We start from the raw sequence: 143,442 nt of genomic DNA, 5'->3' as shown, positions 1-143,442 counted from the left end.
GTTAGGTATTTGCCTTTGAAACCAATTTTATTTTTGTCAAGTAAAATAATGTCTTTTAATGTATTAGAGAAATGGATTTCACTGTCTTAATTGTTTCTTAATGACATATACCTTTGCACATTCAGTCTTTTAATTTCACCACTTTTTCTTGTTTTGTTTGATGCCATTGTAAAATAAATTTGTTTTTATTATTATTTATTTTCTGCATTAGCTAAATAAATGTTGTTATCAAACTCCATATGAGTAAACTTGAGCAGAATGGTTGAAAGAACCATATACCTCATACAATGGTTGTTAAGTTTTTGTGTAAAATGTAGCAATAATAATTTTACTAAATGAAGGTATTACTCTATGATATATACTTAATATTCCTCCAGCAACAAAGAATAAGGAAAAATAGCTTCTTTTTAAAAAAAAGTCATTTAATTCAATTCAATTCAACATCAAATAATTTCAGTTCCAAGACTCAGACTTACTTTTAGCTGTAAATAATTCAGTATACATGTAGTGATTAGGTTAAACAAGACTCAAGATCATATATCTGTTCATTAGTGCGGTCAAACCAGGCTTATATGTACATTAGTGCAGTCAAACCAGACTATATCTGTACATTAGTGCAGTCAAACCAGACTATATATGTACATTAGTGCAGTCAAACCAGACTATATCTGTACATTAGTGCAGTCAAACCAGACTATATCTGTACATCAATGCAGTCAAACCAGACTATATCTGTACATTAGTGCGGTCAAACCTGGCTTATGTACATCAATGCAGTCAAACCAGACTATATCTGTACATCAATGCTGTCAAACCAGACTATATCATTATTCTGTACATCAATGCAGTCAAACCAGACTGTATCTGTACATCAATGCAGTCAAACCAGACTATATCTGTACATTAGTGCAGTCAAACCAGACTATAGCTGTACATCAATGCAGTCAAACCAGACTATATCTGTACATTAGTGTGGTCAAACCTGGCTTATGTACATCAATGCAGTCAAACCAGACTATCTATATCTGTACATCAATGCAGTCAAACCAGACTATATCTGTACATTAGTGTGGTCAAACCAGGCTTATGTACATCAATGCAGTCAAACCAGACTATATCTGTACATAAGTGTGGTCAAACCAGGCTTATGTACATCAATGCAGTCAAACCAGACTATATCTGTACATGAGTGCAGTCAAACCACTTTCTACATTTAGTGCACACTTTGATTAATGCTTGAATATCTTTAAAGTTTCACTGTGATTATTTAATACAATGTATTTACATTTCACCAAAACATGACAAGTGTTTTGTACATGTTTTATTAGAGGTGTTTTATGAACCAAGAGTTTTTATATGTTTGTATAAGATGATGTTTTAAAAGGTGGATTTTTAAAGAAACACTTCTGAGTTATATGGAGGTGTTGCCAAACCAAAACCGTACATATTGTTATACTATGTGTGTAAATTTATTTAAATCAATCTATTATTCTTGTTAATGTTGCAAAAGTTATGCTTTTTTGTGTGTTTTCTTGAAAAGTTAAACATCTGAATTATCAAGTTGAGGATCAATGACAGAGATAGAGAGTCTCCTTTCATTTTACCACATGTATAAAAAGTATAAAAAATGCTGTTGTTTTGTTGTTGTTGTTTTATTTATTGTAATTTCTTTCTTTTCCTTTCAAACAAGTATTTGCCAGTTGAAATGATAGATGTCAGACTTTTGCTAGTGGTTTTTATACCTAGATACTATATAATAAAAGGATCAGAATAATTTATACAGTAAAATATACAATAAATATTTGTTCATTACAATCACACTATTTTGTATTATTCTTCACAGTATGAAATATACTGTTGTACACAAGAATTGTAAGAAAAATAACAGTATTTGAGCCGCGTCACGACAAAACCAACATAATGGGTTTGCGACCAGCATGGATCCAGACCAGCCTGCGCATCCGCGCAGTCTGATCAGGATCCATGCTGTTCGCTTACAAACGCTATAACAAGTGGAGAAACTGATAGCGAACAGCATGGATACTGATCAGACTGCGCGGATGCGCAGGCTGGTCTGGATCCATGCTGGTCGCAAACCCATTGTGTTGGTTTTGTCATGACATGGCTCATTTATTTTTTGGAAAAAAGGAGGTGTGATTGTGTTGACCGACATGATTTTTTATATTGTTTTATTTTTTGTAACTGTGTTTATGCTATACTTGGCTAGTGATGGTGAAATGAAATTTTTTTGTCTTAAATTTTTGAAATTAATTTAAAATAGATTTAAAAATTTTGTCCCAGAAATGCCCTTTGTTTAAAAATTGGAAGAAAAAAATTACCTTTTTTTTATTTTTTTTTTTAAATCCCTCCGCCAAAAAATGCCCGGGGGCATATTTACCCCTGTTCCGTCATTCTTATACCTTTCATCACCAGTATCCTTTTCATTATTAGTAAGGGGTTGCACAAAATTCAACTAAATTTGACTTTAAGGGAATATACAGAAAAAAAAAAGGGGCCCAAATTTTTTTTAATTTGGCTTTATTTCCAATAATTTTTAACGGGGAAACCCCCTCTTGATAAATTTTTTCATTTTACTTAAATTTTTTCCCCCAAATTATTACACATTCAAAAAAAAAAAAATTCAAATTTGATATATGGATACGTTAAAATGGAATGCCCTGGCAAGTTTGAATTTGGTAATGGTTCAATGATTTTTTGGCAGATGTTATGCCCTTTAACTTAAAAATAATAAGGAACTCGTTCAGTTTTCCGTTCATTATCTCCCCAACATTTGTACATAATTCAACTAAATTAAAATATGGATATGTAAAAGGAATTGCGCAAGGTCCAAGTTTGAATTTGGGGTCATGGTTTCAATGATTTTTGGGCAGTTGTAAAATGCCCCTTTCATTTTTACTTTTGGTAAAAAAAGGAAATTTTCAGTTTCCGTTATTATCTCCCCAACATTAAGTACGTACATTTCTACTCAAATTTAACATAATGGATATATCATAAAGAAATACCCCCTGGTCCAAGTTTAATTTTGGGTCGGGTTTTTAAATAACTGAAAAAGATTTAAACCCAAAAAAATAAAAATTTTTTAGTTTCTTTTTCATGGTTGTACCTTTCCCAACTCAAAATTTGACATATAGAATACACTCTAGGAAAAAGCATTTTCAAGTTGAATTTTGGGTCGTGGTTTTTAATGATTTTTGGACAAAAGTAATCCTCTCTTGAATTCGGGAAAATTTTTGAAAATTTTCAGTTTCGGGATGCTGTGACTCATACGTTTCTAAGTGGATCCCGGGTTATGAAGTCATGAACCACATTAGGCCCCCAAAATTTTGAAGAAATGCAAAAATTTAAAATTGTGACGGATTCTAAGAGCTGAAGGGGATACATTTGGAACCTATGTGATCCCTAAAAATTGACCGGGCTGAGGCAGAGTTTTTTAAACTTCAACCTCACTTTTTGATCTTATCTAGGGGGTTTGTCCACCTTACAGGCTTGCTGGATAACTAATCACTTTTTATCCCGTAATTACATTTTTCGGCAAGTGACTGACAACTAATCCCACATGATTTCTGAATCCCAGTTCCCACAATGAGAGACTGTTTGTCCAAATGTCTATGGTCATAAAACAAACAGAAATTTTGACCCGAGAAATAAACATGTGACCAAGAGGTGTTTAAACCATTTCAATGACTTCTCCTTTTACATATTTATAGGATTTATGTTTATGATCCACATAATATATTAATCTCTTTCGAAAGATCTTTTTTGGAAAACATAATTTTAATGCTGAATACGACTGCATACATAAATCAACTGCAAGTAATGCTATATTTTTTTTCTATTTATCAACCAACTGCTTTTCAATGCAGGGAGTTAGCTCATTTCTCCACTATCCTTTGGAGTGGGGGCTGCAGATAAAACTGACTTGGGCATTTTATCTTGTGACTACATTTGTTTAAAAAAATTTCAGTCTTGTACAGATATATACTGTTCAGGGTTTAGCCATGCTAATAAATGTCCCCGGAAGAGTTTACAAGGATTGAGCCCTGCTTTAACAGATCTCATATTGCCCTTTCAGCCTTAATATTTTGCCCTCAAACAGTATTGACTTCTGACAGGTTGGCACCCCTACAATATAACACTACCAATAAGCCATGTTTTAACACTATGTTTATATAATGAAAATGACGACATGTCAAAATATGTGCACAGCCATGCATTACTATTTTTACTGATTTGTTAAATCAGCATGGGTATGTGATAAAAGCCAATCTAAGTGGATAAACAGACCCCAGTTTAGGTGTATAAGAATAAGCTAGTTTGCTCTTTGCATGCAGCACATTTACAATGCAAGGAGTAATTGGTAAACTTTAATTTCTTTAGGAAAATGTTGCTGACCTTTGAACCTAATCAGAAAGCAAATACAACAAGAACTGTCGGAGGACAGTGATGCTCGACTATTCAAAAAAGTTGCCACAAGGGTGTTTCATTGAGTATAATAATGCTTACCTATATGAATACATAAAATTGTCCAAATAGGTTCAAAGGCTTGTTACTAAGATGTTTTATCGAGTAAATCACTGCTTGATTATTATGAATGCATATAAGCGTCACAAAAAATGGCACAAACCTTTCAGTAGTTATGGAGATACCAGCATACAAGCAAAAACTAAACCAAGAAATTTAAGTCAAAAAAGGGGCATAAATATGCAAAAAAGCAAATCTGAGTTATGGGACTTGTGCCAATCATGTTAGATGATCACTGAGAACAAGTGTGTGAATTTCAATCTATTCCCTTCAGGAGTTATGGAGATACCAGCTTACACACAAAAACTTAACCAAGAATTTCCAAGTCAAAAAGTGGCATAAATATGCAAAAAGCAAATCCGAGTTGGGGACTTACGCTAATCATGTTAGATAATCACAGAGAACAAATGTGTGAAGTTTCAATCCATTCCCTTCAGATGTTATGGAGATACTAGCTTACACGCAAAAACTTAACCACATGGACACCGACAAATGGGTGACTGCATTAGCTTAATTATTATGCGAGTAGTTCAGCTAAAAAGTACATGTATAACCATCAAAGTGTTGGGTTTTCTAAATAAAAATGATATATTTCCATACAAAGTTACATTCAATTCTCTAGAGTTTATCTGTCTATTATTGCACAATAAAACCTGACCTAATATGATACATACTATTTAACACCCACACGGTAATCTTTTACACCTACAAAAGTTCAAAAATTGGTCATCCAAATGCTCTTTATTCAGTGCACATAGATGTATACAAATTTTAGCCATTAGAAAGTTTTTGTACTAAAGCAGGAAAAAATTAAGGAAATACCTTTCCTATAAAATGAATTTAAAATATTATGACAAAGGTAACTTCAAAAGCACCAAGAACAAAAACCCTCCCATCACATGATCAATACACTGACTGACTCATGGCAGGTATTTACTTAAAAGCACAGTTTTAATACATGAATATTTTACACAAGTATTTAATAACTGGAAAATAGTATTTGAAAAAAACTGGAAATTAATTTGAAACTAAAATTTCTCTTATCCAATAATTCCAAACTTGGCTCAAATAATGTACTGGTAATCAAATGATTATTACTGCAACTACACATTCATTGTTCATAAAAATTGTGATCTTTAAAAAAAAAACCTGTAAGATATTTAAGTAATACATTCTAAACCATACGGCTAAACCTCCTTACAAGCTGCATTGCTTTTTTTTCTCTTCAATTTCTTAATAAGCAATGAACTTATAAGTTAAAATAGAAATGCTAGAAAAACCAACATAGTGCGTTTGCGACCAGCATGGATCCAGACCAGCCTGCGCATCTGCGCAGTCTGATCAGGATCCATGCTGTTCGTTATCAGTTTCTCTACTTGTAATAGTTGGTAAGCGAACAGCATGGATCCTGATAAGACTCCGCAGATGACACGGGTCGGATCTATCGGGTCGCAAACGAAAATGTTTTTTACCCCATCCCGGCTCTAATTGTATTTTGGATATTTACTTGAATGTTTTAAATGACGCAAGGCTGATATTTATTTATGTTTTGTTTTGCATCTTTCAAAAGTAAATTAGGTAGTGTAATATTATGTATGCTGCTTCTAAACAATAAATTGGTCCAAATATCCAATAAGAATAAAAAAATTACGACGACTGTTAATTTTCTTGGACGAAAACAGCAAAGGAAGGACAGCTTGACTGCAGCAATAGCTCAATATTTTTCTTAGAAAATGTAGACTAACTGAAATGTGTCCATAGGCACGGATGCCCCCCACACACCACTGTTCTTCAATCTTATGACTCTAAGGAAATATTATTGACTACAGTCCACATGTGCACAAGTTGAAAACTAAACAAGAGCTGTCACAGAGACAGCGAAGTCTCCGACTAATAAATACTGGACGCAGTAAGGAGGACAAACTATGAAAGTAATATCAATTATGGTATAAATTATGTTTTAACGTTATACGTAAAAAATAATATTTGTTAAAATAAATTCCAAGATCAAAGGGGAAATAATTCTAGAAATAGTCATGCTAGAAGTTATAGACGCTGTCACACAACAATTTGTGTAATGATAAGAAATACTATATTTGAAGTTTGAAGTAGATACCTTAAAAAGTAAAGAAGTTTATTATATTTCTTTTAAGAAAATCTAAGTTCAAAGAGAGATAAATGTGTAAATATTGCTTCAAGAGTTATGAACATTGTCACATAAAATGTAATTGGATGATAAGGAATTACGTATTTGAAGTTTGAGGTAGATACCTTTAAAAATAAAAAAAATTATAATAAAAAATAACATTTTTTCTAGTAAAAAAAATCAAAAGTTTATGGGGAGATAATTCTTGCAATATTGGGTGCTAGAGTTATGAACCTTGTCACATAAGATGTGGATGATGATAACGTAAATATATTTGAAGTATGTAGTTGATCCCTTTAGAAATAAATAAGTACATTGTAACAGTAAAAAATAATATTTTTTATGGAAAATTCTAAGTTCAAAGGGAGATAAATCTGAAAATATTGGTGCTAGAGTTATGAACCTTAGCACATAAGATAGGGATGATGATAACGTATTTGAAGTATGAGGTTGATCCCTTAAGAAATAAAGAAGTGTGAAAGTAAAAAATAGTATTTTTTAAGGAAAAAATTCTAAGTTCAAGGGGAGATAAAATTCTGAAAATATTGGTGCTAAGAGTTATGAACCTTGTCCACATAAGATGTGGTTGTGATAAGGAACATATATTTGAAGTTTTTTTAAGTTTGATACCTTAAGAAAATGACAAAGTTATAGTGAAAAATATTTTACTGCACACAAAACTTTAATCTAAATCTGGAGTGGCGGACGCGGCGAGTAAGGACCAGCTCTCCCATTACTTCGTATAGTCCAAGCTAAAATCAACAATAGGCCATAATTCTTGTTAAAATTTGGGTTGGGCCAGCAAAAATTCCTTCCTTTACTACCATCTACACATTAAGGTTTTTCATCCTGGAAGTTAAAAAGCAAAATTGCTTCGGTTTAAGAGGAGTTGCGTTCAAAATTTCTACATGTATATAGTGGAAACAAGAGCTGGTCACAGGAGACAGGCCAAGCTCAATAATAAATAACTGGACGCAGTAAGGAGGACAAAAACTATGAAAAAAAACCAATTATGTATAATTTGTAATTAAAGTTTAGTAAAAAATACATTTGTTAACCCAATAAATTCAAGATCAAGGGGAAAAATTTTCTAAAAACAAATTTCATGCTAGATTTAAATAAAAACCTTTCACAAAAAATGGGGTGAAAATGATAAGAAATATATATTTAAAGTTTAAAGTAGATCCCAAAAAAGTAAAAGTTTTTAAATTTTTCTTAAAGAAAACCCTAAGTTCAAAAAAAGTTTAAATGTGTAAATTTGGGTTTTCAAAAATTTTACGAACTTGTAAACAAAAAAAGGTAATTAAATGAAAAGGGAAATAAGTATTTGAATTTTTGAGGTAGATCCCTTTTTAAAACAAAAAATTTTGAAAAATAACTTTTTCTTTTCTAATTTTTGGGGGGAAAAATTTCTTGCTTTGTGCTGGTTTTTAAAACCTTGCCACATAAGATGTGGATGATGTGTTAATATTTTGAATATGAAAATTTGACCCTTTAGAAAAAAAATAATAACAGTAAAAAATAGTATTTTTTAAGGAAATTCCCTAAAAGTTCAAGGGGAATAAATCCGGAAAAATTATTGGTGCTAGAGTTATGAACCTTGTATAAAACATAAGATGGGGATGATGATAAGGTACATATATTTGAATATGAGGTTGATCCTTAAGACATAAAGAAGTAACAGTAAAAACATAGTATATTTTTAAGGAAAATCTAAAGTTCAAGGGGACATAAAATCTGAAAATATTTGGTGCTAGAGTTATGAACCTGTCACATAAGATGTGGTTTGATGATAGGAAAATATATTTGAAGTTTGAAAGTTGATACTTTAAGAAATGACAAAGTTAATAGTGAAAAATATTTTTACTGCACCAAAACTTTATCTCACATCTGGACGCGACGCCGAACGCCCGGGAGCGAGTAGGACAGCTCTCCATATACTTCGTATATCAAGCTAAAAATCAACAAAGGGCCATAATCCTGTAAAATTTGGTCGCAGCAAAAATTCCTTCCTTTACTACCATCTACACATTAAGGTTGTTCATCCCTGGAAGTTTAAGCAAAATCTGCCATCCGGTTTAAGAGGAGTGCGTTCACAAGATTTCGGGACGAACGACAGACGGAAGGACAAGTGCAACACTATATGCTCCCACTCTGTGGGAGCATAAAAATTATGAACATCAGGTCTTTGTTGTCATATATGTCCTGCATGTACCTAAATGACATTTTCTCCTTGAGGCCCTTTGTAGATGATCTCCAGGTTATCCTTCATAGGTAGTTTCAGCTATCACATGAAGATTCTTTACTAATTTTAAATGAGATATAATTGATAGATAAGAAGTGATACTCCAGACAAGCAGTATTTGACATTTTTTATTATCATAAAAAGGAGATAACTCAAAATTAAGCAAAGTAGAATTATGGTTCTTTGACGCTTCATTTCCTATCACTGGTATTAATCACTGTGTTTAGTTTTACAAAGCTATATATCTTAAATATCTAAGCTCTACACCTTTTACACAAATGCAGTTCTTGAAATCAAAGTCTACATATAAAGAATTTATTTTACTCCAAGCTCTTTGCACACACTTATTCTTCAGGCAATGACAATCTATGAAGCTTTTGTACAGGACTGAAGATCATCCATGTCTGAATGCTATAACAAATAACGAAGCCTATCCATCTGTTTTTGAAGGAAGTTATGAGCAACATTTTAGCAAACCTCAGCCTGTCACATACATACATTCATGCAAGCTCAATTTTAATTTGTACATTTAAAAGCTTAGAAAATCAAGTGAAGATATACACTAACACTTTTATTTAATTCATATACTGATCACATCATACATTTTGTAATGTAACTTTTCTTTCATTCTTCCTGTTATTACTCATGAAACCTATAAGTATAACACATGAAACAATTCAACATTTGAGCCGTGTCATGGCAAAACCAACATAATGCGTTTGCGACCAGCATGGATCCAGACTAGCCTGCGCATCCGCGCAGTCTGATCAGGATCCATGCTGTTCGCTATCAGTTTCTTTCCTTGTTATAGGGTCTGTAAGTGAACAGCATGGATCCTGATCAGACTGCGCGGATGCTGGTCGCAAACCCATTATGTTGGTTTTGTCATGACACGGCTCATTTATTTTTAAATAATGAAATTATATATCAAAATCATTCTTTTATCTCAGGACTGGTTACATCTTCCAGTAATGTCTGTTTGTTGGTATATTTATCATTTAAGAGAACTGTTGAAAATTATAAAATCATCCATATTCACTGCCATTGCACAGCAAAAATGTTTTTGTTATAAAAAAAATCAAACAAGCATATGGAATTATTATAACACCTTCCAGAAGTTTTTCGTACTTAAAAGAAAAATCAAAATCTTTGCAAACAAAATACAAACACTTTATAATACATTCAATTTCATTAATACCAGATTTTAATCATGTTTATAACCACTAGTTACATTTTTCAACCGTTCATTTTTATGCTGATTATTCAAAGCTTCCCTGGGCTGAACTAAAAGAATTTCACCCCTTCAGTGCCCATCATTTCTGCCTTTCCATCTATTTCCAAAGATTTAAGAGCTCTGACTAAAAGCCAGTCATCTAATTGATGAAATTCTTCACCTTCTGTTTCATCCCCATTTGATATTTCAAACAACGTACAAACTGTATTTATCATGCTCCGGTCAGATATGTACTTGTATATCAATTTACCCCATTCTTCCGGAGTGCGCCACATCACCAAACACTCTTTCTTTGTTTTTGGATCTTTCCATTCAATATGCCCCTTCTTACAAAGCTCATCAAGAACCATGTAAATTCCGTCCAGTGGTAGCTTCCTATTAATATCTTTATTGCTAAAAATGGAATTCTGAGCTTCATTGACATCTAGAGAGTAACTTTTCCGTTGTTTTTGTATATCAAGAACAAGTCGGCACCAAGCCTCCAACTGTTTCTTACGAGTGTCAATATTTGGTTGGATGGTAAAGAAAGGGGGGAAATTATACTGCCAGGGCTGCTCAACAGAACCCATTGTTATACTGAATTTTACAAAGTCACAAACTGATAGATTAATAATATAAAATATTAAGAAACAAAAATATCAAAGTAAATTTCACACACAAAACAAAAAACTGATCAGACTTTAGTAAATGCCAAAGTTTTCCTCCTCTGTAGCCTCTAATTCCTGTTGTTTCACCATTTCTTGAGCTTCACGCTGCATTTTTTCCATCTTTTCCAAGGAGACTGATTTTAGAGGCAAAAGTTTTGGTTTACATAACACTACAGTGGGCATGTCTTCATGGTAAGTGAGTCCTTGTTTAGGTAAACATTCCTTCACTAGTGGTTTAGTTTCTGGCATTTTGAATTGACATCAATCTATGTAATTAGAAAAAAATCACATAATCAGTAACTGTTAGTATATCACAAATGAGTTGATTTTCACTCATAGAAGAAACAGAGTTAAGAGAAATCTAGAGGAAAAGGAGTTATAACAGTAAGAAAGTGCGACTGAATGAATTAATTTACATAATTTATAGAAATAATAATTGAATAATGAAGCTGTACATCAAATAGAGGCTAATCTTTTAGCCTTTGACAGTGTAAGAAATTCGGATTTGAAACCACTAGGCTGGTTGGACTACCAGATTGGAATATTCACTAGCCCAAAAGACATTTCACTAGCACGATTCATTTGTTCAAAACAATTGTTTATATTGCCTCTGAAAATACAGTAGACAGGCTGGACTTGTTACTTTGAAAAGTTGGTAGCCCGAGGAGAAAATTAGTAGTCAGGGGCTATAGGACTACTGCTAATTTCGAACACTGCTTTGATTTATTTATTTTTAGATGAAATTTAGGAACCTGTTCATGCCTAATAAAGACAAAAATATTAAAGGGACTTCACTGAGGTATTTTGACATGATGGGAGTCACAGGACTGGAAATAATTTTTCAAGATAAATGTTCCATTTGATGTAACTTCAGTGCAAATTTTCAAATCATTTACTCTGTTATTCCAGAATAATTATTCTAATTGTGCAAAATGACAAAAAAATTTAAAAGAGTTGCATTACGGTATGCTTTTCACTAAGATTGGGCTAAGAAGGGTGCAAATAATGACTTTTAACTTAGTTCAATTATATTTTTACAAAATATAAACATATTTTTACAAAATATAAACAAATTATATATACACATGTATGTATATATATTTACGGATGATGTTCAGCCATTTATAATGAATTATATTTCCTTGTATAAAAATTAAAATAATCTTTTTTATTATTATATGATATCAAGTAAATCACGATTAAAGTTTGAATTTGGTTATTAAGTGGTTGAAATTATCAAAATAAGTTTTTTATAACTTAACTGGAGGTACCACAGCAAATTGACTGGTGATCACATGAAATTGTTTAAAATAGCTGTTTATGTAAACTTTAAATGATGAACAAACAGCTAGCAACTTTAAATAGTTAACGCAAACAGTTTAGATACTGGCTTCATTAGTGTTTGTGTTTTTTTAGTTGAAATTTCCTTTCTTGTATTTCCTGTATTGTTATGTTCTGTTCATAGAAATATCTTTTTTATAACCATGATTAAGACTTTAATGTCATTTAAAATTGTAAATTAATAATCATTAATATTTAAAAGAAAAAAAAAATCTACCAATTATCCAAGGTTTAAATCTGTATCCCAGATTACATCGGGTTTGCCTAAAATACGAAAGTGAGATTTTTGACGAAAGTGAGCGAAAGTGACTTTTAAAATTTGAATTGTACCGTTTTGATAGAATTTTACAGTAAAATTGCTGTTTGTAGACGTATATTACTAGCAACTTATTATATATATTATAATAAATAACCATAATCATAATAAAATTGCCATTTATTGGCCTAATTTCTATATATAAGTTCAGCGATCTTCCTTGCGCTCACATAGAAAAATACGAAAGTGACTTGTAAAGTATTAAATATAGAGTTTAAATTGAAAATGTACTAAATTTGCAGGTTGTGGACGTGTATTATAAGAAATTAATATTATTTATTTTCTAAATTAATCATTATGATGATTTATAGTTTTATACCCCCCCCCCCCTTTTTTTGCATAATTTCTATATGCAATATCAGTGATCTTCCTTTCGCTTACATTGAAAATATGAAAGTGACTTGTAAAATATTAAATATAGAGTTTTAATTGAAATTTATACTAAAATTGCAGTTTGTAGACGTATATTATCAGAAATATATAATATTTATTTTCGAAAATAATCATTATGATGATTTTTACCTCATTTTTTACATAATGTCTACATACATGTACAAGTTCAGCAAATTCCTTTCGCTCACATAGAAAATACGAAAGTGACTTCTGAAATATCAAATATAGTGTTTAATTGAAATTTAGTGTTGAATATCAAATTATTAATTCTGATAATATAGGTTTACAAACTGCAATTTAAGTACAATTTCAATTCAAACTCTATATTTGATATTTTACAAGTCACTTTCATATTTTCAATGTATTTTTCAAAGTGAGCGAAAGGAAGATCTCAGAACTTGTGTATAGAAATTATGCAAATAAATGGCGATTAAATCATCATAGTGATTATTTTTGAAAAGAAATGTTATAAGTTGCTAATAATATACGTCTAAAAACAGAAAATTCACTGTAAAATTCTATTAAAACGGTACAATTCAAATTTTAAAAGTCACTTTCGCTCACTTTCGTCAAAAATCTCACTTTCGTATTTTAGGCATACCGGATTACATCAACCTCTAAACAGGAAAAATTCCATTTTTTCTTTAAGTCTTCTTCTAGACACACAAGATTTCTTACACATTAATGTTTTTTTATTATTATTAAGCTCTTTACTTTTAAATTACCATACGATTAACCTCTACAGTATAGACTAGCCATACATGACTCACTTACAGATAGGACTTTTGGCTAGAAGTACAGGGCCGTAGCGCTTGCCATTCCTTTTTACTTTGTCTGGAAATGGTTTGAATTGAAAATATATTTTATGATACAGATGGATACCCCATCTGTGTTGAAAGTTTTTTATTTAAAGTTGTAGGGGACTTGTGAAGCTGGGGGTGGTTCTGACCCCCAAGTTTTAGAGGGCCCAGCAGCGGTGCATAGAAAAACCAGAAAGCACCCGATAGCACCAAAAAGCACTCAAATTTCTCATAAAAACATATGAAAACTTTATTTTATCGGTTTGAAAGTGTTACCAATCGATTTATTAGATCAAAATCCGCCCAGAAGCACTGCAAAGCACTTCCTTGTTCATTATTTTTTTGCCAATTTCTCCAACATTTCTAAGGATAAAGGTTAAAATCGTAAAAAAGAAAACAATTTAAAAAAAACAACAAGCAAATAATCTAATAAATATATGTTTAAAGTGGTGGTTGGTTAAGAGTATCTAAAACACCATGTGCAGAGTTCAGAAAAACAAAAACTGGGTAGCAACAGCCATATTTTTAATCTATTAATAGAGGGTGTCAATCATAAAGATAAATAATCAAATTAGGGATACGTGTGATATGTATTTACCTTACATACGTTTCAAAATAATCTATAGAGCTGGATATACATAAAAAGACTAGTTTTACAAGAAATTTTCTAAATTCTGACTGATCATGGAATTTATCAACAGACGCTTGACTCACCCTCCCCTGTAATTTACCTAAAGATTCTTAAATACCAGCAAGACAATACAAGCAAATCAGACTTAATCTTACTGGGATCTTCCATTCATATTACAAATATTTAATGACTTACACATGTCTATTTAGGAAATAACATCGGCCTGAGAGGTGTATATCGGCTATTATCCTGTCACTTGTATCAATTTCGGCTCGATAACAAGGTGCCGTATATTTTTACTGATCTACGGCACTTGATCACGTGGTATGCATGTTTGCCGGACTTCTTTTCAATAAAAAATATAAAATCTGTCGTTAAATCTTCTGTGTGTAGAATAACGAATTTTGGAAACGTTGATAAAACTTTGTTTGTTTATTTTATTTCACTCTATAATTTTTCAAGCGAAATAAAAATTATTAAAAGTGAAATAAATGTAAAACTTAACTCGTTTGCGACATTAAAATAGCGTACTTGATTTGATTGTTTTGCACGTGCTGTTTGGCGCTACATTGTGACGTCACGTAAACAATACTTTAAACGTCTGTACAGCGTTAACGACTGAATAAAAGATATTGGTGTTCGAATTCATTTTCTTAGTTAGACCATTTTCTTTCATTCTAGATAGTTTTAACAACAAAATTCGACAAAATCACCCAATAAATTCCTCCGCCTCGCCAGATAAACTTTCTCCATCCACGGCACCAACCTATTATTCTATTTATCCTGTCACCGTTTTTTAAAGAATTTTATTAGGCAAACTACCTTTAATCACACTATCGGAAATGTTTCTATATAAACAATTTAAAGAAGGCCCGAAGCGTGCATTATTCTACAACAATGCACTCGCCGTTCTTAATATCTCCCTGTGTATTTTGGCTGTGACTAAAAAAAAGGATTGGAGCACCACACTAAATACCGTATTCCGGTATATACCGGACAAGGCGCTTGAATGATAAAATGCTAAAATCTTGTCTTTTTACCCAACGGAATGAACTTTAACAGGTCTAATTCATCTTTTCACACCGAATCAAGTACGATAATCAAGGAAAAATGTAAAATTCGGCGAAAAAAACGATATTTGTCTATTTTGTGATCATGATTTCTGAAAGCGTCTAGAGGTACTGCTCCAATCCTGTATTGAGCTAAATCCGTGTAATTTTCACATTGAGGGCGCCATTTTGTTTGAAAAATGTGATAAATAAAAACAAATTTTTTGTCGAATTTTGTTGTGAAAACTATCTAGAATGAAAGAAAATGGTCTAACTAAGAAAATGAATTCGAACACCAATATCTTTAATTCAGTCGTTAACGCTGTACAGACGTTTAAAGTATTGTTTACGTGACGTCACAATGTAGCGCCAAACAGCACGTGCAAAACAATTATAGAGTGAAAAATTATAGAGTGAAATAAAATAAATAAACGAATTTTGGAAACGTTGATAAAACTTTGTTTGTTTATTTTATTTCACTCTATATTTTTTCAAGCGAAATAAAAATTATTAAAAGTGAAATAAATGTAAAACTTAACTCGTTTGCGACATTAAAATAGCGTACTTGATTTGATTGTTTTGCACGTGCTGTTTGGCGCTACATTGTGACGTCACGTAAACAATAATTTAAACGTCTATACAGCGTCAACGACTGAATAAAAGATATTGGTGTTCGAATTCATTTTCTTAGTTAGATCATTTTCTTTCATTCTAGATAGTTTTCACAACAAAATTCGACAAAAAATTGTTTTTATTTATCACATTTTTCAAACAAAATGGCGCCCTCAAAGGAGATAATAAGAAGGGCGAGTGCATTGTTGTAGAATAATGCACGCTTCGGGCCTTCTTTCTTTATATAGAAACATTTCCGATAGTGTGATTAAAGGTAGTTTGCCTAATAAAATTCTTTTAAAAAACGGTGACAGGATAAATAGAATAATAGATATAAAAACGACATTTTTCGATAATTTCGTGATTCTCGTGCAATATACAATTTATCTCAAATTTCCCGAAGCATTAAGTTACGACTGTACGGAAGAGCATTAGTGCCAGGTGTGTGTTTTTATTAACTCGAAATTTCGACTTATTTACTCGAAATTTCGTCTTGGTACCTCGAAATTTCGACTTACTAACTCGACATTTCGACTTATTAACTCAGTAGCCGAACTACATTTGAATGCGAATGAAAAGAGCATATCTTAATTAAGTGCATATGTCTTCAGAAATACTCTCCGTTGTAATAATAATTAAAAAGAAGCACATGATTATCTGGAATAAAGTAAAATTCGTGAAATTGTTTTGTTGCATTTTAACTTTAAAAGTATTTCTTTGAAACATAAGACGGTTTAATGCTTATATCACAAGCCTTATTATTTTAAATATGTTTTCCTATATTTCTGTGATGATGATGATGATGATGATGATGATGATGATGATGATGTAAGTGAATTTTTGTCAATCGAATGTTTTGAGTTAATGATTTATAAAGGCTCTTTTGAAAATATTTCGATGAACGAAAACATTTATTTGATAGTCACATGGCATTTAATGTACATAAATATAGCTATAGATCTTAACATACATACTGTTAACAATGAAAATATAGATAAAGAATACAACATAAAATATTCTGTTTACTTCCTACATAGAGGATTACATATTATAAGACATAGATGTTCTATTAGCCATAGCATCTCTGATATAGTAAGCCAAGTTTACACAATATTTTCTTATTATTACAATTTAACAATTCAATAATTTTGAACATACTAGCTTGGTCTAACATAGTAGTATCTCTTAATATATTGTTTACGAATTTCAAGAAAACAGGTACATACTAATATAAAATGGTATTCATCTTCAATATCACGAAGATTACAATATATACAATATCGTTCATTTCTAGGAATTCTGTTTACACCATAACGTCCGGTTTGTATGAAGAAATACGTATTCTACTTATATAAGTTCTAAGATTTCCTGGTTTAAGATCTAAATAATGTTCATTAAACCCACTCTTCAAATTATTGTACAAATTCAAAACTGGGCTACCATTAATGTCAGAATGCCAGTTTTGTAAAATGTTATCCAACAATAAATCCAACAAATCCGTGTTTTTTGACAACGCTATTTTTGACTTAATTTGTTTATATTTAGACAAATATTGGCATATAAACTAACGTAATAGATAATTAGATAATTATCTGTATTAAAATATTAATTAAATCATTAACTGAATTATCAATTAATTATTTAATTATTAATTTCTAATTTAATCAATTAAAGTGTTGTTTATTTTTGTTACAGAAAAGTTCCTTTATTTCTTTCCCAGGGTACATGGCAATACAACATATACAGATTCAATATGATAAACAAACTTCCGGTAGCACTTTATCAGCCGATGAATGGTGTTTTGATTCAAAATAGCATGAGGATTCAGTAACATTTAATGATAAAGATGTTTATTTTGGGAGAATCCTTCAACTAAGATTTAATGCGTACATTGATGTTACAATTTTAGTACTCGGGGAAAAGTGTGTGTACGTATTCCTAACTTCACTAGAAAATATGACGGCATTTACCCTATTGTAACAGTCGTAAACAAACATTTGTGTGTGGTCGTCAATACTTTAATTACATGATACGGACGATCATTACATTTGGTGCATATATTGGTAAAACACCAACAGATAGCTACAACGAACTGGGACAAGTTCAGTGTCACGAAGACTTATTTTTTAAATGGCGCAAGAGAGAGAGAGAGAGAGAGTCGGTAGACGATGACAACCGGTCAGGCAAAGTTCGTCTGTAAAGCCGGCGCATGTGACGAGGGTTGTCCAATATATTCTTGCACTGGTGGAATATGTTACATGTATGTTGCATAAAAACAATAAAAACTACACAATACCTTGCATCAATCATTCCTCTATTGACAGTAAAACAAATTATAACATAAAAAGCAAATACCACATTACAAGCAACAAACAATTAATACAATTACAGTAATGAACTAACCCATTTTTTTGTCGTGCGCCGGTATTACGTTACTAAGGTAACTCAATGATCATTCTTTTACACGACACGCCGGTTACTCGGCTTTTTCTTTTGTTTTCTTATTTGAGACATATTTCTCCTTCAAATGATATATAATTCATTTGTTTTCATTAATAACTCTCACGACAATAACTGCAGTGCACGAATTTTTTGGACAACCCTCGTATACTGGTGTATGTTTTTGAATGGTAAAGATGATAAGATTAGTAATATTTTATATAAAATATGATAAACAAGATCAACAAGGAAAGGCGGCGTTCAATGAACGCAACCCCCACACAACCAAGCAACAAGAATCAGTGGCAAGGAGCCCAGACGGAACCCAAACAAAAACAGGACAGGGCACAAAGCAGAGCACGGACAGGCTAATCGCTAAAATTATAAATAATTTGTAACTGACAAAGAATTCAATGAAAACAAATAAATGACTGAACAATAGGACTTGAAATCTCAGCGTAGATATCCCCAAGCACGATAGAAGTGAGAAAAAATGCAAAGTTAGCTATGTTGACTTTGTTCATAAAAGTTTAATGAAAAATCAAAACCACCCATTTACATACTTATAGCCGGCGAAGGCTATGACAGATTGCTACAGTGATGACAGAAACATAAAATTTACTTAGTTATAAATTCGGTAAATAATGACAACTTCATTGCTATAAAACATGCATGTGTTTTTAATAAAATTAAATAAGAAAAAATTCAAATGACTGATATTTTGATGCAAATTAGAAACTCCGTTCAAATAAAATGCCCATACCTTTGCAGCACAAAGTTTTAAGGATTTTTTTTTACAACTTTTTATAATTAGTGATTGAAAATCTAATTCCAATAAATGGTCGTTAGGGTCTGTTATCCTTAATTTCTTAAAAAAAGAATACCAATGGGACGGTTTCATTTATAGATATCAGAGGGAGGAAATGATTGTTTAGTGCATAACACCAACGAAAAAGTCGGTTAGACTAGTATGGAACGCCGTGACTGTCTTATGCTATCAATGTTTTTGCTATCTTCTGAAATGATGATATTATTTTGTCATTTAAGCATATAAACATGTGCAATTTACATCATATCTTGTCTAAAGACAATGCTGACTTGTTCAAACAGCATGTTAACTTGTCAAATAATCATTATGACATGTGCAGACAACATGTTAACTTGTCAAAGTATCATGATGACTTGTGCAAACGACATGTTAACTTGTCAAAATATCATAATGACTTGTGCAAACGACATGTTAACTTGTCAATATTTCATGATGACATGTGCAAACAGCATGTTAACTTGTCGAATTATCGTGATGACATGCTCATAATACCTTAACAAGTTAACATGTGTTTTGCACAAGTCATTACGATTCTTTGACAAATTAACATGTTGTCTGCACAAGTCATCATGATACATTGACAAGTTAACATGGCATTTGCACAAGTCATCATGATACATTGACAAGTTAGAATGTAGTTTGCACAAGTCATCACGATACTTTGACAAGTTAACATGCTGTTTGCACATGTCATCATGAAATTTAGACAAGTTAACATGTTGCTTTTACAAGTCATCATGATACTAGGACAAGTTAACATGCTGTATGCACATGTCATAACGATAATTCGACAAGTTAACATGCTGTTTACACATGTCATCAATGAATTTTGACATGTTAGCATGGTATTTGCACAAGTCAGCATGATACTTTGACAAGTTAACAGTGCTTTTTGACATGTCAGCATGATACAAGATAACATGTCATTTGCACAAGTCATCACGATTCTTTGACAAGTTCACATGTTGTCTTCACAAGTCATCATGGTTATTTGACATGTTAACATGCTGTTTGCACAAGTCATCATTATACTTTGACAAGTTAACATGCTGTTTGCACATGTCATCACGATAGTTCGACAAGTTAACATGTCCTATTCACAAGTCATCATTATACTTGGACAAGTTAACATGTCGTTTGCACAAGTCATCATGATACTTGGACAAGTTAACATGCTGTATGCACATGTCATAACGATAATTCGACAAGTTAACATGCTGTTTACACATGTCATCAATGAATTTTGACATGTTAGCATGGTATTTGCACAAGTCAGCATGATACTTTGACAAGTTAACAGTGCTTTTTGACATGTCAGCATGATACAAGATAACATGTCATTTGCACAAGTCATCACGATTCTTTGACAAGTTCACATGTTGTCTTCACAAGTCATCATGGTTATTTGACATGTTAACATGCTGTTTGCACAAGTCATCATTATACTTTGACAAGTTAACATGCTGTTTGCACATGTCATCACGATAGTTCGACAAGTTAACATGTCCTATTCACAAGTCATCATTATACTTTGACAAGTTAACATGGCGTTTGCACAAGACATCATGACATTTTGACAAGTTAACATGCTGTTTGCACATGTCAGCACAATAATTTGACAAGTTCACATGATGTTTGCACAAGTCATCATTACATTTTGACAAGTTACCATGTCATTTGCACAAGTCATTATTATACTTTGACAAGTTAACATGTTGTTTGCACAAGTCATCACGATACTTTGACAAGATAGCATGTTGTCTGCACATGTCATCATAATAGTTTGACAAGTTAACATGCTGTTTGTACAAGTCAGCATGTTCATTTGACAAGACATGATGTAAATTGCACATGATAACATGCTCAAACGACAAAATAATATCATCGTTTCACAAGATAACAAAAACATTGATTACATAAGACAGTCACGGCGTTCCATAGACTAGGGTGTAAAATTAAGTCTTAGTAAGGACTTGCATACCACTGATACCAGATACCTATGCACATTAGTTCAGTTATCATTTGCATACCATTTCATTCTTGCACGTACAAGCCCCATTTTCTAAAAGAAAAAAATAATAATATATACTCAATTGGTTAGTTTCATTTCCGAGTGAAATAATGTTTGTTTCCGAAAATTTGACTATTAACATGTGAACATTGACCTACAAATAAGACAAATGACAATCCGTTAACGGCAGCAACCGGTATTCAGTAAAAGCTAAAAAAAAAATCGTCTGTATTAAGTGCAAATAGGGTTATGAATTTAATTATTTTAGATTAGCCAAAATGCATGAAAAGTGTCATTTGTTCTCCTGCATAGGAGGAAAATAAGTCTAATTAGAGGTTTATAACATGCAGGGCTTTATAAATCTCACAAGGGTCTTTCAGTTAGAAATATTCAAAAGATGCACCTAATTATGAGTTTATAACTCTTACCAGAGACTTTAATTTTATTTTAATAAAGCTCTGTGCTCTTACGTTATGACTTTAAATTATATATTATCTATAGATATAGTATACTAGATCTAGATCTACGTATAAATAGTAAAAAAAATAAGTAGTCAACTGCAAATTCTATTATTCCCTTTAATATACTACGTAGGAGGTCTAAAAAGCCATAAAAATATTTGTTATTAAAAAAAACTGATTCAGCCGTACATTTCGTGCATTTCATTAAAAAATGCGAAAACTGTCCGCTCGTTTTAACTGTGACACGGAAAGCCGAGAAGATGCGATTGTGCTTTTAGGGTGGTGGGCGAACTGTTCCGATTGATACTGTTCGGTTTGATTGATAAATTTCTGTGAAGTTGTGGTTTATACTAAAAAATACTTAAACCTAAATCCGTTTATTTTTATTACACTGGTTTACATTTATTTTCTCAAAGTAATTTTTTATAAGAATGAAGAATATTTTAACATAAATGCCGAATGAAGACATTTTATTCTAAAAGAGATATTTGTTTCCGCTAAAATCCTTCTCATATGAAAATATTTCAATCAAACCAGCAAAAACATTGACCGATATTTTTTTTTTATGTCAGGTATTGTGGTTTCTAGTGTTTGTTTCGCAATTTTTTGTTGATAAAAAATTTATAGTCTGTTGCTTAAATTAATCAGTTTTATTTAAACCTGTCTTGTTGATCATTTACTTTAAATCTCTGAAAGTTACCTGTTCTGTGGTCGTTTCGGCCCAAACCGAATCGGCCACGATGAACTAAAATCTAAATAAGATTCTAATATGTAGATCACAGGAGATTGACATTCTATCAATAATTGAAAAATATAAGCAAATAATTAAAAAATAACGGCAAATGTACTCATCTATACTCTTTACTAGAGAGGTACATTTGCCGTTAATTTTTAATTATTTGCTTATATTTTTCAATTATTGATAGAATGTCAATCTCCTATGATGAAGATCTAGAGTGGTTGGTTGTACCACGGACTTTAATTGTAATTTAAATCCGTGGTTGTACCAATGCTCGGCGCATACCAATGCTCGGCGTAAAAAAATATTTCTTTAGAATATCTGAAAATGTTTCAAGTTATCTCCGATTTAGGTCACTGGTGCTTTTATTTACATCTTTCACCATTTTATCCTGGTGCGGTTCACTGCTGGTGAAGTCACGTGACAATGCTTATAGCAGACGAAAGACCGTATATGTAATCAGCAACATATAAATTATTAAAATCTTTTAACACTAGAGTTCTGGGGCTGTAAAATTTAAACTAAAACATAACTTGGTTGTTACAATTTATTCAATACGTTTTCTTCATTAGATAAAAAAAAAATTTATTCGAAAAACAAACCTGCATCATGTTGTACTGTACGCCGAGCTATGGTAAAATTTCACGCAAACCGCACTTGTTTATCTGGGCTATCTTTAGCCTCCGCCATGTATGTAATAATGTGATTAGCAATTTTTACACAATGACTATTTAAAACAATATCATCGGTCTTGAAAATGGACATTGAGCCTTGTTGAGCTTTTGATTTTAATTTGTCATAGATCTATCAAATATAGTATTTTTACGCCGAGCGTTGGTTCACCCACTCTAGTACATTTTAGTTTAATTTACTCATAAATTTTGTATTTATCGGAAAGGAAGTGCTAAATCCTAAATTACTACTAAGTCATGGGCGTTGTAGAGTCACACAACTGAGACTAACAAAGTTTTCATGATAAACAAGGGTGTTTCAGAATTAATTCAATTTCACTAAATCTTAAAGTGGCTAGCCATCCGGGCCAGAAATGCTAGCCAAAAGTTCTAGACGTATTTGAGTCACGTTGGCTAGTCTATAGAGGCTAGCAGTACAGCATTTAGAAAAATAACAAAAACTATGATGATTATACAATTGATACTAAATAAATTTCACCATGTTGATTTCTCAAAGGCTACAGCTTTAAATAAGCAATTTCAGTCAGTTTTTAGCCCCAAATCTCCCCTATCCCTTGCGTCCTTGTGTCAAAAGAACCTTAAGCATGATCAATCTGTCCATTCTATGCCAGATATATGGCGCGATAGCTCAATTGGTTAGACCACTTATTATCACTCCTGAGGTCCTGGATTTGATCCTGGTTTACACCCTTGGGATATTTCAGAGACACTTTCAGTGTTTCCCACTTATTTAGAGGTGTAATGGTAAGAAATCCAGGTAATCCTCGCATAAATTTATCAGTGCTATACACTGGGCATGTAAAAGAACCAAGGGGTCAATTTAATAAGAGCTTGGGATTGGTTCCCGGATTCCCTTGTAAACACTTTACCAACCATAATTTCCTTTTCCACCTCCAACATGGTTTCAGGGAAATGTCAAGTTAACCATGTTGCTAAAAGGAAACATCCTATCCCAACACAATACTACCTTCATGGAGTCAAATTAAAATTGATTACCTCAGCCAAGTACGTAGGCGTGGATATATCAGAAACCTTACATGGGATGCCTGCATAAACAGGACATCCAAGAAAACAAACCAAACCTTAGGATTCCTACGCAGAAACATAAGGTAAAATCCCAATGGCATAAAAAATGTGTTTGCCCTAAACAAGAAAATATCTGCATTGATGATCAGTCACCTGGGACATACTATAACAGGACAAGCAACAACATGTAGCAATAAGCAGTCTTATGTAGGTGTCCTTTTGACAGCTGATCAATAAATAAAAATAGTACATGTAATGCTGTTTTATTGTCCCATTTCTTTTCACAGACAAAAAAAAGAGGGATAAAGAAATGGGCTCCCTTTGTCCATCCGCAAGGACTTTGGTGACATTATGCAATGAATGTCTCTTTTATTCTGTACAGAACTACAGATTGTACTTTAGGGGGAAAAAGTTGCATATAGGGTGAAAAAGGTTGCTATTGGGGTTTTAGAGATCAAAAAAGATCAAAAGAATAACCTTGGAAATTAAAGGTCAACATTGTTTGATGGAGGGTATATTTTTTTGTGTCCAGTGCCTAACCGTTTTATCCACCGTCAGGATTTTAAAATAATTTAGCACAAATGTTCACCACAATATTAGTCCTATTATAGATTTATAAATAGATAACAATGAGCGGGAATGCACTGCAAGATAACCATAACTCCATCTTAAAAATAAGTTTCAAATTATCTCTCTTAATGTTTTTTGTTGTTGTTTTTCCATGATAAAAACTGCTCTTGACTTATACACAGGAGCTATTTTATTATATTTTGGTCATGAATTTATTGTTACATGTGCAGATCTAGCATTTATAATTATAAATATTTTGCATTGAAATTGGACAAGAGTTGGCTGTCTGGTGACAGGTCTCATTTAAATTGGGAAGCTGGGGTCAAACATTTCACATCCAATTACATACATGTACTTCAAGGCTTCCGTTAATGGAAGTTTGGGAGTCATTTACTCCTTGATTTTGGCTTGTGACTTCCAAAATCTAATACTTTTCCTTCTTTACCTTTATAATGTGATTTCCAATATCAGAGATTTTGCAGTCTCTGACTTTCAAATTTTTAAACTTAATGGAACTCCTGATACTTATACATTAAACCTGAACTTGCTTGCAGTAAAGAATTATGACCTTTTCTTGCAATGGATCTCTTGGGGCTCGTGTTTACATATAAATTTCTTATTTCAGGAATAAATGCTGTTGCTGATACATGGTAAAAACAGTTACCGTCATTCATGAGAGTTAGCCACTGTAGTTAAGACAGCGAGCAAGGCCGACATGAATAACAATAAAGAACCGTCTGCATTGGAGAAGTCATCAGTACTGGAAACTGATGACCCTGGACATGACATGGTGAAGAATATATTTACTTTTTAACTTCTGATCACTTTTAAAAAGTTTTTTATCAATTTTTATTGAAGTAGTATTTGGTCTATTATCCTAACCAGTTCAAAACAAAAGCAGCTTGCATGCAAGTTTAAAACACTACTAATTTTTGAAGAGCGACCTAAATTTGCTTTTTAATGTTTAAGGTGTTAGTATAAGACTTTAATTATTTTTATCCTCATAATATAAATATAAAATGTTGCTTAAAAAAGATATCTGATTTTGATACTAGTTAATAAGTGATTGTTTGTTCAGTCAGGTGTTGAGAGCAAAGTGATATAAACAAGGTCATTTCTGTTTTTGTGTATTAAGAAATAGATTACTAAAACAGTAACTGATTTTAGATATCTGTTATATTTTTTTTCCTCTTTGAAAAATTGGTTTTTAGCTCACCTAAGTATAGCATGCTCCAGGTGAGCTGCTTTGATCACCATGGGTCTGGCGTTTGTTGCTAACATCTTTCTTTAACAGCATATCCACCTAAACATAGTGATAAAACTGTACAGAAATGATACTGATCTACAAATTATCCTACAGTGATACTTTACAAAAATTCATTAAATCATTACAGTCTGCCGAAGAAGATGATTGCCTGTGTGCCAAATATAGTGATAAGACTAAAATGACATCATCTCCTCATTTGATTTGCTGATTTTGATGAAACTTGATCGGAACTGCCTAATAATGAAATATTGCCCATTAAAACCAAATCCTCATTGAACGATTAAGAGCCATCACGACCCTCTTGTTCTTTTCTAGGATGAACCAGAAGTGGACACTGCATCAATGTTGAAATCGAACGAACAGTCAGACAATGCTATGCGAAGGAAATCTCGTGTTAAAGATGACAGAACATGTCTTGTTTGCGGTGATAAGGCGTTAGGGTATAACTTCAATGCTATGACTTGTGAGTCATGTAAAGCTTTCTTTAGGAGAAACGCTCTGAAATCCAATGTAAGTCTCATAGTAGTTTATTATTTATTTTACATTTTAAATTTTTTGTGTTTTTTTTTTGTGCATTCAGTAGCAGTTTCCAAACATAAAAAAATATAAGCCTATGCCATAGAAAATTAGAACCTCTAAAAATGTTTTATATTTATACTGTTGTAATTTTGCTAATATAACAGTGTATTTTCCATGCTAAAGTTTTGGTGTAAAACAAAAAAAACTATCTCTCATATTGCTTTCCATCTAATTTATATTGATATGCTGTTTTATGTATTCATGTTGTTTAAATGTTGAGTGTATATACATGTAATTTATGCTACATTATATGTTTATGCTTAGACCTAAATGGAAGATCAGTAAACTGACTGTTTTAACCTCATTAAGGAAATCTATAGGCACAATTAAACTGCCCAATAAAATTTCTTTAATTTTGTTAGAATATGTTAACAGAAATATTTTAAGCGAAAAAAGTTGGTGTGACCAATCTCACTTTTCAGTAATCTGCCCTTGAATCAGAATTATTTGAGGTCATGTCAAGGCTAGATAATATTTACAGATGTCTTTAAAATCTTGTTTTTACTTCTGAATTATGTTTTTATGCCCCAACAGAGTGGGAGCATATAGTGTTGCACTTGTCCGTCCGAGTGTCCGTCCGTCTGTCTGTACGTCCGGAAATCTTGTGAACGCAACTCCTCTTAAACCGGATGGCAGATTTTGCTTAAACTTCCAGGGATGAACAACCTTAATGTGTAGATGGTAGTAAAGGGAGGAATTTTTGCTGCGACCAAATTTAACAGAATTATGGCCCTTTGTTGATTTTTTCACTATATACTATGTAGAAATTTTGAGAGCGGAACTTCTCTTAAATCGGATGGCAGATTTTGCTTAAACTTCCAGGGATGAACAACCTTAATGTGTAGATGGTAGTAAAGGGAGGAATTTTTGCTGCGACCAAATTTAACAGAATTATGGCCCTTTGTTGATTTTTTCACTATATACTATGTAGAAATTTTGTGAACGGAACTTCTCTTAAACCGGATGGCAGATTTTGCTTAAACTTCCAGGGATGAACAACCTTAATGTGTAGATGGCAGTAAAGGAAGGAATTTTTGCTGCAACCAAATTTAACAGAATTATGGCCCTTTGTTGATTTTTTCACTATATACTATGTAGAAATTTTGTGAACGCAACTCCTCTTAAACCGGATGGCAGATTTTGCTTAAACTTCCAGGGATGAACAACCTTAATGTGTAGATGGCAGTAAAGGAAGGAATTTTTGCTGCAACCAAATTTACAGAATTCTGGCCCTTTGTTGATTTTTTCACTATATACTATGTAGAAATTTTGTGAACGGAACTTCTCTTAAACCGGATGGCAGATTTTGATTAAACTTCCAGGGATGAACAAGCTTAATGTGTAGATGGTAGTAAAGGGAGGTATTTTTGCTGCGACCAAATTTAACAGAATTATGGCCCTTTGTTGATTTTTAGTTTTCAACTTGTGGCACATGTAGTCCAAAAAATATTTGACCTAGAGTCATAAGATTGACAGAACAGTGGCGTGTGGGGGCATCCGTGTCCTATGGACACATTTCTAGTTCTTTTTGTTGTTGATCACAATACATATTAAATTACATGCAATTCCATATATTATTTGTGTTAAAAAATTTCAGTTTGAATAAAGGGATTTAAAATTCTATATAAAAAAGGTCTTTTTTTTTTCGAAAAAAAGCACAGTTTAGAGAAAATAAGGGAAAGCTAATCTGCTCTTCATTCCTTCTTGAAATTTTTCTCATTGACTTACATGAAAGTAAGCTACATGAAAATAAGGAAAAAAGAAGATATTGTTTATCTTCATTGTAAATGATTAATTCATGGGGAAGATAACTCAGAAACGAAAAATGCTGACCGCAACTTACTTTTTTGCTTATAATGTTTCTGTTATCATATAACATGCCAAGTTTAAAAAAATTTGATTGAACAGTTTTATTTTTCCTATATGTTTACATGAAAACTCCCAAAAAGGTATTAAAATAAATTTGATACTTACTTGTAAGTGGTTGATAATTATATTATCCATGTTCCTGTCAAGCCCCAAAATTTTGCAAGGATTGTCTCCATTAATTTTGGTCTTTCTGAATCATTTAAAGCTTGCAAGTTGCCATATACTGGTAATATTAAAAGTGTTGAATTCAGCCATAACAAAAAACTATAAAAAAAAAATGGTGACGAATTTCCTAAATTGTATTTATAGACTGCAGCATGCTTGTTTCAAGGCAACTGTCAGATTGATGTGCGGACCAGGAGATTCTGCCCACATTGCCGTCTGCTCAAATGTTACTCAGTAGGAATGAAGAAGGACATGATATTAGGTAAAAAAAAACAATTTTCACTGCTGTTAATTAAAAACTTGTTATGGAAGTTTGTTACTTTATGTGAAGTCTGTTCAGCTATTGTCTGATGTACCAATGGTCCTACTTCTGTGCCAACTAGTGTATGAAATATGGCAAAGATGTCAGTACAGTATGTTCAAGTTCCAGCACAGATAAAAATGGAAAATCATCTTGTTAACATTACAGTTCTTGTGTAAATGAAATCAATTTAGCAAAAAGATTTATTTATTTGTACCAAAGATGTTTCATTTTTGGGCGTTTTTTTTTAAAAAACAACAAACTTTAATGCACATTGTAATAATTCAATAGTTTGACAGTTTGCATGTTGTTGAAATTTAAGTTTTTAAGTTGGCTATACAAGAACATGTTTAGTTTTGAACAGTAAAATACTGTATCACAGAAAGGATTTCTCTTAAACTTATTAAGGTTAGATTAATTGTTATTATCAAATTGATATTGTAAGGCCTTTAGTGTTGCAAAGTAATAACTTTTTTAGCCGACATTGAAATCTGTCAGCGTTTTTTTACCTCTTTTTTTGTGGGGCCTTTGTATGTCCCTTTTTCAATGTTTATTGTTTTTGTTAAACTTCAGATATTTCTGAGAGAAAAGCCAGAATGCAGAAAGTTCTAGAAAACCGTAAACGTAAACTACAGGGATCTGATAGCACAGAAGTGAATACAAAACAAGTAATAAAGGAGGAGCCATGTGAAGAGGACATGCTTCCAGACCAATCAGATAGCAGCTTTCAACAGTCTAGTGGTAGCGGGAAGGTGGCAAGCTTATTAATTGATGACCTTACCAGTAACTCTAAGGAAAACCTGAAATTCTTACGCACACCACCAGTTTCTGATACAGATAGCAAGGATCCATCTTTGTTTCGTATCTTAACACCACCAGAATACATCTTATTTGAAGACCTGGGAGAGGCGTATGGCAGCACTTTAGGAGAGATGTTAGCTGACAGACCTGAAGAAAAAAGTTACAACAATTGTAACGATCTTATAAATAATTCAACCGTAGCGGTTAAGCGGCTTATCAAATTCATTAAACGTTTGGAAGATTTCTACGAGTTGAATAAAGACGATCAAATAGCAGCCCTGAAAGCTTGTGTTCTAAGTTCAATCATTCTTAGATCATCTTGTTTTTATAGTGTAGAGCGCGATTCATGGATCACAGGCACAGGTGAAATTTCCACGTCTATTCTACAGAAATCAACCGGTTACAGTGAATTACACGTGATTCATACAAATTATTGCAGGAGTTTAAAGGAAATCATCGGAGATAACAAGATTTTATTTTCCCTCGTACAGGTAATTTGTATTTTCAACCCAGAATGCAGCGATGTGCGAGAAAAATGTAAAATGTCCAACGTCCAGGACAAATATATCATATTATTGAAGCATTACCTTGAATCAGAATTCTCTTATACAAATGCGAAATTCCTGTTCTCTAAAATACTTGCCATAATTGCAGACATGAAACAAATTTCGGATGCTCACAATACCATCATCTTACAGGCCAATCCCGCAGACATTGAACCTCTGATGCTTGAAGTTTTAGACCTGAAAGGTGTAGTTTCAAGTCAGTCATAATATCAAAACGTAAATGTAAGCTTGAACTAGTTTGTATGAGGTAATGAGGAAATACTAATACTCTTAAAAATTTGTTGTGGGACTGTAATTTATAAGAATTTTGATATTAAATGAACATCATGGCAAGGTTGTATGAGTTGACAATTTTTATGTTTACTTGATCTCTTGTATAAATGTTGTACAATCATAACACTGATGTTTAGTTAATGGTTTTGGAAATGTGACTAGAAAATGTGAAAGAAATGTGACAAAACTGAAACATGTTGTACAGGAAAATGTGAAAGAAATGTGACAAAACTGAAACATGTTGTACAGGAAAATGTGAAAGAAATGTGACAAAACTGAAACATGTTGTACAGGAAAATGTGGGGGGAAAAATGTGACAAAACTGAAACATGTTGTACAGGAAAATGTGGGGAAAAAACGTGACAAAACTGAAACATGTTGTATGGGAAAATGTGAAAGAAATTTGACAAAAAAAAGTGAAATAACTGTACCAGTTATATAGTGTGACATGAATGCACCAAATTTGGACAAAGTCATAGAACCTATTTGATGTGTGGGAGGTTGAAATTTGACTGGTTGAAAGCATCTGTTGTTTGACATTTACAGAATATATTTAAAACAAGATTGTGTGACCTGCCTTCTACAGGGTCACAATGATTGTTCCAGAAATTTGACTAGATTTCTAATACATTTAGTTTGATAGAAAAGAAAATCTGTAAAAGTTTGTAAAGGATTTGGTGAAGACATGTTAGAGAGATACAATGAGTATGTGAGAATTGATGGTCCCTGGATGGAATACATGATTTATATTTGAATAATTTTGTTATTTAGGTATAACATTGTTGTAGAATGTTAAATATGTTAACCCTTACATTGCAGGTTATTGATTGGTCTTTTTCACTAGCATAGAGCCAGGCCTGCTTTGACAAGACCTGGGGTTATCGTTAATCGATTACACTGTTATCATCATGTAATTGATTACAGTACCCAAAATTGATTATTATATTTTAAAATTGTAATTAATCAATTACAGCTTAAATTCAGACTTCTGTAATTATGATTACAATTTGATTGACATTGATTACTGTCAGATTTAACAGAAAACTATTTAATTCAAAGGATGCCTTTGTTTTACACGATACAGTTTAACTTTTGTTTTACAGTTTTACAGTTATACATTGAATGTAATCATTTATCAATCAACAACTCTCTTACAGTAATTGTAATTTAATGTATTACAGAGGCAAGTCTTAATCAATCATTATCGATTACAATAAAATCTGAAAGTAATTGTAATTAAATCAATTAATGATCAATTTAATCATCACTTTGACAAGGCAGCTAATATTTAGCTTATTTGTTTTGAAGAAATTGTCAAGGTACATGTATTATGATCATCATCATTGCCATTGTCATGCAAATTTTTCTAACTTTTCAAAAGTATCAACATGAAAGCTAGTACATGTATATTTGCTTATTATGATTAGGCGTACATTGTGTAGCAATATAACAAGGGGCATTATCCAGAAAGAAATACTTTTAGAGTTATGCCCCATTTTTGATTGGATATTCCCAAACCTGAGTCTTTTTGAGAAACTCAGCTGGTTAAGGGTATAATACATGTATGTATTACTCTGTTTTTAATGAATTATCAGTACATTAAAGCTGAATGCCAAAATTTTTCAAGAAAATCAAACTTGAAAAAAATGTACTCTGATTTTAAGAAAAGGAAACAGATTCAAGTAATAATTTACATATTATGTGCGATTAATGACTGATTTTGCAATATTTATCAGCATATTTTTTCACTGCATGACTAACACAGTAAGGGCTATTGTTGCATATTTTTACCTCTTTTGGGTAATTTACATGGATTTTAAATGCTGTTTGCAACTTGTAAATTACTTTCTTTGTTTGCTTCACAAAATTTAATTTTTAGATACATTTCCAAATTTGCATGAATACATTTCCAAATTAGCATGAATCATAAATCTGGAGGCATGCTGCTTTAATCAAAATTGTACACAAAATAAAGCAGTCCCATCATTTTATCAGGGTAAGGATTGTGATAGATAGATAGTTTATTTATATAAGACATGCATAAAATGCACATGGTCACAAAATACATACATTCAAATAAAATTAAACATCAAGTTATCATCAAAGGTTACATTATTTAGTAGCAAAGTGTCATACAACTTTGGACTATATTAACAATGCATGGAGAATGAAAAGAAATAAAATAATATTACTAACAAGATAACATTTATATAATTATGTCTGAAGATTCGGTTGTTTTATTTCCCTGCATTTATGAAAGTTTTCAAATTTAACAATACTTTTTTCTTTTTTGAACTCAATAAATTTGTACATGCTAAGGGTTTTAACATAATATTTTGGTATGAATTTGTTTCTCAGGTCAGAATACTTTTTGCATGTAATCATAAAATGAAATTCATCTTCTATGTCATTACCACAGAAATAACATAATCTTTCAATTCTTGGTTTATGTATAGGTGGAATAGTGACTTATGTTATTGTTAAAGATATTTATTTTTCTTTGTTTTCATATATATTGATGGTACCGGTGATGTATAACATGCATATGGCCTTACATAATATGTTACAATTTATATATAAATATATATATATTATTGAAATTTTATCATATATTTATTATACTTAAAGTTTATAGATACAAATTTATTTATATGATACTAGGTGTGTATGAATCTATAATTTCATTTAAACTTTACAGTGATTAGTTTTCTTTTATCACTTGGCTTTATTTCTTTTTAAAATTAAAATAAAGTGCTCCGATGGTATAAATATGAACATGTAAGGTCATGTGGATATGGAAGATGTGATACGTAAAAATGTTTCTTCAAATTTTATTTGAGGAATATTTCAACTTACAAAAGGCAAAAGCATTTTCAAAAGCATCAATGCCAGTTTATTTTCTATTTACAAAAAAATTCTGGGTATCCAATAAAACACAGATCATTACATGTATTGTAAGCATAATATACTGAGAAAGTAATCTAAATTTAAAGTTCAGATCTGTATAGGTTGAAGCAACTTATCATATGATTCCACTTCTGTTTGTATCAAAGCAACTTTTATACAGGATAGGTGACCTTTTTCAAAATAGACATGACCTTGATAAAAAAGAGGGGTAATGACCTTATCAAAAAGGGCATAACCTTTGCTAAAGACGGTCATGACCTTACCAAAAAAGGACATGACCTTACCAAAAAAGGACATGACTTTACTAAAAAAGGGCATAACCTTACCATAAAAAGGCATGACCTTACCAAAAAAGGACATGACTTTACTAAAAAAGGACATGACCTTACCAAAAAAGGACATGACTTTACTAAAAAAGGGCATAACCTTACCAAAAAAAGGCATGACCTTGATAAAAAATCATTTAAGATGTATGGAGATAAGTGTGACTTTTATGTGAAACAGTTTATTGTTTACTCAGAAAGTGTAATCCCTTTTATAGAAAAGGTGTAACTTTAATGAGGAAGAGTGTGGTCTTTATGTGAAAGGCTGTGATGTGTATCAGACACTGATATGAGGATGGGTATGACTGTTATCAAATAGGTTATTACTAGTATAATTGCTCCAAATAAATGTGCTATCGTATATTGTCATATGTTTTAATGTTGTTAATGTGTGTGATTTGATTTATACCTCTATGTTTATGTACAATGTATTACTTACTGTTTGAATAATTTTCAATTGATGCTATGTTTTTTGTATATGAATTTTTATCATTGAAATGATATTTAAATTGTGGTAAAAGTATCTATAAGTGTGATGTTTCACTCATAATGGTAGATATGGGTTTTTATAAATTTTTAATGTATATAACATATTTGAATACAAAAAAACCTTATTTTTTAACACTTTACTTCATACTTGGGCTACTGTAGTTATTTATCAGTTATTTTATACACTCTGTAAAGAACTAACTCCTATATTCTTTCTCAGAAGCATGTTTTGATGAGGAAATGATAGCAGCGTCAGCAGTTTTTGGCTATTTAATAATGGTTTGGAGTTTCGATGTGTAAGAATTGACAACAAAGACCATAGAGCTGAGTGGTTAAATAATTCACATCAGAATGAGGAACCGTTGTTAGATAGCCGATAAACTCTGCTTGACCAACATTATTTCGATTCTAACATATCAAAATAAGGGAAAGTATTAACTTTTAACAAAATATTTTAAAGCAGAGATTATTTTCACTGCTGTTTTTCATATTGGGCTGTTCTATTTTGCACCCTTCTGTGGTTAAGGTAATAAGAATGATTAAACAAAAAAAAAAAAAAAAAAAAAAAAAAAAAAGATATTTCACCTTATTTTTTAAAGAATTATTTTATCAATTTAACACAATTTAAACTGAAAAACTGAAGCATCAGTCTACACTGTATTGTGTGAACTAATTGTGTCAGATTTTATTTATTGAAATATACTTAATGTTTTGTAAGCAGAAAAGTTTTAGAAGAAGGTATTGAATTGTGAAGGAAAGCAGTTTGTTTTGGAGAGATTTAGGACCCTAGTTATATTTGAGCCGCGTCATGACAAAACCAACTTAGTGCGTTTGCGACCAGCATGGATCCAGACCAGCCTTGCGCATCCACGCAGTCTGATCAGGATCCATGCTGTTCGCTTACAAACCCTATTACAAGTAGAGAAACTGATAGCGAAAAAGCATGGATTCTGATCAGACTGCGCGGATGCAAAGGCTGGTCTGGATCCATGCTGGTTGCAAACCCATTATGTTGGTTTTGTCGTGACACGGCTCATATATAAACATTAGATGTAGCGAGTTTAACTTACTTATACTAATACTGAAGTCATATCAGTCTTATATAAACTACATCTTTCATTTTACATCTCGTATTGTTTTTGATGTTATTAGTAAAATAGAACTTGATTAAATGAAATGTATTTTGTATAGGTTTTGTAAATGAAAACAGAAAAAAATTCTAATTTTGAATGAAAAAATTAGAGGGGGGGAGGGGGGAATCACTTGAAGCTGCATAAATTCTGATTAATTTGAAAAACCACATTTATTTAAATGAAATTTAATCACAAATTGAAAACGCATTTGAGCCGCGTCATAACAAAACCAACATAGTGGGTTTGCGACCATCATGGATCCAGACCAGACTGTGCGGATGCTCAATTTCAGGACCAGTAGGCATTACACTTTTACATTCAATTTTTAAAAGAATAGAATTTTTTCCTATTTATTCATTGGTTTTTCTTTCCTAAATTGAGACCAGCACACTATTAGGTAATACAACCACATTCTCTGGACAAATTAACATTTTTGCTTGTATTTACCCAGTTACCAAGACCACACCTGAGTAGTTGTAGTTGCATGTAACAACACTGATTGTCAACTTGCTGTAAAAGGTTTAGTTCTAATTACTGACACATGTTTTCACGACATTAGGAACTAGTTCTATGTGACATCAGGAACTAGTTCTATGTGACATCAGGAACTAGTTCTATGTGACATCAGGAACTAGTTCTATGTGACATCAGGAACTAGTTCTATGTGACATCAGGAACTAGTTCTATGTTACATCAGGAACTAGTTCTATGTGACATCAGGAACTAGTTCTATGTGACATCAGGAACTAGTTCTATGTGACATCAGGAACTAGTTCTGTGTGACATCAGGAACTAGTTCTATGTGACATCAGGAACTAGTTCTATGTGACATCAGGAACAACTTTTATGTGACATCAGGAACTACTTCTATGTGACATCATGATCTAGTTCTATGTGACATCAGGAACAACTTCTATGTGACATCAGGAACTACTTCTATGTGACATCATGATCTAGTTCTATGTGACATCAGGAACTAGTTCTATGTGACATCATGATCTAGTTCTATGTGACATCAGGAACTAGTTCTATGTGACATCAGGAACAACTTTTATGTGACATCAGGAACTACTTCTATGTGACATCATGATCTAGTTCTATGTGACATCAGGATCTAGTTCTATGTGACATCAGGAACTACTTCTATGTGACATCATGATCTAGTTCTATGTGTCATCAGGATCTAGTTCTATGTGACATCAGGAACTACTTCTATGTGACATCATGATCTAGTTCTATGTGACATCAGGAACTACTTCTATGTGACATCAGGAACTAGTTCTATGTGACATCATGATCTAGTTCTATGTGACATCAGGAACTAGTTCTATGTGACATCAGGAACTACTTCTATGTGACATCAGGAACTACTTCTATGTGACATCATGATCTAGTTCTATGTGACATCAGGAACTACTTCTATGTGACATCAGGAACTACTTCTATGTGACATCATGATCTAGTTCTATGTGACATCAGGATCTAGTTCTATGTGACATCAGGAACTACTTCTATGTGAAATAGATGTTATCTGGAGCTAAGCAAATGTGGGTTTTTACAAAGCTAATCCCCAGCTACAAACAAACTTTTTCTGTTATAGCTTCAGGATGCACTACCAGTCACAATAGATTAGTCAACAAAGCTATAATTGTAAAAGATATTTGTACCCCCCGGATTAGCTGGAAAAAAACTCAAAATATTCTTATTTCCAGATTAACTATATTCATCTGATTGTCTATTTAATGGCATTTCTTTGTTAATTGATAAAAAAAATAGTATTAACAAGAAAATGGGTTGTTGAGTTAAAGTATTTAGTGATTTTTTAGTGACATTGTCCGATTGAAGTTTAAGTTCAGCACCTTGTTTTTCATGATAATTTTTTTTTTTTTAATATATCTTGCCCTTAATTGACTCTTTTACCTACATGTGTTGAAATGCCATACCAATGATATTTCATTATTTTTCTGATTTTAAGCTGTCGGAAACGATAGCAGGGTTCCACTGTACATATCAATAGGCTAACAAGTTTTTTTGAAAATTTCTGTAAATAAGCACTTGAATAGTAAAAAATTTCAAGTTTTGTACTCTAAAAGGATGACTATGTTCATATTAAATTGGTACAATAGTTTTTGTAATTATTTTTGAACATTATTTGAGGGTGATAAAACTCATGTTCTTGCTGTATTTACAGTACCTAGAATAAAGTTCTCATGACAGCACTGAGATTTTTTTTTCATGGAAGTATTTTATTGTCATTGATTGATTTTTTCTAAATCATTTAATTAATTTCAATTGAAAAGTAAGCATTATTTCTTTTCAAATCTGGTATTTAATTGACAAGAAAGCATAATTTATTTTCAAATTTTGTATTCAAGATTATTGAAAAAGCAATGTGTGAAATAATTTTGAAGAAAAAAATAAACTCAGGGGGTACATAAATTGTATAATTGTTTAATGGACAATCATATTGAAAGCATAATGATTTAAGTACTGTGTACAGAATATGATATATATATTTATAACAGAATAGTTTCCAAATTGGTCAGTTTGTAAAGTAGAATAGTTTCCAAATTGTTCAGTTTTTATAGCAGAATGGTTTCCAAATTGTTCTGTTTTTATAGCGGAATAATTTCCAAATTATTCAGTTTTTAAAGCAGGAAAGTTTCCTAATTGTTCAGTTTTCATAACAGAATAGTTTCCAAATTAATCAGTTTGTATGGCAGAATAGTTTCCAAATTGTTCTGTTTTTATAGCAGAATGGTTTCCAAATTGTTCAGTTTGTAAAGCAGAATAGTTTCCAAATTAATCAGTTTGTAAAGCAGAATAGTTTCCAAATTGTTCAGTTTATATGGCAGAATAGTTTCCAAATTGTTCAGTTTATATGGCAGAATAGTTTCCAAATTGTTCAGTTTATATGGCAGAATAGTTTCCAAATTGTTCAGTTTATATGGCAGAATAGTTTCCAAATTGTTCAGTTTATATGGCAGAATAGTTTCCAAATTGTTCAGTTTATATGGCAGAATAGTTTCCAAATTTGTTCAGTTTATATGGCAGAATAGTTTCCAAATTGTTCAGTTTTTATGGCAGAATAGTTTACAAATTGTTTTGTATAGTTGAATAGTCATAGTAATTCATTTAAGCTCAAACCCTGTAAAAATTTGTATAAATAGCAAAGGATATCAGGTGTTTTAAATATTTTTATTTTCATCATGTACCTGTGTCATTGTTATGAATATAGGTTTGTTATATATTATATCATTTGCACTTAGATTGACATAGATGCTTCAGTGGAAATTTAGAGGTTGTTTATCAGTCAGTCTCTGTTTACATTAAAATTTTACATCTCTTATCATTACTCAGGGGAAATCTTCAAGCAAATGGGCACAAATGATTTTGTCATAAAAGCTGTATATACCTTGGTTCCTATAAGTTAGTTTAAGGTAAATATTTTGTTAAATTTCTTGTCATTTTATAATGAAGAAAAAAACATGTACATGTATGATATTTACACAGGATTAAATGTTAATTCTCAGTTATAATTTCAGAAGAAAGTTTTTTCCATCTGTGCTTAAAATGATTGGTATTCACACATTTAATAACATTTTAATACGTTTTCTATGTAATGGTTTCCAAAATATTTGCATTGTATACTATAAATGAAACAGATTTAAGTTAAATCAGTTTTTATAATCCTGTTAGAGGCCTGCAAATTAAGGGTGTTAGGATTTTCAAAGGTTAGGGTTTACAGGCTTGCGGAAGTTAGGACGTTAGGCACCTGCATGGGTTTGGGTAGGGTTTAGGGGCCTGTGAAAGTTAGGATGTTAGGCACCTGCATGGGTTAGGGTAGAGTTTAGGGCTTGCGAAAGTAGGATATTAGGCACCTGCAAAGGTTTGGGTGTTAAAGGTTTGCAATAAAATAAAACAAAGCCAATAGTGTGTGATCACTCAGCATCAGTTAAACTGAAAAGTCGTCATATCACATTTACAATTGTTATTTTACTTAAAACCCAAACTGTAAAGGTTGCAAACATCATATCATTTGTCTATCAGTGTTTTGGTTTGCCAGGGATTCTATCATGAAGGAAGCTTTCCAGCTTGATTACTGAAGGTTGGTGGTTCTACACAGGTGCCTTTTCATGAAAGTATGGCAAGGAATGGTTCCTGAATACTTCCTCCACCTGAAAGCTGAAACGTTTAATGACCATTACACTGTAGGTGTAAAGTTAACTCTTAAATGTAAATGATATGCTTGCTGAAAGGAGTTGTCTCCCTTGAACTTTTGAATATGTCAGTAAATGGAAAATAGAATTTCTTGTTTACAGGGCACATTTTACCTTCTTTAAAAGTTTAAAGAATATATTACTCATATTTGTTTGGTTTTATTTTATGAAAACAAATAGATTGAACTTCAGTTTTATATTTTGTTACCTCAGATTTATATTATTATAAGCAAAAATATGCAGCAATATGATACCTTTGGGAAAAACATACAAATTGCAGCTGGTGAATTACCTTGTGTTAATTTATGTTTGCATTTTAAGACTTATTATAATTATACCCCCACACAACAAAGTTGTAAGTGGGGTATACTGGAATCAGCTTGTCCGTCTGGCTGTCCGGCCGTCGGGCGTCCGTCGGTTTTTCCTTGTACGCCCAATAACTTAAGATTCCTTTGACCCACAGTCTTCATATTTGGCATGGAGGTTAGTCATGACGAGTAGATGACCCCTATTGATTTTGAGGTTGCTAGGTCCAAGGTCACAGGGGCCTTGACTTCATAAAGCTTGTCCGCCCAATAACTTAAGATTCCTTTGACCCATAGTCTTCATATTTGGCATGGAGGTTAGACATGACAAGTAGATAACCCCTATTGATTTTGAGGTCACCAGGTCAAAGGTCAAGGTCACAGGGGCCTTGACTTCAAAAAGCTTGTCCGCCGAATAACTTAATATTCCTTTGACCCACAGTCTTCATATTTGGCATGGAGGTTAGTCATGATGAGTAGATGACTCCTATTGATTCTAAGTTGACTGGGCCAAAGGTCAAGGTCACAGGGGCCTTGACTTCAAAAAGCTTGTCCGCCGAATAACTTAATATTCCTTTGACCCACAGTCTTCATATTTGGCATGGAGGTTAGTCATGATTAGTAGATGACCCCTTTTGATTTTGAGGTCACTGGGTCAAAGGTCAAGGTCACAGGGGCCTTGATTTCAAATAGTTTGTCGGCCCAATAACTTAAGAAACCTTTGACCCACAGTCTTTATATTTGGCATGGAGGTTAGTCATGATAAGTAGATGACCCCTATTTATTTTTATTACACTGGGTCAAAGGTCAAGGTCACAGGGGCCTTGACTAAAAAAGCTTGTCCGCTCAATAACTTAAGATTCCTTTGACCCACAGTCTTCATATTTGGCATGGAGGTTAGTCATGATTAGTAGGTGACCCCTATTTATTTTAAGGTCACTGGGTCAAAGATCAAGGTCACATGGACTTTGACTTCAAAAAGATTGTCCACCCATTAACTTAATATTCCTTTGACCCACAGTCTTCATATTTGGCATGGAGGTTGATCATGACTATAAGGTGACCCCTATTGATTTTGAGGGTCACTGGGTCAAAGGTCGACTAAAAAAAGCTTTTCCCCTCAATTGCTTAAGAATGCCTGTCCGCAGTTTATTGATTTTGACATTTTCACATTTGAAGCATGTAGAATACATAGCACTGGCTTAGTAACCTTTGGCAGGGACGTTGTCCTTGAGCTCTAAATGGCCACTGTTGATTCTGACAAAGTGGTATGCAGGGGTATTCACGCCATGACAGTGGCAGTTCTAGTTATAACTGTTTTTGATTCCAAGTAATTTTTAAAGATGAAACCTACAATTTTTATAATTGTTACAAAATAGTTGCTCAAATGGGAAATCTGTTAATGTATTGTTATGATGGTGTTGTTTTGGTAATAAATGTTAAAAGTAACAAAGGTTTTATCTTGTTAATTGACTAATACATTATGAAGTATGCGACAGAGGCGGTGAAAATGCTACAGAGGTGGAACAAATGTCACAGAGGCAGTGAAAATGCAACAGAGTTGGGGCAAATGCCACTGAGGCAGTGAAAATGCCACAAAGGTGTAGCAAATGCCACAGAGGCAGTGAAAATGCCACAGAGGTGGAGCAAATGCCATAGAGTTGGGGCAAATGCCGCTGAGGCAGTGAAAATGCCACAAAGGTGGAGCAAATGCCACAGAGGTGGGGCAAATGCCACAGAGGTGGGGCAAATGCCACAGAGGCAGTGAAAATGCCACAGAGGTGGAGCATAATTATGCCACATAGGTGGGACACTGTACCTGTGTTTTGATATTATTTGCTTGCAAGTAAGTATTTCAAAATTTTACAGTATAGAAACCTTCATTTCATATTCAGTTAGTTTGTTAAAGGAGTACATGGATTTTTATCACAAATGTTGGATTTTGACCAAAATCAAACATCCTTTTTATGCTTGAATACCATTTGAATACAATAGATGAAGTATTTCAAAGGTTACTGCGCAGACAACTTGCCTCACCACAATCTATTAAACTTACTCCTATCATCTTGTCTCTTACCACAGTCAATCAAAACCTACATTTGTCACTTTGCCTCTGACCTGCCTTTTACCACAATAAATTAAAGCCTACTAATATCATCTTGCATTTTACAACAATCAATCAAAACCACTAATGTCATCCTGCCTTTTACCACAATCAATCAAAATCTGTTAATATCATCCTGCCTTTTACCACAAACAATCAAAATCTGTTAATGTCATCCTGCCTTTAACTACTATTGATCAAAACATTAATGTTATCCTGCCTTTTACCACAATTGATCAAAACCTATTAATGTCATATTGCCTTTTGCCACAATCAATCAAAACCTGCTAATGCCACCCTGTCTTTTACCACAATTAATCAAAATTTGTTGATGTCATCATGCCTTTTACCACAATCAAAACCTACTAATGTCATCCTGTCTTACCACAATCAATCAAACAATGCTCTTGTCATCCTGCCTTTTACCACAATCAATCAAAACCTATTAATGTCATCTTGCATTTTATTACAATCAATCAAAACATGTTAATGTCATCCTGCCTTTAACCACTATTGATCAAAACATTAATGTTATCCTGCCTTTTACCACAATTGATCAAAACCTGCTAATGCCATCCTGCCTTTTACCACAATTAATCAAAATTTGTTGATGTCATCATGCCTTTTACCACAATCAAAACCTACTAATGTCATCCTGTCTTACCACAATCAATCAAACAATGCTCTTGTCATCCTGCCTTTTACCACAATCAATCAAAACCTATTAATGTCATCTTGCATTTTATTACAATCAATCAAAACATGCAATGCCATCCTGCCTTTTACCACAATCAATCAAAATTTGTTAATGTCATCATGCCTTTTACCACAATCAAAACCTACTAATGTCAACCTGTCTTTTACCAAAATAAATCAAAACCATTTAATGTCATATTGCATTTTACCACAATCAATCAAAACCTGCAATGCCATCCTTCCTTTTACCACAATCAATCAAAACCTACTAATGTCACCCTGTCTTTTACCACAATCAATCAAAACCTACCAATATTATCCTGCCTCTTACCACAATTTACAGAACTTACTTATGGTCGCATGGATATATTCTGTTGTTGCTAGCAGCCTTAGAGAGACAAGTTTTATTGAAATAATTTTGTGAGAAAAATTTAGTAGAATGGTTACCCTAGAGCTCTACCTTACATTCATATTTCATTTGATCTACTATTTGTCTTTAACAATTGATGGCTTGTCAGTTTTCAACTGTTGTTAGGTCATAAATGGCCATAATTCACAATCATCAAATGTCAGAAGCAACAAAATTAAAGTACATGTACATTTTGTATTTCTCTTGCAATATATAAATATTATCTTTTTTTCATTGAGCACCCTTCAAAACCCTGCAGAAGTTCTTATTAACTTCTTTTTAAAAAGTTTCACTTAAAAAAAACAAACAAAAAAAAACAAACAAAAAACAAGCTTAATTGCCATGACCTTCATGTTAATGATGCATTATTTAACTTTTTTGTCCATTTAGTCAGAAACTATCATAGCTTTCATTGAGTATTCATTTCAAGCGCGTTCACTATCAAGATGTGACACCATTTCAAAAGAGCAAACCATCCTGGAATTAATTTTTGCATAGTTATGCCCCCTTTTCTTCATTATTCCCCTGGGTAGCCAGTTTTCAAAAACTGTTATGAAAAAATCACTTCAAACTTTAAACACATAATCACTATCATGGTCAGGTTACAAAAAATAAGTGTGCCAAGAACTTTTGCATAACTATGCCCCCTTTTCTGTAACAGTGTTTCAATTGTAATGTGAAATAAAAGCATATATTTGGTTAGTTCATCATTGTCATAAAAGGATTGGTTAAGTAACGCTTCTCAATAACAACTTATCTTTTTAAGTCAAAACTTATTCAAATTTGGGTTATGTTTATCTCATATTGGCTGTATTGCTCCATATAATCAACTGATACGTTGATAACGAATTTATTATAAAAAAATTCAAATTATCAGGTAATTCTTCACTTAAAGGGACTCGACTGAGGTACAAATGCCGAAAAACATAAAATTTCAAAATCCAACCGAAATCAAGTAAAACACTTAAAATGGACAAATCTGCAAAGGATAACAAGGCAGTATATTCAGGATTGAATTGGAAATCGATTGTTGTACAATTCTTAGCCGATTTTTTAGTAAAAAGCATTGCTTAAAAGCATTGCAACGCCTTTCATTTTTTGGGGTCATTTTGTAATATAAAAATAATTATTCTGGAAAAATAAAGAGAGGGAATAAGCTGAAAATGTGCACACAAATAACTGGTCCAGACCTACATCTATAATGGTACAAAAATCTCGGAAAAATATTTCCAATCATGCCATGTCACAATACTTCAGTGGAGTCCCTTTAAGAATATAAATTAAATTTCTATTGAAGTATATGCCACAAAACAAGCAAACAAACAAGCAAACAAACAAACAGCCTACAGACTAGCAAATGATCGACTTTTTATACATACATAGCAATTATCTACTACAGTTAAGTACCTTGGTGTAGTGGGATTATTATGTTACCCTTTACCCTTTTTGTCTACAAAATCTTTTGATAAGTACAAGATACTACCAATGCCTATTATCTTTGCTTACAGATTTTGGTCTGATAAAAGGGTAAACCATTTAAGACGGACATACATTAGTGAGCAATTTAAAGAAGCCCAAACTCTTGTTACTTCAGTGGATGGATTACCCGTAAATGGATTTACATTTAACAAGGTGAACAATGGTTTTCATTTAAATGCTTATTGATTACATTTATAATATATAAAAGTAACTTGGATCATCTTGCAAAATTATGATGGAATCCTTATTCTTGATGCATAACTTTAGTTTGTGACAAATACAGGCAATATTAATGTTTGGAATTTTGACATTTTTTTAATCTGGAAAATTATCATTTGTAGAGAAGTTCATGAAGGTATTTATGCATCCAATTTCTTATTATAATAATAATTATAATTACATGCTTTATCAATCATTCTACATCAGTACATTAAGGAGCCGTTGTCTTCAACAATGTTTATTCTCATTGACATTTATGTTAACTTTAAATATTTAAGTTTAACCCCCACCACAGCTAATATCTAAAATGGACTTGTCCATCTTTCAATCAGGACCTTAGATCATTCATCATTTTCAGGGGAAGAAAATCAAAAGTACTCAAACAGTGCAGACCATCTTCCAGGTGATCTTTGGCCTGCACTGGCTGCATGGGTAGTTTCATTTGTTGCCAGCAGACTTCATTACCGTGTCCTTCTTCATCCACAAAATTTTGTTAATAACAAACCACAACTAAGCCTCTACAAGGCGAAATTTAGTATTAAATTTTGCATGTCTTAAATTTTGCTAGTTTCTCGAGCGATAATTATCGCCTTTTCTAGAGAACACTGGGAAACCTATACTAGCAAATTTATCATCTTAATTTTTTGCATGTTGTGTGTTCTTCACGCAGTAATTATTGCGTTGAATGGCTCTAATGATCGCATGAGAGACTAGCGAAATTTAGACACAAGATAATTATCTCCTATGAAGGTCAAACTTTATGCTAAATTTCATTAGTCTCTCAGGCAATAATTAGCACTTCAAAGGTGATAATTATTGTGTGAGGAACACACAACATACAAAAATTAAGACGATAATTATTGAGGTGAAATTGTTAAATTTCACTACTATAAGTGTCCCTGGTCTATAGAAAAAGGGATGATTATTTTCTATGTCGCATGTATAAAAAAAATTGCATTTTCAATAAAAACTCTGATTGTCTCTTGAAAAAAAAAAATTCTGCATGAATGAGCGTAACAATTACACTTTTATGTCCAGGACGAAATGTAAAGATGAATAAGAGATGCATCATAGCCACAGGGTCTTGACCAAATTTTACAATATATCTCCAATTTCTATATACATTGTATAATTGTTTTCCCAAAACTTCACATACATAATAGTGTTAAAATGTGAATTGAAAATACTTGCAATGCATCCGATTTTCTTTTTTTTTCTCTTTTTTCTCTTTGTTTTCTTTTTTTTCTCTTTTAATCATCAGTCAAACAAGTTCTGACAAGTTATGCAATACCTGATGTCTTTTTTTGTATTTGTTTGTTAAATGTTTTTTTTTTCTATTTTTTTTTTTTCAGTCTTATTAAGATAAATGTGTTTTCAGCATATGCTAAAAAGATGGATAAACATAATGGTTCATTTAAAAGTTGATTTAAGAGATATTTTATGTTAGGGTGATTAATTGTTTCACTTAATCTTGACTTTTTTTCTTTGACAAACATTCTAGTTTGTTGTATAATAAATGTAACTTCAATCTTTTTACAGCCTGATGAGATTTAAAAAGTGTGGGTGTGACTTAAAGTCCAATCAAAATAAGTTATTAAAAATTCTTGCACATGTTTGCATTCAAGAAATTTATTACTTCATAATTATTATGCCCCCTGTCCCCCCCATGGTTTAAAAGCATGGCAGTCTGTATGCACATATTTCATCTCTTCCTTTTCCCTGTTTATATAACTTGGTAGGGACTTTGCCCAGGGCTAGTAGATGACCCCTATTGGTTTAGAGGTCAGTTGATCAAAGGTCAAGGTCTCCATAGTAGTGCTGACTCTGACCAATATCTGCACAGCCGCTATAACTTCCACTTGCTAGCAAGAAAAAACAGGAAAAGTCGCTAATTTTGAACTGAAAATCGATAAATAAGTTCAATAAAGACTAATCATAGAGAAATTGTTACTTTTATAACTAGGAGTTACATTAAAGAGATTATTTCTGGCCTAATCCCTATGGTAAAACCTATATTTTTTTGGAAAAATACGATCTAGGGAATGCTTTTTAGGAAAGGTTGGTCATGACAAGTTTTGAGGTCAAAGTTAAATGTCACTGTGGCCTTGACCATTGAAAGCTTGTCCAACCAATTATTATTAGAACACTTTGGCCTCCATTTCTTAGATTTGGTGTTGAGGTTAATCATGAATAGTAGATGTTGAAATATTAAGTCTTGTGGTGCATCTGTAGGCCAAGTGGTTAAATTCTTTCAATTTCAAACCACTTGCCCCTCACTGCTATGGATTTGATTTCTACCAGGGACTTTGGATTCTTTCATGTGAGGAAGTTATTCAGCCAGCTTACATAATGTCAGTGGTTCTTCTCTGGTGCCAGTTTGTGCCTGAAATACTAGTAATTTTTGGAGGGGCACCTTAGGTCTTCTTATACCAGTAAAGCTGGTTGCCATGTGTCCTATTCTGTGTTGGTGTGACGTAAAACCCAACAACAACAAAAAAGAAATACTCGTCTTATCAAGAATATGTCTCCTCAGTCATACAGTTGTTTAAATATATTAGTTATAATACTATTTTTTCATGTATAAATCTTCTATATATTAATATAACACTTGATTTTTCATCCTCGGTAACCCATGCCTACTTGTTACATATGCACTTCATTCGCAGTGCATGTGGTTCAGCGAAATCAGTACCCATGGGTAACCAATGCTGTTGATTTTTATGTAATATGCATATTAAGTATGTAATTATGCCACTGTGACAGCACATGAAGTGGATGTGTAAGTGTCCAATGAACAAATTTGTAGTAATAGAGATACCACTTTCCAAACTTGAACCTCTGATACACACAGGAAGTATCTGAATTTAGTTTTTATTTGTTTGGGTCATTAATAAACATTGTAACTGTTAGTTGTAATGTATAGTAATCATAAGATGTGGACTTTTAATTAGTATTTAATTAGATATAGATTTTGATCTTCCTTACTATGACATGTATCCTAGGCATAAATATTTTACCTGGCTAGGAATTATGTTTAATATTCATATTATGTTATTGAAATTTGTCTAGTTGCTTACCATTTTTTTTAATTTATAAAACATTTTAGTAAGTTTTGAAAATCAAGAACTTTTTGTTACTATATAACAAAATTGTACAAGATTATGCAGTGAAATCTTTGAAAAAAAATCATTCATTATATTTTAATTAATTATTTTACTGAATATTTATCAGTCCTCAAATTAATAGAATATTGATACATCTATTACATGTACCTGATTTAATCAATTTGATACACTTGTTTAATTTGCTAAATGTTCATTATAATTAGAAACATAGCTGTTTATTTATTTAGAACCTGATTCAGTTTAAAAATAAGGTCTGCAGTTGAACTATTGTTGCAATTGATGTAACTTTTAAAACATTGTTCGATGTCACCATAAAATACATCATCCAATGAAAAAGAATCATAAATTTTATTTCCTTCAAACTTAGAAAAAAACAATACAGGTAAAAACTTGTTTTGTTAAAAATTTGTGATTGAAAGAATTCATAACTAAAACATTAATCAATCTTGGTGCATGTAGCTATGTGATTAAGCATTTATTAACCTGGGATAGAAGAGCCCTGACATCAAGTTAAAATACTGTACTTACCTGTTATAAGATGATCAGTGAGACAGTGTAATCATTGACTTTCTAGTGTAGAGGATACTGTATCAATACAAAAAAAACAGTAAAGTTTACATAGAAAATATTGAAAAACTCTGAAAATTGAAAAAAAATAGAGTTGTGTATCAATAGAAAAACAGAGGAGTTTACAGTCATAAAAATATTAAAAAATTCAGGAAATTGAAAAAAAAAAAAAAATCTGTAAATGAAAATCATAGAAGGCTAACAGGTTAGAAGAGGAACACAGGAGCAACTTCATGTCTTGTATGATTGTGTTAATTTTTCTTGTGTTAAAAATGCAGGGTCAAACTATAAATGATCAGTTAAAAACTCGAAGCAGGACAATTTCATAGTTTATATTTTTAGCAAAATGGACATTTAAATTGTTCAAGTTAAGATTACAATTTAAGTAAATGAGATTCAATTGACAGTATAGCTTATATAGGATAACTGCAGAATAAACTGACATAGCAAACTTTACAGTGTATTAAATGCTATATATTTGCTGTATGTAGATTGCAAAATTATTATTACTCTTGTGATATAAAATGATTATATACCTGGAATGAAAAAAAAGTCAATATATTTTATCAAAAGCGAGTGGGACATATGCATGAACTCATCACCAAACCTTTAAGAATTAGAAGCTGAATATTTTGTTCCAGAACATTTTATTCTTTTATGTATATCAAATTACATAGAACTTCTATGTTTCAAATCTTTTGATAAAAGACAATATGGTTATGAAAGCAACATTATTTTACTTTTTTTTTATATTTCTATAATATATTTTTTATAAACTTTAGCATTTTGGCATCTATTAATCTGTTTGTTCAAAATTTTATTTCTTTCTGTTTTTAGGAGGAACATGAAACAACCACATTTCTGAGATTAATAGTGACAAGACAGTGAGTGCATAGGAAGAACTTATAAAGAAATGATGATATTAATAATATAAAAGTGTTTGAATCATACAATAAGAATGGCCCTCAGAGGGGTAAGTCAAAGTGTTTCTTTTATAGAAAATTTTAATTTGTTAAGTTATTAATTACACCTTTATATATAGATTTATATACAAACATTTTATGTAAATTTACAGATGACACAATGAAATATTCAAAATACATTCTATTTTCAATCTTTTTTAGGTACAATTGCAGCATTATTTATTGCATAATTGACAACAAACATGGTCTGTTATTCTATACAAAGAATCTTCACAATATTCATCTCTAGATGTCTGTTCAAATCACACCTTTAGTCATTATGCATGCATTTCATTAAAATTGTTCTCTGTTTAACATAGGAGACATAAAATCCATTCCCACATAACAATGCATTTTTAATACCTTACACTAAACCTTCATTACTATTCACGTATAAATCTTTTCCGACTGTATTGATTTCATTCACATTCTTTGTTCCAAAATGAATATTATTATTTTTTAATTTGTATATAGCATTTCCTGATAGACAATTACAAATTGATTTTTAAAGAAAATGTATTATGTTATAGTATATTGTTACTGTCATTTAGACAGGACACCAAGTGTCAACCAGTTAATATGATATGATTAATTCAAATGTTAAGCCGTTCCAGGTCAGCTGTTTGTCTCTTGTAACTGACAATCAAATCTCAACTGATACTTTGACAAAAATGCTTAGCTTCACAAAGGCATGAATGAAATCACATAAAAAAGCAATTGACATTAATGATATGATAATTAGTTTGAATAAATTTTAAAACATTGGTATCATATTATTGGATTAAACATAGAAGTCATTGAAGAATAAATAATATCACCAGCATTTACTTTACAGTACTTACAACATAATTTATTTTTACCTTGATTCTTCTGTTATTTAAACCATAGTTGAGCCTGCTTACTTTAAGGGATTATACTCAGGCAAATGAATGACAAAAATATTAAATAGATCTAATTTACTCAAATCATGCTAAAATGACATTTTTGATTTCTGTATAAATAGTCATATTTTGGGCTTGAAGCGTAATTATATCTTTGTATGTTGAACAAAATTAAGATGCTGACAGAGTCACCGACTTTCTAAGTTTTAAAACAAGTCATGCAACTTGAAAAAACTCTGGAAATTACAATAACAGAATTGTGAATATTGCTAGATTGAAATAAGTTTTAGTCATTCATTTGACAGGTACTTTAACGTTTTCATAGTTTTTCTATAACAACTATTGTGAAACCTAAATGCTCTAACCTGACCAACATGGGTCAAGTTTGGAAACCACCAATTTATTCTTTATAAGAAGAAAAGTTTTGTTCCTGTGACTGCTTAGTGTATTCATTTCGAGGACATTTATAGAATATTGACAGAAAAATTCAAATTGGAGAAATGAAAATTTTGCCTGACTGTCTCCCTTTAAACTAGACAATACTGGTGAGGGAACATGTACATACATTTAATGAAACAATTATTAGATACTGATCAAATTTTATATCTTCTATGGAAGATGTGGACTTTTGGAACATAAATGGGGTGTCTCAAGGAGTAAGATGGCCCATTGATTAAGTTGTTAGCCTCTTAAACCAGGAATTATGTGTTCGAACATTTTGTCATCTTTCCATCCAGCAAGTGTTATTATGATATTTTGCTGTGACAGTTTCTTGTAAATGGACTACTGCTGTCTTTATAATTAAAAAGATACATGGATACTCACTTTAAAGGTCTGTAGTGATCAAATAGAACAACAGGACTTTTTTCCAGAAACATCCAAAGAAAAGGGAGAGAATTCTTGATGAACTAATGAATAGAAATACTGAAAACTGTAGGAGTTATGCTTCAAACGAAAATGAAGGGCATATAATGAACTCGAAATGTTGAAAAACCGTTTTTCCATTTTAAATTTGTGTTTAGCCTTAACATTCCTGCTCTGCCATTATACTTGAAGCTTCAGCACAGACCAGTCTTCAGCACAGACCAGTCTTCAGCACAGACCAGTCTTCAGCACAGACCTATTGTTAGCAGCATTTTAAATTTTTTATTGAGATTATTATTATATTGCAAAATCAAATTGGTTTGGGTGTTGTTTGACTAAAGAGCATAATGAAGAAAATACTTGCAAACAAATGTTATTGTGAACTTCTTTCAATTGTCAAGAGCTATGGTCATGTTCTATTTTGTCCCTTTATTTTCTCCCATCATTCAGAGTTACAGTCAAGTAATTTTAAGTTATATCTAGTAACAATGTACAATAAAAAAAAATAGTTCATTACTAAGAATTATTAATTATTAAATGTTTATGATCTTTTTACTAATCTTTCAAAGCAATTTAAGTAAAATTATCATTCTTATTACGCATTGCAATTTGACACATCAACAAGTTTGATTAATTAATATTTCATATATCAATAGATATATCAAAGCTTGAAAAAAAAATCAAACTGACGTTTTTTTTACACCTGTAAAGCAATTTTAAACCATTTTTAATTTAATTTTCTTGTTTACTTATGTACAATCTGTGGACAATACCATTAGAGCATGCTATACACTAACTATTTTAACATAAAAAGGTATAATAAAAAAGGAACAGTATATTTGTCAGACCAAAAAGTAAAAATAAATATGCTTTAGAAATGTTCATTTCGTAGTGTAAAGATTTTATTATTTAGTTTGTAAGATCTTGTAAATGATAACAATTTTCATACATCCAATCAATGGTATATTGTTGTGTTTAAAAATTAGCGACCTGAAAGCGAACGTTTAAACACAATGGGCTCTATCCGCTTAAAATTCTATAAATTTTTCCAATTTTTTTCTTAATGTTACTTAATGCTTATTTTTTACATTCAATGTATTATCTGTTGGATTTGGACAGTAATAATCAGTAAGTTTATTCATTTTTTTTATCTTTTATTCTAAATTTCAAAAAAAGTAAAATATAGTAATGAAAGGTTAGATATTTAATGAATTTACTAACTGGTAAATAGAGGATATTTAAGTTTTTTCTATAAATACAGGATTTATTTTAATTCATTGACTGATGTCTTTCTTATTTGGAAGATACATCATCATCTTGGGTAGTCTTGAGTAAGTGGTCATTTTGTCTAAGGTCAAGGTCACTGGTGCTAAAAATATATTTTTACTTTTTTGTTTATAAAACCTTTATTAATTGACTGATGTGCATTGAAATACATGTACATTGTTAAATATGAAGTTAATCAGGGAGCATATATTGCATTAAGCAGTATTTCTTGTTTCTTTTGGTTTATTTATTTACTGTCACATTTTGCCTGCCCATGAAGAGATACATGTAGTTGTAATTTTTGGGGTAGTACATGTATACAGATGTTGACCCCAAGCAGGAGGTGACATACATGGGACTCTGCCTTAGAAAGACCATTTAATATTTATGTGGTATTGTTAGTGGTGGAGTAGGGGATTAAGCCTGTGACCCCTGAATTTCTAGTCCAGTATTTGAGCACTTGGCCACAAATCTGCTCCATGTAATGGACCTATGTTGTCCTCCTGTGGCAACTATATGCCTAATAAGATATGTGCACATAGGTTTATGACCAGCAAGAAAGCTTGTTATCCTTTACTCCAGTTTTAGGTCCTAAACCTGGCTCTGTTCTGGTGGCAAAGGCAGTTACTTTTGGCTTGAGCAGGTTTAGGGTTTTAGTTTCTCTTTGTCATTTTTTTTTCAAAAAGAATTGAAAAAAATAATTTTTTCAAGGAATGCATTTGCTCTGTTTATATAAAACACAAACACACAGAGTCAAACTAATAAACATCTTAAGTGTTAAATTATTTTATACAGTTTGTAAAGTATTTCAGTAATTTGTAGATTTGTAATTTAATGCACAGATGATTCATATAATAATCTAGCAAATATACTACCATTTCAATACAAGTTATAAAGTTCCTGTTACATAGAAAATAACATATAATGTATAACCTTGGTTGTATACAACAAAATTGTTTTCATACAAGAATATGGATTTGGAATTCTTTTCCAATTAAATGAGCATGGAATATCTTGAATATGTTGGATAATGTGAACATGTTCATGTATGTGCAGTAAAATTTGTAAGTTTTAAAGAAATATCTGTGTTGATTTACATGAAAATTATATTTTAATCCTTCACATTCTGAATTTCTTAAAGGCCCATTATGCCTCATAAAATCCATTTTTGTTTTAATCTTGTTTAGAAATGTCAAACATGTGTTTAATAATGTTTGAATAATGGATTTAAAGACGTTTTCAGGAGTTTTCATACACACATATAGGCAAAATTAAAACTGTTCAATAGAATTTCTTTAAACTTGGCATGTTATAAGAATATGATAACAGAAACAATTGGGGTCACTGTTCTCATTTTTTAGCTGTCTGCCCTTGAATTGGACTTTTTCGATAAATTCAAGGGCAGATATTTTATAATGAAGCAAAACAATACATTTTTTTCTTCTTATTTTCATAAAGCTTACCTTCTTCTTAGTCAACATGCAAAATTTCAAGAACAAATTTAGAGTGGATAGTTTTATTCCCACTTCTTCTCTTAACCTCTGCATATTTTGTTAAAAATTGGCATATTTTTTATCAAATTAATGCAACTTTATTTTCATTGAAAAAAAAATAAACACAAACGATATAAGGAACTGCATGTAATTATGTATTGTATTCAACAATAAAAAGAAAAACAATATCCAGAAGTAAAAACAAGAGTTCATTTATGTATGTATAAGTTACCTGCCCTTTAAATGACCTCAAATATTAGTAGAAAATTCTGATTCAGGGGCAGATAACTCAAAACGACAACAGTGACCCTAATTTTTTTCCGTTTAAAATGTTTCTATTATCATATTCTAACAACATGCAAAGTTTAAACAAATTCTATAGAACAGTTTTAATTTTGCCTATACGTCTATAATGAAAACTCCCGAAAAACATCCTTAAAGAATAAGATGATTTACGACTGAAAAAAGTAGCGCTGAACATGCAGTTATGTGTTGAAAGGTAGCAAATTGTAAACAAAAGTATTAGTTTGACTTCCATACAAAATACTCATTCACTATAATAATACCAATTGCAATCAGAGCTAAAAATGAAAAAGATGGATCAGGTATATAGCAAATGAGTATGTTTTTGGAAACTGTAAAAAAATACCAAAAATAAACAGGATTTCAGAAATAAAAATGACAGCATTTCTTAAAGGCATAATGGGCCTTAAAATGTATTTGTTCAGCTTTCATACATGTATTTGGAACTGTTGATTATCAATTTTGGGGATATCTTAACAATTTTGGGGATATCTTGATGATGATTGAAAGTTAATCTGTCTACTGTGTATAGCCTCAGGTCATACTGAATGGCTGTGTAGGCTGACCTGGCATTATATCTGGTCATACTGCATGGCTGTGTAGGCTGGCCTGGCATTTCATCCAGACATACTGCATGGCTGTGTAGCTTGCCTGGGCTTATATCTGGCCATACTGCATGGCTGTGTAGGCTGGCCTGGCATTATATCTGGTCATACTGCATGGCTGTGTAGGCTGGCCTGGCATTATATCTGGTCATACTACATGGCTGTGTAGGCTGGCCTGGCATTTTATCCGGCCATACTGCATGGCTGTGTAGCTGGCCTGGGATACTATCTGGCCATACTGAATGGCTGTGTAGGCTGGCCTGGCATTATATCTGGTCATACTGCATGGCTGTGTAGGCTGGCCTGGCATTATATCTGGTCATACTGCATGGCTATGTAGGCTGGCCTGGGATTATATCTGGCCATACTGCATGGCAGTGTAGGTACTGCATGGCTGTGTAGGCTGGCCTGGCGTTATATCTGGTCATACTACATGGCTGTGTAGGCTGGCCTGGCATTATATCTGGTCATACTGCATGGCTGTGTAGGCTGACCTGGCATTATATCTAATGCTACTGCATGGCTGTGTAGACTGGCCTGGTATTATATCTGGTAATACTGCATGGGTGTGTAGGCCAGCCTGGCATTATATCTGGTCATACTGCATGGCTGTGTAGGCTGGCCTGGTATTATGTCTGGTCATACTGCATGGCTGTGTAGGCCAGCCTGGCATTATATCTGGTAATACTGCATGGCTGTGTAGGCTGGCCTGGCATTATATCTGGTAATACTGCATGGCTGTGTAGGCCAGCCTGGCATTATATCTGGTCATACCGCATGGCTGTGTAGACTGACCTGGTATTATATCTGGTAATACTGCATGGCTGTGTAGGCCAGCCTGGCATTATATCTGGTCATACTACATGGCTGTGTAGGCTGACCTGGTATTATATCTGGTAATACTGCATGGCTGTGTAGGCCTGCCTGGCATTATATCTGGTCATACTGCATGGCTGTGTAGACTGGCCTGGTATTATATCTGGTAATACTGCATGGCTGTGTAGGCCAGCCTGGCATTATATCTGGTCATACTGCATGGCTGTGTAGGCTGACCTGGCATTATATCTGGTCATACTGCATGGCCGTGTAGGCTGGTCTGGCATTATATCTGGTTGCAAAAGCTTTTAATCACTTATGAAAAGAGCTTACCTATACAATATAATTAATCTATTTAATCATAACTCACACTTGAAAGATTAGAATTACTAGTGGCAAACTTTGTATAAGTAAGGTAAAATATTTGAATTGCTACCTAAAGAGAGAGAAATCATGACACTAAAATTGAGTAAAGGGACATTTTTTTTTATCATCTTTTTTTTTGTTGTTGTAAAGAGGAACAGAGGGCCCTCAGTCCCTTATCGGTTGTTAAGGTATGAAGTGCACTGTTTGCTTTGAGTTAGATAGCCTCACTTCTTAGTTTAAATGGCCCATGTAGTCCCCACCTTGTCCATCCATCTGTCTGTTCATCAGTCACAGTCTTCTGTGGAGAAGAACTTTGATAAAAAATGAAGGAATTTAATTAAAACTAATAACACAATGAGACATGTAGGAGGAAGTGCAGTGTTCAAGAAACACAACTCTTCCTTTCTTAATTGTTTAATAATCTCCCTTATCTCATTGACCAGTGTAAGAATCATTCTACATTACTATAATTTTGAATTATCTCCCTTTATAATTTTTGATAAATAACTAATAATTAAGGTTGTCATCATGGTTACAAATAGATTTATACACTTTTGATAACACAGCCTGTAATTATTGACTGTTGTCTTTCATATTTGCAGGTATTAGTATTTTTGGTGATATTTTTGTTGCAGTGAGTGGTCTCTTCAGTCAAGAACAAGGTTACCTGCAGTGATAAATTATATTTTTTACACATTTGGTCATTTACCCTTATTTATGGACTGATGTCTTTCAAATTTTGCAGAAAGATACCAGTGTTGGACTTCTAGGTCAAGGTCACTGAATGCTAAATATATATTTCTACACTCGTTCTCTTACTGCCCTTTATTAAATATTGACCAATGTGCATTGAAATATATTAACAAATATGCAGGTGCATAAGACTCTTTTACAAAATTTAAAACATTTGCATTTTGTGATTTTTTTTTTTTAATTAGAATTATTCTTTAATATATTTATTTTTGGAGGCTAACTCCAGCTATCTTATCAGTGCATATTTTAGAACCTTTACTATTGATAGCAAATTCAATACACTTACAGGTATTTTAATTGTTACTGTTCTAAATTTGTACAATGGCTGTTTAAAATTGACCAATTATTTGAGGAAATTTTGAGATTTTAATACATGTACAGTGGTTTGGGGTTGGAAATGTGATTTAAATAAATAGCCATAATTATTTAGCAATTTAGATGCAGGACAAGACCAGTGTTCTTAACTGTTACAATCTGCAGGTGTATCATTAAGTCAACAGCAATGCTAAAATCAAACATCCATATTAAATCAACATACATTTTAAAATAATAATGTAGAAAATGCAGGCTACAAGATAGTTTTGGCCTGAAAATGACACTTTAACAAAATTTAAAACATTTGCATTCTATTGAAGTATCTAATTTGAATTAATGGAAGTGAAGTTAACAACCATATAATTTCATTGAAATGATTTATCTCAATTTGAAATGAAAAAAAAATGTGTCTCTTTCAATCAAGTTTTAAAGTATAGAAAAATGCATACTATATAATTTTTTAGCATTATTTTAAAATGAAACTTAATGTATGACTTAAAGGAGCACCTATAAGATCTAATATCCTAAAACATAAAATTTGAAATTTTTACATTGTTTGGCTGGGTCACTTAAAACAAAAAGATTTGCAATACATTATAAGTAAATATACCCAGAAAGATAATGAAATTTTAATTCCCGATTTGGGTGAAAAGCGTTGCAGCATTTTTCAATTTTAGGCCATTTTTCACAATTTAAATCATTATTCCTAAAATTGGAATAAGCAAATGATCTGAAATTTCTTATACAAATTATTGGTCTAGCCCTACATCAAGTGGAACAATAATCTTGAAAAATTATTTCCAGCCCTGTCATGTTCAAAAACCTAAGTGAAGTCCCTTTAATGTTTGAAATTTATTATATCATGCAACACTGCATTCTTTCGATGTTACCAAAAACAATTTTTGTTTTCACACATATCATGATTCAAAATATTATCATATCATATACCCAGTACAAAACATGTTGATTTAAATGTCAACATTGGTGTTGGCATCCCATTGGTTAACCTTTTCTTTAAGGTCCATTTAGTCAGAAACTATCGAAGCTATTGACTTGGTATACATGATAGGGTGACCATTAAAAAGGGAACAAAATCCTAAAATTATTTTACGCAAACTTATGTGCTTTTTTTCAACAAAGACCAGCCTTTGTCTACTGGTAAATCACCTACTGGTATAAAACCAGGTCAGCCATCCTGAAATGATATTAAATGAAGTCAGCCCTCACCTATTGGTATATTCACCTAATGGTATAAAACCAGGCCAGCCTTCATCCACTGGTATAAAACAACCTTCACATCCATGCATTTTTACCAGGCCCTTTAATGTAAGTTGTTGGTTTTTATTTATTTAACTTATTTATTTATTTTTATATACTGACAATATTAAATAGACTGTTTGAATTTCAAAGATGAGGGAATCTGTAACAAAAATTAATGCAGGGGGTTAAAAACAGTATTGCTCTTAAAAGTACAGACAATTCAAGCAATGATTTTATAGTTTAAAAGTTTATATTTTGTATTAAGGCACACAATAATGTTGGAATTTAATTGTGAAAATAGGTAAAATCATTGGGTTAGAAAAATTTAATACATTTTAAAATCCTCTTTTCTTACCATTTATTGTAACGGTGTTTTCTTATATAGTGAGTAATAAAAATATCTTTTATGGTTTAGTCATTAAATGTAGATTAACACATAAAATTTGCAAATATTAACAATATTTTTACAAGGACTTGAGATATTGAAAACATTTTTTAACAAAACGAATTCACTGATCCGGAAGATTATATAAATTTTTTAAATAATATGAAATCCTAAATTACCCTGAATTGAAAATTTGGTTTATTGTTAAAAAAAATATATGAACTATTTTGCTCCTTTATATCCTAATATAAGCTATGTTTTGATAAAATAAAACTTCACATTTCACCAATTACTGTTGGAAATTTTTTTAACTGATTGGAATATTGACAGGAAGGCAAGTTAGAGAAAACATGGTGAATGTATACTTTGTTTACATTTTTTTCCATAAATTACACAATTTATTTTATCTAATCTTAGCCGAATTTTAATGCAATAATTTAATTTTCTCTTTTCCTCATTTCAATGTAAATTAATATTCATGAGCCGTGGGAAAATAACAAAGATCGTGAAATAAAATTTATATAAGTATCAATTAACATTTACGTGTTAAACAAAGATAAATATCGAAAAGCTTTAGAATTGATTTTAGATTAAGAAAATTTTTATTTTATTTTACGCTCAATGTTTGTTTTTAATTGATTTTGTTTGTTCCGTGCATTTGGTCAGAAGTGAATTATTGGGCATGTCTATACATAATGCTCCGGTTTAAAATTAGGATTACAATACTAGTGTAAAGTGGAAACGTGGGGATATGAAATATAATTGGACAAATATATTGAAAGATATTTTGGATATAACAAGATATAGGCAATGTTTATTATTTAGGTAAAATTTTTGTTATTATTTTTAATACATTAGAATTTTCTTTCAAATTGGGATAATTGTAATGAAGTATAAATATCTAGAAAAAGTGTGATCCCTGGGAAGCATTAATCATAACAAAATTACATGAAAAATGCAGACTCTGAGTTTTAAAGATAATTATCACGAAATAATTGTTTGAAATTTTGGAGTTTTCATTTCATAAGTCTGTATTATAAACATTTACAACCTTAAGACTTTCTATAAAGCCACCTTCATAGTAGATTGATCTTTTGTATTATAGGGACGTTAAACTTCTAGCACATTTTCAGTGATAAATTAGTTTTTCTCAAGGGCAGGTTTTTGTTTTTTTATTTCTGATTTAAGTCATTCAGATGGAATTGTTGGCTGTCAATATTCTTGAAAAGAACAGATTATATAGTAATTATAGGCATCACAAGAACCAGTAGGTTTCTATCTTTAAACAATACTAATGTTAGAATAAAACAAACTTCTAATATCTGCAAGTACATTGAAAAAGGAAAACATCTACATTGATAATAATTAAAACCATGGCTCATATCAGGCTGGCATCAGGAAAAAACCATGGCTAACATCAGGAAAAATCATGGCTAACATCAGGAAAAATCATGGCTGACATCAGGAACTACCATGGCTGATATCAGGAAAACCATGCCTCATTGAAGTGCAAGATTTTATTTGGTGTTACATTGTTGAATTTTTTTCTTCATTTCTGATTGAAAAGTAAGAACACTCAAGAGGTTCCTAATCCTAGGATAGTTATTCCCGATGTCTTTTATCTCTTATGTACAGGGCAATTTATGAACTTGAATAGCTGTTAATATGTATGTTTAATGTTTGCTAGAGTATTATATAACACACAAATCGTTGAAAAATGGAAAATGAAAGAATTGTTTATTATGTTTATTGCGGATTTCTACAATTGTTGAGGGGTTATTGATTTCCAATGGTTTATGAAGCATTGTTTTCCTTTTCTTCTACCTTTCCCTGATTTTAAGTACAGATAAGAAAGATTATCTGAATAGAGAGGACATAATAACTAAAATGGATTGATAGGTTTAAAGAAAATTCTCTTAAATAGAATAAATAAAAGAAAAATGTTATAAACAGGTAGGTGTTCAAAAGATGTATTGTTACATTTTGTATTTTTATTTTTATGATGACAATAAATGCAGTTATAAATAAAAAAGAAGAATAAATGGGTAATCTTTTAAGTGTTTTTGAGATTTGAAAAATATTTATTGAATAACAAATCTAGAAAGAATGATACAAAACATGTAAGTATTTAAATATGTTTTATTTTGTAATTCATATTGCTCTTTATTATTTACTTTCATATGAAATATTGAGAAATATTGATGAAGTAAAATTTGTGTTTTAATTTTCAATATTTTCACTAAAAAAAATGTTATTTTCTGTATTTTCACTGGTGTCTTACCGGACTACTTTCTACTAAAGTCCGGACTACTTTCTACTAAGGTCAGCGGATACACAATGTTAAAGTAAAAGTCTTTCAAATTGTAATGTATAAAAAGATAAAAATGTATGGAATAAACAGAAATTTATTAGATTCTTCTATAAATACAGGATTAATTTTCAACTCGTGATATGAAAATTATCATATTTCATTTGTGGCTATCACCACTTATAAAATTTTTATTTTCATACCACTTGATGAAAATATATACATTGTAGATACTATATTTATAGAAAAAAAACTTTGAATATCCTCTATTAAATTGTTATCATTTAAAACAGTGAAATAAAAGTTTAGTAAAAATGAGAGTTTAAAAATAGACCTGTTTTTTGACTGAGGCAAATTAGGAAGGTGCAGGGGCTGATGATGCTCCCTTGGAAATTTTTTTTTTACCTAGAATGTTTCAGGTGCATTTTGGAGCACTCTGGGACTCTGAATCTAATCATCTACATATACCATTTTAGTTAATTTTCCATTGATATTTTGGAAAACTATGCTATTATGTGGTGCCAACTTGCAGCACTTGGGTGTAAGAATACCTAAGGTTATATGTTACTTATATAAGAATACCTTATGTTATATGTTACTCATATAAAAAGACCTTAGGTTATATGTTAGTTATATAAGAATACCTTATGTTATATGTTACTTATATAAGAAGACCTAAGGTTATATGTAACTTATATAAGAATACCTTATGTTATATATTACTTACATAAGAAGACCTTAGGTTATATGTTACTTATATAAGAAAACCTTATGTTATATGTAACTTATATAAGAAGACCTTAGGTTATATGCAACTTATAAAAGAATACCTTATGTTATATGTTACTTATATAAGAATACCTTATGTTATATGTTACTTATATAAGAAGACCTTAGGTTATATGTAACTTATATAAGAATACCTTCTGATATATGTTACTTATATAAAAAGACCTTAGGTTATATGTTACTTATATAAGAAGACCTAAGGTTATATGTTACTTATATAAGAATACCTAATGTTATATGTTACTCATATAAGAAGACCTAAGGTTATATGTTACTAATATAAGAATACCTTATGTTATATGTTACTCATATAAAAAAAAACTTAGGTTATATGTTACTTATATAAGAATACCTTATGTTATATGTTACTTATATAAGAAGACCTAAGGTTATATGTAACTTATATAAGAATACCTTATGTTATATATTACTTATATAAGAAGACCTTAGGTTATATGTTACTTATATAAGAAAACGTTATGTTATATGTAACTTATATAAGAAGACCTTAGGTTATATGCAACTTATAAAAGAATACCTTATGTTATATGTTACTTATATAAGAATACTTATGTTATATGTTACTTATATAAGAAGACCTAAGGTTATATGTTACTTATATAAAAAGACCTTATGTTATATGTTACTTATATAAGAAGACCTTAGGTTATATGTTACTTATATAAGAAGACCTAAGGTTATATGTTACTTATATAAGAATACCTTAGGTTATATGTTACATATACGTCATATATTTATGTGACGTCATGTTGTGATGAAGGGGTACCCTAAAGGGAATCTTATTTCGACGTTTCATATGAAACAACAATGTTTTTTTTAAAAATCGTCTAAACTCGGCAGGGGAAGGGTAATAAAATTATTATTTTGGTTTTGGAGTGATATATGTGGATATATTACCTGCCAAGATAAAATATCACCCTCGCCTAATGGCTCGGGTGATATAAAATCTTAGCAGGTAATATATCCACATATATCACTCCAAAACCAAAATAACATATAAGGTCTTCTTATATAAGTAACATATAGCCTAAGGTCTTCTTATATACCTAACAGATAACCTAAGGTTTTCATATATCAGTAAAATATAACCAAAGGTCTTCTTATATATGTAACATATAACCTTAGGTCTTTTTATATAAGTAACATATAACATAAGGTATTCTTATATAAGTAACATATAACCTAAGGTATTCTTATATAAGTAACATATAACAGAAGGTATTCTTATATATGTAACAAATAACCTAAGGTATTCTTATATAAGTAACATATAATCTTAGGTCTTCTTATATAAGTAACATATAACCTAAGGTATTCTTATATAAGTAACATATAACAGAAGGTATTCTTATATCAAGCTTTCACAAATTCATATTTGTTTTCAATACTGATGAGAATATGTTTCATTACTTTACTTTGGTAAACATTTATCATTTGACAGTTAAAAAGTGCTTGTAAATCGGAATTTACACCGCGTAAAATCGAACTGTACGCGCATCACCTCTGCGCATGTTGTTTACAAAGTGGGGTACCCAACGGGGAAATTTAGTGTGTATATTACCCGTCTGGCTCGGTAATATCAATTTCTTTCGGGTGATCAATAACCAATCAAAAAGGCGGAAAAAATCTGGAAGGGTAATAAAAGGTTATATGTTACTTATATAAGACTACCTTAGATTATATGTTAAGTTATATAAGAATACCTTAGGTTATATGTTACTTATATAAATAGATCTTTGGTTATATTTAACTAATATATGAAGACCTTAGATGCTTCTTCACTAGTAACTTCAAACACAAGAAGGCACCTGACAAGAACTTTCTATTCCCAACCACCTGGATAGCTTCCTCATGTGTCACTGGCCAGATTCAAATCCCCAGCCGTGAGGTGCAAGTGATACAAAGTCAAAGACCTTAGCCTCTTGGCCATTGAGGTACCAAATAACTGGAACAGTTATAATGAGTTGTTGGTTGGGTCCATTCAGCACAGTCTCTCAGTATACCTGACACTGTTGGCTACTGAATTTTAATTCTTGTATTGATACTGAAATCTCTTTAGATAATGATGATTATTTTCTACATTCACTAAATAAGGTCAACTTCACTACACATACAGATTACATGTATACTTTTGCTCCATACACTTAAATTGACTGGAAAATTTCATTAATTTTTGATAATCAATGACAATAGAGAGTTCCAAATTTAAAGCAGAACACTAATTAAGCAGTTTTAATTTTCATCAAACAGAACAAATGAAACAACACACATATAAAATTACACATGTAATGTAATAAATGAAGCAACACATATAGACTCACACATGTAACGTCATAATGAAGCAACACATATAGACTCACACATGTAATGTCATAATGAAGCAACACATATAGAATTACACATGTAATGTCATAATGAAGCAACACATATAAAATTACACATGTAATGTAATAAATGAAGCAACACATATAGACTTACACATGTAATGTCATAAATGAAGCAACACATATTGAATTACACATGTAATGTCATAATGAAGCAACACATATAAAATTACACATGTAATGTCATAAATGAAGCAACACATATAGACTTACACAAGTAATGTCATAAATGAAGCAACACATATAGAATTACACATGTAATGTCATAAATGAAGCAACACATATAGACTTACACATGTAATGTCATAAATGAAGCAACACATATAGAATTACACATGTAATGTCATAATGAAGCAACACTTATAGAATTACACATGTAATGTCATAATGAAGCCACACATATAGACTCACACATGTAATGTCATAATGAAGCAACACATAAAGAATTACACATGTAATGTCATAATGAAGCAACACATATAAAATTACACATGTAATGTAATGAATGAAGCAACACATATAGACTTACACATGTAATGTCATAAATGAAGCAACACATATTGAATTACACATGTAATGTCATAATGAAGCAACACATATAAAATTACACATGTAATGTCATAAATGAAAGCAACACATATAGACTTACACATGTAATGTCATAAATGAAGCAAACACATATAAAATTACACCATGTAATGTCATAAATGAAGCAACACATATAGACTTACACACATGTAATGTCATAAATGAAGCAACACATATAGAATTACACATGTAATGTCATAATGAAGCAACACTTATAGAATTACACATGTAATGTCATAATGAAGCCACACATATAGACTCACACATGTAATGTCATAATGAAGCAACACATATAGAATTACACATGTAATGTCATAATGAAGCAACACATATAAAATTACACATGTAATGTAATAAATGAAGCAACACATATAGACTTACACATGTAATGTCATAAATGAAGCAACACATATAGACTTACACATGTAATGTCATAAATGAAGCAACACATATAGAATTACACATGTAATGTCATAATGAAGCAACACTTATAGAATTACACATGTAATGTCATAATGAAGCCACACATATAGACTCACACATGTAATGTCATAATGAAGCAACACATATAGAATTACACATGTAATGTCATAATGAAAGCAACACATATAGACTCACACATGTAATGTCATAATGAAGCAACACATATAGACTCACACATGTAATGTCATAATGAAGCAACACACATAGACTCACACATGTAATGTCATAATGAAGCAACACATATAGACTCACACATGTAATGTTATAATGAAGAAGCAACACATTATAGAATTACACATGTAATGTCATAATGAAGCAACACTTATAGAATTACACATGTAATGTTATAATGAAGAAGCAACACATATAGAATCACACATGTAATGTCATAATGAAGAAGCAACACATATAGAATTACACATGTAATGTCATAATGAAGCAACACATATAGACTCACACATGTAATGTCATAATGAAGCAACACATATAGACTCACACATGTAATGTCATAATGAAGCAACACATATAGAATTACACATGTAATGTCATAATGAAGCAACACATATAGACTCACACATGTAATGTCATAATGAAGCCACACATATAGACTCACACATGTAATGTCATAATGAAGCAACACATATAGAATTACACATGTAATGTCATAATGAAGCAACACATATAGACTCACACATGTAATGTCATAATGAAGCAACACATATAGACTCACACATGTAATGTCATAATGAAGCAACACACATAGACTCACACATGTAATGTCATAATGAAGCAACACATATAGACTCACACATGTAATGTTATAATGAAGAAGCAACACATATAGAATTACACATGTAATGTCATAATGAAGCAACACTTATAGAATTACACATGTAATGTTATAATGAAGAAGCAACACATATAGAATCACACATGTAATGTCATAATGAAGAAGCAACACATATAGAATTACACATGTAATGTCATAATGAAGCAACACATATAGACTCACACATGTAATGTCATAATGAAGCAACACATATAGACTCACACATGTAATGTCATAATGAAACAACACATATAGAATTACACATGTAATGTCATAATGAAGCAACACATATAGACTCACACATGTAATGTCATAATGAAGTAAACACATATAGAAATTACACATGTAATGTTCATAATGAAGCAACACATATAGAATCACACATGTAATGTCATAATGAGGCAACACATATAGAATTACACATGTAATGTCATAATGAAGCAACACATTTAGAATTACACATGTAATGTAATAATGAAGCCACACATATAGAATTACACATGTAATGTAATAATGAAGCCACACATACAGAATTACACATGTAATGTCATAAATGAAGCAACACATACAGAATTACACATGTAATGTCATAAATGAAGCAACACATTTAGAATTACACATGTAATGTAATAATGAAGCCACTAAAATAGAATTACATATGTAATGTAATAATGAAGTCACACATACAGAATTACACATGTAATGTAATAATGAAGCCACACATACAGAATTACACATGTAATGTCATAAATGAAGCAACACATTTAGAATTACACATGTAAATTTGTCATAAATGAAGCAACGCATATAGAATTACACATGTAATGTAATAATGAAGCCACTAATATAGAATTACATATGTAATGTCATAAATGAAGCAACACATATAGAATTACACATGTAATGTAATAATGAAGCAACACATTTAGAATTACACATGTAATGTAAAAATGAAGCAACACATATAGACTCACACATGTAATGTCATAATGAAGCAACACATATAGACTCACACATGTAATGTCATAATGAAGCAACACATATAGACTCACACATGTAATGTAATAATGAAGCAACACATTTAGAATTACACATGTAATGTAAAAATGAAGCAACTCATAGAACATTAGCCACACATTTGTAATATATGAAGCCACACAGGTAGAATTACACCTGTAATGTAATGTAATAAATGAAGCTACACATATATAATTTGACTTTATATGTACATAAACTACGATGCACGAGTGTAATAAAGCCATGTAATAATCAAAAGGCTGCAAGCTCTGTGGTATTTACTGATCTTTGCAATCTTAATCGTACTGTATATCTGTATGTGTTTTCCTGTATAAGTTTATTTTTATGTACTATAATTCATCTTGCAGGGCACCAGAGTTTAATACATACGGAATTTTGCAGAACTATAGTTGCATCAAAAAATCATTTATGTTCATTTTTTATGATAGCCACACTTTATCCTTGCATATCGTGGCTATTTCCTTAACAAAGACACTAAAAAAAGAATTTATAAAAAATGTTGACTCGACTGGGATTTGAACTCCAGACTTCTCACACACTAAACGAGCGCGTTACCCCTGCACCACGGAGAAGTTTGAAAATCAATAGCTGAATAAAATCAAGTCATTCTAAATTTAGAATTTCCATTGCATTTCGGGTTGCTGAATAAAATCAAGTCATTCTAAATTTAGAATTTCCATTGCATTTCGGGTTAGGGTAATTTCGAGGTATTTTGTTCAGGGTAAACCTGTTGTTTAAAATTGAAGTAGATAATTTAGCAAAAATCTTCTCGCCCAAACAGTCCAACATGTAGAAACTATATATTCAACTACTCGGCTGTCAGATTTATTTGTGTAGTATTCGGTAATCGACATCGCTAAAAATAGCATTTTCATTGATTAAAATCATATTCATCCGCGTAATTTGTGAGTGTGCATTTATTGACAATTCTATAAGCCAACGCTACTTTTAAAGTTTGAATGTGTAGTAATTTGTTGGACACTTGTAACAAAAAATTGTTCTTTCTTTTCAATTGCTGGTTTTTAAGCAGTTTTGAGTGAGAACTAATTTGCGTTGTTAGGTCTGTTAGGAAATTTTGTGTTAGACCGTGGATGTTAGCTATGTATTTACTGATCTGCGATCAGAAAATACAAAAATGATATTACACTAGTGTAATAACACTTTTACATGACGTTTTTTGCATTATATACAAACATAGCATTAGAGAGCACTAATGTTAGCGTTTAATGACTCTTTTTAACTGTATATCGTTGTTATTTATGATGTTTATGTATTAAGATGATATACTAATGTATAAGTCTAATAAAATGTCTGTTCTGTTCTGTTATTTATGATGTTTATGTATTAAGATGATATACTTATGTATAAGTCTAATAAAATGTCTGTTCTGTTCTGTTCTGTATTATGAATATGTGATAAATAGAATATTATATTTGTGTAGATTCAATTCTAAATTTATTAAACTTGTTGAACAAAGAATATTATGCTTGCCAGAGGCTCGCATAATATGATTTTATTCAACTTGTTTAATAAATTTAGTATTAAACCCACACTCATGCAATATCCTCTATATGTAATGTAATATATGAAGCCACACAGATAGAATATCACATGTAATGTAAAATTAATGACACCCAACAATTGTTTACACATTAACAATGTGAATTGTACAAAATCTGAACTTAAAAAAAAATGGAATTAAGAGTGATTGATCTGATGAAATAATTATATATCTTTATTTTCCTTAAGACTTGTTTGATATCATGTAAATTAAGTATATATTTTTTGGGTAAGATTAAGCTTTATGACTCTGATGAGGAAATAATAAGGTTGCTTTTTGTGTTTATTTATCACAAACTTATGATTTATTGAAACATATTGATGCTATCAAAACATAAAATGTTTGATGCATTGTTGTAGCGTACTTGTTTTGGTGCACTTTTTTTCTTTAACTTGTAAGTTTTCTGTCATTTCATATAAAAATGTCTATCTGATTTAAATTAATTTGCATTTTCTGCCTTTGATGAATATTTTATTTTTGCTTTAACAGAAAATATGTAAAATGTAAATGAAAATTTTGAAAATGTATTAAAAAGTAAGATTTGTGAAGTGAACATATTACAATGTAGTACACATTGCAAACAGCACTTACAATCCAAAGTGGTTAATATATGCAAAAAAAAGCCCTGACATCATTAGTAATGCAGTAGAAATATGGTGAAAAATACTGCAAAATCGGTCATAAATTGCACATTACATGGAAATTAATACTTTTATCTTGAACCTTTGTACTTTTCTTAAAATCTCTGTGAGTACTTTTCAAACATTAGTTTGATTTTCTTGAAATATTTTGGCTCATTTGCAGCCTTAAACAGAATGTAAAATAAAAATATTAAATTGTGGAAATAATTGCTTGGCAAATGGCAATGCTTTCTTATAATAAATGTAAGATAAGAAAAGAAAAGAAAGGTTTATAATATGTGGTATTTTGCTCATAATACTGAAGATACGCATTCTTACTATGTAAGTTTCTCAGCAATTAGTAATTGTAAGTATTTGGTTTTCGTGAAAGTGACTATAAAGAACTTATACAAACCTAGTTAAATGATTATTGTCAAATTTAGTGCAAAAAAACTAATGTCAAAATTAAAAATTCTACTGATACTTGATACAGAAATTTGATTAAGATTTAAAACAATTTCTTCTTTCTTTTCCAGAATAGTTTGGGAAGCAAAATGGATAGAATAAAGCCGGAGAGAGTTCCCCGCCAACCAGTTCATAAGATATGGCGAAATGTAAGATGGGCGGAGTCTTTTGTGGATGACTCATTAACAATTGATGCTGCCGATATAACTGATTCTTTTGCTCTTAGAAAGGTGGCGCTTTTGTTTGAAACAAAGAAATACAATGAATGTGCGTCCCTGATTCGAAGGTTAAACTGTGTAACTTTGAGCAACATTTTACATGAAGTACCACTAGATGTACTGCATGACTCTCTGCCTCAAAGTCTTAACATTCTTGAAGCATTGTATGTTAAATTGTACGAAACAACGGAAAACCCTGCCGATTTTCCAAAAGAGGAGCTTCAAATTGATCAATTTTTACAAAAGCTTGTGGCCCTTTTTGCTAAACAGTCTGGTTTGAATAATAAACATGAAAAGAATTCAAACAGTGTATACCCATCCTGCAGGAGTATTTTGCGTGTAATAACATGGGTGGAGCCAAATATAAGACGGTTTGTTCGCATGAGGAAAAGAGAACTTGATAAGTGCCTAAGACATCTAGGTCGTCATGGGTTGGTGGAATCTTCAGAAAGCACTTTGATGAATTTACATGATGCGTTTAAGATTGAAGTAGAGAAAGTTGTTCACAACTATCGTGCAGCACTACAGAAACTTGAAGAGTTAAATTTGTCAGCAAAACATCCCACGGGTAGCTCAGTGATATGGGGTCCCGCGCCGTCATCATCAAGTCATCATCGTCTGATGCAAATTAGAAGGGATGACGTTCAGGAGCGAATTATCAAAAACCGAACTTTGTTCAACCTGGTGGAACCTGCAATATCAAACCAGTATTTAAAGAAATTCATCCATGTGTTAGAAAAGAGGATAGAATATGATAAAATGGTTCTGTTTCATGACACAGAGTTGAGAAAAATTAGCAAAGTTGACAACACTGACCAGCAATTTTTGTCTGTTAGCTTGAAGGAGTTTTCACAAGGTTTGTTCACATCACAGTATTTTACTTTTAAATACATTTTCAAATCTTTTGTGAAAATTAGCATGGATCTGGAGGCATGCTGCTTTAAATCCATGAAGAAATAAATGACAGAAAAAAAACAAGAAAAAAAAAACCCAGTGCATTGTAGACAAGTTCACTGAATAAAAATTTTCAATAATTTTATGTTGCAGAAGAAAACAAGATGTTTTTATCAACTTTAGACAAATCAGTAAATTATTGATGCCTCTTGTAGACAGTTTCTGTTTCTAAACTTTCTAGATATAAAGCTGTCCAAAAAAACTAGTTTAGCTTCAACAATATCAACATTAAGAAATTTAGTGTATTACAACCTTTTATAGTAATTTATAGCAGTTTAATAGAAATTTGACAATTTCTGACAAACAACTTATTTGTTATCAATATTTGTGACATTATAACACATTAACAATACAAGCATATATCAGTTGATTTATACACAAGGCAAAAAAACTAAATATCTTTAAATACGGGGTATATGATATGTATATATTGTATGAAATCTTCTATCAAGTTTAATCCTTAACCTGCTATATTTCTATAATGGATCTGTCCAGCTTTGAATTTCAAACAGTCCATTCAAAGTGCAAGGGATTTCAATATCAAAATACAAAAATTGAGCTGCCAACAGTATAAATCCTGGTCAAACTGCATGGATGCGCAGACTTGCATTCTTGCATAAAACTGCACATGCAGATGTAAATTAACAGGAAAAAAACATGCATTAATGATTAATGGATACAATTATGGAAGTAGATGCCATTGTAAAATCACCTTAACATGGCTTATTGGTACTGATTTATATTCAAAATGAAAAAGGTCTGAAATACTGCTATGAAATTTGGTTTAAAAGTGAGAAAAGGTGTTACATTTCTGGCCCATATTCCGATAAAAATGTAAATCTTGAGCAACTTCAGAAGATGGTTATGTTGGCGTAACTGTTCTAACAAAGTTTTGTACATATCTGTTGACAGGCTCTTATTTTATTTAAAAAAATGTAATTAAATGGGGCCTGAGAAACTGCAAGGAAACCAGTGATATCATATCTGATGTGTACTATGACAAGAGAGAAACTTATTTTTTAGCAAAGTTTGTTTTTACTGGTCCATTTTTAGATTTGTAAAAACCATTCTAAACCAGAGTAAACCTCTCAACTTCATCATCACCAAACTTGGTGTCTTACCAGCACTTAAGCTAGTCTTCTCTCATATCTTTTGCACAAACTACACTGCTTCAACCTTTTAATCTTGGATATAATTTTAAAGGCCTTCATGATTTTTTTTCCTCTTTTATTTTAGTCATATTTTGAGAGAAAACAAGCTAATAAGAATGACTCATACATTGTATTAATTAACATAAAAGAATCAGTTACGTATATTATTACACATTAATATAGGATATGGAGTTGTCCTGCAGCTTCTCAAGGAGGTTATAGATGAAGATACACTGACTGAGGAGGAGGAGGATGATGTGTTTGTGTCGAGTGACGAGGAGACGATCTCTCCCGTCATGTATAAAGAACGGTTACGAAGTGTGTCCGGCATAAATGGCTTCCTCTCAAATAGAACATCATCAGGTAATTGCCATAAGCTTAGTTTATTCTCATGTTCAAACCAATCCAACTGGCATGACATAGAATCATGAACTGTCAGTAACTGTTTTAGGGATTATGTTAATGATGAAATACGAAAAATGTGCTGAAAGTTATGGTGTAGTCTCACAGACAGTACAAGTGTGAATGCCTGCCTGGTCCTTAAATTATTGATGCTGCATAGACATTATAGTTACAAAGAGGGGAAAAAACTTTAAAATGTAAATCATTTTATTAAAGGTCAACACCACCACATAGGTCCAAAACCTAAAAACATAAATTTTTAATTTCTTACAAAGATCAGCTGGGGTATTTAAACAGAAAGATATGACAAAGATAATTCAGAAATATAGTCAGAAATAATTTGAAAATACATTTTGTGTGTGTTATTCTTATCAAAATTGGGGTTAAAAGTGCACAGTAAAGCAATGGTTCTTTTTCACCATTAGAATAATTGTTCTGGAACAACAGAGTGAGTGAATGATCTGAAATTTGGCACACAAGTTATTGGTATACACCTACATCAAATGGAATATTAATCTTGGAATTTTATCTCCAGTCCCGTCATGTCAAAAAACCTCAGTGGAGTCCCTACTTACTAGCTCCTTTGATAATGAAATGTGTATATGTCATTTACATATAAACACATATCTTGAAGCCTTTTTTACACATTTAAAAGTATCTATAAATCCTTAAAATTGGCTGCTTAACAAAAATATAACGTTTGACTGTAATTTTCAGATGTTTTTTCTTTGATTTCTGATAGTTTTGTAATAAAGTTTGTTCACAAAAGATAATTTCCAACACTAAACATAGTGAGTTTGTCTTAATGATTTTGCCTCTCCTTATTACCAGGAAAAAGTTACGGAATCTAATGACAGTACATTTGTATTTTGATAAAATATGTGGCATATTGAAAGAATTTTGATTAAACTCTTTACATTGCAAGTATGAAGTTCATTCATACCCATTAATGGAATTTACATTTTCATGAAACCAGCTTTATATGCTTTAATCTGTAAGAACAACTAAAGGTTTAATACCTTTCAAATATAACACTTAATTCCTAAAAATAACATTTTTTGAACAAGTTGTCAAATATAATGCATTACAAGTTTTAATACCAGACCAGTTCAAGTAAGACATAATTAATCTCTAATTAATCTCTAATTAATCTTTAATTAATCCTATTTATCTGTTGACTTTTATAGACATTACTTCATTAATCTCATTATAAAGGATTAATGATTAATATTAATCATACTTCAATAATGTCCTGTTACTATTAATCAAGCAAACCCTGTGGTTTTACCCGTATTTAGACAGTTAAACTGTCCGCATACTTCTTCTGTTACTGTTTTACATCATAATGGTCTTTCTGCATTAACCTTTTCACATGCTAAACATGCCAAATTCATTAATTGGACTTGTCCACCATCCATTTTTGGAACTGTCCAATATCAGTTTTGGGTTTATCAGGATGAAAATTTACAGCTGGTGTCAGCCTTGGCTGCATGGATGTGCAGGCTGTCATGGCCAAAGGCTTACCACTTCTGTACTAATAACAACATTACAATATACATGTATCTGCTAAGGAAAATTTTTATGAATGACAGAAAATACCAGGTATAATAGATGAATGTTTATTTACAACTTTATGCATATATTATCATTTATATAAAATTTATACTTAATGGAAGGAAATAAACAAACTAAAGACAAAATTATTTAAATTCCAACACCAGAATCAAACAAAATTATATTATAGATAGAATTAACATAAAAAATATGATATTCAGAAGGGAGTAATAGACACACTGGCCATAGCTTTCGCAGAAGCGGTGGGTCTACCGCAGCGACGGTGGAGTATTCGTCGCAGAAGCGGTGGATAAAATATGGCCGTTTGTTGTTTTCGGTAAGTATATGACTGAATTTTGTTTTATGTTTTAATGTTTTACTGGAAACACTCAGTGAGACTGGAGCCCACATATGTACTCTTTCAACCTATTACAAGGACACGGTGCAATTCATTGCCGTTTATGCAAATACTTCTGTACAGTTTGATGAGGGGACGCCACTTTTGCCTAATTTTGGTTAAAACACATACAAATGTGTGCAAAACGACCCCATAATGCATCGGCATCACATCCAATCAATGATACTTTCACAAGTTAACCATAATTTGGAAAATTTGGAAATTATTATTGCCTGTTTATAAAATAAATGACAAAAAATGTTTTCGTCGCAGACGGCGGTGGATTCGATTGCAACGCAGTGCGGTGGGCCCGATACCATTTTTGTATATTTTAAGAATTTAACTTGACGTAAGGCATTTTTCAATTGAGTGCAGCCCTTTTCTTACTTTGACATCTGAGAAACGTGCTTATTTGATGTTTAAAACGATATTAATTATTATATATACGTTCGTACAAGTATATGTCCGAGGTCCGCTTTCATTTTCCTGCCAATGAAAATTACTTCAGCCATAATTATCATTGAATAATCTACGTTCAACCTTGGACTTAAAAAGTCCGTAAGTTCATTTTTGTCATACAGACATATAAAAGATACTCGTAAAGATAAACAGAACATGCTTCTTGAATACGAAAAACAACCTCAGTTTTAATGTCACTGTGTTATATTACCATATAGTGAGAACACTAATATAAATAAATTTTATGTTAACAGCGTAAGAGTTATTTCAGGAAAAGTTTTTTCTCTATTACTTTTTAGTAAAGACCTACGCGTTTTTTCTTCTTTTTCTTAAATTGGGACATATATAAAAAAATGGTTTCAGATATGGTATATGTTTAAAGAATTTTAAAGTATGAAATGCAATAAAAAAAAGGTAATAGAAGTATTTTATGGAATTAAGTCTTTCTTTAAAAATGTACACAAATATAGTAAAGAACTTAATAAGCGGGAGAAAAAAGATTTTTCAGAATTACATTTAAGTTATATGACCTTGAAATAACCACAATTAAGGAAAAAATCAAATTCATGTACAGGAAATGAGATCGGTGACCCCTAAGTTTTTTTCCGCTCTAAATGTTTATGTTATCATATTCTAGCATCATGCTTAATTTAAAGAATATGATTATATTGAACCTCCTTAATTTTGTGTGTATGTGTTTATAATACTGCACATTTGTTACGTCACTTTTCATTGGATAATCGTGACGTTTATATACATACAATGTACTTTTTAAATACATGGCTGCCGTCGATTTATGAAATTATCTCATTTTTCTCTAACAAAAATGCCATGAATATGTGTTAACTTTATGTTTTTATAACTCATATGCCGTAATGCAAAAATATATGCATATATATGTATATACCTGCCATGCCGCTTTTAATAAGTCAGAAATCTGCATTGGTTATACGGTATAACACGTGATCACGTGTAACATGTAAATTTCTGACACATGTGATATTTTGGCTGGATTCGGAATTCCCTGCACATCGCTATATTTCCTTTCGGTGGTGCATCAAAGTCAAATATTATAGTAAGTAAGTAAGTAAGTAAGTAAGTAACGACTTTATTTAATGAGGCAACACAGTTGGGCAAGCCCAGTCTTCCCTGTGAGCCTCAACAATGTACAAAACAATTTATAAAATAAAATACATCAATAAGAGAATAAATAACTACATAAGTTGATTTCATTATTATACATTCAACATTGAAATATGTGAGATCAACCTTAAACAACAAAAGACGTGTGTTCACTCATTAAATGATAATATACTGGTATACAAATGTTATCAAAAGTGAAAATTAACATATAATATTATGCCTCTTAGTTTCCGCCGTTTCCTCTACGGTCCGGGTTGTCAAATGCATGAACCCTAATATGAACTTGGAAATACAAATATGATAAAGGGCATTATATATATTATATGTTCTTACTTTCCTGCGCTTTTCAACTGGAATGGTGCATTCACAATCAAATATACTTGATACTTAGTAATAACCCGCAATAAATTGTTGAACGTGGATTATTCTATGATAATTATGGCTGAAGTAATTTTCAATGGAAGGAAAATGAAAGCGGACCTCGGACATATATTTGTACGAGAATATATATATAATAAAATATCGTTTTAAACATCAAATAAACACGTTTCTCAGATGTCAAAGTAAGAAAATGGCTGCACTCAATTAAAAAGTGCCTTACGTCAAGTTAAATTCTTTAAAATATACAAAAATGGTATCGGGTCCACCGCACTGCGTTGCAATCGAATCCACCGCCGTCTGCGACGAAAACATTTTTTGTCATTTATTTTATAAACAGGCAATAATAATTTCCCAATTTTTCAAATCATGGTTAATTTGTGAAAGTATCATTGATCGAATGTGATGCCGATGCATGATGGGGTCGTTTTGCACACATTTGTATGTGTTTTAACCAAAATTAGGCAAAAGTGGCGTCCCCTCATCAAACTGTACAGAAGTGTTTGCGTAAACGGCAATGAATTGCACCGTGTCCGTGTAATAGGTTGAAAGAGTACATATGTGGGCTCCAGTCTCACTGAGTGTTTCCAGTAAAACATTAATACATAAAACAAAATTCTGTCATATACTTACCGACAACAGCAAACGGCCATATTTTATCCACCGCTTCTGCGACGAATACTCCACCGTCGCTGCAGTAGACCCACCGCTTCTGCGAAAGCTATGGCCAGTGTGATAGAATACCAATTGCTGTATATGATATTCAGAAGGGAGTAATAGTATACCAATTGCTGTATGAGTGAACCTTATTAAAACAACCAACTCCCTTGACAGACTTCCTGAATATACCTCTACTGAGAGACCACACTGCCCCAGGTTTTTATCTCACACCCTAGACTGTAACAATATATGAGCCGCACCATGACAAAACCAACATAATGCTTTTGCGACCAGCATGGATCCAGACCAGCCTGTTCATCCGCGCAGATGGATCAGGATCGATACTGTTCACTTACCAACTCTATTACAAGTAGAGAAACTGATAGCGAACAGCATGGATCCTGATCAGACTGCACGGATGCGCAGACTGGTCTGGATCCATGCTGGTCGCAAACCCATTATGTTGGTTTTGTTGTGACGCGGCTCATATATTAAATCATTTATCATAGTCCAATAATCATTGACAAAAAGAATATGATAGGTATAAGAAGTTAATGGACATACAAATTAACCATACATGCATGGTAGTGTCAGCACTTGCAAGAGATGTCAACAAACATTTTACTTTCACCAACTTTAGTACTTGAAGGTAGCTTGGATGACATTATGTTCTAGTTAAAACTTTTCAGATAAGTAATTTTATAAACAATGTAACAAGACCTCCTTTATAATCTGCAAAATATAATTATAAGCTTAAAGATTTTTTTTTTTTTTTTTTCAAATTTTCTCAGAGCTTAAAAAGGAACCTCATTTTAGAAAATATTCAATGAGCTGGAAAGCATCTAGATGGGAACCAAGTGTTTTAGCTTCATTTCAAGTTCACATCAGTATATGATTGTAAATATTTGCTATATGCACCTTTCAGGTGTTTAATGCTTAATAAATGTTGTTGTTGTTGTTGTTTACAAGTTGTTTTTTTTATGAATACCCAATGGTCTTGGGGCTTAAAACAGCCAAATATTCACAGAGCTAAGCTAAAAAAAAATCTAAAAGCTAATTCAAAATTTTACACATTCCTTTTGCATGTGACATCAAGATTATTAAATGTTCACAAAGTATTACCTAATCTTTGACAATCATAAGAAAAATAGTGAAAAAAAATATTGAAGCTCCACTATTCTTGTGCCCTTTATTGGTACATTTAAATATTGATACAATAAATTTTACTAATAATAGTATATAATTATATCTTAATGGATCATGAATAATGGAATATCCTTGGATAAACAGATCACTTAAAAAATAAGTGCTACTTTGTGACATTATTATTGAAATATTTTAGCACCTGACCGAGCCAGTTCCAGATCAAAGAATTTAACTTTAAAGTGGCATGCCTCCAGATGAGTGAAATAAATCTTCAAAATATCAAACTTTAGAAAAAATATTTATTGCAATTTTGTATATAAATATTCAAAACCCACACCTAATTTATAGTTTTTTAAACTCAACTTTTTGAGAAGTAGAGCTATCCTAGTCACCTGAGCGTCAGCATCGGGGTAACCACTTATGTTAAAGTTTTTGTAACACCTCAAATATTTGACATATGGTTTTGTAACTAGGCACACTTGTTCATCATCATGCCCCAACCTGTTGAAAGGAGAAGGTAACTTTATTTTGACAGAATAAAAGCCACTTTTTTGACTTAGAATTTAGGTTTGCATACCACCTCAAATATTTTCAAAGTCCATTGACATATGGCTTTGAAACTTTGCACACTTGTTCACCATCATGCCCCCCGCCCCCAAACCTGTGGACAGTAGGAGGTAACTCTATCAAGCATTTCAACAGAATTATGCCCCTTTTTCGACTTAAACTTTATGTTAAAGTTTGTGTGTGACTTAAACTTTATGTTAAAGTTTGTGTACCACCTCAAATATTTTCATATTTCATTGACATCTTGCTTTGAAACAAGTTGAAATTTTTCTTGCATAGAAAACTGGCGTTTCCGTGAGTTTTACCCATGCCGGAAATTTCTCGGACTTTGGGGGTCCCAATAAAATTTGGGGTGCAAAAAAACCAATCATTTTGGGCCAAACTTTATGAAAAAAACCGCTTTCAAATGACGTCTTTTAAAGGGGGAAAATAGGGTTTAGGGAATACGTCATTTCGCCTTGTTTTTTTTTTAAGTTTTTGAAACATTTTTTGTAAAAAAATTATTATGGGGGGAAATGATTTTAAATTTTCCCATTAACTAATCTTTGGGCTTAAACCCCAAAAGGGTTTTAAACTCTTTTTTTCCACAAAATAACATTTTAAACATTTTTAAATGTTTTTTGGGGTTAGGGCATATCCTCAAAAGTATTTTAAATTTGGATTCTGAAAATAAAAGAAAAATCAATAATTTGTCAAATTTATTTTTAAAATTGCTTTTTAAATTTCAGGGGGGTTTGGTATTTAAAGTTAAAATTTTTTTGCGAAAAAATTGATATTGAAAAGGGAAGAAATTAGCATTTCTTTTTGTTTTTTTAAAATAAAAATTTAAAAAAGGGGTTTTTAAAAACCCAGTAGAAAAAAAATTTTTTTTTTAAATAATCTAAAAAAAACCTTTAAAATTTTGGGAAAAAAAAAATCCAACAAAATTTGGTTTTTTATATTTTTTTTCATGAAATTTTAAATTTTTTTAAAACTTATATTTTTAATATAAAAAATTAATTCAAAAAAAAATAAAAAAAATCCACTGCCCACAATCAGCAATTGTTTGATTTAGTAAATGAATTAACTTTCAAATGTCCATATTCCCCCCCCCCCCCCCCCACACCTAAATTAAACAGACAAACAGTTTTATAAAAATAAACAAGGTGGACAGATTAAGCCGGCCTTTATGGGTCGAAAAATTAGCGCCACACTTATTTTTTACAGAGCAGACAAACGTTTCCATATTTTGAAAAATAATGCACTGAAGATTTAATTCAGAATATCTTCTTCAGTTTATGCTCATAGTAACAAAAATTTAAAATTGTTGCGCAGGCATTTAAAGGTCTGTTCATTGAAGGTATGTCAAGGGCCACCTAGCTCAGGACCCATAATGCTTCAGAAATGCTTTTTTTTTAATTTCTCTCAAAAGCTTCTAAATTTTAGTGTTCTTATCAAGAAAGTTACTCATGGAAAATTACCTGAAAAATTTCTTTTTCATTTTTAAAATTTTTTTGAAAAGTCTTACAGTAACGATATTTTTTTGGGGAATCTACTCCAGTCTTTTTGTTTAAATTTTTTCCCTACTTTTTGACAAATTTTTAATTTACATTTTTCACCATTTTTTCTTTACAACTCTTACTTTTCCCCAAAAATTTTATTATTTTTTATGTGAAAAGGCTAAAAAACTACCATATTATCTAAAGTTTTTTTAAAAGATAAAAAGGGGAAAGGGGAATAAAATGGGCCCAAAATTTAAGGGGGGGAAAGGGGGGGGTTTAACCCCAAACTTTTAAGACTAAAGCCCAAATTTTTAAAAAAACAAAGGGAAAAAACTGAAGGGGAATGGAAAAAAAAGGCAAAAAACCCAAAGACCTTTGGTTAAAAACCCCAAAAAACCTTTGAAGCAAATACATAAAAAAAGAAAAATAGAAGACACTCCCCTTAAAACAGGGAAAAATAAAGCAAAAACAAAATTTTAAAAATTTAAAATTTGAAATTTTTTTAAAAGCTTAATTTTTCCCACAAAAAAGAAATTATAAAAAGGAAGTGTTTTAAATTATATAAAAAATTCTGGGTAAAATTTAAAAAAGGCCCAATGAAATTTTATAAAAATAATTAAAAATTTTTTTAATTAATTTTTTAAATAACAAACTATGAAATCTGAAACCCTTGACATTTTGGAACAAAAAATGAAAAATTTTTTAAAAAAGAAAAAAATGGCCCATCACCCTGGACCATTCAGGGTTTTTTTAAAACTTTAAACAGCTCAATTTAAATTCCCTTTATATTGAAAATTGAATTAAATTGGGATTTTTCCAAAATAAAAGCAGGGCAACCTTTACAAACTTCAGCATTTTTTTTTATAAAAAATTTGGGTTCACTAACGGGACAGACGGGGGAAATTTTTTTTTCCAACGGGTGAAAAAAGACCAATGCCTTCTTTTGGGTCCCGCAGGAAATTCGGGAAATTTTTTAAATTTCTACTTTAAAATCTTAATAAAGTTTAAAAATACTGAAATTTTTTGTAAGCCCTTTTAATTGGATATCGGACGTTTATATATTTAATTGGTGTTTTAATTATAAAAACTCTTACTTTTTTTTTTAAAAATTAAAAGCTTCTTATTAAAAAATTCTTAAAAAATTTTCGGGTTAATTTTGGTTAAAAAAGGGTTTTTTGCAATTTAACCCGCCACAAATTTAGCTTTTTATATGGGGCCTTTAAAAACCTGAAAACAATTTTTAAAACCCTAAAAAATATATAACCATTTTTTTAAATTTGGTTTTTAATTAAAAAATTCCCTCTTGGGCGAAAAATTTTAAATACTTTTGTTTTTTAAAATTTTTATGGGCATTTTAAAGTCGTAGGTTCAAATCCTGGTTCAGCCACTTTATTTCTTTTAATTCTAAAATTGCCCTTCTCTCCTTCTGTAAATTAACTTGTGTGCAAATCATTTTTTTTTTGTGTGTATACTATCTGTGTACTTTTATATTAACTACATCTGTAGCGTGTATGCGCTAAACCATATACGTTTGCATAATGTCACCAAGAAACATTGAAAAATATGGGTTCTAGAGAAAAACTTACGATTGTCCAACGTCCGTATGTCAGAGTACTTAAGAAAACAAGTCATCTTTGATAAAACAAAAGGAAACACAACACTACTTAAAAGTTCTCCTAAAAGTAGATACATTAAAAACAATTTCAAATTAATTCAATTCTTGCTATAATAAAAAACCCCCCCCAAAAAACAAAAAGAGTGACTTCATAACGCAGCGTTGGTTAGGAATCAAACCAGAGACCTTCAGATCAGTAGCCCGGAATCTATACAAATATACATCACCTAACTGTTACATGTGAAGATAACAAATAATTATCAATATGTTCGTTTGATACAAGTGTTTTTTTTTCAATGACCTTGATGAAAGTTAATGAAGATCAAGAACAATATTGTTGGACAATTTACCAACCAAAATATGCCCAGAAGTAAAAGAAAATTTTTTTTTGGGATATAGAATGTACAACTTCTGCAAATTTAATGAGAACTTACTCCCGGCAAAGCCCATGGACCCAAACCGGTAAGAAACCAGGATGATCAGGGACAATCCAGGGTGAAATTATTGTTGCAGTCACACTGACCCCGGCACAGCACTATGGTATTCCCAACTAACCAACCCAGGATGCGGTCCTGACCATTCAGGCAGAGCCCAGGTTGAAGCTACGGTTAATACAGGTGCTTCCCCGTCGATCCAGGCAGACCCCTTGTAGATTGAAAAATTAAACGCACGAAAAGAATAACATTGATACAAATTTTTTTTTATAAAATTTTTAATTTTCTAAAAAAAAGTCAAATTCATGAGTTTTTCAAAAAAAACCCTTATCCCATAGGGATTAAGGGGAAATTTTTAAAAGGGTTTTTTAAAACCCTTCCCGGGTGCAAAAAATCGCAAATTTTGTGATTTTTTTAAAAATTTAACTGGGGTTTTTGGGGGACTCTACCGGGAAAATCAACCGTAGCTCCATCCACGCCCGGGGGTTTCTCCGACTTTTTCCCCGGTACTTTCCCAGAATTCCCCGGGGTCTCCTTTGCTCTATGATTATTTTAAACCCCCAAAATTCTTCCCCTTTTCGTCCGGGAAACCGGTGCTTCCCCTGGGGAAACCCTTTTTTCCCGACGAGCAAAGGGGATGAAAAACCCCCAGAGCTTTACTTCCCAATCACCCAAGCCCCCCTTAATATAAATTTTTTAAATTTTCCTGGGGTGGGAAGCCAGTTTCCCCAGAAAAATTTCCAAAATGTTGTGCAGAAGGTAAGGGAATTCCCCCGGGATTTCCCTAACCCCCAATCCCCCAGATTTCCCGGGGGTTTCTCGGGGTTTTCATGAGACTGTATTTTTTAATTAAAGACACATTTTTGAGGCCCTTTAAAATTTCACATTTATTTTTTGGTGTCCCCGTCAAAAATTTCCAAAAAAATTTTTAAAATTTACGGAAATTTTCCTTAACCTGCAAAGGGGTTTTACACTTTTCTATCTGAAACCCATTGAAATCAAAGCCAGTTTAAATTCCTTTTTAAAACTTTTTTGAAATAAAAAAGGGATTTAATTTTTTCGCAAAAATTGAAATCCTTTTTAAAATTTTCAATTGGGATAAAGGGAAAATGCCCACAGCTGAAAGGGTGGCTAACCTTACTTTTTATTTTGAAAAACATGTACATGTGCCTAAAAAAGCATTTATACCATCCTATAGAATAGCATATAAATTTATAATTACCATAAAAATAATTTTAGCTTATCCCTTAATATATTTTTAAATAAAGTGGTATAGGCTATATTATTCTCTATTGAGAACATTCATTTCTCTTCAAACTTTTACTGATTATTCTTACTTTCATTATTTTTTATTCATTCTAAAACATGACTTGCACATATTATAATCTTATTTTATAATGGCTACATGTATTTTATGTGATTTAGAAGTAATGTTTTATTTTTTCCAATTATTACATCCTATAAAAAAAGATGCGAGTTTGAGATACTTCCGTTTTGCACAAAGAAAATAATTAAATTTGCTCAAAATTTGTGGCGGAAAACAGTTGTAACTTGAGATACTACCCTTTTGCACAAAAAAATATGTAACAAATTATCAAAATTTTATTTGCAAAACGGTTGTATCTTGAACTTATTCAAATAACTTTTTTCAAAAATAATTTGCTTCTTTTTTCTTACTTTGTTTCTAATTCCATAACTAAAATGTATATATTTTCCTAAAATAAAACATTTTTATTCATTAACAAAAGTTTTAAAAAGTTTTTTCATGCTCCTGAAAAATTTGCTTAAATTGAGTTACAACCGTTTTGCGCTAAGCCCGCGATATATCATATTGAGGTAAACCATTTTAAATATGAACTAATACGGCAGAATATGCAAGAAAAAATATCTGACATATGTTTGCGGTTCGGATCGGAATATCCGTCCCGAGGGAACCGCCCATGGGCGGTTCCCTCGGGACGGATATTCCGGTCCCTGAACTGCAAAGTAATTATGTCAAATATGTTTATCGTGTAAAGGGGGGGAAATCCCCTTCAAACTTTATGTTTAAAAAAACATTTTAAAAGGGTGTAAATAGAAAAAAATTTTGTGTTGTAAAATATAATATAAATTTCCCGTGATTTGCATTTTTATCCCCACAAACAAGGGTTTGGGGGGGCGTATTTTTGGGATCGTTTTTCGGTGGGGTCAAAACTGGGGCCCGGCCCAAACATAATTTCCGGGAAACAATAATAGATTTGGGAAAATGAGGATTTAATAAAAACTTGGTATTTTCCCAACCCTTATTTTGGGAAAAAACCCCGGGTTGGTTTTCTTTTCCCCCCTTTGGGTCAACCCAAGGGTCCCCTTTACTAAAAATAAAAAAAGGGTTTCCGGACAATAACTAATTTGGGAATTTAAATATTGTTATAAAATTTTATTTTTACAAGTTATATAAAGACCGGGTTGGGTATTGTTTTTGGGGCCCCCGGGGTCAATAAAAGGGTTAATGGTTACTAAAAATAAAAAAAAGGGTTTCCGGACAAAAACTTAAATTGGAATGAGATATTTAATAAACTTAAAATATGAAAGGGCTTATATGGGGAAACAGGTTTTGTTTTTTTTGGCCCCCCCGGGGGTAAAGGGTAAAATCCCCAATACTAAAAATGGGAAAAAGGGGTTTCCCAGACAAAAACTAGGGTTTAGGAATAGATATTTTATAAAACTTTGGTGTTTTAAGAAAGTTAATTTTTTGGAAACCGGGGTTGGGGATTTCATTTGACCCTCTGGGGTCAAACCCAAGGGTCCCCTTTTATTTAAAAATAAAAAAATTGGTTTTCCCGGACAAAAACCCTTAAATTAAAGGAATAATAGAAATCAAATTGGGTGTTTAAGAAAATTATATGAAACCGGGGTTTGGGTATTGTTTTTACCCCCGGGGTCAAGGTCCCCAGTTTTTTAAAAAATGAAAATGGTATTGACAAAAAACTGGATTTAAATGAATATTTTATAAAAATTTGGGTTTGGTTAAAAAACTTTATAACCCTGGGGTTTGATTCATTTTGGGGGAACCCCCCTGGGGTAAATTTCAAGGTCCCCTTTTCCTTAAAAAATAGAAAAAGGGTTTCCCCGGTTTTTAACAATTTGGAATAAAAATTTTGAAATTTCAAATTTTGGGAAAAGCAAGCTTTTTGGGGCCCCCATTGGGAATTACTTTTTAAATTAAATTTTTCTTTGTCAAGTAAATAGTTTGTGTTAAGTTTTTTTTCCCAAAACACTTTTTTTTAAAAAATTGCGGTGGGAAATTAAATACCCCAAATAATGGGTTTAGTTTCTTTTTTTAATTTTGGGGGTACATAAAAAAATTAAAGACCTTCCCCAACAAAAAACAAAAAAAAATAAAAAACTTTTGGTAAAATTTAAAAATTTAATTAACGGGTTTTAAAAATTTCACAAAAATTGAAATTTCCCTTATACATTTTTAATTTCACAATAAAAAGTTTTTGATAATTTTGGGATTATTACCTTATTTAGTAAAAAAAACTTTTCATTTTTTTAAACTTTTTAAAAGGGGAAAGTTTTGTAAATTTAAGATCCAGCCTTTCTTTTAAAAAATTTTAACAATTTTAAAAAATTTATAAATATTAAAAAGAGCATTTAAAATTTATCAAAAATTTTTTAAATTAAAAAAAGGGAATAATCCCTTTGGGGTTTTTCCTTTTTCAAAAGCTACTTTTAAAAAATTTAAATTTTTTAAACACAATTAATTCACAAAAATGTAAAGGAAAATCCAAAAAACCCTTTTAAAAATTTTAAAAATACATTAATAAAATTTATCAAAAAGGGCCAAACCAATTAATTATTTAAAAAGTATTTTATTTTAAATTTTTGAAACTAACCATAAAAAAACTTTGTAAAAAAAAAAGCACAACAATATTTTTAAGGGGGTGAAAAATTTTAATTTTTTAGAACCAAGAATTAAAAAATTTAAATTCAACAAATTTTTTAAAAAAATTTTTATCTCAAAAAAGGGAAATATCCAATCCATTTTAAAACGGTTTCTAAAAAAAATTTTGGGGTTAAGCACCAAAAGCTCTTACTAAAACTGCTTTTTTAAAGGGTTCCCAATTTAAAAATTAAATCGGGAAAATTTTTTCAGCCCCTTTTTTCCCCCTTGAAACACAACAAAAGGGAATTTTTAAAATGGGAAAAGTGGATAAATTTTAACAAATTTTTTAAAAGGGTTTATCAGGCAAGAGAAGCTAGCCCTTATACAATATCAGATTATTTGACCTTTTTCAATGTCAGATTATTTGACCTTCTACAATGTCAGATTATTTGACCTTTTGCAATATCAGATTATTTGACCTTTTACAATATCAGATTATTTGACCTTTTACAATGTCAGATTATTTGACCTTTACAAAGTCAGGATTTATGACCTTCTACAATGTCAGATTATTTGACCTTTTACAATGTCAGATTATCTGACCTTTTACAATGTCAGAATATTTGACCTTTTGCAAAGCAGGATTATTCAACAATTATTTAATGGTTAACCCTTACAAAGTCAGTTTTTATGACCTTTTACAATGTTTCATTATCTGCAATGTCAGATTATTCGACCTTTTAAAATGTCAGATTATTTGACCTTTTACAATGTCAGATTATTTGATCTTTTACAATGTCAGATTATTTGACCTTTTGCAATGAGGTTATTTTACCTTTTTAAAAAGTTTTAATTATTTCCTTTAAAAATTTAAAATTTTTTGACCTTCCCCCCAAATTTTTAGACTTTTTTAAACCAAACTCCCAGTGTCAATTTTTTTTACCTTTAAACAATGTCAGTTAAATTTGCCCTTTTCACAATGTTTATTTTTTATTGGACCTTTTTAAAAAGTAGATTTTTTTTACCTTTTAAAAAGTCAGATTTTTTTGCCCTTCTAGCTACAATGCCCTTTTAAATTTTACCTTTTAAAATTTGCCCAGATTTTTTGCCCAAATTCCCAATGTCAGAAAATTTGCCCTTTTTTTTTTTTTAAAACAGCGTCAGATTTATTTGCCCTTTTTTAAAATGTCAGTTTATTGTTTCTTTTCAAAAAAATTGTAGACATTTCTGTTTTTTTAAACCCTTTTCCCAGTATTTATAAAGTTTTTGTTTTTGGTGATAAAAATAAAAAATTTAATGTTTCCAAATCCTGCATAAGACATTCAAAGTTTTACCTAGATTTATGTGAATATTCTTACATTTCAAATATTTGTTTGTACATACAGAAGCACGCCACTTTAAAGGAACTCCATTTAGGTCAAAAACCTGAAAATATTAAACTTGAATTTTTTTTTACAAATATCAACTCTGGCACTAAAAACAGAAAGATATGCAAATAATAAAATAAAAAATAGACTCAGAAATAAATTATTCTGAAAAAAAAACAGAGTGAGCAAATAATTTGTTATTGGTCTGGACATACATCAAATGGAAGTTTAATCTAGAAAAAAAAAATTCAAGTCCTGGCATGTGAAGTCTTTAAGCATGATCGTAAGAGGCGAGGCGACTTAAAGTGTTCAAATAACTGGAGTCTTATGCATCTCTTAGCTTCAGAGGGTAAGGTGGTTTTGACCCTTGGTGTTGTTATATTTTTTTACCACAGGTTAGCCAAAATCCTTTGATAAGAAAAGTCACAAAATTTAAATCACATTTAGTCCAAAGAATGTGCCGCACTAAAAGACCGGAGAAATAAAACATGCCAATATTTGGAAAAACCGCAGAATTTGGAGCCTGCAGAAAAAAACACTTATATGGTATACAAAAGAGAAAGAACATCTTTCTACGCACAATTCTAAGAACATGTGTATAGCATGCCACATTTTATGATATTTTGTGGCATTTAAATGAATAGTGTCAATGTTATAATTCTACCAGCAATTTAAATATTCCTAACATAATGTAGGTTTGTTCAGTCAAGAGACTTCTTTTTATTCCATATATTACAGTTACCTAAGCTTACCTAAGCTCATCTACTGTGGTACATGAATAAAATTTGATTTTTCATTCTCAGCTTATTTCTAATCTAACTGGAATAAGAATATTTTACCTAATTTCATGACACCTGGACAAATTTAAAGTGTTTATTCTAAGTGGTCAGAAATTAAAATCATAGTAAACTGGAGTTGAATACCACCAGCAGAGAATTTCCTCTAAAAGAAATAAATAAGTATACCCCCCTGCAATTATTGTGGTATCTTTTATTAATTTAGCTTAAATAATTGGATAAGGAAAATATTTATTCAACACTTTAACCAGTCAATATGACAATTTACGCATTAATTGGATTATACACTTAAAAAATTGCATTTTCAATTAAAAATGAGAATTTTATTGTACAGTATTGTTATAATGTAAAGAAAATTAGAAAATAAGTTGCTTTGTCATTTTCAAACTTTGAGCATGGTTGAACTTTTAAAGTTGAGGTTTTCTCACTTTCAATTAAATATTAGGCATTCCAAGATGGTGATAGTGTGTAGGAGTAATTTAGGTGCATTGTTTTAAAACTGAAAATCTAAAGTCTGTTAGAGGAACATACTTTGTACTCTAAAGAATAGGAGACCAAATATAATATAAAGACCAACTTCAACTTAAAACCACTTGTGGGACACCTTTTGTAAAAGGCCACCATTCTTCTTCATTTAAACAAATATGATTGTACCACGTAAAATACAGTAATTTTTAAACAGAAACCTTTCCTTGAAGAAGATTTTTTCCAGATCTGAAGACAGGGCTTCATTTTGTGACTTAATTATTATTAACCAGGTTTTACCAGGTTTTCCGAAGGAAAAAACTGGTTATTAGATTGAGGTATGTCGGCGGGCGGGCGGATGGGCGGGCGGGCGGACGGGCGGGCGGGCGTAAACAATTTCTTCTGTGCGCAACTCCTTCTAAATTTCTCAACGGATTTTGACCAAACTTTCACAGAAGCTTTGTCATCAAGTGCCCTGGCGCATATTGTCGGGGTTTTGCGATTGGATAATATTTGACCTAATTATGGCCCTTTGTTTTTTTTCCTTATATAGAATATATAGTGAACAATTTCTTCTGTGCGCAACTCCTCCTACATTTCTCAACGGATTTTGACCAAACTTTCACAGAAGCTTTGTCATCAAGTGCCCTGGGGCATATTGTCAGGGTTTTTGAATTGGATAATATTTGACCTAATTACGGCCTTTTGTTTTTTTTCCTTATACAGAATTTATAGTGAACAATTTCTTCTGTGCGCATCTCCTCCTACATTTCTTCACGGATTTTGACCAAACTTTCACAGAACCTTTGTCACCAAGTGCACTGGCGCATATTGTCGGGGTTTTGCGATTGGATAATATTTGACCTAATTATTGCCCTTTGTTTTTTTTCCTTATACAGAATATATAGTGAACAATTTCTTCTGTGCTGAACTCCCTCTACAATTCTCAACAGATTTTGTTCAAACTTTCACAGAAGCTTTGTCATCAAGTGCCCTGGCGCATATTGTCAGGGTTTTGTGATTGGATAATATTTGACCTAATTATGGCCCTTTGTTTTTTTTCCTTTTACAGAATATATAGTGAACAATTTCTATCGTGCGCAACTTCTCCTACATTTCTCAACGGATTTTGACCAAACTTTCACAGAAGCTTTGTTATCAAGTGCCCTGGCGCATATTGTTGGGGTTTTGTGATTGGATAATATTTGACCTAATTATGGCCCTTTGATTTTCTCCTAATACAGAATTATCAATATATAGTGAACAAATTCTTCTGTGCTGAACTCGTCCTACATTTCTCAACGGAATTTTGTTCAAACTTTCACAGAAGCTTTGTCATCAAGTGCCCTGGCACATATTGTCGGGGTTTTGTGATACCTAATTATGGCCCTTTGTTTTTTTCTTTATACAGAATATATAGTTAACACTTCTTCTTCAGTGGCAATTCCTCCTACATTATTCATGTTTTACATTGCACATAGTTACATTGTTTGTTGCTTGTATTTGTATTTCAAATACAACATATTTATCTACAATAGTGATAATTGAAAACCTGGTTTCATGGCATTGCCATGTTTCTTGTTAGTTATTATATTGAAATTACTCCAAGTCCATACCAGAAAAATAACACCGGACCACAGTGTCACATCTAACATTGGTCTTTAGACAGGACTGTTCAACTGTACATTATTTATTTTTCAAACTGGTGTTTTCCAACATTCTTATAAGCTTGTGGTTCATGATATTGTTTAACGGAAATCATTGCTAGAATAACTGACAATGTAAATATATATGAGCCACGCCACGACAAAACCAACATAATGGATTTGCGACCAGCATGGATCCAGACCAGCCTGCGCATCCGCACTGTCTGATCAGGATCCATGCTGTTCGCTATCAGTTTCTCTACTTGTTATAGGGTTTGTAAGCAAACTACGTGGATCCTGATCACACTGGATGGATGCACAGGTCCATCCATGGTCTGGATCCATGCTGGTAGCAAACCCATTTTGTTGGTTATGTCATGGCGCAGCTCAATTATATAAAAAGATATTATATAATGCTATATTTTATCACTAGGAGGCAGCACTAGTCGCAGACATCGACAGTTTAAAGGGAGATCATTCTCAGAAGGTCTGTTACTGCAATGCCATCAAAGCAATGTTATAAGGTTGCAGGGGCACGGATATAGAGCTTGATATTTTTATTATGAATGCTATAGTACATTTTTACTAACATATTTTTGGTATTATCATCATATAGTTTGGTTTTTATGTAGTACTCATGGTTTTATGTAGATTACATGAAAGCTTATTATCAGTATGTTGCAAAATTAATATACAGCATGTTAACTTGTAGTTAACAATCCTATTAAGCCCATTGAAGTTGTACAATAGACTTGTCTTGCTTCTGAACTGGGAACAGTCCACAGTAGTTCCAGTTATTTTAACCCTTACAATGTTTAATTTCTTAAATGGACTTGTCCATCTTTAAATGTGGACAAAAACATTCATCATTTTTTTAGAAAAAAATTCAAAATATAAATGACTAAAAAGCAAACAGAGCAGATCATGATCGGGCAGCAGGTATGGGCAGGTTGATCCTGGTACTAGACATCACACTAAAGGCCAATACTGAAATTGGGCAAGAAATTGGTGATTATTTGGATGTGCAAGTTGGGGTGGCATAGATCTTTTTAACTTAATTCTTCCATACAGTGGAATTTAAAAACATGCTTCCTTTGTAGAACTAAAAAATTTAGGAAAAAGTTTAAAAAAGATACATGTATGTTAAAATGTGTACTAAACATATTAATTATTATCTTAGATGAGTTTTAAATTTGTTCTGTGTTAGCTTAGTGATAGCTACATATTTATGCTAACAAAAACCTAGTTGATTTTGAGGATTTGAATTGACTTCTTTATGTTAAGTTTATAAACCCCAAATGGGGAAAGTTTATTTATAAAGAAAGTTTCAAATTTACAAATATTTCAGTTTGTAGCTTATAGTTTTTATGTCAGCCCAGAAATTTACTGAAAATACCTGCCCATTCATAATCCTTACCCTGTATGTGAAGATTTGATATTTGAATTCTTATTACCCATGTGTGATCATAGAAATATTACCTAATATAATACTTATCCTTACCCCCCAGTTTATGACGAAAAATATTTGAATTCATATTCAATACCTGATTGTCACCATAAAATCCCTGCCAAATAATAATCTTTGACCCTGATATGTATACATGTACATTTATTTACTTTTTTATCCCAAATCCATATCTTGTGTTGAATATGTTTTTTCCCAAATTTTGATTTTTCAGACCAAGGTGATTGTTTTATTAGCATTTAAATTATATAAAGTATAATAATTACCTATATGTTGCCTAAAAACTTTTCATAAGACATTTAATTTTATAATTACATAGATAGTACACATGTATAATATATGAGCCGCATCATGACAAAACCAACATAATGGGTTTGCGACCAGCATGGATCCAGACCAGCCTGCGCATCCGCACAGTCTGATCAGGATCCATGCTGTTCGCTTTCCAACTCTATTACAAGTAGAGAAACTGATAGTGAACAGCATGGATCCTGATCAGACTGCACGGATGCGCAGGCTGGTCTGGATCCATGCTGGTGGCAAACCCATTATGTTGGTTTTGTCGTGACGCGCCTCATATATATTTTAATGGTATTATAAATCTATATTTACTACCCTGATGTTAGAATGCAAAGTTTTGGGTGATGGAATATTTTGTGTGGATTTCTTAAATGATTACATATTTTCTTCATTTGTCAAACCATTAATTAATCAAAGGCACAATATGCCTAAGAATTGACATAAATTTTCCTTTTATAAAAATGGCAAACATGAATTTAATAATTTTTTACATGTTAGATAACTTTGTCAGTTGAAAAAAGTAGCGCTGAATATGAATTTCTTTGTAATAAAATTAGCAAAATGTAAACAAAGAAGTATTTTGACTTCCATATAAAATATATACTAAATCAATATAACTGTACTCAATTGCCGGAAGGGAACAAATAGTTAAAGATGGTTCAGATCATTGGCCAACAAATAACTTTTGTGAAACTTTAACAGGACATCAAAATTAAAAGCTTCTGAGAGGCCATCCAGTTAGCTCAATTAAGGTAGAGTGTTGAACTGTGAAACAGGCAACCTGGGTTTGATTCTCAGGTTGTAGGCCACTTTCGTTGTGACTGACCATGAAATCTTTTCTATGGTCATTCGCACTGTACATTTACTCTGGCATGTACAGAAGTTATCAGTTCTTTGCAAAAATGAAGATATCTTAGTATGGTAAACTGCTTGGCAGCCTGCCCGGGAACGTTCAGGTGGCTGAACTGAGCTCTGATAAATTCTATGTGGCTTACTGCTATGATCCAGAGAGAAAACCAACAAAACCACCACCATGCTTCTCAAAAATGAAAACAAAAGCATTTCTTGGGCATAATGGGCCTTTAAGATTATTATCGCAAAGAGATTTTTAATGTATCTCCAAGATACCATGCTTGCTTGTATCTATAGCTGGAATTGCTTACATAATATCCTATTTCTCTTTCCAAATCATATTTCAAATTTTACACAAATGATCAATTTTTAACAACAGTGTAAAATTTAGTAGAAGATTATTTTCAGTTATAAAAAAGGAGTAAAAAAAACGATGAAAACATTATAAACAGTGATTAAGACAATATTATAACTAATTTTGGAAACAAATTCAGTTTATTCTGGTAAGTTCATAAAATGTATAAAGTAACAAAGGTAGTTTCCTTAGTAAAACTCGTTATATTATCAAAACTTAACTTTGTGTATGTCGTGCTGTAAATGGATACAAACTTGAAGCAAATTCAAACTTGATAAAAGAGAATCCTTCCTATTTTTCTTAATCAGGTACTCGGCCATCTATAATACACATAGGGCAAACATTTCGACAATCAGGTAGCAATATCCATGGAAGTCTTCCATCACGTATTGGTAAGAATTATTAACAATTTAAAGGGTATAAAGCTATAATTATGTTATGACATATTTTTTTATAAAATTTATAAATAGTAAAATTATGTTGTTTCCATTTATTAATAATTTTGTAAACTATTGGCTACAGATATATGTAGTTTTATGCACTTTACCATTTTAACAAAACACTTACTATACATACTGTATACATGTAACTAAAATATTGTTAATAGAAAGTCAGGTCAACTGTGAGTTTCACATTGTTTTGTTTTGTTTTTTTCAAAGGAAACAAAGAATAGGTCAGTATTTTGTCTATTTCCTTATTTTGGCAGTAATCCAGTTATTTTGTTTACTTCTGATTTTTTAAATGCTTCTTTTTACTGGTTCAAGGTAAAATGATTAACCTTGGTGATGAACAGAAGGCAATGGAGCATGAACTTAATAATCTTCGTCAACAACTAGACAAAAGTCAGGAAATGATCAGACATTTACAAGATCGAGAAAAACAATGTTTAACTAAGTAAGTGACAAATTTTATTATTGAAATAAACAATTTCATGGTGAAAAAAAAACCCCAAATGATTTGTACTTTTTAATATTTTTCATCAAAAGACCCTTTTTCAGTTTTTAAATGTTTCTGGTCATTGACAGAAAAGATACAAATTTCTTTTGTCATTGTAATCTTCATGTGATTGTCAAGTTGGTAGTAATTAGTATCAATACATTGGTTAATATTCTGGCTTTATAAAAATAAAAATCTAATATAATATCTAATCAGTATCACCCAGACCTTTGAGCGTTGTCACACACAAACAAGTGGGTGACAAGACCCAAACATGTTGATGATACAGACTATGTAACATTCCCTTTATGTCCCACACTCATTTTATATCTTACCACAGTAAATATCTGAAATAGACCTGTCAATCTTTCAATCTGGACAAAATCATTCAGCATTTTTATGGAAATTTTTTAAAATCAGTACTGACTGAATATGAATCAGTGCAGACCATGATCAGACTGCATAGATAATGTCTTTACTTGTTGTATGGGTATAGCAGCCTTAAAGTTTAGAGAGTTGGCTGCTTTTGAAATATATTATTGGACAGTGATTTGATAATGATACCAATCTTGATCCACTGTTGATAACTCACTGTCAACATCACATTCTTGGCACAGAAAATAAAAAATAAAAATGGTACAATAATTTTACATTGATTTATCACAAATTCTAACATTTTAGAATATCCGAGCTCCAGTTACAGATACAGATTCCGTCTAGCGATGAAGATGCCACAAACAGGGTACAAGAGCTCATCGTAACGTTCCGGAACCTCTATCATCTAGATAGAGCAGAAGCTTTAGAAGCTCTCAACAATCTTCCAGAATTGAAAGAAGTACACTCATTGAAAGGAAAAATACTTTTCTCCGTTGTTGTTGTAAGTAAACATCACCATGTGTTTAAATCAGATATTAAATATTTCCAATTGTTTACAGAAGCTCAACCGAGGTCCAAAAGCTAAAAATCATAAAATTTAAAATGATTAAATAGATCAACTAGTGAACTGATAATAAAAAAAATAGAAATAGAATAAAAATGGATAGAGTGATTTGATTCTTTATTAACAAACATTATTGGTCCCAAAATCAGATGGTTAAAAAATCTAGGAAATAAAAAAAATCATGTCAAAAAACCTCAGTGGAATCTCTTGTCCAGTTTAAAATGATGAATTTCCACATCAATGGACCATTGTAAATGCTGATAAACAAAACATTTTAACAAATTTCATTTTGAATTTACTTAAAAAAACAAACATTTTTACAAGTGTACAACTTAATAATAGTTACAAACTAATGTTAGTTTTGCTTGATATTAATCAGTACACAACTCAAATGCAATGTTAAGTGTTTCATATTTCATGAAGATTCCTGCCCTATTTCAGTGTGCATAATTTCATGAAGTAATTCCTGCCATATTTCAGTGTGCATAATTGCATGAAGATTCCTGCCATATTTCAGTGTGCATGATTTCATGAAGATTCCTGCCATATTTCAGTGTGCATAATTGCATGAAGATTCCTGCCATATTTCAGTTTGCATAATTGCATGAAGTAATTCCTGCCCTATTTCAGTTTGCATAATTGCATGAAGTAATTCCTGCCATATTTCAGTTTGCATAATTTCATGAAGTAATTCCTGCCCTATTTCAGTTTGCATAATTTCATGAAGTAATTCCTGCCATATTTCAGTGTGCATAATTTTAATTCCTGCCATATTTCAGTGTGCATAATTTCATGAAGTAATACCTGCCATATTTCAGTGTGCATAATTGCATGAAGATTCCTGCCATATTTCAGTGTGCATAATTGCATGAAGTAATTCCTGCCATATTTCAGTTTGCATAATTGCATGAAGATTCCTGCCCTATTTCAGTGTGCATAATTGCATGAAGATTCCTGCCCTTTTTCAGTGTGCATAATTGCATGAAGATTCCTGCCCTATTTCAGTGTGCATAATTGCATGAAGATTCCTGCCATATTTCAGTGTGCATGATTTCATGAAGATTCCTGCCATTTTTCAGTGTGCATGATTTCATGAAGATTCCTGCCATATTTCAGTGTGCATAATTGCATGAAGATTCCTGCCCTATTTCAGTGTGCATAATTGCATGAAGATTCCTGCCATATTTCAGTGTGCATAATTGCATGAAGATTCCTGCCATATTTCAGTGTGCATGATTTCATGAAGATTCCTGCCATATTTCAGTGTGCATGATTTCATGAAGATTCCTGCCATATTTCAGTGTGCATAATTTCATGAAGTAATTCCTGCCATATTTCAGTGTGCATGATTTCATGAAGATTCCTGCCATATTTCAGTGTGCATGATTTCATGAAGATTCCTGCCATATTTCAGTGTGCATAATTTCATGAAGTAATTCCTGCCATATTTCAGTGTGCATAATTTCATGAAGATTCCTGCCCTATTTCAGTGTGCATGATTTCATGAAGATTCCTGCGATATTTCAGTGTGCATGATTTCATGAAGATTCCTGCCATATTTCAGTGTGCATAATTGCATGAAGTAATTCCTACCATATTTCAGTGTGCATAATTGCATGAAGATTCCTGTCATATTTCAGTGTGCATAATTTCATGAAGTAATTCCTGCCATATTTCAGTGTGCATAATTTCATGAAGATTCCTGCCGTGCATGATTTCATGAAGTAATTCCTACCATATTTCAGTTTGCATAATTTCATAAAGTAATTCATGCCATATTTCAGTGTGCATAATTGCATGAAGATTCCTGCCCTTTTTCAGTGTGCATAATTTCATGAAGTAATTCTTGCCATATTTCAGTGTGCATAATTGCATGAAGTAATTCCTGCCATATTTCAGTGTGCATGATTTCATGAAGATTCCTGCCATATTTCAGTGTGCATAATTTCATGAAGTAATTCCTGCCATATTTCAGTGTGCATGATTGCATGAAGATTCCTGCCATATTTCAGTGTGCATAATTGCATGAAGATTCCTGCCCTTTTTCAGTGTGCATAATTTCATGAAGTAATTCCTGCCATATTTCAGTGTGCATGATTGCATGAAGATTCCTGCCATATTTCAGTGTGCATGATTTCATGAAGTAATTCCTGCCATAAAATTATTTCAGTGTGCATAATTTCATGAAGATTCCTGCCATATTTCAGTGTGCGTAATTGCATGAAGATTCCTGCCATATTTCAGTGTGCATAATTGCATGAAGATTCCTGCCATATTTCAGTGTGCATAATTTCATGAAGATTCCTACCATATTTCAGTGTGCATAATTGCATGAAGATTCCTGCCCTATTTTAGTGTGCATGATTTCATGAAGTTATTCCTACCATATTTTAGTTTGCATAATTTCATAAAGTAATTCCTGCCATATTTCTTGAAGAAATTCCTGCCATATTTCAGTTTGCATAATTTCGTGAAGAGATTCCTTCCTTGAAGTACTTGAATTGCCATATTTCCGTGTGCATAAATTCATTTAGTAATTCCTGCCATATTTCAGCTTGCATTTCGTTCAGTGCAGCAGATGATACAAGAATTAAGAGGGAAATTGAGACATACTCTTAAACTTCCTGTACCCAATGCCCCTATGGTAACATCTAGTGATCCAGTTGCCATGGAAATGGAGCTACATATTGAGAAATATTTGTGTAAAGCTTCCCAGAGATTTGAAATTTCACAATGTGTTCAGGTAAGATTTACCACGGACATGACTAAAGTGTCAGTGTATAAATGACAAAATGTAAACTTCCTTTTGCTGATTAAAACATTTTGATGTTATTTTGTATATGAAAGAGTATGTAACAGTGACAGCAAAGACTTACATTATTTCAGATCATCCCTTGTATATACATATGTTTAACAAAGATCATTTGCCAAAAAGGAAATGCACATTAATTCATGTAGAATTGCAAATCCTTGGCAAGCCAGTAGGATATCTACCTTTATATATATTAAAAATTTTACAAGTCCCAGATTGTATTTGAACCAACAGTAATGGGGTGGGGGCTAATTTGTCAAGCATTATTAGCATTATGTATGTTACACTATAAGTTTTTAAGGAACATTCATATTCAAAATTGTAAGTTTAGCTCTATTTTATGTAAATAAAGTTCATTTTTGTTTATCTGTTACAGAATTTAAACAATTGTGTTCCAGATTGGTTATTATTATACTGTATATTGCAGGAAGTAAGCTCCCAGATATTTGCCACATTATATGACTATCCTTGCTTGAAAACTTGTGATGGATTGAAACAGTATATGAACAACTGTATACAGGCAGCATGGGGACTCAGTGTCCAGCGACCACCTTTTGTGATTGTTTATGATTCACGTGTCTTTAATAACGAGATTCACGTTCGTGGTGAAAGTTCAGACATTCAATCTGTGATGATCAGAAATTTTCTATGGCCAGCATTGATCCAAGCAAATAATGGACCATGTGTGCATAAAGGAATTGTTGAAACTTAGGAATGTATGATATTCAAAATTAATGATTTGAGCCGTGTCATGACAAAACCAACATAATGGGTTTGCGACCAGCATGGATCTAGACCAGCCTGCGCATCCGCGCAGTCTGATCAGGATCCATGCTGTTCGCTATCAGTTTCTCTACTTGTAATAGGGTTGGCAAGCGAACAGCATGGATCCTGATCAGACTGCACGGATGCGCAGGCTGGTCTGGATCCATGCTGGTCGCAAACCCATTGTGTTGGTTTTGTCGTGACACGGCTCATTTTTTTTTTTGTCCTGAAACATAAATACACCAGTTGTTCAAAGATTCATATTGTCATAAATTTATAAGTACCAATGCTTGCTAGATTAATTAAACTTGGTCAAAATCTAAAAAAATAAATCTAACAGTCACAACTATTTTCTACATTATTCCAACTGCTTACATTATTTCATAATCATTCAATAAAAGTTTCAGTTAAGAATTTCAACATACTGTATTGATAGAAGAAAGCATTCACATTTCATGCAGATTTTATTGAGGACAATGCATGTGTAAACTTAATTAATTTATTCAATTTAATGAAGTTAAATTAAAATTTACATGTATTTCAATTATGCAAGATGCATTTAAGTATGTAATAATTATATATAGCATTTTAACTTCAGGTTGTTTATTTGTTGTTTATTTAAAACAAAAGACATCTCAAAGTACACAATGAAAGTGGTACAAATTTTTATTGCTTTAACATTTTATAATTAACAATTCACTCTGAATATAATTTTTGAATATTGCTTTTAAAAAGGGATTCCACTGAGGTTTTTTTTGACATGAAGGGACCAACAATATATATTTTTAAGATTTTTTTTATATAACTGCATGTTACTCTGGGTGTAAAATTTCAGATCATTTGCTCACTTTGCTTCCCAAAGATAATTTTATTTTATTGCACAAATTGACCCCAAAATGAAAATCTTTGCAATGCTTTTCACTCCATTAGCCCAAAAAAGGCATAAGAAATTGATTATTGATTAAGTACCAAGTACATTTACATTATTATCATCTATTGCATAGTTTTCCATTTTAAGTGTACTATTGATTTTTGAAAGAATGTCATATTTTATGTTTTTAGGCTATTGGACCTCAGTGGAGTTCCATTAACATAATGGTACTTGCGTACAAAATTTTACAGTTAAGATTTGTTGAACCTTACATGTAATTTTACTGTTATATTTTCTATGCATTTAGAAATATGAAGCAATGTTGTTTATTTATTTAACTTTTTGAGTTGAAAATTTTGCTTTTAAATAAAAATGCATTTTATACATATTTTGTTATCTCTTTTTGTATTTAAAATAACCCAGTAGCTAACAACAAGACCTTTTGATTTCTATTATAAACCAACATTTGAAATTTGTGTTTCACAAGACTGAATGGGTTTCCAATATTCTGTTTAGAAATGCTGAGTTAAGTGCTAGTTAACTGAACTGATTTAATGAGCTTACCCTCCTTTAAATACAGACCAGTCCATTCAAAAGTTCAGGGATTTCAATATCAATATACAAACAAGAGCTGGTTGAACTGGGTGATGCTCCCCAAATAGGTTTTGGCCACAGGAAAGTATACCTCTTATAGTGTCAGAGTTATGTCACGGACACAGTTCAAAGTGTAAAAATGAACAAAGGGCAATAACTCCAAAATTAGGCAAAGCAGTTATGGTTCTTTTGCAATGCACATCTACCCAATGAGATCTATCTACCTACAAAGTGTCTTGTTCATATCTATTATACTTTAAGAACTATGTCCAAGACAAAGTTCAAAGTGTAAAAATGAACAAAGGGCAATAACTCCAAAATTAGATAAGACAGAGTTATGGTTCTTTTGCACTGCACTTCTACTTGAAAAGATCTATCTACCTACAAAGTTTCATATTGGTATCTCTTGTTGTTTCAAAGTTATGTCCCGGACAAGAATAGCAGAGGGATGGACGTTCTAATGGGACAGTAATAATGCTACTCTATTGTCCTTTTTAGTCACACAAAAGAAAATAGCCACATAAAAGCATAACGGAATGAATGACATCGAAGAGAGAGAACAGTTTCCTATTGTCTCTCTAGCCACATTATTACTGTCCCGTTAGAGCGGACAGACGACGTGGTCAGACTGAGTGAATATGCATGCTAGAGGAAGAAAAGGCTAATTACACTAACTTCAATTCCAGCATGTTAAAGCTGTATACCTCCAGATTCATGATAATTTAAATGAAAATTTTGAAAGTAAGTAAACATTGTCAAAATGAACAAAGAATGTAATTTATACATTACAGACAGCACTTTAAATCAATGTAAATTACCAAATAATGGTCAAAATATGCAGAAATACTCGTAACTACTCATGTCACACAAAAGAAATATGGTGATAAATACCGTCATTCATTGCATATACTATGTAATTCAGTAACTGAATTCTGAACATTTTTACTTTTCTGAAAATCTAAGTACAATTTTTGCAAAGTTTTGCAAAGCAGTGACATAACCAATGTTACTTAATGTGGTACCAGTACAGACCTGTTTTATCACAAATAACGCACCTGATCTCCATAATAAGTAACAAATGGCATTAGACACAATTTTATCTACTGTACAACATCAGCCATTCCAGTTCAAATAGCAAATCTATGGCTCATAGACCTGGTGCTCATTCTTATTGAAAATCTTATCCCCTAAATCTACCCAAGAAAGCATTAAAGTGGCCTTCATCTTTTATTTTCATTTGGAAAAAAACAATTCTGTGTTGTTTTAAACTAAGTATTTTAGTAATTTTATAAAAGTTTTCACTATAAGTAAATAAAGAAAATCAATGACCAGGGCAGGGCAAATAGACTATTTTGACTCCCAGGGCTATAATTTGAACAATCTTGGTAACAATCTGAGGTCCGATAGACAATGCCTTAGCTCTAGACCTTGTGGGTCTTTAGAATATTTTTTTCTTATTTCTTTTTGGTTCCTATGGCAAACAGACTTCTGCATGGAATCAAATTATTTGAACAACTTTGGAAGCCCTTCACCCAAGGAACAATCCTGCCAAGTTTGGTTGAATTTGGACTTACCATTTTTTAAAAGAAGATTTGTTAAGTTCACTATATAATATATAGAACACACACAGGTGAATCGCTATATGCCACCGTATCACAGATGCTGCAGTGGCATATATATCTTACTATATCTAACGACAAATACAACATATAATTAAGTAAAACATTCTTTATTTTTGATGTATCGCTTAACAACAGGGGTCATTAAGAATAACAATTAAAGTTCATGTGTACTGTTTTTCTTACAAAATGAATTATTCTTAACTTACAATTAATAATCAAATATTGTTACTTGTAAATATATAATTATTAACAACAGGTTCTAAAACAAAACATTATTTTCAACCTATTTATTTATTTATTTATCTATCACAGTTCATGAATGGATTATTAAGACATTATGTTTAACAAAAGGACTTTTCACGTCAACTTATTTACATATAAAAAAGTAAACTTTTTTCATTACTGTTCATAATTCACTAATAAAACACTAGTTTCATTTCTACATCTTGTATAAATAACAATCTTATTATAATACAAAGTATTTTGAGTTCAATATAATACAACAATCATGTATTTTTTTACACATTTATTGTAAAATGTTGATTTTACTGCTTATCAGCCATTTTTGGCTTTATAAAAATTATGTAATATGAAAAAACCTTTATGTCCTAGACTCATTTTACCCTTACTACCCTAAATGTTTTAAATGGACATGTTCCATCTTTCAATTTGTACCTAACCATTCAAAATATATACTGACAGATACGGGATCACTGCAGATCATGATCTGGTCCAATCTTTTTCGCAGTAATCTCCCCTTATCAGTTTAATCTGCCAAGGGGGGTAATCACTGTGAGGAGTTTGTCACATGAACTGGGTGGATGACTAAAATTTGTCACTGCCAGCAGGCTAGGGGTAAATATAAGTCTATCTAAAACAATAACTCCAGTAAGATCCCATAACTCTGTCAATCACAAAATTCTTTAACATTAATCACAGTTATCTATCTTAATAATAAAATCCTAATATTCGTCCATACATCATGTAACATCATGTTCTTTCTTCATATAGTATGTGTTAACTGTCTTCTTAACTTTATCATAGACACCAAGGAATATTGCTCCTCCGATAGATATCCACATCATACGAGGTAATATCCCACTATATAACCTGTAATAGATATCATATATATTATTTAAACATTGCTTATCTAAGCTCAACTGGAAACAAAACTTTAAAGCTTTCTATGGCTACTTTGAGAACACTTCCTGGAACTAATTAGAACTTGGGTCCAAGGTTATAGAGAAATTTACTGAGCTCAAACTCAGATCTACAGTATATTTGTCAGAAAACTGCTCAGTATGAATACTGACCAATGAAATCCTAAGATTTGAGACTGTACCCATATTCAATCAAGTAATGACAAAATTATAAGCCCGACAGTATTTAGCCTCCAAGTATGACCTTGACCTTGAAAATAACAAGGGTCTTGCACAAGATGCATCATCTACTTATGGTAATCATGTGTACAATTTGCTTTTTAAATTCCATCATGTATGCAAAAGTTATGTAAGCTGGACACAAACTCTGGTGGCACTCAAGTCTATATTTGAGCCGCGTCATAACAAAACCAACATAATGGGTTTGCGACCAGCATGGATCCAGACCAGCCTGCGCATCCGCACAGTCTGATCAGGATCCATGCTGTTCGCTTATAAACCCTACAGAAAGTAGAGAAAACAATAGCAATCAGCATGGATCCTGATCAGACTGCTGATGCTGCGCAGACTGGTCTGGATCCATGTTGGACGCAAACGCACTATGTTAGTTTTGTCATGACGCGGCTCATTTGGTAATCCTAATGTTGAGTTCAATCCATTGCTGTAGGATATAATGTCTCACCTTTGTCTTACAAGAGCTGTTAGTGAGCAAAAACTAAAACTTACTTAAACAGTTAACCAATCTCGATCTTTCCCAGTCTGTCATGATAATAGCTCAGCCTTTTCTTCGCAAAGTAAAGCTCAAAAGGTGAAAAGAAAACTAAAAATTTTCACATACCCTTTGAATCCTTTTTCACTGTACACAACTTTTAATGCATGCACTATACTTCCTTTGGACAAAACACTTCCTTTCTGGAAAAAAAGAAGAGCAGCCAAATCAACAAAAATTTTCGTAACTGTAATTCAAGAGGGGCATGCGTTATTGCCTGCTAAATTTAGCATGTTTACATTTAAATACGACATAATCTAGGTGGAATTATTTTTTTTTGTCCTAAATCTTAATCAACATTTAACTTGGCTCTTATATGCAAACATATTATTTTTAATGTTTAAAATCTTAAGTTGAACTAAAGCTTAGAGATTGAAACATTAAAATTTGTCTTCAAAAGATAAAAAGATGTACAGATTATAATTTATCTGTGCAAAAATATTTATCTTGTGAGCACTATCTCATCCAGATCTATAAATATTTAAAGAGACTCCACTGACGTTATTTAACATAATCTTTCTAATCAATTGGACCAAAATATTAACATTCTGCAACTTTTTACTCAAATCGATGCAAGAATATAAAAAAACTTGATATTTATTAGTTCGTTTTTCTTCATTACGCCTTTTCCAACAGAATTAATCATATAGCGGTTTCAACATGTTCCTGAAGTTACCCAAATATAACAACGTTCTCGCTAAAGTTACTCAACATCTCCCGGAGATCGAACCACGCAAGAGTAATGGATTAGAAGTATGACGTAACCTCGCAGAGCGTATTTAGTTCTGGGTATATATTACAGCTTCCAATATAATCATACTAAAAATAAATTTTGTATAAACTGAAGGGTGATAATTCAGTCAAAATTTTTGCTTTAGTAATGGACCTTGAAAAGTGACCTCCTACTGTGATCTCAAAGATATATGAGAAGTTAAAAGCAAATATCTTTAGTGATTCATGAGACATGTTTTGCACAAGAAATTGCATGTAGAACTTTTACCCAAGTGTTATACCTCTGCTGACCTGGTCAAGCTGAGTATGTGCAATTAGAGAGTATTTCCCGATGATTTAATTCATTCATGCATGTTTTGCTCCTTCATAAATATACACCTTCATGTGCAGATTTTCTGCGAGAATAAACGTTAAATCCTATCATAAGGTAGGTTTAATATTTTCTTCTCTTGATGCAATTGACATACCTCTGCTAGCATGATTCGAGTTTTAGCTACATCTAGTGGTGTTGTTATGCCAGAAGCTGTACATCCTGTAAGTATATAACATTATATTCCATTCTTCATGAGGTATCTATATAATCATCATACCAACACTGAATGCTGTATGATGATTTTATTTATTTTTTATTTATTTATTTTTGTAATGTGTAAAGAGAAGAGAAACCCTCAAGTGCCCCTAGAGACATTATTTCAGGTACAAACAATTGCTAGGGTAGAACTCCAAACCTATAGTAAGCTAGCTGGACAGCTTTCTAACCTGAAAAAGGCAAGTGGAATTATTCTTACTAGAAGTAATCACTTTTTTTTTGATAATGATTACAGCTTCTATACAACTGAAATTTTTTTGTTCATCTAAATAAATGTTCACTATTGTATATATTGGATAATTATTTTTGTCAGATGTAAGTATTCAATGTTTATCCTGCCGCATTTTTAAACTATTGCAACGTTTTAATTTGTAAATACTGACTTAAATTACAAACACATCCGTTAACTGGTTGAAAGTAGATCAGTTGGCTGTGGGTAGAACAATTGTGCGTTTGGTAAGTTTTTTTTATCTTGCTTTCTTGCTATTGCTGCATAAGATGTTATCAAAAATTATGTCAACTAAAAGGGACAAACCCCACCCCCACCCCCCAAAAAAACATACTTGGTAATCCGGTTAAAACTGACATTTATATAGTTAGTTCTACCTGCACCAAGCTGTCCTACTCGCTACATGTTAACGGGTGTGATAATAGGGGTGTTTATATCTGTGGCAAGTGTAACATAACAAATGTCATGTAACAGTGGGAGGTGGTATCTTCAGTAGGCTAACAGTGACAGTTGGTACCTTCAGTAGGCCAACAGTGACAGGTGGTACCTTCAGTAGGCCAACAGTGACAGGTGGTACCTTCATTGGGCTAACAGTAACTGGTGGTACCTTCATTGGGCTAACAGTAACTGTTGGTACCTTCAGTAGGCCAACAGTGACAGGTGGTACCTTCAGTAGGCCAACAGTGACAGGTGGTACCTTCATTGGGCTAACAGTAACTGGTGGTACCTTCATTGGGCTAACAGTAACTGGTGGTACCTTCATTGAACTAACAGTAACTGGTGGTACCTTCAGTAGATTAACAGTGGCAGGTTAGAACCTTCAGTAGGCTAACAGTGACAGGTGGTACCTTCAGTAGGTCAACAGTGACAGGTGTAACCTTCAGTAGGATAACAGTAACTGGTGGTACCTTCAGTAGATTAACAGTGGCAGGTTAAAACCTTCAGTAGGCTAACAGTGACAGGTGGTACCTTCAGTAGGTCAACAGTGACAGGTGTAACCTTCAGTAGGATAACAGTAACTGGTGGTACCTTCAGTAGATTAACAGTGGCAGGTTAGAACCTTCAGTAGGCTAACAGTGACAGGTGGTACCTTCAGTAGGTCAACAGTGACAGGTGTAACCTTCAGTAGGATAACAGAAACTGGTGGTACCTTCAGTAGATTAACAGTGACAGGTGTAACTTTCAGTAGGTCAACAGTGACAGGTGGTACCTTCAGTAGGTCAACAGTGACAGGTGTAACCTTCAGTAGGATAACAGTAACTGGTGGTACCTTCAGTAGATTAACAGTGGCAGGTTAGTACCTTCAGTAGGTCAACAGTAACAGGTGGTACCTTCAGTAGGCTAGGTTAAACCTTCAGTACCCATATTAACATCTTCTTCCAATTTTATGAAAATTTTCCTTTGAAGTCTGATTGTATAGATATGAGTCTCACACTCATAAAACAAAACTTAATGTTGAGTTCAGGAAGTACAATTCATTGGAAAGAGGACAAAATACCTGCCACGGCTCCACATACAGAAGACTGCCAGGGTTCTACAGGAGTATTTTGATGTTTCGACCAGCATTTCTGAAAAATAAAATCATGTTCCATAAAGACAAAATCATGTTCCATAAAGATAAAATCATGTTCCATAAAGAGATTGGATAAGTTCAAAACTAAAATTAACTGCTCATATTATGTACTGCAATTCAGATATTTATAATGCATCAATTCTTTGTGTTGTATTTAGTTTTTTAATGACTTTTTGTAAATAAACAAGTGGAAATGGACATAAAAGTAATCAATCTAAAAACTTGCTGCTTAATCCAGATAAAACTTTATGGAGATATGTTTAAAGTTATATGCAGAATCACCGGAAAGAACTGGCAAAGTATGTAGAAAATCTTGTAAGGAGTAAACCAGCAAGTATACAGGACAGTCATCATCACCTTAGTGCAGTAATAGGTTAACTACAATTGAAATCTTATAGGAGTTAACCTGTTACTGCACTAAGATGACAAATTGTATATGACATAAATTACTATGACATTCTAATTCAAACAAACTCTTACTTTTAAATATTCCCATGTAGGAAACTGTATGAATGAAAAAGGTATTTCTCTAACAACAGTGCTAAAATACCCTCTATATAAACCTCTAAAACCCTGAAAAAAAAAGAGAACAGCTTATAGTTACAGCTTCATACTTATTTTCATTTTTTATTTTGACATGTTAAACATACATAGGACAAGTTACAGGCAATTGTCACCAAAACATGGGTTTTCACCATAATTAGATATCCACAGAGGACCATTATTCTCGACTTTCCGCATTTACAAAGTGCTAGTTTGATATGCTTTATTTTCAGATAATCCAAGCATTCTATGTTGAAGAAATTTGACAGATACATTAAATTTACTTCATCTTTTAAAAATATCCCATTGTGGTCTTTCTAAACAAACATCTGATGAAACAGAAATAGTGAAGAATCTAGGACAGGGTGCCAGATGATGTGTGAAATAAAACAAAGGACCATAATTCTTCAAATCACAAAATCGTGACAATATGCACCAAGGCACTTGATGATAATCTTACTGTGAAAATTAAATTTTAATCTCTGGAAAGAAATGTAGGAAGAATTTTTCATGTTGGAATTTGCTAACACCCTGCTGCCTAACTGTTGGTTGACATTTTTAAATTTAACCAGTTTCTGTTGCATCTTTTTGACCATAACTTTTGACCAAATTACCTCAATATCTATGGGGTCATCAACTAGCCATGCCTAAATTCCACACCAAATCGTAGGACTGAGGCTTTTCTAGTTAATGGTTGGATAAGGTATGGTATACCAACGAATAGGTATGGACCTTTTCAGGTTTTTGTAGCGGGACATTTAGCCATACCTTTTGCATTCCTTGCTAGGTCAACTGCTTACAAACAGTATCACAAATATAAGCATGTGTTCTTTTGTGCAAACCAGGTCAACCAGTGACTATGTATTATCTCAGTGTAGCGATTGGATAACAAGTTAGCCAATTTACATAAAACTGTAAACACCGGAAAGGTCCATTGTGCAAAGCAATATTCTCCCACTTCTTTGAAGGGTGGACATAAAAATACTTACTTAGTACTAGGTATTTTGCAAAAATCAACCATACTAAACACTTTTAAAGGACTATCAATAACGTTAACAAGTAGAGCTACAAAGTATACATTGATAACAAGTAGAAAAGTATTGTTTATATACCTCGGTAGAAAGTGTAGCTTTAAAAACTTGTAAAGATGATTTGTGTCTGTTAGCCTGTGCTCTCTGTTTGACCACTTCGACTGGCACACGTATCAAACATGCTCCCTAATCAGTGGCAAAACATGAAATGAAATGGTTACAGAATTATTTATATCAATACATTTGTATATAGAAGCTAGTCAGCTAGCTTACAGAAGATTTAAGGTTCTACTCTATGTCTTATTCCATTAATGCTTGATGCCTAATGGTCATAACTTTTATGTCATAATGAAAGAAGAAATTACATCCACTTCACACCAAGATCGTGATTTACGCCTGGAAAAATACTAAGAAGAGCACCAGAGACCTTTTCCAACAGGTAAACCTCACTTGTTCTGATACCAGAACTTACAAATCCTTCTGTCATTATCATAACTATATCATTTAAAGTAAGGCAGTAGCTGATTCATTCTAGTGAAAAACAAACTCGAGAAACCTGATATCATTCAATCACAGAATTATTCACCAACTGTCACCACAGACACATGTTAGGTACTGATATTAAAAATGCCATTAAGTTAATATGTTCACTTTCCATTGATTGATATGGAGGAGGATGACTTCAGATATTACTCAACACATGGTTTCAACTTTCAGGTTTTCACCATGTATGTACAAAAACTTACCGACCACAAACCAGCACTTGAGAAAATCATTCACTTTCTATGAGATAAAAATATATATCTTTCACAATGATTACAAGCAATATTCATTCAGTATAGTTATCAACTTTAGCATATTAACATTGGAGACTCCTTCCATGAATGATAAATTTTCTCTCAAATGTTCATGTATCAATCCAAATCTTCTATGCTTTAACCCTTATCCTGCTGAATTTCAAACTTGTCCAGTTTCCATTTTTGGAACTGTCCATTATCAATTTTGGGGATGTGAAGATGAAAATTGGAAGAAAGTCAGCTAACAGTATAGAGCTAGGTTCCAGCAGGCTATGGGTTAAGTGCGTAAAGCGACCTCCAGCTTACCTTAAGGTAAAATATGTTATTTTTAGATATATCATTTCATATAATTGACAAATCAAAGGAATTATGGTGGAAAATGAAAATGGCCTGCGATTAAATACATGAACAATAAGGACACCCCTCAATACCTCTTATCTAATGCTCCACTCTTTATATTTAAATGACAATATGTTTCCAAATCTTCTATTTTCAGAAACAAACACATGCTTTATAAATAGCTCCCTAGATGCTGTTTTAAAGAAGGTTTGACAGTGATATGATATCCTTTATTCAAGATAAAATAACTGAGCCACTTAGTTTGAGATAACACAGAATTATTTATCCCACAGAAAATAAAAGCTGAATGCACCTTTAACATGTGTAGTTTAATTTATAGTTCTATAGTTTTAATTATCCTATACTACCTAGTATAGGTTAACTTAAACTTGTTTAACAATCAAAACTTACAACTTCACCTGCAGATGCTGCACACATGTGAACAACTGGTGACAATTGTGATTCTGTTCCAGCTATATTCTTTACACTTTCATAAGTCAGGAAAAACAGGGCAGCTAAATAAAACAAAAACAAATGACAACATTATATTATAGTAAAGTTTTCTGTCAAGTCTTATAAACATATTTTGGGTCATTATAAGAAATGTAAATCACTATAGACCGACGAAAAGCCTTATAATTATAAACCTACCGACATTGTGTAAACAAATTACGTGTATTTGGAACAGTCCATTTACAGTTTTAGGGACATCAATATCAAACAACAATATGTGAGCTACCAACAGTATAAAGCCTGGTCAGACTGCACAAATGTGCAAACTGGCCTGGCTCTATATTAATGGCAAAGACTTAAATCACTTACATTGTACTTCCTGTCCCAACAGGGCAGGGATTAAGTTGTTTTTCAGTAATGGAGATAGTGGAGGTTCAAAATCACTATCATAGGGAAACACAGCAATCCAATCAATCATTTTTGATAATAACCTGTACATTAAATGACTATAGATAAAACAGCAACATTATTCTGTTTCTTTCTGAAATATCAAGAATTACACAAAATACTGAAGAATCAGTTTCATTTCTTTCCATTTTAATGGAAAATTGTGCCAAAGGAATGGGAAAAGGTACTTATTAAGATGGTAATGGACCCACTATAGTTTGTTCCAAAGGAAGTTGTGTCCAAGTATGAACACAATCATAAATAACAAATATTTAATTAATTATAGCATAAATCAAACAAATCTCAATAATTTGACCTTTAAACTAAAGGTCAAGGTCATCTATCAGTTAAGGTCAAGTTCATTATGGTTTACTTGAAAGTCTTGTTCAAATGTTTTTGTGGATATTATTAAAGTATGTTGACCGTCCATTAGAAAGTAATAAAAAAATATGACGGATGTTAAATTTTGTGGGTGGAAACATCATTTGGTATGACAACATGATTGCAACAATAGCTCAGTATTTTTCTCTGTTAAAAGCTTTAGCTAATGTAAAATATACAATTTTAATAGATAAAAAATATGTTTGTTCTTAAAGCAGCATGCCTCCAGATTCATGCTTATTTTCATGAAAATTTTTAAAATGTATTTGAAAGAAGTGAACAAAGAAAGTAATTTACACATTGCAAATGGCAGTTACAATCCACATAAATTACCAAAGAGGTCAAAATATACATAAACACTGCAAAATCAGTCATTAATAGCACATAAAATGTAAATAATTAATTAAATATTGAATCTTTTTATTTTTCTTAAGATCTTAAAACATTTTTCTAGAAATTGAATTTCTTGAAATATTTTGGCTCATATGGAGGCATGCAGCTTAAATCAAGACATTATCTTCCAGCATTTTAAAGCAAGAACACTTGATGCATGTAATAAAATGACCTAAAAAGTTTTAACTACTTTTATCAAAACACCCTGATTACTAGCTACATGTATATGGTGAATGTGAAAGTTTTACCTGTAGGGGCCGAGCCAAGTGCTGCTGATCCTATCCCTGAATATATTCCATGAAATCCACCTGCTTTCAAAAATCCTTGAGCGCTCTGTAACCGTGTTTTTACTGTATCAAGAGGAAATAATGCTATGTCTACTGAAGTACCAGCCAAACCACCTGCCTTATAAAGTAAGAAATTATTACATCAAAACTGTAATAATGTACATAGCGCAAAATATGCTTCCAGGATCATAACTGTTTCAAGAATACATGTACCAGACTGTCTTAATAAATGAACCAGATTTACTACAGATGCAAAATCTGTCTGTCTTAAGGAACCAGAACTGATGCACTACAGTAACTATTGTAGAGGACAACTAGGCAAAGCTTTATGCTATTTTTTTTAATATCTAAGCTCTAGATGTGATGAATCTTTACCAGCCCAGTGTACTTAAATTTACTATAGTGCTAATTACTATCTGATTAACAAGAAGATAAACCCATATCTGTTTTGTTTTGTTGGATAATAAATCACACTGACAATGTTCAGATCATATGGCGACTTTCCAGTTTAGAGTAGAAGCAATAATCCTCTGTAAGCTGGCTGGATTGCTGCCTCATATGAAATAGTATAAAATACAGTAACTCAATTCCAAGGGCAAGTGATTGGAAGTTTGGGGGCCTTAGTCACTCTGTCACAAAGCTCCCCCACTCCCCCCACAATTGTAACAGTAATATATGATAACAGCATTTGTGTGAGATAGCAAAGATAAAATTTTACATACCAACAGAGCCGACGTGACATAACCATGTTTATTTTCCATTTTTTCCTAGGTTAAATCTACTGCTCGTCACAGTTCACTGATCCACATAATCTAAAACAAAAAAATAACTACAACATAACTGAGTGACATTACAAAAATGAACCACCAAAGATAGACAAAATTTATATTGTACACAGAAAAGATGACTTATCTATTTTACAGATATACTAAATCATAATGACAAAGTCAGACAAACATAATTATATACATGTACAAAACTTTAAAACCGCATGTAAACCAATTGGTTTACATTTTAACATATATTCATATATACACACATAATATTATGCACAATAATACACAGCCATTAACCCATTACCCGATATACATGCTTTTAAAGCCTTTTTCACACCCCCCCCCGTTACTTTTTTGGCGCGGCCCCCAAACCAAAAAATACATCAGGGGGTTGCCAGAAGGGGGAAGTGCCCCCTGCTGTTTAGCAGGTTTGAAGGGGGACATCCCCCTCATCGCCAAGAAAATTTTGAACTTGTGAGAGGCTAAAAATGAACTCAGATTGATCATAAGGTAACGTGTAGCCAACGCTGAAAAGCATTTGACTCTAGCTCAATCCATTGAGAAGTTGCAGCACTTTTAAATCAATTTTGATGGAAAAAATCAATGCAAAATAGTGATTTTTGGCAATTTTTAGATGTCCCCTCGTTGCCATGGTAACAGGAAATTTAAGCCATTTGTGCCAAGTTCTATTAGTCTTGAAGCAGTTTTTATAGTGTTATAGCAATTTGAACTTGTAACGGGAGACTTTTCAATGTAAACAGCCATTTTTCACCATATGCTCATGAAGTAATGGGTTAAGGCTTAAGCAACTGTCAAGAATTTTTATGGTGGAAAGTGTTTTGTTGGAATATTCTATTCTATGATGTCATCAATTTTGACTGCATTCTCATGGTTGATTTCTCCTTAATTTTTATTATTTTGACGAGTTAATTTATATATAGAAATGTTTTTTGTACATTGTCTTAATTAAGATGCTGCCTGTTTAGCGAATTGATATATAGATGTTTACATTTGTTGGTTTTCCTATAGTAACAAATTAACTAATATATATAATCATTATTCCAGTATACAGCTTAATTGTAATGAATGGAATATATATAAATACACTTAAGGTAATTCATTTCCTTAAAGAAGAAAAATACGCAACTATCAACATTATCCGAGCCACCTCAAAACCTACAACACCACCAAAAGTTAAAACAATCTGCAATAAAATAAGATTCAGGATAGTACAAAACAACTCAGGACAACTTCGACTACGAAAAAAATCTAAGAAACACACAAATACAGATGATAACGAAACAATCAACATTGATGATATTACTATGAACATTCCAGCGCCTATCTCACCCCTACCATCGACACCAGTAAATACACGTTCACCAGATGCAGTAGCCAGTACATCATCAACTTCTACAGTATGCCTGGATGAAACATTGATGTTTAGTGACACTAATGAACAAATTATTTGCGTATCATCCATCTATTGAACATTCCAAAAATAAGAGAACACGTAACTCAGAAAAAACTATGGTATCTTTAATAATTTGATTATTATATACTGTATATACACAATTAACAACATTCTGGCACTTAGCCAACTTTCTATTTTTAGAAATTTTTGATACTATTTTTGGTAAGTCATGTGACTTACCATCCTATACATTTTCAACACTTCAGACCCAAAATTCTGTTAATTTTTTATCCTGATGAAGACCTCACGGTAGGTCGAAACCGGATATAAACATCCCTGGTGTTGACGTGTAATTTTCTTTCTATTTACCTTATTTTAAGGTAATTCTGTCAAGTTTATTAATATCAGCGAAAAAGGAAAATATGTTTTACATATGAGAATTTTATTCAATCCATTCCCACTGTCTTACACTACCTATTTTATACTTATAATTGCATGGCTAAATGTAAATACTAATCTGTTCAATAATAAAATGCTTAATTATATGACATGTTCAGCATGACATTGATATCAAAAGATAACAAAATAAATTTACATAGATTTCTCAGAGTCTTAACGTATTTAAATGTTTTTTTAAAAAAATTGGAACGATATTGGAAATTTGTCATTGAGCAGGTCAAATTATATTCCATGTAAGTCGACATTCCAAACAAGCGCAACACTTATTTTAAAATGTTTACAATTAATTTACATGTATATCAAAGTAAGCCTTATCGGTAAAAGTGACCTTTAAACAATGTAAAATATAAATTACTTGCAAATTTTTTTAATTTTACTGTCATCAGATTGACATAACTAGAATTTATTACCAAATTCCTGTCAGATAGGACTCCCTGCTCAGAAAAATCATGTGTCCAAAAGATGTACATTATTTGAAACTTTGCGTCCACAGTAAATTCATTGCGTTCTGGCTGCAGGACGCAGAGGTAAAAAAATCACTGCTTAAGCAAGAAAATGTTTTGCGGGGATTTTAGGGTCATGCACATGAAATATTAGTGAACACATTCATACAACCTTTCAACTCACAGTGACCTCTCTTACGAAACAGACTATACAATAACATTACTATAGTTAGGCAAACAAACGACGACACAACAGTTAGGCAAATACCAACCAAATACAACATAACACGGAGGATACAATATACCAGTGATAAAAAGAAAACGATACACAGGTTACATCAAAATACCATGATGCGTGACAGAATTAATGGCCAGATAAGAATTCTCTACCTGCTGACCTCTAAGTGTGACCTTGACCCTGAGCCAGGGATTTAAGTCTTGCACATGACACACTGTCTCATCATGGACATGCTACACATTTATGCCAAGTTATTTCAAAATCCCATGATGCATGATTATTTTAAAGGGTTGAAATTGAAAATTATACAACATTGTGCTAAGTTATTTCAAAATCCCTTGATGTATGACAGAGTAATGGACCGGTAAAAGTCTTTGACTGCTGACCTTTGACCCTAACCTTGAAGCTTGAGGTAAAGCTCTTGCGCATGACACACAGTCTCATCATGCTTAACATTTATGCCAAGTTGTTTCGAAAACCTTGAATTGATGCATGACACAATTATGGGTCCGACAAGATTTTCTAACTGCTAACCTTTGACCTGTAAGTGTGACCTTGATCTTTGAGTAAAGGTCTTATTAGCAAGACAGAGTGATGATAGAGTTATGGGCCAGACAGGGTTCTGAAGTCATGCACCATGGCACAGGAGGACGTATTAGGGTAACACTATATAACCTGTTGCTATTACCTTGGTTGGTCATAATGACCACAAATTAAATAGAGTTTTCTTACAGGCCAATGTCAGTCAGGGTTTCATAAACTTATTTATAAAGCTAATGTTTTTTTTTTCCAAATTGTTTTACTTAAAGGGACTCCACTGAGGTTTAAAAGCCTAAAAACATAACATTTGAATTTCTTATATAAATGAGCTTGGGCACTTTAAACAGAAATATACATGTATGCAAAGATAGTTAAGAAATATACTTTGAAATAAATTGAAAATCTATTTTTATGCTTTTCTTAGACCGATTTGAGTGAAAAGCGTTTAAACTTTTTACAATTTGAATAATTATTCTGGAAAAACGAAGTGCACGAATGATCTGAAATTTTGCACAAAGATTAGTGGTCTAATCTTTACATCAAATGGTACATTTATCTGGAAAAAATATTTTCAGTCACATCATGTCAAAAAACCTCAGTGCAGTGTAACGTTTCGACATTTTTATTTAGCTTTGTTTTGATTAAAGTTAATCAAATTACTCAAATGATATAAGTGTTACTTAACTATCATGTTATTTGTTTATTTTGCGACAATATATTTTAGTTTACGGAACTTTACAATATACGTTTGGTATACGTATGTTCAATGAACGTTTGAAATCATATAATATAATAATCGTCTCAATGATTATGATCATTCTAATCAGCCAATGAAAATTAAGTCATGCTTGAGCGATTATCTCAGCAGGTATAAATACGGCGATTAGAGAGAATTATTCAGTCTGCAGAGGTATTCACCGGGACCAGGTTACTTTATGTAATTGAAGCCTCGCTTCATACATAGAGGATATTTTCGTCTACCTAACTGAAGCCTAGCTTCATAGGTAGAAAAGAAGAATTGGCCAAAACTAAATACTCTTGTTTATCCAATTGAAGCCTAGCTTCATGGATGTAGATGTAATATATTAAAGTTTGTGAATTGCATTTGACTCTGGGTACTTATAGATCTCCACATTTTCTGAAAGCCTCGCTATCAGGGAATTGGTAACATATAGGTATTAAAAATCCAGAGGTAGATTTAAAACGAATTAGATTTGTATAGTTGGAACTTTGTTATAAATCCCTACCAGCAGCTTATCTTCCTATCTAATAGAAGCCTCGCTTCATAGATAGGGAGGTAGTTGCTGGACTATAGGAAATTATCGAGTTGCAGCGTGATATCTATAGATTTTGAATTATTTCATAGTGTTATTTTGTAAATGTGACTTTTGAGAATTTAATAGTGTATTACGGAATGTTAATTCAAGCTGATTGTTTATAATATTTGATCATTTAAAAATCATTTGTATCTAATCAAACGGCAGGTAGCCCAAAGAAAAATTAATAATATATTTGTGTACATCCGCTCGGTACACGTTACAAAAATTGGTGGCAGCGGTGGGATCATATAGATAAAAACACCATTATCTGGCCCCACATATTAAAATAGATATTTGTTAAAAATGGCTGAGAGTAAAGATTTTAGTAATAGCAATGAGCTTATTTTGTTACACGAAAAACTCAGAGATTTGCAGCACCAAAATGAAGCTTTGAAACTGCAAAATGAAATATCAATACTTGAAAGACAGATTGACAGTATGCAGTTATCTTTTCAAAATCAATATGACTCAAACTATGAAGACAAACAAACGTCAACACCGAAATTTTTAACAAGACAATATGCAGCACCTCTATCAGAAAGAAGGCGACGGTTATTACCACCGACTCCAGATAAAAAGCCCTTTAAAATAGAACGTGACCCTATAAACTCAAATTCAAAACGAAGTGTTATGATGAAGCCAGCTACGTATGATGGAACTTGCTCGTGGATAGACTATAAAAAGCATTTTGAGGCATGTTCAGAAATTAATCAATGGACAAACAAAGAAAAAGGTCTTTATTTATCTGTTTCATTAAGAGGTCAAGCTCAAGGTGTATTTGGCAATCTGACAAGCAAATCACCAAATTATGATGAACTTGTATTAGCTTTAGAAGAAAGGTTTTCACCACCCAATCAAACTGAATTATATAGAGCTCAACTAAGAGAAAGAAGACAAAAAGCTACAGAATCTTTATCTGAAATGGGACAGGACATAAGACGTTTGACTAATTTAGCATACCCTTCAGCACCATCAGATGTGAAAGAAACTTTAGCGAAAGAACAATTTATAGATTCTTTGGTCAACGCAGATATGAGGCTTAGAATTAAACAAGCTCGTCCTACTAGCTTGAATGAAGCAGTAAGACATGCTGTTGAGCTTGAGGCTTTCAACAGAGCAGAACGAAAATCCCATGAAACTCGTGGTTATATGAGAAAACTAAATTCTGATCAGTATGAGTTTCTGAAAAGTGAAGATGACAAATTAGATAGCCTGATAAAATTAGTAGAGGAAATGAAGAATATGTTATCAATGTTTCGACGCCAAAATAACTATCAAACTTTTGATAAAAGAAATCAAAACAACCTGCGATATCAAAATAATAGCATGTCTTCAAGAATATTTCCTAATAGGTCAAATACAAATAGTTTGCATTGTAATGAGTGTGGTCAGAAAGGTCATAATAGATACAATTGTCGAAAATTCAGTGGCAGATCGAAACGAAAAATTAATGTGTTGGAGAAAGATTGTAAAAACTCGTCTAATTCGTGTGGTTCAGGGTTATTTGTTGAAGCTACAATAAATGGCATCAAAGCTAATTGTTTAATTGATACTGGTGCAACACTTTCAATGATTTCTTCAAGTTTTATAGATAGATGTCAGTTTCCAGTAAATTTAGAACCGTTTGTTACAAACATTGTAAATGCCTCTGGAAAACCTTTAGAAATAAAAGGTAGGACACATTTAGATATAAAATTGAATGATGAAATTTCAACAAATCCTTTCATAGTTTCTGACATAGAGGGAGATGCAATATTAGGATTAGATTTTATGACAGCAAGAAATATTGTAATAGATGTTCCGAATAATCAGTTGACAGCCAATGGTAAAAAGATACAAATGAAATGTAAAGGTCCGATAGGTTGTGATCGTGTGATTTGTCATTATTGTGGAATGAAATTTAAAAAGAAAGCTTATATAAGACAGCACTGCAGAAGAATACATAAGTTTTCTAAAGATGCAGGAAATTCGTAGACTTAATTGTAAGTGGCATAAAATATTTTGTATGTTCATGCGGGGCGCATGTAAAACGGAGGCGTGGGTAGTGTAACGTTTCGACATTTTTATTTAGCTTTGTTTTGATTAAAGTTAATCAAATTACTCAAATGATATAAGTGTTACTTAAGTATTATGTTATTTGTTTATATTGCGACAATGTATTTTAGTTTACGATACTTTAAAATATACGTTTGATATACGTATTTTCAATGAACGTTTGATATCATATAATGTAATAAACGTCTCAGTGATCAAGATTACTTTAATCAGCCAATGAAAATAAGTCATGCTTGAGCGATCATCTCAGCAGGTATAAATACGGCGATTAGAGCAAAATTAATCAGTCTGCAGAGGTATTCACCGGGACCAGGTTACTTTATGTAATTGAAGCCTCGCTTCATACATAGAGGATATTTTCGTCTACCTAACTGAAGCCTAGCTTCATAGGTAGAAAAGAAGAATTGGCCAAAACTAAATACTCTTGTTTATCCAATTGAAGCCTAGCTTCATGGATGTAGATGTAATATATTAAAGTTTGTGAATTGCATTTGACTCTGGGTACTTATAGATCTCCACATTTTCTGAAAGCCTCGCTATCAGGGAATTGGTAACATATAGGTATTAAAAATCCAGAGGTAGATTTAAAACGAATTAGATTTGTATAGTTGGAACTTTGTTATAAATCCCTACCAGCAGCTTATCTTCCTATCTAATAGAAGCCTCGCTTCATAGATAGGGAGGTAGTTGCTGGACTATAGGAAATTATCGAGTTGCAGCGTGATATCTATAGATTTTGAATTATTTCATAGTGTTATTTTGTAAATGTGACTTTTGAGAATTTAATAGTGTATTACGGAATGTTAATTCAAGCTGATTGTTTATAATATTTGATCATTTAAAATTCATTTGTATCTAATCAAACGGCAGGTAGCCCAAAGAAAAATTAATAATATATTTGTGTACATCCGCTCGGTACACGTTACAGCAGTCAATCCAGAAATTTATGCTGTTTTCAGATATGAAAAATGACTTAAAATCAATCAACATGAAATCATGGTTTAACAACTTTTTCAATAAGTTAAATATGTTTGGCGACTTGTTACAAAAAATTGCTCACCAAATGTGACAGATTTTCAAATTGCTTTGACTCAAAAATGTACACCTTCTTTTCAATGTAACGGAAGTTAAACTTCTGAACAGGGTCAAATATGAAGTATTTTACTGTTCTAGATCCCAGTTTATCAATGATAAAATCATATTGGCAAGCAGAAGAGATCTTATATATAAAATATATACGGAATATTTGACACAAAAGACCATTTTAATAAAAATAATAAAACAGAGAATAACTTAAGTGAGCAGGTTTAAAACATGACTATTTTCTTATAAGAAAACAATCGCAAAACTAATAAAAAAAAGAAAGAGTGTTACACTTTTGTCATATTCAGCTATATATAATTATATTCAATAGAAACAATTGGCATTGACTGTTATCAAATGTTATCAAATTATGTTTTCTTGTACTTGTTAGTTTTACATACAGAGTCAGAAACGGAAGTTAAAGCTACATTAAATGAATTTCTTAAAAACAGAAATAGCGACATTTCATTAGTAAATTTAGTTTCATATCGACTCCAGGTCTTATTATGGTGTCAAGGCAACCAAAATGAGTTTTATAAGCATAAACATCTGCGACCTCATTGTGGCGAAATCGGTATTTGCATGAGAAACTCCGCCTTCGGGTCATTCGTACATCAATATTAAATCAACAAACATGGTTATAAGTAGCAGTCCTAATATAACGGTATATTTACGCTTTGTAACGGTTGTTTTCATACAAATTTAATATTTTTCTCAGATGATTACTCTTTCCTGAACGCCATGCCAAGTGCACCGTGAAGCTAAAACGGTTAAAGTGTGTATGCACATGAAAATCACGTATTTGCTGTGTTCTGTATAGCAACTATAACACTGTGACATAGCACATACATGAACTGATTATAGTCTTCATTTGCATGTTAAAATTCGTATACGAACTTTAGTGTTACCGTGGGGTTTTCCGTTTAAAATCGTTATTTATGAACAATATTTGATGAGATTTACAACAATACTGTTAAAAAGATTAATAAAACAGTAGAATGCTTGGTTATTAGGCCGACGGCAAAATATTTTTACATATTTATTTAATGTAACTTTAAACTATCAGATATTTGCTGTCAAACATTTTATATTTTACCTCAAATAACTTGCCTCTAATGTATATCGGGCAAGTTAAGTAAATTGTATGCAGCATGAGTGTGCACAATACAAAATAACATCAAAGTCCTACAGCATACGCATACAAGCTGGAAAGGTGCCTTCCAAGAAACAGGGTTATGTTTGTAACAGTGGTATATTATTTTTCAATGTAAAGGTTTATGAAATTTAAAAAAAATCAAATAAAGAATGTTTCGTAAACAAAAGATTTGCTTCAAGTGTTAAATATTTGGAACTCACTGTTTAGCAAATACTGACATTTGCTTGAGAAATTGTATCAATAATATGTATTTTACTTAGGTAACGGATGTTAACAATTTTTCATGTATGTTTGTATGGTTTAATAAATTTGATTTCAAATGCATCAACTGACGTCCGACCAACATAGCATACTTTTTAACAATCTAAGTATATCTGTACAGTTTCCCTGATTGTATCAACCGAAATAATTAATAAATTAAAGCATTTTGCTTTGAAAGATGGAAAATTAAGGGAAACATTTTGACAATATTCATGAATTAATATATTTGCCAGTAATATATCTATGTCATATCTAAATTCAGTATATTAACAAGAGGGCTATTTGGGCGATATATGGCTTACTTGAATAAATATTGCAAATACCATCATCTTTGGTTCAGGTATGTGAGATCATAATGAACTCTATAAGGAAAATTCGAAAACCAATGTTACTTTGTGACCTTGACCACTTCAAAATCCACAGGAAGAGACGGATTCTTTTCATTTTAAATGTTTTACTTTCTTCCCAAGAATCTTGCATTAGTCAAAAAATGATGGCTTTATGTAGAAAACTAGAATGCTTCATTAATTATTCAGTATGACCATGACCTTTGTAAAATTTCACAGTTTATATATATAAGATGTATTTTTATCAGATATCAAAGTTATTATTCACTTAAAATGTCATAAAAGATATTTTTAGCATGTAGAGACGAGCTGCACTTGTCAAATCGTGTCACCAAATGTCAAGAATTATCAGTTTTGGTAAAGCGAACACACCAATTAAACAACAAATATATTAATACTAGGTCTTTCTGTTACATACTAATTTACTAAAGCCATGTTCAGTTTTCCATAAAGGTCCTAGAGCTCATGAAGCGGGTCCAATTTTGGACAGCATGCTCGACTATTCTAAGTGCTTGATAGTAAAAGAGCCTTGATAATGTTAAATTTTTTAAGTTCACAAAAGGGCTAATTTTTTTTTATAAATTCATGTTATAGGCCTTAGAGAGAGTCTAATTATTCAGTATTGGCTTGACTATTCGGAAGGTAATGTCACAAGGTTGTTTTATTGAGTATAATAATACTAATTACCTATGAATACATAAATTTGACAGAAAAGATACAAATGCTTGTTATTAAGATGTTTTATCAAGTAAATCACTACTTTTTTACTATGAATGCATAAAATTGTCCCAAAAAAGGCACAAACCCTTCAGTAGTTATTGAGATAACAGCTTACAAGCAAAACTTTACCATGAATTTCTAAGTTGAAAAAGGGGAGAAAAATCAGCCTAAATGCAAGATAGAATTATGGATCTTTGTCAGTGACCTACAATTATGACCCTAAATGCATATGTGAAGTTTTAAATAAATACCTTTAATAGTTATTGAGATATGTAAAACTTGCATGTAAACGTTAACCAAGAGACTAAGTAGAAAAGGGGATATGAATCAGCCTTAATGCAAGATAGAGTTATGGAACTTGGTCAGTGACATACAATTATGACCCTCCAATTATGACCCTAAGTGCATGTGTAAAGTTTCAAGTATATATCTTTGAAGACCTTTAACCTTTAACCAAAATTTCTAAGTTTCAAAGGGGCAAATAATTCTGCAAATATTGCAGGCAGAGTTATGCAATTTTGCAAACTGATGAACATTGTTACTATAAAAAAGTATTTTAAATTTCAATTGAATATCTCAAGCAATAATTGAGATATTTGACTTTACAAAAAAAATTTAACCAAAATTTCTAAGTTCCAAAGGGGCATAATTCTGTCAATATTGTAGGCAGAGTTATCCAACTTGTCAATCTGATGTACCTTGTTACTATAAATAAGTATTGTAAGTTTCAATTGAATAGCTCAAGCAATAATTGAGATATTTGACTTTACAAAAAACTTTAACCAAAATTTCTAAGTTAAAAAGGGGCATAATTCTGTCAATATTGTAGGCAGAGTTATCCAACTTGTCAATCTGATGTACGTTGTTACTGTAAATAAGTATTGTAAGTTTCAATTGAATATCTCAAGCAATAATTGAGATATTTGACTTTACAAAAAACTTTAACCAAAATTTATAAGTTAAAAAGGGGCATAATTCTGTCAATATTGAAGGCAGAGTTATCCAACTTGTCAATCTGATGTACCTTGTTACTATAAATAAGTATTGTAAGTTTCAATTGAATATCTCAAGTAATAATTGAGATATTTGACTTTACAAAAAACTTTAACCAACGCAGACGCCGACGCGGACGCTGACTCCGACGCCGGGGCGTCTACAATAGCTCTCATATTCTTCGAATAGTCGAGCTAAAAATCAATATATTTATAATGCATAATGTTTTGTATAACTTTGGCTTAATTCAAGTAAAATATATAACATTTGTCATACAACACCACAAAAAACTCTAGTTTTGCCAATCCAATGATTATTATTCTGTATCAATGATTGGATCAAACTGGTTTATTGAAACAGACCAGAATCCTGTTAACTTCCATTACCACACACTTTACATATGCAGAACTCTCAAGATGAACGTTGTAAGGTAAATGTCACATGAAGTTGGTTTTTTTATATTGTTCTGTCAAATAATTTTGTCTTAATGCAGGTTATTTGCAAAGGAAGACAAAACCGCCAAATAATTTTTAACTTCCGTTACCCTTGCTTGAATTTTTAAGAACAACATTGTTTTGGCCACGATATTGTAAATAAAAATTACGATTGGTAATAACTGCATATGCTTATGTATAAAAATATATTGTTAAAATCACTTTTCTATCTTTTTGCAATCAAAGAATTTAATCAATTTGGAATTTAACTTCCGTTACTGTGCAGATACATTTTCCTACGACATTAGCATCATCACGCATGTACATGGAAGTACAAAAGATTTCAAATTGCTACATTTCTCCATTCACAGAAATACAGTTCTCACATAGATAACTTTCTTTTTCGAATTAAACTTTTGTTAGAGTGAAATTGTACAGAATATTAATGAACACTCACCAGTTAACGATAGAAGCTAATTTTGAATTAATATTATTGCAACTTTTTTGCATTTTTCAAAGTATGCTGGCTTTGATCTAAACAATACTTTTAGAGTGTTTCAAATATCTTTTAACATCATCATAGCATAGGTAGGATAACAATTACCAAAAATGTCACGGAAGTTAACAGTAACGGAAGTTAAAAAAATGTTCTTTGAAAACCGATTTTCAATATTTATATCAATTTTAAAATAATAACAACCATTACACCATCTTCTTGTAAGCCTAAAAAATCATTATGAACCATTATAGGGAAGTTATACCTTGCAATGTTCCTAAACTTTTGGTCACGGAAGTTAAACACGTTTTTGTTTTTTCTCAGTGGAAACTGTATGATGGGCTATGATGCTCGAATATGTAACTTTGATAACATATAACAATTTTTAACAAAATCCACTGATATTATATCCCATATACACGACATTATTGAATGTACATACCATTATAAAACAAAGTTTGATAACTGTAACGGAAGTTAATACTATTTTGGAGACATAGAAGTATCAAACCGGGCTGTGAGGTTTTGAACTGGACTAGATATTTTCCTTCTTTATAAGTACAAGATAGGTCTATTTTAGTTACTGAGAAAAGTTTTTTTCTTAGAAATTTCATTAACTGTTGTTAATACTCATTTGAAATATACTACCGTTACTAGCGACAGGGCAAAAAGACCGATTTTGAATATTTTTGAGAATGGTGTAAGGTATTAAAATCACATTTTGTGGTGTTTTTGCATATTTTCTAGTGTTTTAAGCATTGGCACATAATTTCTGCCAAAAGTACCGATTAACTAAAGTTATGAATACATAATAACGTATCCGGGACATCAAAAAATTGCAAAACAGCATAAATTTTTGGAACCACTGAGACTTGGAGTCCCTTTAAAATAATGGAAGTGGCTAGCCGTACGGGCCCGTACGGCTAGCCAAAAGTTCTAGCCGTACGTGAGTCACGTACGACTAGCCTGGACACACTGTATTGGCTAGCCGTACGGCACTTTCAAAATTATATGGAAGTCGAAAATGCATATGTTATTTTGTGTCTTTAAACAACGATTTTAATCAAATCTCCGCATTTGTTCTAGTGTGTTCACTTTAATAAAGATGCTCCGCAATTTTGCACAAAAAATGAATACGAGTAAGCGTTGTATAATTTATCTTAATAAAATTAAGTGTCAAAGTTGCAAGTTATAACGTCCCTTATTTTCATGCTTATGATTTGTATGAAAGATGAATTGTTAAATCTGTTAATTAAGCACATGGATCGAATAAATAATGATCGGAGGGGAATAAATAAATAAATAAAAAGAATATTAAAAAATGTTAAAAGGAAAAATTTTATAATGCAAACTTTTCTTAATGATGGACGATGGACAAACTTCTATACCGTCGTTAATTGGCGCAATTATCAGAGCCCAACAACAATTATTTTCGGTGTTTTTTTTTCAATTTAAAAATTAAACTTAATGAAACAAAAAAGGATTATTATCAAAATTTTGTAAACTATTTCAATTGATGTTATTCAACTGCAACCAAACGCTATTTTCTCGAAGTCTTGAGATGACAAAGTAAATTCTTAACTGTAGCCAACACGTCGATTAATCTCTAAAAAGTAAACATTCTTGACTAAAATACTCGCTTAAAGTCATAATTAACATATGCACTTTCGCCTTCCATATATTTTTGAAAAGTGCCGTACGGCTAGCCAGTACAGTGTGTCCTGGCTAGTCGTACGTGACTCACGTACGGCTAGAACTTTTGGCTAGCCGTACGGGCCCGTACGGCTAGCCACTTCCTAAAATAATTGATAACGTTTTCATGATATTCAATGAAATCTTTTAAAGACACAAGTTTGCATATCATTATTGTTATAGGTTATTCATTTAAAAATGGCGCACGTCTAGCCATAACAGTGCATTACCACAGATCATTCAGAAAACAGAAAATCTGGTACGAATTGAACCGTGTACGAGTTAAGCGTTGTGCAAGGTGACCTACACGTTGTTTAGGCTTAGTCATCACAAAGACAACAACAGTAGAATATTGTATTATGATTTTTTAGCAGACATTTTGTTTAGAAAACTTACAATACTCTTTTTTTTAAATTATAAACAATAAATCACATGCTTGAAAGTTGAAAAGGAGTGAGTATCTTTCCTCCGTTGTGGAGAGTATTTCCCGAACTTTTTAGTCTGCAAGATCTTCTACTGCAGTATTTTGCATAGGCACTCGGTTCCACAACTTTCTATGATTTTTAATTTCTTTAAAAAAAATTTAATTTATATACAAATTAAATTTTTTTTTTAAGAAATTAAAAATCATAGAAAGTTGTGGAACCGAGTGCCTATGGTATTTTGTATGTTGACATTTTGGTACAGTTGGATTGAAACAGTGGTACAGTTGGATTGAAACAGAGAAATATGCCATTTTCAACAATTCATATTTTCAATCTTAATCGCAATATTCTTATAGGCCTAGCTATTATGTCAGTTTTATAAAATTGTTTTGGTAGACAGACGTTTCACTATTGAGACGTTTCACACCAAGACGGTTCACACCAAGACGTTTCACTCCCAAAAGGGAGTGAAACGTCTTGAAGACGTTTCACTCCTATTTATACCAAAATTATTTTGATACGTATGATATACTAACATAGACCTAAAATATTGAATTGAATTGAACTAAAATAGACCTTAAATTTATTAAATTAAAAAGGAGGATTTCACTTTTTTGTCAATGACTTAAAACTCAGTTCTTTCATTTCAGTTATCTTATTTTCTTTATTGTTTTGAAATAAAGTGTTTTTCTATTCTTTGATCCAAATGTGCAATTATCAGTGATTATCATATTATTTCATTTAAAGACAAGAATTCACTTTTTTGTTTTTAATTTTAAACATGGGATCAAAATCAAAAATTGTTAAAATATTTTATGCTAGTATAGTGCATTTGCGATATATGTCAAAAAATTTAATGGCCATTGAAATCAGAAACATCTTTAAATAAAATTAGAAGCATTAGGACTTTTTCAATATTTGTCATGTATAATCATTTTTTGTGACTAAAATCCATTATTATATAAACAAAAGTTATGGAGAAGTTTCTGTGTTTAAATTGGCTGTTGTCAAAAAATATTTTAATGGTCTAATAAACATCTGATTAGTAAACTGTTGATGCATAATTGCAGTGTTTATACAACTGATTTAATAGTGTGTCAAACTGTTAGTTGATTTTCTCAGTGTTTATACAACTAATTAGGCGATGAGATAACACCACAATTACTTAAGTTTGTTTAATGGGTTTAATAAATTGATGAAGAAAATAATTTTAAAAAATAATTTATTTTATAGTTTTTATACACATGTTTTGCATTTTATTGTTTAAGACAATAAAAAATAATAATTACATAGTCAATATATTTAATATATCAATATTTTTTATTATTTGAGTGATATTTATTACTTTACTGGTAATGATTTCAATATATTTAAACTGATACTTATAATATAGATGTTTTTGTTGTTCTTTCTATGTTATTCTATTTTTTTTAATTTACTATAAATAGAATTTTCTATATTCACTATTTTCTATAGTGATATTTCAGAAATGTGTCTTTCATTTACACCTCTTATCACTCAACCCATAGTTAAATGATACCATTGAAATCAACAAAATGAAACATTAAATTGAATTTCCTTTTTACACTGTTTTAATATTAATGAAATTAAAATTTGTTAACTTTCCTAGTAAACATCTCTAAAAATTGGGAGTGAAACGTCCATATAATTGACAAAATGGGAGTGAAACGTCTAGGTGTGAACCGTCTTGGGAGTGAAACGTCTCAATAGTGAAACGTCTTGGGAGTGAAACGTCTGACATTCAATTGTTTTCAGCACGAGGAATATTTAAAACGATTCGCCCTACAGTTGATTCGTCCCGAAACAATTCCCCCCCACTTTAGTTAAGTGACGATTCGCTTCGTTTATGTAAGAAAATTGAAGATTTGTACTATTGCAAATGATCGATTTCGTAATGAAAATGTGATATAAGTATCGCTTATCCTAGTTGTGCCACTGTTAACTATTTAAATGTGAAGGTTACACAAGGGTTTGCCTAAAGAAAGTGGCTAGCAAGGACACACTGTATTGGCTAGACGTACGGCATTTTCAAAGACGAAAATGCATATGTTATTTAATTAATTTAAGCGAGGATTTTAACCAAGAAACAGCAATTGTCTTTGTTCATGTATGTTTACTTTTTACTGAGATTAATCGCCTTGTTGGCTACAGTAAAAAAGTACGAATATCGATGTTTGTCATCTTAAGACGTACGTTGAGAAAAAATAGCGTTTGGTCGCAGTTAAATAACATCAATTGAAATAGTTTACAAAATTTTGATGATAATCCTTTTTTGTTTCATTAAGTTTAATTTTCGACACCTTTAAAATGAAACAAAAAAACGAAAATTATTGTTGTTGGGCTCTTATAATTGCGTCAATTACCGATGGTAATTCTATACAGTATAGAAGTTTGTCCATCACTAAGGAAAGTTTGTATGTTCGCTGAAACGCATTTTAAAATTCTATTGTCAGTCCCTGGGTAGGCTTTAATTAAGGCTAATTAATTGATTGTGCTTTTATGTTCGATATTTATCTACTGTACAATTATTTTTGCTTTTCACCATTTTTTTTCAATGTTCTTTTTATTTATTCCACTCCGATCATTATTTATTTGATCCATGTGCTTAATTAACAAAAATTCATCTTTCATACAAATAAAACAACAAATCAAATGAATCATGAGGCACAAAATAACATATGCATGTTTGACTTCCAACTGCCGTACTGCTAGACAATACAGTGAGTCCTGGCTATTCGTACGTGACTTCTGATTTCTGATATTCCTGCGTTTTTCGTGACAGACAGTAATTTCTGTTGTTTTTTTTTACATTTTTGCAAACGATTGCGTACGATTCACATCAAGTACTGAAGTAGAAATTTTTTCCCGCCTCTCCCGCCCTGTGCTTATTGATCATTTTGTGTTATTTTTTGTTTTGTTCAATTAACATTTTTGTTGTTACCTGTTTTTCTGTGTGTTTGTCACCTGCAGGTTTTTGTATAGCTTAATTTGTGTCTATTGACTATAGACTATAGATATTTTGACACAGGTTCATCTATATTAGTTCTCAGGGAAGGGCCCACGATAATGTTGTAAAAACTTTTGGCCTAACCCTTTTGTATATTGTGTAATTTTGTTAATGTAAATGAATTGATGTATATTTATATATGCAATAAAATATTATTAAACTATATTAGTTCTAAATTTTTGTATTGAACTTGATTGATCTTTATTTTGTCTTGTTACAGTGACAAACTTATATCTCTTCATAATACTAGTAAAAAGTTTATATCATCCAGTTTGCTTCATTTCTGCTTTGAGATAATTCACATGATCTGGGCAAGTTACATAACTATGGCTTTGAATAAAGGTCATCTCTGGTCAAAAACTAGGTCACAGTTGCTAAAAATAGAAAAATCTTGTTAACATTGTAGTAGATGCAGTTTTGATCCAAATATTCTGGATTAACAAGATTTTTCTAATCTTAGCTGCTGGACCCACATTCAATCTTGACCTGGAAATCATCAAAACAACTTTTCTGACCAATTTTCAGGATATTTGGACTAAAACAGTAGCCCCTAGCACCGTGGTAAACAGTAGATAATCCTGTCTGATATGAAAGAAAGAACTAAGGTGGCTAAATTATATACAATGTAATTTAAAAGTTTGATAAATTGATAGTTGTTAAATAGAACAAACTAATAATGACTAATATTTCTTTGTTTTGATCATAATATAGGGAATCACAGAACAGAACAGAAGCTGATAATCCTAGAGATGTACAAAATGTGTTCATGTTGTGTGACCAGTGTCCTGGTGGTTGTCGTGGGAGTTGTTGTATCGTTGTTGCTTAGAGTTGACTGGTATACTAAATGCATCGAATACATGCAATGTCAGATGACCTGTTTAGAACGGGATGTTGATACGCTACGAGCTGATATCTGGGACTGGAAGTTTCTAAGGCACCAAATATGCAGTCACCTTACAGATGCCAAGAACTGCGGTCAGCCTTACTCCATAACTGTAGACAGTGTGGACAAAAAATGTACTTTGTCGTTACAACTAAATAAAATATATAATACTGTCAAAGATTTTGAAATTGTTTATGGTGAATCTGAAAAGTTTAAAAATGCTACAAAGGAATATCTCTTTATAGAAATGGATATACGTGTGGATTACCAGTATATCTCAAAAAAGTTTTTAAAGAACAAATATTTAAACTTTAACTTTGAACATAGACATACTAGATTCTCATATTATGACTTGCTTGATTGCAATAGTGAGTCTCATCATTTCTATACAAAAGTAAACATTTATTCAAAGTCTTTATTACAAGAGAAATATTTGTTAAGTTTTTTAACTTTATGCTTCATAGAAATGAACTATAATAATAAAACAAGTGTAGAAGACATGTACTGGATTGTTAACGTCACAGACCTAACAGGAGTGGTTAGTGTTGGTACAGATATTTTTGTTCAGGAAAATGTTATACTGACGAAAGGAAGTAAAATATACGCCTGGTTGTCAACACTTGCCTTAGTGTGGTTTTTTTTTGTCATTTTGTATCTTGTTCAAAAAATGCTTATTGCTTTACATGGATTTTCTGAGACATTTACAAACTGTAGATTAAATGGTGAGGATGGGAGAACACTTGAACTGACAAGGCCAGATATGATATCTGTTGATAGTGGGGATTTGAATATATTTACTTCATATTCCTTCTCAGTCTTGTTTCGGTCAGATAGTTTTAACAAAGCATTAATTTTCACTACCTTATTTGTTGTTTGGTTTTTCTCAATATTAGCATATTTTGATGTAAAACCAGAGTTCAATTTTGTCAGCAAAAGTATTTTGTTATGTGTATTGGTCATTTGCAGTGTGTCATTTTTAATTCTCTTTCCATTTGCTGTAATTTTTATTATCAATTTTGCACTGATTATAATTGCTCCTGAATTGATGATACATGGCTTTGTACACCATTGGTTGATGACAATCTCAGGTTTTAGATTTGGAGATGCATTTGTCAACATTTATATTATCTTTGTATTAATAGTAATATGTTTTGCTTTTATTTATATGTTCTATTATAAGGATTGGATGAAAGATTTACTGATCAGAAGAGATCTTGTTCACACTCTTCTTTGGCTAACATGGCCAGTTCAGTTAATGGTGTTTTTGACAAAGAAATATTTTCCTGCATCTACATTAAATTGTGTATGGATAATCATTTTTTCAGTGTTGTGTATTATTGTGTATTGTGGTTTATTTGATATACCAATTCCTGAAGATGAACACTTGTTGTATAAGACCTCATCTGTAAAAAGAGCAAAAAAACTCCTAACAGTAGCTTTCTGGCTGTTCTTTCCAATTTACTTTGCTCTGATAACTTTTTGTAGATCTTACAAAAAAAAAATTTCCCTTGCAATAGAAGCAGTATTTACAGCACTTTTTGTAGCCTCCTTGATGAAAGTTCTCCTGCCTTGGCTTTATCCGTCACTTAAACTAATGGATTCAAAACAGAATGATCTACATATAATGCTTGCTTTACATTTTGTAGCATATCTTCTTAAGATATGTAGAGACTGTTACACAACATATGATAAATTTCTGAAAGATGTCATATCACATGTCAGGGATAAGTACAATTGTGTAGAAAACAAGAAAGGATTTAAAGCAGATAGTGACTGCATTGCTCTTTTTTACAACCATTTAGACAAGGATGATGTAAGTGATTGTAAACATCTGAGATTAAGTCAAGGGAAGTTGGAGAATGGTAAGTTTAAAATAAGAGGCTTGATGCTGATATCTAAAGGGAGCAATATTTATGCCCCTTCAGATTTCTTCTTTGAAGTGATTAAGCTTTCAGGGGGCCCCTGACCTATTAAATCAGTGATTAGGCATGAGCTATTCACATTGTTATTTTTACGGCTTTTCCCAGCTTTGTTGATATATTGGCTGGTTAATGTTATGTACCTGGTTGAATTTGAAAAATATGACGCAGTGATGAAAGTTGTCATTGGTAATGCATTCATTTCCCAGTACAAGGAACTTTTCTTGCAACGAAAGGTTCAAACAGTTGATGTGAAAAGCAACGTAGTATTTCAAAAGCAAATACAGAAATTTTTGGAGAATTATGAAAGCTGGTTTTTTGTTTCAGAGCAATTATGAAATATTTTAGGAAAGTTGTTAACCAGTCTTGCCAACAGGTATTATTGCTGTTGGAATGATGTGTTGTTGTTCACTGTAGTTTTCAAGTTTTCAAGAATATTGTTACTTGAATTAAGATGCTACCATAACTCAGCTAATGGATGTCTGCCTCATATTAAAGGAATGCAAGTGAGTTTAGGGAACACTTAAGGTGCACATTGAAGTGCACATGTAGTGCATGCCAAGTGCACTTTGTGTAACCTTTAGTGTGAACTCAACTGTATGTTTGATTTCTGTGATGGATTTACTGAATTTTTGTTTTGTTTATGTATATTGCAACTGTCAATTGTTAATACAGCCTTTGATATACTGTATATAAAGAATAGAGGGCAGCTAACTGATGACCTAGGTCTATAGTCAACTGGTAAAAGTTTTAATACTACAATGTATTTAAAAGTTCTTGGCATGAAATTGTTATGCTTCCCAGTAATTCAAATCTATTTTTAAGTCTATGTTTGAAAATTGTTAAGACTTTCGTAGCAAAATTATGTACCAGCACTTTTACTGAAACCAGCTAGTTTCAACAATTGTTTAACAAATTGTAAATATGATTATGTACATGTTTATAACATTGTAATGTTGCTCATAAGCTTATTTCTAGTTTTGTTATTATTGTTATTACATTTTTTATGTTCATTTATTGTTTTGAAATGTTTACATTATTTAATCATTACTATGACTTGTACTCACCCAAGCATCAAGTGTTGGTATCAACATTGGTTATTGTTTGTGTGTTAATTGTTATTTCAAAAACTTCCTCAAGGGAATGGATTGAAACTTCATGCACATGTTTTTGAGCACACTATCCTATCAACAGCTCTTGTTCCTGTTACATTGTAACTACAGTATAAGTTAATATAGTGATTTCTTATTATGCTCCCCGAAAAATTTCGGGGGAGCATATAGTCGGCGCCTTGTCCGTCCGTCTGTCCGTCCGTTGTCTTGTCCAGAGCATAACTTGAAAAGCCTTGGAGATAATTTGTTTAAACTTCATACTGTGGTAGAGGGCATTGAGGGGGAGTGCAGTGTCAAAGAACCTTAACTCTATTTTGCCCGGTTTTTGAATTATCTCCCCTTATAGAAAAATCTTGTCCGGGACATAACTCTAAAACTATAAGAGATATCAACATGAAACTTTGTAGGTGAATAGATCTCAATGGGTAGATGTGCAGTGCATAAGAACAATAACTCTTTTTGTCCTCATTTTTGAATTATCTCCCCTTTTAGAAAAAATCTTGTCCAGGACATAGCTGTAAAACTATAAGAGATATCAACATGAAACTTTGTAGGTAGATATATCTCAATGGGTAGATGTGCAGTGCACAAGAATCATAACTCTGCCTTGCCTAATTCTGGAGATATTGCCCTTTGTTTATTTTTAGCTCACCTGTCACAAAGTGACAGGGTGAGCTTTTGTGATCGCTTTTCGTCCGTCCGTCCGTCCGTCGTCCGTCCGTAAACTTTTACTTTAAATGACATCTCCTCATAAACCACTAAGCCAATTTCATCCAAACTTCACAGGAATGTTCCGTTGGTGGTCACCTTTAAAAATTGTTCAAAGAATTTAATTCCATGCAGAACTCTGGTTGCCATGGCAACCGAAAGAAAAAACTTTAAATATCTTCTTTTAAAAATCCTAAGAGCTGGAGCTTAGATGTATGATATGTGGCATGAAACATGTTCTAGTGAGTGTCTACCAAGTTTGTTCAAATAAAAGCCCTGGGGTCAAAATTGGCCCCGCCCCAGGGGGTCTTTGATTTTCCCTATATGCATATAGTAAAAACTAAAAAAATCTTCTTTTAAAGAACTCAAAGAGCTTGAGCTAAGATATTTAGCATGAAACATGTTCTAATGGCTGTCTACCAAGTTTGTTCAAATAAAAGCTCTGGGGTCAAAATTGGCTCCCCCCGGGGGTCATTGATTTTCCTTATATGTGTATAGCAAAAACTTAAAATCTTCTTTGAAAAAACCCAAATAGCTAGAGTTTAGATATTAAGCATGAAACATCTTCTAATGAGTGTCTACCAAGTTTGTTCAAATAAAAGCCCTTGGGTCAAAATTGGCCCCGCCCGAGGGGTCTTTGATTTTCCCTATATGCATATAGTAAAAACTTAAAAAATCTACTTTTAAAGAACCCAAAGAGCTAGAGCTTAGATATTTAGCATGAAACATCTTCTAATGAGTGTCTATCAGTATTGTTCAAATAAAAGCCCTGGGGTCAAAATTGGCCCCGCCCCAGGGGGTCATTGATTTTCCCTATATGCATATAGTAAAAACTAAAAAAATCTTCTTTTAAAGAACTCAAAGAGCTAGAGCTAAGATATTTAGCATGAAGCATCTTCTAGTGAGTGTCCACAAAGTTTGTTCAAATAAAAGCCCCGGAGTCAAAATTGGCCCCGCCCCGGGTGTTATTGATTTTTCTTATATTTATATAGCAAAAACTTAAAAAATCTTCTTTGAATAAACCCAAATAGCTAGAGTTTAGATAATTAGCATGAAACATCTTCTAGTAATTGTCTACAAAGTTTATTCAAATAAAAGCCCTGGGGTCAAAATTGGCCCCGCCACAGGGGTGTCATTGGTTTTATCTATATGGGTATAGTAAAACTTAAAAAATCTTCTTTGAAAAAAAACCCAATGAGCTAGAGCTTAGATGTTTAGCATGAAACATCTTCTTATGGGGGTCTACCAAGTTTGTTCAAATAAAAGCCCTTTGGTTAAAATTGGCCCCTGCGGGGGGGGGGGGGGGGGGGGGGTGTAGGGGGGCAGAAGGAGGGTGGGGGTTGATAGTAGTTTTTCTCTTTTTCATTATAAATGTTTGTGTAGTAAAAAAAAAAAAATCTTAACATCGTGAAACGTCTTCTAATGGGTGTTCTTCCAAGTTTGTTCAAATAAAAGCCCTGGGGTTTTAAACTGGCCCCCGCTCCGGGGGCCTTTATACAGGTGAGCGACCTCAGGGCCATCATGGCCCTCTTGTTACTTTTTGAAGTTGTCTGGGACATGACTCGGAAACCATAAGAGATATCAACAAGAAACTTTGTAGGTTGATAGATCACATTGATTAAAAGTGCAGTGCAAAGAACAGTAACTCTGCCTTGCCTAATTTTGGAATAATTGCACTTTGAACTTTTTCCAGGGACATAACTCCTAAACTACAATAGGTGTACTTTCCTGTGTCCAAAACCTATTCGGGGAGCATCACCCGGCTCAAACCGGGCTCTTGTTTGTCAAATGACCCATTTAAAATCATTTTAAATTGTTGTTAGCTCTTTGAGCGAAATAAATTAACCTATTCATACACAAAGTCATCACATGTCAAAAGGCCTACATATTAAATTTGTGAAGCTAAATCAGTTGCTTTCTTTGATAGGAATAAAATTATTTTTTAAAAAAATGCACTTTCATGAAAATAAACAATATAAGCTTTGCAAATGTACAATGAAAACTGTTGTTACAAAATTTATGTGCAGTATTATTATAAATTGATGTGATATTTCCTAGTATATTAAATGATGATATGTTATATTCAGGGACATGTCTCTACATGGTCTATCACAATTAAGTTATAATATGAATTGTTCTTAAAGTGACTCCACTGGAAATATTTTTCCAGATTTGTGTACCATTTGATGTAAGTCAGGATCTATAAATTGTGTGCACATTTTCAGGTCATTCTCTCACCCTGTTTTACAGAATAAAGATTTTTATTGTGTAAAATGATGCAATAATTTAAAAGCGTTGCAATGCTTTTCTGGCTCAAAATGGACAAACAATTGCACAAAAAATTGATTTTTGATTTAATTCTGACTATTTACAATAGATTTTTTTACACCATTTTTTTGTATACAGCCTTTATTTCTTTTGCCAATGTCTCTTATCTAAAAGGAACATACCTAAGGGGGTCCTTTAAGTTTGGATGGAGTTTGGGGTAACTGGGTTCAAGGTCAAAGTCTTTCATTAAACTTTTACATTTTGTATTTGGATAATTGAAAAATTTTCAACGTCATCAAATGGCAGTGACATGCCAACTTACATTTTTTAAGATAACAAAATGTGATCATAACTCTGTCAATTATATTTCTGTGTTAACATTTTTTTGGCAATTTTTCTGTCAATTACTGAGTGAATGAGTAAACCTGCTTTGAAAATTAGTTACTAATAAAAATATTGTCCAGGAGCATTTGTGTTTACCAGAAACACATTCTTGTTTATAACAGATATACATTAATTTTGTACTGTCTCAATTAAGTAAATATTAGGAAATATGAAATGTAGATTGTATGACTGTATAATAGCAAATGTAAACTGTAGATTGATTGTGTGACATGTATAATAGCAAATGTAAACTTTAGATCGATTGCGTGACTGTATAATAGCAAATGTAAAGTTTAGATCGATTGTGTGACTTTATAATAGCAAATGATAGCAAATGTAAACTTTAGATTGATTGTGTGACTGTATAATAGCAAATGTAAACTTTAGATTGATTGTGTGACTTTATAATAGCAAATGTAAACTTTAGATTGATTGTGTGACTGTATAATAGCAAATGTAAAAGTTTTAGATTGATTGTGTGACTTTATAATAGCAAATGTAAAACTTTATATTGATTGTGTGACTGTATAATAGCAAAAAATGTAAAGTTTAGATTGATTGTGTGACTGTATAAATAGCAAATGTAAACTTTAGATCGATTGCGTGACTGTATAATAGCAAATGTAAACTTTATATTGATTGTGTGACTGTATAATAGCAAATGTAAAGTTTAGATTGATTGTGTGACTTTATAATAGCAAATGTAAACTTTAGATCGATTGCGTGACTGTATAATAGCAAATGTAAACTTTAGATCGATTGTGGTGACTGTATAATAGCAAAATGTAAACTTTTTAGATCGATTGCGTGACTGTATAATAGCAAATGTAAACTTTATATTGATTGTGTGACTGTATAATAGCAAATGTAAAGTTTAGATTGATTGTGTGACTTTAATAATTCAGCAAATGTAAACTTTAGATCGATTGCGTGACTGTAAATAGCAAATGTAAACTTTAGATCGATTGTGTGACTGTATAATAGCAAATGTAAAGTTTAGATCGATTGTGTGACTTTATAATAGCAAATGTAAAATTTTATATTGATTGTTGTGACTGTATAATAGCAAATGTAAACTTTAGATCGATTGTGTGACTGTATAATAGCAAATGTAAACTTTAGATCGATTGTGTGACTGTATAATAGCAAATGTAAACTTTAGATCGATTGTGTGACTTTATAATAGCAAATGTAAACTTTATATTGATTGTGTGACTGTATAATAGCAAATGTAAAGTTTAGATTGATTGTGTGACTTTATAATAGCAAATGTAAACTTTAGATCGATTGCGTGACTGTATAATAGCAAATGTAAACTTTAGATCGATTGTGTGACTGTATAATAGCAAATGTAAAGTTTAGATTGATTGTGTGACTTTATATTAGCAAATGTAAACTTTATATTGATTGTGTGAATGTATAATAGCAAATGTAAACTGTAGATTGATAGTATGATATTTATAATAGCAAATGTAAACTTTATATTGATGGTATGACATATATAATAGCAAATGTTAACTGTAGATTGATTTTGTGACTGTATAATAGCCATACATGCCATAACATCCAGGACGTCTGGGATTGTTACAGAAATCAGCAGACCATCCCAGAAGTGTCCCAGAAAATAATAGTTCAGGATATAAAAATTTGGAACTTATTTGTAGCAAGAACAAGTCCAATTTTATTTACATTTGACACCACTGGAAATTTTTGAATTTGAAAGAGTTGTTTTTGAGTAAAGGACAGCCCTTTAAGATATTGAAATTTTAGAATACCAAAAACTTTTGCACCTGACAATCACTTGTCTGTAGGATCAGTTCATTTAGAAGGGCGAAATTAAATCTTGATTTTAGGTCATTAGTTGCGATTTTGTTTTGTAGAATTGTAACGAAATAATTTTACAAATACTTCAAATATTTGTATACTTGCAATTATTTTGGAAGTGTGTCGCGATTTTGTGCATTATTTTCAACATACAAACCTCGAGACAATTACTTAGAAATGTTTTAATTTGTTAAAAAATGGAACATTTAATTTCTGTTATATAAAACGCGGTGACTTTTCGGAGATATATTGTGGTGATTAAACAGTGAATGTCCTCTGTCTTGAAGCTTCCGTAGTGATGGTTCTGGCTTCCAAAACTTTATAAGCCGCTTTTTTAACATTTTTTTATTGTAACAGTATAAAGACAGGTACGCAGAAAACCTTACGCTACCACAGTGATAAAGCATAGTGCATGCTTTACTGTATCATAATATTTTCAAGTTGTAAATATCGGTTTACTAGGTTACATGCTGCTATGTTAATTTTAAAGTGTCCCAGAAATCAGTCTGGAAATTATGGCATGTATGATAATAGCAAATGTAAACTGTTTATTGATTGTGTGACTTTATAATAGCAAATGTAAACTGAATATTATCCCCCGCCGATGGAATCGGGAGGGGGATATAGTTTTGGCGTTGTCCTTCCGTCCGTCCGCACTCACAGGAGAGTAATTATGTGGCTAGAGGGACAATAGGTTCTCTTTGATGTCATTCATTCCGTAATGCTTTTATGTGGCTATTTTCTTTTGCGTGGCTAAAAAGAACAATAGAGAGAACAATAGAGTAGCCACATAATTACTGTCCTGTGAGAACTTCCGTCCGTCCGTCCATCCGTCCGTCCGAATTTCGTTTCCGGAGTAGTTCTCTGCAACTAATGGCTGGAATTCAACGAAACTTTATGGGAATGTTGATCAGCATGTGAAGTTGTGCACCTGGGTATTTTCGTCTGGATATTTTTAGTATTTTTAGAGTTATTGCCCTTGACTCAGTAAAATTTTGTCCGAATTTCGTTTCCGGAGTAGTTCTCTGCAACTAATGGCTGGAATTCAACGAAACTTTATGGGAATGTTGATCAGCATGTGAAGTTGTGCACCTGGGTATTTTCGTCTGGATATTTTTAGTATTTTTAGAGTTATTGCCCTTGACTTAGTAAAATTTTGTAATTTTCAACTTGTGTCGCATGTAACTCAAAAAGTATTTTACCTAGAGTCATGAAACTTTACAGGAATGTTGATCAGTATGTGTAGTTGTGCACCTGGGTATTTTCGTCTGGATATTTTTAGTATTTTTAGAGTTATTGCCCTGGACTTAGTAAAATTTTGTAATTTTCAACTTGTGTCGCATGTAACTCAAAAAGTATTTGACCTAGAGTCATGAAACTTTACAGGAATGTTGATCAGTATGTGTAGTTGTGCACCTGGGTATTTTCGTCAGGATATTTTTAGTATTTTTAGAGTTATTGCCCTTGACTCAGTAAAATTTTGTCCGAATTTCGTTTCCGGAGTAGTTCTCTGCAACTAATGGCTGGAATTCAACGAAACTTTATGGGAATGTTGATCAGCATGTGCAGTTGTGCACCTGGGTATTTTCGTCTGGATATTTTTAGTATTTTTAGAGTTATTGCCCTTGACTTAGTAAAATTTTGTAATTTTCAACTTGTGTCGCATGTAACTCAAAAAGTATTTTACCTAGAGTCATGAAACTTTACAGGAATGTTGATCAGTATGTGTAGATGTGCACCTGGGTATTTTCGTCTGGATATTTTTAGAGTTATTGCCCTTGACTTAGTAAAATTTTGTAATTTTCAATCACAATCATCAGTCACACGGTGCCAGAAAAGGAGTTTCAAAAATGCAAAATTAAAAAATCTTGTCTGACAGTACAAGGCCTAGAGCTTTGATATTTGGTATATGATATAACATAGAGGTCCTCTGCCAAAATTGTTCAAATTTTAGCCCTGGGGTCAAAATTGGCCCCACTCCAGGGGGTCATAGATTTTCCTTATATGTATATAGTGAAAACTTAAAAACTCTTCTTGTTTGAAGGTACAAGGCTTCAAGTTCAAAGAATTTTACAGTTTATGCCATGATTAATATATAAATAAAGCCTTATGTCTTCAGTTGTTGTGTTAATAATAACCAGTACTCGGCGGGGGATATAAATTCAACGAATTTGCTTGTTGATTGTGTGACTTTATAATAGCAAATGTAAACTGTATATTGATTGTGTGACTTTATAATAGCAAATGTATACTGTATATTGATTGTGTGAATTTGTAAACTGTACAATGTATATTGATTGTGTGACTTTAATAGCAAATGTATACTGTATATTGATTGTGGGATTTTATACAATGTAATAGCAAATGTAAACTGTATATTGATTGTGTGAATTTATAATAGCAAATGTATACATATACTGTATATTGATTGTGTGACTTTATAATAGCAAATGTAAACTGTGTATTGATTGTGTGACTTTATAATAGCAAATGTATACTGTATATTGATGGTGTGACTTTATAATAGCAAATGTAAACTGTATATTGATTGTGTGACTTTATAATAGCAAATGTATACTGTATATTGATGGTGTGACTTTATAATAGCAAATGTATACTGTATATTGATGGTGTGACTTTATAATAGCAAATGTAAACTGTATATTGATTGTGTGACTTTATAATAGCAAATGTATACTGTATATTGTATGAATTTGCAATAGCAAATGTTAAGTTTAGATTGTATGTATGAAAATAATTTATGTATGATAGTGAATGTAAAATATGAGAGTATAATTTGATAATTTCAATAAACTTTAACTGATCATTTGCATATCAGTTTTTATTGGTAATCTGTTGAGCTTACCTGATCACACAGTGATCTATTTAGTTTGCTTAACCCATTACTTCATGAGCATTTTGTGAAAAAGGGCTGTTTTCATTGAAAAGTCTCCCGTTACAAGTTCAAATTGCTATAATACTATAAAAACTGCTTCAACACTAATCAAACTTGGTACAAATGTTGACTGGACCATTGCCCTTGCAACAACATGCTCAGGCTTAGATTTTCTGTTACGATGGCAACGAGGGGACATCTCGAAATTGCCAAAAATCACTATTTTGCGTTGATTTTTTCCATCAAAATTGATTTCAAAGTGCTGCAACTTCTCAATGGATTGAGATAGAGTCAAATGCTTTTCAGCGTTGGTTACACGTTACCTTATGATCAATCTGGGGTCATTTATAGCCTCTCACAAGTCCAAAATTTTCTTGGCACATCCCCCTTCTGGCAATCCCCTGGTGTATCTTTTGGTTGGGGGGCCGCGCCGAAAAAGAGGTCACTTTTTTTAACAACATTTCCCAAACAAAAACAAGTGTTGGGGGCCTAAATAAGGCATTTTTTCACCATTTGAGACAACAAAATGGGGGGGGGGGGTGAAAAAGGCGTTAAAAGGCGTGTATATAACGTAATGGGTTAATGTTGTGTCTGTCATCGTGTATCATATCATATTATACTATCCTTTAACAACATCTTCTCCCAAAGTTAGATTTCTCAAACTTCCAAGGAAGTTATGGTAGATGGCTCTCTACAAAAATTAGATTTCCCAAACTTTCCAGGAGTGACAATTAAGTGGCCCTCTACAAAAATTAAATTTCCCAAACTTCCCTGGAGTGACATTTAGATGGCCCTCAACAAAAATTGAATTTCCCAAACATCCCTGGAGTGACATTTAGATGGCCCTCTACAAACAGTAGATTTCCCAAACTTCCCTGGAGTGACATTTAGATGGCCCTCAACAAAAATTGAATTTCCCAAACATCCCTGGAGTGACATTTAGATGGCCCTCAACAAAAATTGAATTTCCCAAACATCCCTGGAGTGACATTTAGATGGCCCTCTACAAACAGTAGATTTCCCAAACTTCCCTGGAGTGACATTTAGATGGCCCTCAACAAAAATTGAATTTCCCAAACATCCCTGGAGTGACATTTAGATGGCCCTCTAGGCCTCTACAAACAGTAGATTTCCCAAACTTCCCAGGAGTGACATTTAAATAGCCCTCTACAAAAATTGAATTTCCCAAACTATTTAGATGGTCCTCTACAAAAATTGAATTTTGCCTTGTACCAATGTTAAAAGATATACAGTTGATGTTTTGGTGTATGTGCTATACATGTATATGTGTTTGTGTGTATATAATTTTGTCAGAGTTGAAACTTCACTGGAGACCTTTATATTGAAAATTAGATGTGTCAGAGTTGAATCATATACCGTTAATGCACAGTGTGTTAAATGGAGTGCAGGTATAAGTTAAATGCACTCCAGTTACCGCACTTGTCTGTTGGGGATAAACATGGAGCATGCTTAAGCATGCTTAGTTACTGTTGAATGGCTTCATTGTGTCGCCTCTACGGAGTAGTGGCGACATATAGGGATCACTTCTCCGTCGTCTGTCTGTCCGTCTGTCCGTCACAAAACTTGTCTGGACTACTCCTCATAAACTACTGATGCAATTTCATCCAAACTTTACAGGAATGATCAGTACCAAGTCTAGTTGTGCTTATTGTCAGCATTTTCCGGTTCCATGATTTTTGTCAGAGTTATGGCCCTTTAATAATTTTTATTTTTAAAGTTTGTCCGGACTACTTCTC

At 32.0% G+C, this 143,442-nt stretch overlaps 5 protein-coding genes and 1 long non-coding RNA gene across 12 annotated transcripts; 4 read left to right on the top strand and 2 right to left on the bottom strand.

The window, feature by feature from the left end:
• Nucleotides 1-10,004: 10,004 nt before the first annotated feature.
• LOC132750765 (vacuolar protein-sorting-associated protein 25-like) lies at nucleotides 10,005-10,881 on the bottom strand. Its single transcript, XM_060740805.1, has one exon. It carries the CDS (start codon nucleotides 10,734-10,736, stop codon nucleotides 10,218-10,220), a length of 519 nt encoding a protein of 172 aa, XP_060596788.1. The 5' UTR covers nucleotides 10,737-10,881; the 3' UTR covers nucleotides 10,005-10,217.
• Nucleotides 10,882-22,049: 11,168 nt separating this feature from the next.
• Nucleotides 22,050-33,771, top strand: LOC132750763 (nuclear hormone receptor HR96-like). The gene is made up of 5 exons (XM_060740804.1): nucleotides 22,050-22,268; nucleotides 25,349-25,513; nucleotides 26,306-26,500; nucleotides 28,748-28,865; nucleotides 29,478-33,771. Exons 2-5 carry the CDS (start codon nucleotides 25,439-25,441, stop codon nucleotides 30,476-30,478), a joined length of 1,389 nt encoding a protein of 462 aa, XP_060596787.1. The 5' UTR covers nucleotides 22,050-22,268; nucleotides 25,349-25,438; the 3' UTR covers nucleotides 30,479-33,771.
• A 2,861-nt stretch (nucleotides 33,772-36,632) lies between these two features.
• LOC132750762 (uncharacterized) lies at nucleotides 36,633-41,374 on the top strand. The gene is made up of 2 exons (XR_009628595.1): nucleotides 36,633-40,010; nucleotides 40,568-41,374. It is a non-coding gene; the product is annotated as an uncharacterized LOC132750762 (long non-coding RNA).
• Nucleotides 41,375-44,612: 3,238 nt separating this feature from the next.
• Nucleotides 44,613-99,044, top strand: LOC132750761 (uncharacterized). 7 transcript variants are annotated; one of them, XM_060740797.1, is made up of 10 exons: nucleotides 44,613-44,762; nucleotides 49,358-49,493; nucleotides 69,947-70,949; nucleotides 72,382-72,561; nucleotides 91,011-91,064; nucleotides 93,858-93,941; nucleotides 94,314-94,443; nucleotides 95,167-95,362; nucleotides 97,980-98,168; nucleotides 98,665-99,043. In XM_060740797.1, exons 2-10 carry the CDS (start codon nucleotides 49,479-49,481, stop codon nucleotides 98,947-98,949), a joined length of 2,136 nt encoding a protein of 711 aa, XP_060596780.1. In that variant the 5' UTR covers nucleotides 44,613-44,762; nucleotides 49,358-49,478; the 3' UTR covers nucleotides 98,950-99,043. The 7 variants fall into 7 exon arrangements, with proteins under 7 accessions (XP_060596780.1, XP_060596786.1, XP_060596784.1 ...); XM_060740803.1 differs by lacking the exon at nucleotides 91,011-91,064 and having other exon boundaries at nucleotides 98,665-99,044; XM_060740801.1 differs by lacking the exons at nucleotides 44,613-44,762; nucleotides 49,358-49,493 and adding an exon at nucleotides 52,142-52,355.
• Nucleotides 99,045-102,175: 3,131 nt separating this feature from the next.
• Nucleotides 102,176-126,692, bottom strand: LOC132750760 (mitochondrial S-adenosylmethionine carrier protein-like). Its single transcript, XM_060740795.1, has 10 exons — nucleotides 126,635-126,692; nucleotides 112,535-112,624; nucleotides 111,774-111,930; nucleotides 110,263-110,366; nucleotides 108,797-108,901; nucleotides 107,622-107,714; nucleotides 107,067-107,136; nucleotides 105,218-105,282; nucleotides 104,088-104,161; nucleotides 102,176-103,199 (listed from the first exon to the last, which is right to left on the bottom strand). The coding sequence occupies exons 2-10, from the start codon at nucleotides 112,571-112,573 to the stop codon at nucleotides 103,070-103,072; spliced, it is 837 nt and encodes a 278-aa protein (XP_060596778.1). The 5' UTR covers nucleotides 112,574-112,624; nucleotides 126,635-126,692; the 3' UTR covers nucleotides 102,176-103,069.
• A 199-nt stretch (nucleotides 126,693-126,891) lies between these two features.
• LOC132750759 (uncharacterized) lies at nucleotides 126,892-133,020 on the top strand. The gene is made up of 4 exons (XM_060740794.1): nucleotides 126,892-126,941; nucleotides 130,403-131,662; nucleotides 132,221-132,436; nucleotides 132,911-133,020. Exons 2-4 carry the CDS (start codon nucleotides 130,441-130,443, stop codon nucleotides 133,018-133,020), a joined length of 1,548 nt encoding a protein of 515 aa, XP_060596777.1. The 5' UTR covers nucleotides 126,892-126,941; nucleotides 130,403-130,440.
• Nucleotides 133,021-143,442: the final 10,422 nt, after the last annotated feature.

This window comes from Ruditapes philippinarum, unplaced genomic scaffold (assembly GCF_026571515.1).
Source record: "Ruditapes philippinarum isolate M1 unplaced genomic scaffold, ASM2657151v2 ctg558_1_1_1_1, whole genome shotgun sequence".
NCBI classification, from domain to species: Eukaryota; Metazoa; Mollusca; class Bivalvia; order Venerida; family Veneridae; genus Ruditapes; species Ruditapes philippinarum.
This window is presented reverse-complemented; position numbering and strand designations above follow the sequence as displayed.

What these genes read in the sequence shown, in the direction of transcription:
- LOC132750761 (XM_060740797.1), top strand. An exon ending in CTCAAATAGAACATCATCAG is followed by an intron (nt 72,562 to 91,010) that starts GTAATTGCCATA and finishes TTTTATCACTAG; the next exon opens with GAGGCAGCACTAGTCGCAGA. An exon ending in GAAAAACAATGTTTAACTAA is followed by an intron (nt 94,444 to 95,166) that starts GTAAGTGACAAA and finishes CTAACATTTTAG; the next exon opens with AATATCCGAGCTCCAGTTAC.
- LOC132750760 (XM_060740795.1), bottom strand. Translation starts at nt 112,573, where the DNA reads ATGGAAAATAAACATGGTTATGTCACGTCGGCTCTGTTG. An exon ending in AAGCTACACTTTCTACCGAG is followed by an intron (nt 107,715 to 108,796) that starts GTATATAAACAA and finishes TTTTTTTTTCAG; the next exon opens with GGTTTTAGAGGTTTATATAG. An exon ending in AGTGAAAAAGGATTCAAAGG is followed by an intron (nt 103,200 to 104,087) that starts GTATGTGAAAAT and finishes TATCTATTACAG; the next exon opens with GTTATATAGTGGGATATTAC.
- LOC132750765 (XM_060740805.1), bottom strand. Translation starts at nt 10,736, where the DNA reads ATGGGTTCTGTTGAGCAGCCCTGGCAGTATAATTTCCCCCCTTTCTTT.
- LOC132750759 (XM_060740794.1), top strand. Translation starts at nt 130,441, where the DNA reads ATGTACAAAATGTGTTCATGTTGTGTGACCAGTGTCCTGGTGGTTGTC. An exon ending in TTGGTTGATGACAATCTCAG is followed by an intron (nt 131,663 to 132,220) that starts GTTTTAGATTTG and finishes TACATTTTGTAG; the next exon opens with CATATCTTCTTAAGATATGT. An exon ending in TCAAGGGAAGTTGGAGAATG is followed by an intron (nt 132,437 to 132,910) that starts GTAAGTTTAAAA and finishes TGTTCACTGTAG; the next exon opens with TTTTCAAGTTTTCAAGAATA.
- LOC132750763 (XM_060740804.1), top strand. Translation starts at nt 25,439, where the DNA reads ATGAATAACAATAAAGAACCGTCTGCATTGGAGAAGTCATCAGTACTG. An exon ending in GAAACGCTCTGAAATCCAAT is followed by an intron (nt 26,501 to 28,747) that starts GTAAGTCTCATA and finishes TTGTATTTATAG; the next exon opens with ACTGCAGCATGCTTGTTTCA. An exon ending in GAAGAAGGACATGATATTAG is followed by an intron (nt 28,866 to 29,477) that starts GTAAAAAAAAAC and finishes GTTAAACTTCAG; the next exon opens with ATATTTCTGAGAGAAAAGCC.